We start from the raw sequence: 135,308 nt of genomic DNA, 5'->3' as shown, positions 1-135,308 counted from the left end.
CACAGGAGTGGTTCTCGGGTGACGCATCCGGGACCAAAGAAGAGGGAGCCTGATTCCAGGGTGTGTCACCCAAGAACCGCCCTCTCACAATCTGGGACCCCTCCGGGGATGTTGGAGACCGGTTTCAGCGGGATCCCCGCAGGCCAGGCCGAGGGATCCCACCGGTGCATGAATCTGTGCACCGGGCCTCTAGTTTTTATATAAAAACAGAAGAGATACAAATCACCTTTAACATAATAAATGCCACGTTTTTGGTTCTTTAGAAGTAGAATTAGGAGAATCTTAAAGGGACTATAGTTTTGTCATTTAAGACTAGACACACATAACTAAAAGAAAAAAGTAATGCTTGCTATAATGAAGTAAGTCCTCAGGTAATTCAAGAGGAAATACTTTAGCAATAGCAAAGAGTGTAAACTGAGATCAGAGAACAGACTCATTTTCCCTTAATAAGATCAGAGTACTTCTGGTAAAAAAGAGTTTGATGGACAATCACCAATTCTCTGGTGGACACTCCATTTATACCAATAATCTATATATATAAAAGCCTAAGTGACCGTTACAACTGGTTGACCAAACTACCAGTCGACCGGTCGCTATGATGCGCACTGACCACCAAGGGGCAGATGCTCAATGCAGGAGCTGCCCCCTGGTGGTCAGTGCACTCCCGCAGCGGGAGCACTGCCGGGCTCACAGCTGGTGAGCACAGCTGAGGCGGTGCGAGCCTCTCCTGTCTCCACAGCAGCGCTACTGAGCAGCAGCAGTGGCAGGCACAGGGGGCTGGATTGAGCAGGAGTGGCATGGCGCCCCACCTGGGCTCAGGCTTCTCCCCAGCTGCCTGCTGCTTTACGCACTGCTACATCCCTCAGGGGATGTCAGACTGCTGGTTTCAGCCCAATCCTTGCCTGGCCTGCGGGGATCAGGCCGAAACCGGCAGTCTGACAACCCCCAAGGGGTCCCAGATTTCGAGAGGGTGCAGGCCAGGCTGAGGGACCTCACTGGTGCACAAATCCATGCACCAGGCCTCTTGGGGTTTTTTTTTTTTTTTTATTGCTTAAAGTATTACAAAGGGTATTACATATGTGTCCTTATTTTCCCCCGCCCTTGACAATCCCCTGGCCTCCCTCTCGTTTATTATAATGACTTCATGTAGCAGTATCCAAAGTATACCAAAATATGCCCTGACCAAGTAGCTTAGTTGATTAGAGCATTGTCCCTGTACACCAAGTTTGATCCCCAGTTAGGGCACATACAAGAATCAACTAATGAATGCATAAATAAGTGGAAAAACAAACCTCTCTTTCCCTTTCTCTTTCCCTTCCCTTCCCCTTCCCCTTTCCCTTCCCCTTCCCCTTCCCCTTCCCCTTCCCCTTCCCCTTCCCTCTCTCAATAAAAATGTAAATACCAAAACAGTACAGAATAAGAAGACTAGGAATTGTGCTATTAATACAATGAACTCATTAGTTTGTTCCACAATAGAGGAAAAGTCCTTACATTTTCAAAAAGCACTTTCCGATAAAATTATGATGTGAGCCACATATGTAATTTTAAATTTCCGAATGGCCGCATTTTTAAAAAGTAAAAAACAAAATTAAAAAAGGAGAAATTAATTTTAATATATTTTGTTTAGCCCAACTTATCCAAAATAGTATTATTTCAAAGTGCAATTAATATAAAAATTATTGAGATATTTTATTTATTTATTCATTCATTCATTCATTTATTTTTGGTTACTAAGTCTTTGAAATCTGGTTGTACTTTCACTTATAGCACATCTCAATTCAAGCAAGCTGCATTACAAAGGCTCAATAACCATGCATTTCTAGTGGCCCTGGTATTGGGCAGTATAGGTTTAAACTTCGTAGAGTATCTTATGTGGACATTTAATTGTGCCTGATGTCTGTTGTTTCAGTGTTCTTGATCATTTTCCTCTGCTGAGCTCTGGCCCCCAGTAAGAGTGGGCTTGAATTTCAAAAGCCCTAATTAAGGCTCTGCATCATTTCTTTTGTAATAGACAGTTTTGTCCTAAGGCTCCTAAGCAAACAACAAATTTAGAGGTGAACATTCTCCAAAAGATTGTTTATTCCTCCCCTCACTTATATTAACCAAAGAATAAAAGAGGGAAGGGAGGATAGAGTATACATAGTGTTTTTTCTGATTCTTGACTAGAAAGAAAGAAACATCTCCATAATAAATATTTGTTGGATAAAAACAATGAAATGAAATGATATGGCATAGTCCCCACAGAAGCTCTCTAGGGATTAAATGCATATAAGCATGTAAATACCTACTTCTGATGGAATTCCAAAATGAAATCTGTGAGTCTGCTTTGCTGTTTCTTTGGGTGGTTGTCGTGAAATATTTATTCTTAGAATAGCTAAGGAGTCTTAGCTAGGAATCTCAGGAGTCTTGACTCTTAGTCTGAGCTGTTAAACTCTCATCCAAGTTATGGATTTTGTTTTTCAGTGTCCACTCATTCAACAAATATATATTGAGAGCCTAGTGTGTGCTATAAATTTCTCTAGACCCTAAATATCTGGTTCTCTAGACCCTAGATACCTGGTTTATGCTAAAGAAATCATCAAAACAGGAACATAACTATATATAATTCTTTAAATGTTTTATTTATTTTTAATATGTTTTTTATTTATTTTAGAGAGAGAAAGAGGAAGAGAGAGAGAGAGAAACATCAACAATGAGAGAGAATCCTGCACTCCCCCTACTGGGAATTAAGCCCACAACCCAGGCAAGTGTCTTGACTGAGAATTAAACTTGTGACATCTCATTGCAGAGGATGACACTCAACCAACTGAGCCACACCGGCCAACCATAAATATATTTTTTAGAAAATTTGGGATTTCTTTTAAATTATTAAGCTAAACATGGGCCTCTTCATATGGATGTTTAAGTGTCCTTATGAGATGGCTTCCTCCAAAGCAAATAATCCAAGAAAGAGCAAGTCAGAAGCCACGATGTCTTTTATGAAAAAGCCTTGGAAATCTAATACCATTGCTTCCACCACATTCTATTAATTAAAGTCAAGAACAATCCACATTCAGGGAGGGGTAAATTAGGCCTCACCCTTAGAAAGGAGGTATATCAAATAATTTGTGGACATATTTTAAAACCACTGCACTACCCTTGAGCCTAGGTGAGTACTATATCAGTGATTCCTCCAGGAGCCTCAGCAGAGAATTAACTAATTGCCTCCCTCTAGTACTTTTGGGGATAGAGACTTTGGTGGTGTGCTGGTTAATGTTTAGCAATTGGCTTTCTAGAAAACAAAATGTATAGATACATATGTATGTAAGCTTACTGATAATAAAGGATGTATAGCATACAATTTATGAATAATAACAAAATATACAATACTCTTTATTGTAAATTCATGCAACAAACTGGTTCTCACAAAATGTTTTAATTGATTTTTTTGCCAAATGCTTGTATCTATAGCGTATGTTGTGTCACTTTGTTATGTCTAGACAATCAGCAAAACAATAAATCAAGCCCCAGCTCTGTAGCATTTGCCAGGTTCTATGGTATAAATGCTCTCACCATAGCCAATTTCAAGTTACCAACATGATATCACTGAATGCAGAGTTGGAAAGAGATTTGCAGTAACGCGCCATTATACATTATTTACACCATAGAGATACAATAGATGTAAATAACCTGAAGAGCATAGATAATAATAAAATAAAGTAGAATACTTAGGAAATGATGAGTTTTGAGTGTTTATTGCCTCTTTAATATAATTAATGTAATTTAAGTTGAGATAATTTAATTTTTAATAAAATCTTGTGTTTAACAACTAGTCTAAAAAATTCTTGAAAAATGAACAATCAGCTCTCATAGGCTGCTAATAGCTATCTCTTGCAAAACATTTACTAAAAACACCTCCTTTACCATCCACCACATGAATCAGAATTAAAACACAAACCAACTAAGGAAAACAACATCTTATATAAGAAGCACCAGTAATTTGAGAGAGAAATATCAGTCAGAACAAACAAGGCAAAAATAGAACTGACCAGAGAATTGAAACCTGAATTTTTTTTAAAAGAGGCATTCTTAAAGAGATTGAAGTACACAAAAAAATTTAGTAGATAAATAGAAGGATAAGATGGTCATCTCTGAGACAATAATCAATGATCTACAGGATAAAAATAGAAATCACAAAAAGAGAAAAGAGATAGCTGGTGAATTTTTGAAGGACATTGCAAATTAATACATTATAGGTTATACTGTCATGACAAAGAACAAAACAATGTAGATACTCAGATTTGCCATGTAAATCATTGCTTAGCTATGTGAATATTTTATATTCCTTCTAGCTTGAAAATATGCATATGGTATTTTTAATCAATTAAAACTTAATATATTGCCCTGACCGGTTTGGCTAAGTGGATAGAGCGTCAGCCTGCAGACTGAAAGGTCCCAGGTTCGATTCCGGTCAAGGGCATGTACCTTGGTTGCGGGCACATCCCCAGTTGGGGGTGTGTAGGAGGCGGCTGATCGATGTTTCTCTCATCAATGTTTCTGACTCTCTATCCCTCTCCCTTCCTCTCTGTAAAAAAATCAATAAAAAAATATATTAAAAAAAAAACAAACTTAATATATTAACACAATATGTAGTTTTATGGTTACTACAATTTGAAAGCCATAATAAATTTTTTTTTCACTTTCAGTTTGTTTGGGGGTTGTTTTTTTGGCAAAATAGATTTAAAAACGAAAATTCTGTACATATTGTGGTGCATGTAGAAATTTTTTCTTGTACAACCCACTTAAGTGGTACCTTACCTAGGGATGTATTAAATGGAACAGTTAATTTTACATTTATATTCAGATGCTCATTTTGCCAATATTCGTGGTATATTAGCAGAATTGAACATTTATAAGAGAATGAAAAACATAGTTTAAAACGCCTTAATTTATTTTTCAATAAAACCAAAATACACTGATATGCTGCAGGAACCCAGCAGAGGGAGCTCAAACTTTTTTTTGCTTTTTAACTTACTAAAGACAATTATTTTACTTTTTAAAAGCTGTTGAATTCTGAAGAATACTGTTGTTATTTAAGTAATAAAAATGTACTAGTAAAAATAACTGTACTGTTGCTTAAAATAATACATACATTCCCAAACAAAAAAGGTATCACTATCACTTATTTTATTTAGAAATGGTAAGCAGTTAACATTTACATTCTTTCCATTTACTTTTTCAATAGCCTTTACTTCCAAAAACTTTTTTGCCAAGATTTCTTGTTTCATTAAGGTGGACTAAATGAATATGGATACCTTCTAGCTACAAACATAAAACATGATAGTTAAAATATGACATATTTTAAATTTAATTATTACATCTATAATAATAATCTATAATAATAAAAGGGTAATACGCTAATTAGACTGGACATCCTTCGTGATGAAGCTGACGCCAGAGGGAAGCCAGCCCAGGTCCCAGGTACTGGAGGGAAGCCGGTGCCGGCAGCCAGGGGAAGGAAGGCCTACTCTTGCACAAATTTTCGTGCACCGGGCCTCTAATATGTAATAAAATAAACATATTCCCATCCACTCAATTCTCAGCCCTTCCACATACATAGATAAATACTATTCATTATTAGGTTTTTAAAATATATTCTTCCAAAATTTCTTCATGAATATACAGACATATGAATATAAAGTTTTATTCCAATCTGTTTTTCCTATGCAAAAAATAGCATATGATATATCCTATTCTGTATCTTGCTTTTATCACTAAACATCTTGGAAATATTTCTGTAAGTCTATAGTGTAGTAGTAGACCTTACTCATTTTTTAAAATTTTATTTTAGTGGAAAGCAAGTATATTTTAAGAATATATCATGGGGTCTGCCAGAGTAGCTCAGTTGGTTAAACTGATGTCCCAGTACATCAAGATTGCAGTTCCATCCCTGGTAAGGGCACATATAAGAATCAACCAATGAGTGTATGAATGGGTGAAACAACAAATTAATTTCTCTCTCTCTTTCTCTGTCTCTCTCTCCTTACCTCTCAAATCAATTTAAAAAATATATAAATCATAATTTATTTACCTGTTCTTAGTTGAACTTTTGAGTCGTTTTGAGCACGTGCAGGAGGCAACTGATCAATGCTCAGTGTTTCTCACATCAATGTTTCTTTATCTCTCAAAAACAAACAAACAAAAAAACAATTTAGAAGGGGAAAAAAGTTAATTTAGACACTTTTAGTTCAAGAAATTAGAAAAAATAGGGCAAAGTACTGGTGATCTATAAATCCCTGGCACGATTCCTGTTGTCTTCAATAATATTAATATAATGTCCACAGGGAAAAAGCACACACTGCAAGCTAACGCTGGTAATACTGTGAGCATTATGAAGATCTTACAGTTCTAAAACTACTAAAATACCAAGAAGTGGATTTTCATAGGTATGTTATTTATAGGGATATTTTTTGTGGTAAGTCCCTTAATACCTAAATCATGGAGATTCAAAGTGATGCACAATCATGAGTTAATCTTTTCAACACTCTGTTATAAAAAAGATTTTAAGAAGAATAGGGCACAAACCAATGACGTGTGTTATTCCAAAGTCACCAATTAAATCAGCGGCCAAACAAAGCTGCTGACTCTCCAGATGTATGACTCATTCTGCTTCATATTTCCAAACCTTATTTTAGTTTATCACAATGATGGGTCTTTTTTGACATTTTTTTATTGTTGTTGGTGGTGGTGATTGGCAGAAAATGAAAACGGCCATGTCTGAAGTTCAGAATCATCTGTTTTAGGGAAATAATAAACAAAAAATGACAGCACAAATACTCAAATGAAAGAAGTAAATGGGCACAGCAAAAAATCCATGGAGAAAATTTGCCGGTAGCTAAAAATACCTAGTAGTGAAGTGTAAATTGAGGTATCAAAACGTTCAATATTTGACACAATGATGAATACACTTAGGACTGTCTTTCACTTAGCTTTTTTTTTTTTTTTTAACATAATGTCATACTTACAGAAAAGTTTCAAAAATAATACAAAGATTTAACTCCAGAATAACTTCCACCCAAATTTCCCAATTGTTAACTTTTATTGTCCTCACAATCTTCTTCAGTCTCTCTACACATGTGCACATGCACACACACACACACACACACACACACACAATTTCTGAACCACTTAAGAATAAGTTTCAGATATGATACTTCTTTTCTGCTATACTCTACAATGTACATTTCCTAAAACCAAGGCTATTTTCTTATATAACCACAGTAAAATTTTCAAAATTAAGAAATGAATACTGATACAACACTGTTATTTACAGCCCTTATTCAAATTCCACCAATTGTCCCAATGATACCAATTTTAACAAAAGAAATTTAGGATCATGCTTTGCATTCAGTTCTTGTATCTCTTTACTTTCCTTCAATATATGGAAGTCCTGAGACTTTCTTTGCATTTCATGAGGCTGATATTTTTGAAGAGTATGGGACAATTGCTTTGTAGAATATCCCTCAAACGAAGGTTTGTCTGATATTATGATTAGATTCAAATTATGTACTTTTGGCAGGAATATAACAGAAATGATGCCATTTCCTTTTCAGTGCATATGCTGTTGATTTATCTCATTACTAGAGACCTGGTGCACAGAAATTCGTGCCTGGGGGTGGGGGCTGCTCAGCCCAGCCTGCATCCTCTCCAATCCAGGACCCCTCGGGGGATGTCCGACTGCCTCGCAATCTGCGACCATTGGCTCCTAACCGCTCACCTGCCTGCCTGCCTGATCATCCCTAACCACCTGTGCCTACCTGCCTGATCACCCCTAACTGCTCCCCTGATGGCCTGATTGCCCCTAACCGCCTCTGCCTTGCCCTGAACCCGGGACCCAGGATTCCCTCCTCTGGACGGTCACAGGCACCTGGGACACAGGCTTCCCTCCCTCTGGCCGGCCACAAGCACCCAGGAACCAGTCCAGCTTCACCCGGGCCGGCCATGGCCGACTGTGGGCAGGTGGCTTTGCCTGGGCTGCAGCCACAGGCAGCTTGTCCCTCTCCTGGGCCACATGTGCAGCCGCTGGCACCTGGGACTGTGGTGCAGGCGGATTGTCCTTCTCCCGGACTACAGCCTGGCTGGTCCCCATTCCTCTCTCCCCAGTGTTGTGTGTCTGAGTTGTTACGGCATATTAGCTCTTTATTATATAGGACTAGAGGCCCGGTGCACAAAAATTTGTGCACTTGCGGGGGAAGGGAGGATCCCTCAGCCCGGCCTGTGCCCTCTCACAGTCTGGGACCCCTCGGGAGATAACGACCTGCTGGCTTAGGCCTGCTCCTGGGTGGCAGAGGGCAGGCCCAATCCCTAGGTGCAGCCCCTGGTCGGGCTCAGAGCAGGGCTGATTGGGGAGTTGGGGTGCCGCCCCCTGTCATGCACAGAGCAGGGCGGATTGGGAGGTTGCGATGCCACCCTCAGTCACGCTCAGGGTAGGGCTGATTGGGGAGTTGGGGCACCGCCCCCTATCACACTCAAGGCAGGGTCGATGGGGAGCTTGCGGCGCCACCCCCTGTGACGCACAGAGCAGGGCCAATCAGGGAGTTGGGGCACTGCCCCCCCCCCCCCCCGTCACACACAGAGCAGGGCCCATCAGGGGGTTGGGGAGCTCCCCCGTCACACACAGAGTAGGGCCGATAGGGGAGTTAGGGCACCGCCCCCTGTCACACACAGAGCAGGGCGGATCAGGGGGTTGGGGCGCCACCACTGTCACACTCAGGGCAGGGCCGATGGGGAGGTTATGGCTCTACCCCGTCACAGACAGAGCAGGGCCCGTGGAGCGGGGGGGGGAGGCGCCACCCCCTGTCACACACAGAGCCGCAGGGCGATCAGGGGGTTTGGGCGCTGCACCCTGTCATGCTGATCTGGTGCCAGGAGACCTCTCGGCTCCGCTGATCCCGGTGCTGAGAGGCATATTACCCTTTTACTATATAGGATAGAGGCCTGGGGCCGGCTGGTTTGCCCTGAAGGGTGTCCTGGATCAGGGTGGGGGTCCCCACTGGGGTGCCTGGCCAGCCTGGATGAGGGGATGATGGCTGTTTGCAGCTGGTCACACACCCTTCAGGGTGGGGGTCCCCATTGGGGTGCCTGGCCAGTCTGGGTGAGGGGCTGAGGGCTGCTTTCAGGCTGGCGGTTTTGACTGAAGCTCCCAGCCACTCCTTTTTTTCTTTTTTTTTTTTTCTTCTGGGCCAGCTTTAGCTCTGGCTCTAGCTCTGAGGCTTCGTATCTGGTTTGTTTGCCGTTCTATAATCGAAACAATGTATAACTTCAGCTCTGAGATCCCAGCCGGCTATATTTTTTACAAAGTTTCAAACTGCCAGCTCAGAGGCCTGCAAGGCAGGCGGGGAACGTTCGAGTCTGCAGTCACTGCAGCAAGCAAGCCTCATGTTCGCTTCCAGCTGCCTGGCTGTCGGCCGCCATCTTGGCTGACAGTTAATTTGCATAAGGATATGCTGATTAGCCAATGGGAAGGGTAGCGGTCGTACGCCAATTACCATTTTTCTCTTTTATTAGTGTAGATGGGTGAAAATAACCTTGATCATTTGGCTAAGGTGGTGTCTGTCATGTTTCTCCACTGTAGCATTATTATGTTACCTCTTATAATTAATAAATGCCTTTAGGAAAGATACTTTGAAATTATGTAACTATTCTATTAGTCCTCAAGCATTTACCCACTAGTGTTAGCATCAATTGATGACTACTGCCTGAACCAATTAGAATTAGTATCTTTTAATTAAACTTGTTTCTAAAATGTATACTAGGATGTAGGTGGGTTAGAAGAGGTCAATGGGGGAGGAAGGGGGGCATATGTAATACTTTCAACAATAAAATTTTTTTCAATGTTATACTAGTCATGTTATGCTAAATGTTAGAATAGTCATAGGACTTTCCTTATAGATGAATTCTTACAACCTAAAAACACTATAATCAATGATAAGGAGGTAGAATACAATTTCAATTGGGCTAAGGACTGTCAATAGGCATGAGTGATGGGGGGATGAAAATGTTCTAAAACTGAGTTATGATGATGGTGAGTTACTAATTGAATCACTGAATCATATATCTGAAATGGGTGAATTTTATGTTATGTAAAATCTCATAAAATTAAAGGTATTAAAATAGGAAAAAATTAAGTAAGGATATAATAATAAAAATTATTTGAGCCAGAACACAGAAGCAAAAGCCAGCAACAATGTTAAGATTTATATAAATAACGAATAACATGTCTAAATCAAAGGTTCTTAACCTTCTTTATTTTATTTTATTATTTTTTATTGATTTTAGAGAGAGAGAGGAAGAGAGAGAAACATCAATAATGAGAGAGAATCATTGGCTGCCTCCTGCACGCCCCAACACTGGGGATGGAGCCCACAACCCAGGCATATACCCCGACCAAGAATCGAACCATGACCTCCTGGTTCATAGGTTGACACTCAACCACTGAGCAACATCAGCCGGGCTCTTACCCTTCTTTTATATCATGAGCCTCTTTGGCAGTCTGATAAAGCCTGGACTCCTCTTAAGAATAATGTTTTGAATACATAGAATACATAGGATTATGAAGAAAGTAAATTATATTGAAATAATTATAAAATGTTTTTGTAATATAATAATATACAAGCTTTTAAAACTATGCTAAATAGCAATAGATTTAAAATATAGGCAAGCAAAAGTTCAATTTTATTTTTATAACTCAGTGTGATGGCTGTTGTTGCTTAGCATGAATAAGAATGATAAACTTTTTTGATGGCTTTGTGCATATCATGTAAGATATCCAGTTGACTTACAGTTTTTGTTTTTTTGGTTACAAATGTTAGCAACCCATATTCTCCAAAATATATTATCATAAATTTAACTAAAGTTCCCTTAGTTTGCTTAACAAGAAATGGATGGATTCTCTCAAGGAATACCAAAATTCTCTAAAGCTGTTTGAGTCAAATTTCTATTATGAGGTTATATAGATCCACCATTTGAAGGCCCAGAGTTGCATTGAAGTTGGCTAGCTCTAGTGCAAGAGCATCTGTAGAAAGAGAGGCTAAGAACTGATACTGAAGTATTCTTGAGAGATTGATAAACATAAATGATATTTTACAATATCTGTCACAACCTCACTGTGATTTGAAAGTATCTGGGATTTCTACTGGTTACAAGGTCACAAGTACTAAGATTTTTGCTAACATTTATACTTAGAGAATTTTCTAAATTTCATTTAAATTTTACTAAAGAAAAATATGTATATTATTTTACCCATCAAATGCAAGCATGCCGTGAATTCTATCCATGGGCCCTTCAGCATCCAAAGACTCCAGGTCAATAACTTACAATATAAACAGATAAATAAATTAAACAGAATTTACAACTCTCACATTTTGCCTATTTGGTATAGTTATAGAATGCCTGAAGACAACATAAATACATCTATAAAGCTGGGATTTTTGTTTGTTTGTTTTTTAAAGCTGGGATGTTTTAAGAGAAAAGGACAATTCTGATGTTGTTTATATTGAGTCTAAAGACTCAAAAATAGAATTCTAATTCAGTTTCAAGATTCTTCCTCATAAAATGTGGTCAAAATACTTAGTGCTGTTAAAATGATTTCTGGTGATGAGATATCTGTTTCTGCTCTTTCATTTCTAGGCATTAATCCAGCCCAAGGTTTTTCTGCCTCGTCGTCACTTGCAATAGGCAGAAATTGATCTCTTCTTTTTTATTTTTATCTCCAGTTTTGGGCTGCCTTTTTACTTTTTTATTCTCATCTAAATTTAGATGTCAGATTCTTTTTCTTACATCACTGCAAGCAGGAAGAGTCCAGTTATGTGTTTGTGAGCAGTTATCTTTCCTATTACAAAACTCATTAAGTCCTAAAATGATATCAGGATCTTCAGTTCTCTGAAAGAAAAATATTAGAGAGAAGGTTTCAGTTACCTAGAAAAATTTCTGCAATTAGGAATTAGGATATGTTGGGTGCAAAAGTCCTTCTCTGCTAGGGCCTATACCCCCGTGGACACCAGGTATTAGACAAAGAAGATGAGCAGTCGTAGGCATATAGGAGAGTCTTTATTGTAGACCAAGTAGCCATTGCTAACAAAACAGTTCTTCAAAGTAGCTGCACAAAGCAGCTCTTGCTAATATAGTAGCAAACACAGGAGCCAGCCACCTGCTGGTCAGTAACACATCCTATATAATAATGAGGTAATATGCAAATTAACCCTCACACCCTCACAAGATGGCTGCCTATGACCAGGCCAGCAGGGGGGTTAGTGAGGGACAACCAAATGACTGAACAAGCAGGCTGCATGGGGTGACCAGGCCAGTGGGGGGGGGGGGGGCCGTGAGGGGTGACCAGGCTAGCAGGGGGGGCAGTTGGGGGCGACCAGGCCAGCAGGGGAGGGGCAGTTAGGAGCAACCAGGACAGCAGGGAGGGGGCAGTTGGGGGTGACCTGGCCAGCAGTGGGGGGCAGTTAGGGGTTATCAGGCTGGCAAGGAGGGCAGTGAGGGGCAACCAGGCAGGCAGGCAGGTGAATGATCAGGAGCCAGCGGTCCAGGATTGTGACAGGGATGTCCGACTGCCGGTTTATACCTGATCCTGGACTGCAAGAGGGCACAGGCCAGCCTGAGGGACACCCTCCCCTGCCAAGTGCACGAATTTCATGTACCAGGCCTCTAGTCTTTATACTAACTTACACAGAAGAGGCTTCTTGCCAAATAGTGACATCACTATTTGGGTTATAGAAAGATACACCTGCGCAGTGCATACAGTGATATTGCTGTGTTCTTGCTTTTGCACCTGCGTATGGCAAATTGGCCTTGAACATCTGGCGTACTCTGATTAGGGTTCCTACAGGATATAATAAAAGGTAACACTGCTAGAAGTCAGATTTGTGCTTTAATCCATATTATGCCAAACTGGGCACTTCTAACACTATTTCTGAGCCTCAGTTTTCCTTAGGTGGAAAATGAGTGGTAATTTGCTATCTAATCTCTAAGTTACTTCCTATCTCAAAAATTAAATAAATCATGACTATATCAAAAACAGTCATCTACTGTACTCTGTTGATGCCCATCCCCCATATGGCTGGTCTGTTCATCCCCTAGATGTAATGAGTATCTGTTGTTAGCAACTCACAGCTGTCCCATCTAGAATTGCTCTCTTCCCTCAGCAGAACAGGACACTGGATCAGCCACATCCTGAGGTTTACAGCCCCTATTCAATAATTGACATGGGGCACAAAAGTTGGCCCCTTTCCTCAAGATGGACCAGAATTTCCTGAGGGATTAGACTAAAGCTGGTGGCCTTGCTAAATTTCTTTCCTGTGTACTATCCTGCCTCCCTCATTCTTGTTCTCCTGCAATCACTCCCTCAACTAATCCTCTCAATAAGAATCACCGTCGAGAGCTCTGCTTCTAGGGAACTTAGACATAGACTCTTACAGTAGGCATTCAGCAAGTCTGAATGAATGAAGTTAATTGGTTAATATTAATCATAAAAATTATAGATAAAACCTAAGAACACTTCATATCGTTTTCAGCAATACCTATGTCTTGGAAATATTTCTTAGCAAGTACTATAAACATGGAAATTTGTTTCTGTCCCTTTATACTAAAATTAATTAACTCATTTCCAGAAAGAGTTCCCCCCAAATGCTTATTGAATGTCCAGCAGAGGATGGGATATCCCCAGCTACTATCCCAAGTAATCAAAGTAATGAACTCAATATTTAGGGAGGAAAAGAAAGCTGACAGCTCATATTCCCAGAGTTCAGCACCTTTGATTCATTATTTATTTCTATCATAAGGGAGTGCATTATAAACTTATTAGCAATAACAGTATTAAGAATGTATGAGAAGACAATGCAGTAAGTGCTTAAATGTGAGGCTAACTTTCAATTATTCAGTGATAGAGATGGGTTATGTAGATGTGTGGGTTGGAACAGATCATACAGTTTGTACCAAACCACAGAAAACAGACAAAACTCTCATTTATCAACATATCTTCTTTTAGCTAATAATACAGTGCAGTTGTTTTTTTTTAAGTGGAAAAAGCAGTTGTGTAAGTTTTGAAACTTCTTACTGGAGAGAAATACTCTATAATTACTCCTCAGAACGATCACAAACACAAGAGCCACACTCCTGTTTTGTAAGAACAGTAAAATCCGGGACAACACAGTTTGGATTCTAGCTCCATTGGTTGTGTGGACCCTGTTCTCTGCTCAGTTCCAGTTATCAGTCCTCTGGCCTCAAATTATTTTCTTTCAGTGGGTAGGGCTGTGGTTCCAGTTTTTAAGGAAAAAAAAATCTTGAAGATATCATACAGAATGCAGTATACACTTTAAATCAGAGACCATTGTATGGTGCTCCCTCCCCCATAACATAGTAATAGGAATGAAGGGGTATAAATATGTGTGACTTCTCTTACACTATACCTCATATCACATTTGCAGAATTTTTGCTTCATGTCCTAGCATTGAGCTGCACTGGTTTGGAGGTCTTAGTTCCAAGAGAGAATGTTTCCATCAGAAGACAAAATAATGGTCCTGTTGAATTAGAAAATAAGATTGTCACCTGGTTATTTGAAGGTGTTATGTCACTAAACCAACAGGAAGAAAAAAAATGTTACCCTATTGGTTGGTTACCAAGGGGAAATTGGCTTGCTACTATGCATGGTGGTAAGGAGTACTATGTCTAGAACCTAGGGATTTCTGGCTACATCTTAGTACTTTTATGCTCTAAAATTAATGGAATACTAAGCAACCAAAAATAACTAAATAAAAGACAAGATTATTAAGAATACAGACTCTTTAGGAATTAATTTTGAATCATTCTATAAGGTAAAGAGCCCTAACTGGCTGATGTTTTTCCTGAGAACAAGGAAAATATGGAAAGAGTAATAGAAGGAAAAAAGTCATAAATATCAACTACAGCCTCATGGCCAATTACAGAAACAAGGACTGTAGTAACTTTGTATATTTTCTACTTGCTTTCTTTGTGTATTCATTTCTTTGTATATATTAGTGATATTCTTCTTTCTTTCATTTATTATTTTACATACAAGTTTTTGAAGGTTAAATTTATAATTTAGCCTTTAGATAACATAGTATTCAGTGGGTGTATGGCTGAATTACTATAACCCTTAGAACTGTGTGGCTCCCATTTTGGGAAGAGGGTGACAACTTCTTCACATGTATGAAGAATAGCTTCATCTCATGTTGGGTGGAAAACTTGAGCTGTTTTGTGAGTGGAAGTCTAAATTCATGTAGAAAAGTGTATATGGAAGCTGAAAGCCAAAGAGTAGACTGTACTGTTTTCAGTTTATTGTCTTCTCGGCTTCAAACCCATAATTCTTTGTCCTGCTTTGTGATACCACATCTGTACTCTCAAAACACGTCTTATTTTTCCATTAGGGGAATGTTAGACTTCGCCAGTAGGAGGCACTGGTGTGACCCCTCAGGTAATAGCAGTAGAAAGACACTTCTCTTCCAGATTCCAGTTATTAGATATTATTCAGAGCAGGAGATTAGCAGATGAACTCCAGCCATGGCCCTGAGGCCACGATCTCCTTACCAGAAGCCACTTCTGACTAGCTCTGGCCTGCCTACACCTTCTTGCAATGGTGTGCCACTTCTAAAGACCAGCTCCAGCCCACTCACAACCTCCAGCTATGGTGGGCCCCTTCTACTAACAATTGCCAACCTGTACTCGGGGAAACTTCTTCACACGGCTGTGTGTTACTATGGTAGCTGCTTCCTCTTTGAAGAGGTCAGACTCTCAGCCTGAGGGGTGGAAAGGTTGGGGGAAGGGGGGGAAGAAAGAGGAGGGCAGCCTTCTCCTGGTATTTAGTTTCTTTATGTCTCTGTTTTCACAGCCTATAAATAGTAGCTGCTTTTTTTTAATACCTGACATTTCTGGACTTGTTTTGGTGAATGACCACCTTCTACTATTTAATAATTCTTTATATTAAACTTTTCCTTTTCAAATAACTGGTGTGGTTTCTGTCTACTAGACCCTGACTCACAAACCCTTTGAGAAGGAAATAATTTATTTTTTATCAATTAAATAACCTTTTGCTCATTGGATTTACCAGGAGGGGAATCAGTGTCCTAAATCAGATTGTATTTTGTTTTATAGTGTGCTTTCTGTCCCTAAAAAGAAGAGGATGTGCTATGGAACCTGATATTATCTATTCTGAAATACACCATAGGAACCTTTGTATTTGAGTGTATTAAGATTTTGTGAAGCATTATTATAAATAATTGTCTAAAGTCATGATATAATAGCTACAGTGAAATTTATGATGGTTCATAAATTTTATCACTTGGTACAAATGAATCAGCAGCAGGTTCACTAAGTTTTCTCTTTTCGGTCTTTTATTTTCAGAGCTATAAAAAGCTCATTGTAACTCTTGGTGGTTAGAGAAAAATTATATTCTTTTCTGCAGCAGATCTTTTTAACAAAAGGGTTTATGACTGACCCCTGAAATTGAAACACTGCAAAAACTGGGGGTGGCTTTTTAAATAACCTTTAGCATGTAACAATCAAGATAGAATTTAACCCTTGGAGTTAGACTGAGCTTCCTGTTCCCATTAAAGCAAGCTGCAAACTTTAGCTGACATACTCGGGAAGCAGTTATCAAACTTCAGCATTTGCCAGAATCAGCTGGTGGGCTTGTTAAAACAAAGATCACTGGATCCCACCTAAGCGTTTCTGATTCACTAGGTCTGGGGCAGTGCCCTGCAAGTCTGTATTTCTAACAAATTCTCATGGGATGTTCATCTGGGGTCCACAATTTAAGAATCAATGTTTATGGCAGCCATTCAGGGCCTACTTCCTCTATCATTTTCCATTTCTCTCCCATTCCTCCTATTTAATCCCAAACTGTTTGCACCTGCTATTATTATCTTGGGATCCATATTATTGGTACTGTATTCTGCCTTCAATTTCTATAACTTCTTTTCTAATATTTTTAAACTTGGCACATTTTTAATTTTTTCTTTCCTCAAACATCTAGCCTTAACATCTCCCTTTGCTATGCCTTTCCCTTGGCTACTTTAATCCCTATTGTAATGTTATACTAATTTTCACTTCAGCCCCTTAGTCAATGCCCCTCTTCTCCTTGCCTTACATCCCCCTCTTTTAAGCACACAGACACTCTTTGCTACTACCAGTAATGAATTAGGTTGTGGGATCTGGAGAGGTAAGTTTAGAATGTGTTGATCTTTTCGAGTTAACCCATGCTGGGAACTAAAAAGACATGAAGTGTTCTTTAATAATCCAATTTAGAATTCTCCTTGGGATCAACTGTTTTAGAATTTGTGGAATTATCTTACCTCTTCTAAATGTTGTATAATCTTTCTTTTACACCTGCCCAGAATCCATCTTTCACAGCTACTCAAGCATCACTGATACCCACGCAAGTTCTTATTCACACTATTTTGCCTTTCTTAACCAGTCTTGTCCACCTGCAATGTTCTGTTCATCTGAGATTCATCTCAAGCATTGCCCTTACCCCCTCCCCCATTTTATTTATTGATTTGAGAGAAAGATAGAAACATCGATTTGTTGTTCCACTTTTTCACACATTTGTTGGTTGATTCTCATATGTGCCCTAACCAAAGATCAAACCTGCAACCTTGGCATATCTGGATGATGCTCTCACCTACTGAGCTGCCTGGTCAGGGCTCAAGCATTACCTTTTTTAAGAGTCCTTCTCAGATGTATTCTCCCACAGCATAGCTAATATGTAACTACTAGAGACCCAGTGCACGAATTTGTGCACGGGTGAGGTCCGGGGGTGTGTGTGTGTGGGCAATTGGGGGTGGGGCCTGCTGGGGGAGGGGCCCTGGGAAGTTGGCGGGCTGGCCCCACCCCCTGGTTGAACTCCAGTCGAACTCCCGGTCTAGGGGACAATTTGCATATTACCCTTTTATTATATAGGATGCTTTATGTCCTACAACTGACATGGTACTCAAGAGACTTCATCTCATTTATAAGATTGGCAAGTTCTTTGAAAACTTTTCTTTAATTTTAGTTTTCTGTTGTTTACTAATATTCATTTCATGATTACTCATCAAAAGATTGTTCTTGGCAGCATGAATGGAACTGGAGAGCATTATGCTAAGTGAAATAAGCCAATCAAAGAAAGATAAATATCACATGATCTCACTCATTCATGGAAAATAATGAACAATATAAAATGATGAACAAAAACAGATCCAGAGACAGAGAAGCATTGATCAGACCATTAAACCTCAGAGGGAAGGTAGGGAAGGGTGGGGGTAAAGGGGAAAGGTCAACTAAAGGACTTGTATGCATGCATGTAAGCCTAACCAATGGACACAGACACCAGGGGGGTGAGGGCATGAGTGAGGGAGAGGAGGGGCAAAGGGGCAATAAGGATACATATGTAATACCTTATCAATAAAGAAAAAAAATTATTAAAAAATATATATATTAAAAAAAAGATTGTTCTCAGGAGAATCCAAGGTGGCGGCGTAGGCAAATGCCTGTACTCGCAACCTCCCACAACCATATCAAAATTACAACTAAAATACAGAACAACCATCATCCAGAACCACTGGAAGCTGGCTGAATGAAAGTACAACTAGAGAAGTAAAGAAGAAAGCACACTGAGACTGGTAGGAGGTGCGTAGATGCAGAATGGGCGGGATTGGCACCCACATGTGCTGCTTTTTTAATCAGGAGGGAGATCACCTCTGCAGAGGAGCAAGGGGATCCCAGCCCTAAACCAGATGCCCAGTCCCAGAGCTGGGCAAAGAAGTCCCTATGGGCAGTAAGAACTCCGGGCTGTAAAAACCAGTATGTATTGGGGCTCAGTGACACAGAGGCTGCTGGAGACCCAGCTGTTCCTCTTAAAACTGAATTTACAAGCTCCCACTTCCTCCGAGATCCAGCACCAGGGCGAGGCTCTGGGGAACCCAGACACATACGAGGAGAAATTAGACTGTCTGGCATCGGGGCAGGAAGTTGGGGGCAGCTTTCTTCCAGATGGAGGTGCTCACAGTGGTCATTGTTCCCATGCTGGGACCTTCCCAGGAGGTGCTTGCAGTGGTCATTATACCCATGCTGAGACCTCCCCAGTTGCAGGGCTGACTGGCAGCCATTTCTTTAGCTCCGCCCTGGTGATTCCCTGAGACCCTGCCCCTACCAATTTACAACCCTACCCAAGCTGTGTGCAGCGGCTTTTGCATATGAATGGCCTGCCCTTCCTCAAGCTAAAAACCTGTCAAACAAGCTGCAGCTGGGTCAGGGAGCCCCAAACCAATCAATAAAAGGCCCAAGACCTGGCACCAGCATCAGCCTGCCTTGCTTCACAGCTGGGCCTCGTCTAGGCACTTCCAAACCCCATACAAAGAGGAGGAATCTGAAAAGCTCTTTGTAGCTCCTGCTGGGTGGCCCCAGACAGTGGCTGATTTGCACCCCACTGGAGTCTCAAGAGCCAGTGTATTCAGTATCAGTGTCAGACCACACCAGGTTACAAGTCTTCACATCCATAAGTGACACATTCAAGGGGCAGACTCAGTGAGCACCAAAGCCCCAATGAAGTAAGTCCTGCACCATAAGGGTGTCTCCTGCACAGCAGCTCTTCCATTGTAGACACAGTTGGTCCTCACAGCCAATTCACCTGGAGGTCAATTCCTCCCAGTGACACCAACAGCATTAAAGGCTCAACTACAAGACTGTGCACACAGCCCACAAAGGGGTGCACCTAGAGTGTCCACCTCGGGTGATTGGGGAGGCTGAGACACTGGGCCCTATAGGACATCTACTACACAAGGCCATGCTATCAACTCAAGGAGACTTAGCAGCTATACCCAATACATAGAAACAAACACAGGGAAGCAACCAAAATGCGGAGACAAAGAAAAATGTCACAAATAAAAGAAATGGGAGAAAGCAAACTATTGGATATAAAGTTCAAAACCATGGTTATAAGGTTACTCAAGAATCTTCTAGAAACCTCCAAGGGATTTAGTGAGACTCTCAAGGATCTTAGTGAGAATGTCAAAAAAATGGAAAAGAACCAGTCAGAAGCATACACTGACTGAAATAAAGAATAATATACAGGGATTCAACAGTAGACTAGAGGATCCTAAGAATCAAATCAATGATTTGAAATATGAGGAAGCAAAAAACACCCAACCAGAAAAGCAAAAAAAAAAAGAATCCAAAAATATGAAGATAGTGTAAGGAGCCTTTGGGACAACTTCAAACATACCAACATCCGAATTATAGGGGTGCCAGAAGAAGAGAGAGAGCAAGATATTGAAAACCTATTTGAAGAAATAATGACAGAAAACTTCCCCTACTTGGTGAAAGAAATAAACTTAGAAGTCCAGGAAGCGCAGAGACACCCAAACAAGAGAAACCCAAAGAGGACCACACCAAGACTCATCATAATTAATATGCCAAGGGCAAATGACAAAGAGAGAATCTTAAAAGCAGCAAGAGAAAAGCTGTTAGTTACCTAAAAGGGAGTGCCCATATGACTGTCAGCTGATTTCTCAACAGAAACTATGCAGGCCATAAGGAAGTGGCAAGAAATATTCAAAGTGATGTGAATAGCAAGAACCTACTATCAAAATTACTCTACCTAGCAAAGCTATCATTTAGAATTGAAGGTCAGATAAAAAGCTTCACAGACAAGAAAAAGCTAAAGGAGTTCATCACCACCAAATCAGTATTATATGAAGTGCTTAAGGGTATTCTTTAAGAAGAGGAAGAACAAGAAGAAGGTAAAGATAAAAAAAAATGAACAATAAAGTGGCAATACATATCTATCAACAATTGATCTAAAAATCAAACGAATAAAAAATCTGATGAACAAAATAAACTGGTGAATGGAATAGAATCAGGGGCACAGAAATGGAACAGACTGACGATTCTCAGAGGGAAGGGGTTGTGGGGGGTGTGGGAAGAGATTAGAAAAAGATCTTATATACATGTATGCAGTACCTATAGACACAGACAATAGGGTGTCGAGGGCCTGGGGGGTGGGGTGGGAACTGGGTGGAGGGAAGCTATGGGCAAGTGTGGGGGAAAGAAGGACCTCTGTAATAATCTCAACAATAAAGATTAATTAAAAAATAATATTTTCTCCTTGAGGGAAAATATTAGAACAGCATAGGAAATGAGTACGTTTTCACTGTGTTGTTAGCACACCAGTTGTGTTTAGATTTCATATCTCCTTTCTGACTACCATGGATCCTGATGCTTTTCCTCACATTTTGTTTAGAACCTGAACTTTGCCTCTTGGACCTAATTATTGATATTACCTCTCTGATAATAACCAGAGGAGCATATCTGCCTATATGTGTCCACTCTGAGTAAGCTCTATTCCTGGAATCATAATCTAGAGTGATAACTTAGTCTCATAGAAATTAGTCTTGAAGAGACCAAAAGTGAGCACTCTGACATATTTATCTCATAAATTTTATTGTGTAACTTCCAGTGATACATTTTCAGCAAATAATAACAGAAGAGCCCTAGGTGGTTTGGCTCAGCGGTTAGAGTGTTGGGCTGCGAACTGAGGGGTTGCAGGTTCAATTCCAGTCAGGGCACTTAACTCTGTTGCAGGCTTGATCACTAGCCCTGGTTGGGGTGCATGCAGGAGGCAACCAATGGATGAATCTCTCTCACATTGATGTTCCTCTCTCTCTGTCTTTCCCTCTCCTTTCTACTCTCTCTAAAAATCAATGGAAAACATATTTTCAGGTGAGGATTAACAAAAACAAAAACAAAAAATAACAGAAGATATGAAGCCAGAGCAGCCTTTCTCAACAGAGAGAGAAGTAGGTTTTATTACACTAAGGTAACTATTGTATGCAGTGAATTAACTTCTTTCCTGTGTATCTAGATAGAGTGGTACTAATTATGTAATCATCTTTGGAGAATTGAGAAAAATGTCATTCAAATCATTTTTCCATGTTCTGTGACTCAGATGAGCAGAGAATGTGTGTTCTTGAGATCCTCAGAGAATGTGTTTGGGTGGTGACAATGGCTTTGTGATTGTCCTGCCATGTCAAAGAAAGGTACCCACTGGAGCAAAGACAAATTTAAGCTTAGGCTTTAGGGTCCCTCACTTGCACAGGCCTTTCCCAATGCCTTGGGAGAGATCATAGAAGTTTTGAATATATATATATATATTCATGCACTGAAAAGGAAACAGAAAAGGAAGTAATAAAAGAATGGGGAAGGGAGGGAAGCAAGGAGGAAGCAAAAGAAAAGGAAAACAACTTGCTATGAATAGTATTTAAAAAACAATCTCAGTTCATTTTTTAGGCATATTGCTGCCCTTTGACACTGTCCTTTGTTATTTGCTTTTTATTTCCACTATATGTATATACATACATGCATATAAGTGTGTGTATGGATAATATCACATTCAGAAACTAGCCTATCTAATAAAGAGGGAATATGCTAATTGACTCTCACTCCCTTGCAAAGATGGCAGCACCCACAGCCAATAAGGAGGGACTATGCTAATTGACTGCCCCGCCCTCAAAGATGGCAGTGCCCACAGCCACAAGATGGAGGTGCCCAGTCCCCTCAGCCCCACTGGGGCAGCAGGCCCATGGCAATGCCGGGTCCGCCCTCAGGCAGGCCCAGCTGCTCCTCGCACCTGCCTCCAGAGTCCCCCAGTCCCCTCAGCCCCCCAGCCGCCCAGTGCCGGCCCGAGGCACAGGCAAGTGTCGGATGGCAGCTGCCCAGCCGCCCAGGGCTGGCCTGAGGTGCAGGTAACCAGGGCCGGCTGAGGCTTGCTTTGCTGCCGGCAGTGGTAGCAGCAGAGGTGTGATGGGGCGTCCCCTCTCACCCCTGAGGGCTCCTGGACTGTGAGAGGGGGCAGGCCGGGGTGAGGGACCTCCCCTCCAGTGCATGAATTTTCATGCACTGGGCCTTTAGTATATATATATTTATGTGAATATATATATGTGTATATATACATATATATATATATATATATATATACACACACACATATATATATGCGTATATATATAATTTAAATGTGAGATTACCAGAAAATTCCCTGTGAATCACCTTATTTCTTTTGATATCTCCCATTCACTCATGCATATACTGAAACAATAACACTATAGTGTAGAGCAAGAATGTCAAACCCGTGGCCCGCAGACCGCATGCCTCATTTATTTGGCCCGTGTTAGCCTTTGAGTTTGACATGCTTGGTGTTGAGCATCTACATAGTGTAAGTATGATTACTAGTGTCCTTTGAAGTATGTAATGAGAAATATATTTTTGGAGTTTTAAGCCCTCTTGAATTATAGAGGAGCCTTATATCTTTTTCCTCTAAATTTTTAAAAATATTGTTTCTTGAATTTAGGAAAATTGATGTAATTTAGATTTTAGATTTGCTAAAATTAGATTACACCCAGTCTTTTTCTCCAATCCTATGACATACTCTAAAATAACAAAATTTAAGCTCTTTAACACTTCTCTCTTACATCATCTCCTGCCTTTACCACCTTCACACCTTATGTTCCAACAAAATTGGGCTGCTTAAAATTTTCTAATCCAGTTGACTCCAGAGCTAGTGATAGAAATTAAGTACATATACAAAAACATATCTTCCACATGGGTTTTTCCACTTTATAGGAGAGTAAATGGCTAATGATCATGTCAAAAATTTTAACAAAATATTGGTAAGGGGCCCTGACCGATTTGGCTCAGTGGATACAGCCTTAGCTTGCGGACTGAAGGGTCCCAGGTTGGATTCCGGTCAAGGGCATGTACCTTGGTTGTAGGCACATCCCCAGTGAGGGGTGTGTAGGAGGCAGGTGATTGATGTTTCTCTCTCATTGATGTTTCTAACTCTCTATCCCTTTCCCTTCCTCTCTGTAAAAAATCAATAAAGTATATTAAAAAAAAATATTGGTAAGGGGATTTTCAACTCTAAAAAAAAAAAAAATGGAGGAGGCATGGTTGATTAAAGCATCTTCTCCATATGCCAAGGTTGAGTGTTCGATCCCTGGTCATGGCACATACAAGAATCAACCAATGAATGCATAAGTGAGTGGAACAACAAATTGATGTTTCTCTCTCTCTTTCTCTTCCCCTTCCTCTCTCAAATAAAAAAATAAAAATTTAAAAACAAATAAACAAAAAAGTGAAGAATATTTAATTATAATATTTTTAAAGCATAACAAGAAAACAAATAAATATATAAACTATACATACTGTGTTAGGTTAGGTGGCTCAGGAGGCGGCGCTAGAAATAGAGTCCAGTGAATCAGAAAAGAAAGGAAAGGAAAATTTATTCTGCGTCCCCGGGAGACCCATGTACCCCCAAAGACAGGGCACGTGGATTCACGCCGACATGGAGGGGGGCGCTTTTTTTTATACTGCGGTTGGGTGAGGGGCGGGGACATGAGCTGAGGTATTCAGTTGAGGAAGCTTCAGCTGCAGGGGGGTCAGTAAGGTATTCAGGAATGAGTCAGTATCTGTGTGGGGGTATGTGGATTCAGGGAGAAGAAGCCAGTATCTGTGTCTGGCACGTTGATCTGTGAGAAATTCCAGGGGGAGTCCATTGTCTCATCACATGCCTGCATGTATCCGATCCTGGGCTCTCTCCGACCTAACATACTGGAATTAAGATTCTTTAAAAACATCACTTGACATTACAGACTAATGCAAAGATTAGTGGCTTCAACTCTGCTTGCACTGACAATACTTGTCATTCCAGGAGAGGTATTGTATGTAAAGCTAAGAGTAAACAGAACCTAAGTAGAACTCCTAAGATTGCAGTTCTATACCTTAATTTGGACAATTATCTACACTAATAAAAGAGAAACATGGTAATTAGCGTACGACCGCTACCCTTTTCATTGGCTAATCAGTGAGTATATGCAAATTAACTGTCAGCCAAGATGGCGGCTGGCAGCCAGGCACTGAAGCAAGCATGAGGCTTGCTTGCTGCAGACTCCAACGTTCCCCGCCTCACTTTCCGGCCTCTCAGTTGCAACTCTAAGAAACTATTACTATGTTGCAAATAACAAGCTAAACAAAAGCCCAGAAACTGGCTTTCAGTCAGCCAGGCTTTAGCAACATTGTATCGATGTTTTTAGCAGCAAGGCCTCAGAGCTAAAGCTGGCCCAGAATAAAAAAAAAAAAAAAAGAAAACAAGGAGCAGTTGGAAGCTTCACTCACTCGCTTCCGGAAAACAGCCCTCAGCCCCTCACCCAGACTGGCCAGGCACCCCAGTGGGGACCCCCACCCTGATCCAGGACACCCTTCAGGGCAAACCAGCCAGCCCCTACCCATGCACCAGGCCTCTATCCTATATAGTAAAAGGGTAATATGCCTCCTGGCACCGGGATCAGCATGACAGGGGGCAGCGCCCAAACCCCCTGATCGCCCTGCGGCTCTGTGTGTGACAGGGGGTGGGGCCACAACCTCCCTATCCACCCTGCTCTGTTCGTGACAGGGGAAGGCACCCCAACCCCCTGATCAGCCCTGCTCTGTGCCTGATAGGGGGGGAGCTCCCCAATCCCCTGATTGCCCTGAGGCTCTGTGTTTGACAGGGTGCGGCGCCCCAACCCCCTGATCCGCCCTGCTCTGTGTGTGACAGGGTGCGGTGCCCCAACCCCCCCCCCCCCCACGGGCCCTGTTCTGTGTGTAACAGGGTAGAGCCATAACCTCCCCATTGGCCCTGCCCTGAGTGTGACAGGGTGCAGCGCCCCAACCCCCTGATCCGCCCTGCTCTGTGTGTGACAGGGGGCGGTGCCCCAACTCCCCTATCGGCCCTACTCTGTGAGTGACAGCGGGGAGCTCCTCAATCCCCTGATGGGCCCTGGTCTGTGCGTGACAGGGTACGGAGCCCCAACACCCCTGATGGGCCCTGCTCTGTGAGCGACAGGGGGGAGCTCCTCAACCCCCTGATGGGCCCTGCTCTGTGCGTGACAGGGTACAGAGCCCCAACACCCCTGATGGGCCCTGCTCTGTGCGTGACAGGGTACAGAGCCCCAACACCCCTGATGGGCCCTGCTCTGTGCGTGACAGGGTACAGAGCCCCAACACCCCTGATGGGCCCTGCTCTGTGCGTGACAGGGGGCAGCACCCCAACCCCCTGATGGGCCCTGCTCTGTGCGTGACAGGGGGTGGCGCCGCAACCTCCCCATCGACCCTGCCTTGAGTGTGACAGGGGGTGGTGCCCCAGCCCCCCAATTGGCCCTACCCTGAGCGTGACTGAGGGTGGCATCGCAACCTCCCGATCTGCCCTGCTCTGTGGATGACGGGGGTGGCGCCCAACTCCCCAATTGGCCCTGCTCTGAGCCTGACCAGGGGCTGCACCTAGGGTATGGGTCTGCCCTCTGCCACCCGGGAGCAGGCCTAAGCCAGCAGGTCGTTATCTCCCGAGGGGTCCCAGACTGTGAGAGGGCACAGGCCGGGCTGGGGGACCCCCCCCGCCCCCCCCCCTCCCGCCCCGAGTGCACAAATTTTTGTGCACCGGGCCTCTAGTTGATTATATTTAACAGGAAATACAGTTGACTTCTCATAGGAAATAAGCTCCTCCTGCACTATTTTTCCTCCCACTGGAAAGAAAATATTTTGACTGAGAAAGTAGAATAGAAAGCCAGTTATATAAATGGTGTTCAAAACAAAGTTATTGATTTTAGACTTCATTATAGCTTGTGTTCAAATAAATCAAAAGAGACCTACGAGAGAAACTGAGAAAATAAAATAAAAACAGGGGTTATTCCTGTCTCTTTAAAAGGTCACTAAAGAAAAAAAGAGGATGAGTCACAAACTACCTCAGCAGAGCTGAAAATTGGGGCAATTCCCCAGAACTCTGTGTGGGGAAGTGGGGGTGTAGTGTGTTACTACTTAGCAAACAAGCACCTGGCAACAGCAGGGCAGTGACTCAGGACAGTGACTGCTCCAGAGAGGGAGGAAATGGCTCAGCCACTGCTAGAGGCAGACCTGAGAGCTGTGTCTGAATAATCAGTACATGCCAGGCTCCATTGTCTTAGAAAGAAAAGGTCAGACTGTTTATCCTTTATTCTTCTTAAACAACACTCCAGTCACCTCTGATTTTCACATTAAAGGCAATTCTACTGTATGCTGTGATGTTAGTCTCTATCCAAACTGTTCTAGAACTTCATAAAGGGAAGTTAATAGAGTTAGATTATCTTAAGAATGAGAGAGAGAGAGAGAGAGAGAGAGAGAGAGAGAGAAGAGAGAGAGAGAGAGAGAGAGAGAGAGAGAGAGAGAGAGAGAGAGACTAATCTGAGGCTAATTTGACAGATAATGTGCCAAGATTTTTGGGTTCTTGGTTGGTCTTTTAGGAAAGACCTAAAAACCAAAAAAAGTCAGAAACTACAAAATGTAAGTTCAGCCCAGTTTTAAGGAAGGGTCATAAACAAGAAAGAAATGAAGGTAAATCAATCCAAAAGATAAAATGTGTGGACCTCAATTATTATTGTGCATAACATCAAAACAAGCTGAGCACATACCTATCATCTCTGTGAAGCACTCTGAGTTGCTTCTGAACCTAAGGAATCCTGTAGCCAGAAAATCAGAAGTCAAAATGAAATCTGAATTTATCTTTTGGTATTGGTGAGAGCTCAATAATAAGAAAGTCTTATTTTGCTTGAAATCACTCTTTATCCATTAGATTGTATAATGCCTGTTGTGACCTATTTGAGTTGTATCTGAATTTTAAAAATCGTTGTTCCATAGATTTAAACAGGGCACTCCTGAAGCTCTTTGAAATGTAAGAAGTCTGATCCTACCTTATTCCTGGTGATCTTCTTTGAAAGCATGTAAGTGTATTTGTTCCAAATATTTCTCCAAAGGAGGTTGCCAACCATCTTTTCTTGACTTGATCCCCAAATACTAATGTCCTGGTGCAGACCTAACCTCCTGTAAAATATTGCGTCTCTATGTTAAATAAACTAAAAAAAAAAAAAAAGAGTCTGGAGGCTTTGTTGGAAATAAATAATAGAGATTTGTTCAAGGGTCTTGGAGTTTGCAGATGGGATACACAGCTAGGCAAAACCCCAGATGTTTTCCAAAGAAGAAAGAAAAGTTTAAAACTTCTTATAGTAAAAGGTACATTCTTGAGAAATGTCAGTCCTGCATTCTTAGACCTAGGATTGGTCCAGGATGTCAGGCAGTCAGGATGATTCATGCCATGTGGTCTGGAAGGAGGGTGCCAATAAGTCTGGTCAGTCCCAGACTGGTCTGGATAATGGATGTCTGATTGGATGTATATGTGAATATTTCAGAGGGTAATCACTGGGTACAAGAGCCCTTCAGGGGATAATTAGAAGGTTACCTAGAGGTCCAGATGTATATCCAGGCATTGATACAGGACTGGAAAGTTAAAAAAAGTTGAAGTTCCCAGGCTAGTTAAACAAGGGCGATGTCTTTCCAAATGCCTCAAACTTCATATGTTAATTATTTCAGCAGCTCCGTGAAAATGACTCCATTTTATATGCTCCATATTTTCACTCTTTCCTCACCTAAAAAATAAAAACAAAAACAGAATGAAATGAAAAATGACAAAGAAGAGCTCTTAAAAATCAACAATATGGCCCTAACCAGTTTGGCTCAGTGGATAGAGCGCCAGCCTGTGGACTCAAGGGTCCCAGGTTCAGTTCCGGTCAAGAGCATGTACCTTGGTTGCGGACACATCCCCAGTAGGGAGTGTGCAGGAGGCAACTGATCGATGATTCTCTCTCATCGATGTTTCTAACTCTCTATTCCTCTCCCTTCCTCTCTGTAAAAAATCAATAAAAAAAAAAAAATCAACAATATAGCTCTGCCAGCTTGGCTCAGTGCTTGAGCGTTGACCTCTGAACCAAGAGGTCACAATTTGATTCCTGGTCAGGGCACATGTCTTGGTTGCTGGCTCGATCCCCAGTGGGGGGCATGCAGGAGGCAGTCCACCGATCAATAATTCTCTCTCATCATTGATCTCTTTCTCTCCCTCCCCTTCGCTCTCTGAAGTTAATAAAAATATATTTTTTAAAAAGCAACATGTTAGATGATAAGAGATGAAAAGTTATCAGAAAATAAGATAAAAGTACAAAGAAAATGTAATATACATTCTAGGGATTAATGTAGGAGAACATTTGAGGAAAGAGGAGTTTCAGAAAAAGAGCACAATAAAATTTCCTGGAACTGAAGCCATGAGTCTTCAGATTGAAAGGACCCCATTAAGTGTCAGCAGAATAAATGAAAAGAGATCCACACCAAGGCATATAGTCATCATATTACAGAACATGAGGGATGAAAGAATTTTGAAACTGTATTTCAAATCAGTTCACAGGCAAGGGAATAGGAACTGCATGGCATCTGACTGCTCAGAAGCAATTTAGCAACCTAGGAGAAAATTAAGCCATTCTTAAAACATTTTTGAGACAATGATTTTCTTTTCTTCTTTCCCCGTTTATTGAATTTATTGGGGTGACACTAGTTAATGAAATTATACAGGTTTGGTGTACAAGTTTGTCAACACATCATCTGTACACTATACTGGGTGTTCACCACCCCAAGTCAAGTCTCCTTTCACCACCATTTATCCCCCGTCCCCAAATTTCCTCCTCCACCTCCCACCCCAGACAATGATTTCTCTTAGACAAATTAATGGTTAAGTATGAGGGTAAAGAAAAACATTTGAAGACAAATAATACTTCAAATGTATAGCTTTTGTAGGAAACTACTGAAGAATATACTGCAACAGATGAGAAATTACCTCTGATCACAAACTTCAGGGACCACAGAAAGGAAGCGATTTGACACAGGTAGGAGGCAAAGGAAAGTCCCAGAGTAATAGCGAAAGGACACCCTAAATGATAGCTGTGCAACAAACCCACAATCAATCAATCAAGATTTGAGCAGAAGTTGGGGGTAGCCTCTGGGAAAAAAAATAGAATTGATAAATTATCTGATATGTTTGAGCACTGGAAAATACTGGTATTTGACAGATATGATGGAACATGTATAAAATTTTTCATGAGAAATTATAAAATGAGGCTGTTATTGTTAAGAAATGACAAAATGTGGCAATGATTAATTCTAGGAAAAATAGTGTTTTACAGGAAAGAACATGACTCTGAAGTGTCAACATTTACACAGACATGCAAACGTAACTCTAAATACCAATTTAACCAAAAATCCTATATCATAAAAGCCTAATATGTAAGTTGTCCCCTGGACCAGGAGTTCAACCAGGGGACTAGGCCGGCTGGCCAACTGCCTGCAGCCCCTCCCCACAGTCGGCCCCGCCCTGCTGGCGGTGGTGGCAGGTGGCTAGGGGAAGGGAGGCCCTGACCAGCAGCTGGCAGCTGCCAGCACGTTAAGCGCCCAGCCTGTTTTGTCTTTTGGACGGAAAGTATAGTGTCAGTCACTGGTGACTGACATGGCGCTTAACATGCTAGGGACCCTACCCATGCACGAATTTTGTTCACTGGGCCTCTACTTGCATTATAACTATCTTGGGAGAGTGACAGATATAAGGAAAGTGGGATTGGTAGTAGAAGAAATATAAATCTTAATTTACCATTATGAGACATTAATAAATAAATTTGAAATTGATAAATAAGACACACCAGTATAAACAGATTACTTAGACATATGAAGCTAAATACCAGGGGGAAAAAAGGTAAATGTTAAAAAGAGTTTCATCTGGGATAGGAGATGGAGATGAGCAAGGGATTATAGTAATCATAGTAAGAATACTGTATCTTTAAAAGGTTATTACTTTACTTAATTTCTCTCTCCCTCTTCTTTTCTCTTACACGTACACACACACACACACACTTATATGAACTATGACTTTGAATGTCCAAAGAGAGAAAGCCAAGAACAAAGACTGATTTCCATTTTTATCACAATTTAGCTTATGGACTTCCTTGTCTTGACTGCTAAATGATAGCAAGACCTTGAATGGAGATGACAGAGTTAATCCCAGGACGTTGGAAGTTTTCTGGGACATAGTTTGCTGGGTTAAGGTTAGGATATGAGTGGGGCTAGGGCCCTTGGAGGGCTGTTGGGGTGCTTTGGGTAGTATATTACAAGTTAGGTTGCCCAGAGTAGAGGAGCAGAAGCACATACCAGCCTTGCCACTAGCCCAAATCATGTTTTTGTGCAAATTAGAAAAAGAAAAAACAACCACTTTCTCAAGCCATTTTATTGCCATCTGCCAGAAAATCATGGAAATAAGTTCATAAATCAGGAATGACTACTGATGTGAACCAAGACCTGTAGAATCCTGTAACAGCTCTCCCTATAACCAAAGGTGAGAAAAGTCTTGCTTACAAACTAATAAAATGTCTCAGACTCAATCCCTGAGAGGATTTGAGTGCTCTGAAGAAAAACATTTCCTGTTTCATAATTTCCTTAGGATTATTAATATTCTTCGGAATATTTAGATGATTCATTTCCCCTAAACTAGGATCTATAAAAATGGGATATGTGTCATATTCATTTCTACAAAGCTCATAATAAACACTGATAATTTCACAAATGAAAGACTAATGTATTAAAAATGATAAAATCTGCACTAACCGGTTTGGCTCAGTGGAGAGAGCATCAGCTTTCGAACTGAAAGGTCCCATGTTTGATTCCGGCCAAGGACATGTACCTTGGTTGCAGGCACATCCCCAGTAGGAGATGTGCAAGAGGCAGCTGATCGATGTTTCTAACTCTCTATCCCTCTCTATTCCTCTCTGTAAAAAATCAATAAAATATATTTAAAAAAATTATAAAATCTTTGCATTCTGTTACTAGGATTTTATTCCTTTCACTTTTGAAAAGTATAGAACCAGGGCTCTCATGACAACCTGTTTTGTTTTTTTTTGATTATTAAATGTATTAAGGTAACATTGGTTGATAACATTATATAAATGAAGAGCATTCTCATAGTAAACTTCAATCTTAACTTTAACTATTAGGTCATAAGCCACACATCTAAGTACCTCATGTAAGTGGAATCGTACAGTATTTGTCTTTTTTGTGTCACTGGCTTATTTCACTTAGCACAATGTCCTCAATGTTCATACATGTTGTAGCCAATGTCAGAATTTCTTTTTTTTTAAAGCATATAATATTCCATTGTATTTATACACCACATTTTGCTTATCTATTCCTCTTTCCATGGACACTTGAGTTACTTCCATGTTTGAGCTATTTGGAATAATGCTGCCTGACCATTGGTGTACTGGTCTCTTTGAGACCCTGCTTTCAATTCTTTTGAGTATGTACCTAGAAATGGAATTGCTGAATCATATGGTAGTTCTATTTTTAATTTTTTGAAGAACCATCATACTGCTTTCCACAGTGGCTGTAGCATTTTACATTTCCATCAAAGGTGCAGAAGGGTTATTTTCTGATTTTGGATAGAAGCCACCTTAATGGGTGTGAGGTAGTAACTTGTTTATATTATTAGGATTATTTGGCCTACTTTGAATAGTTTGATAGCCTAAGTACTTTTGTTTCTATTGATTATTTTTTAGTCTATTTATAAAGCTTTGTTTTGTTGTTAGCAATTAATAGATAAAACATACTGCTCTCATTTTCTGAATATTGATCTACAGCATTTCTGACACAAAATAATCAGTGACCTTGAATTGATGACAATATCACATGTGCTTTCCAACCTTGAAATTTGATGTAAAAGTCAGAAAAACAAACGGGTTTCTTTTGTTTGTTTAAGGATTATATATTTGACTAGAGGTCCGGTGCACAAAAATTTGTGCACTCGGCGGGGGGTCCCCCAGCCCGGCCTGTGCCCTCTCACAGTCTGGGACCCCTCGGGAGGTAACGACCTGCTGGCTTAGGCCTGCTCCCCGGTGGCAGAGGGCAGGCCCAATCCCTAAGTGCAGCCCCTGGTCATGCACAGAGCAGGGCGGATCAGGAGGTTGCGATGCCACCCTCAGTCACGCTCAGGGTAGACTGATTGGGGGGTTGGGGCACCGCCCCCTGTCACACTCAAGGCAGGGCCGATCAGGGGGTTGGGGCGCTGCCCCCTGTCACTCACAGAGCAGGGCCGATCAGGGGGTTGGGGCGCTGCCCCCTGTCACTCACAGAGCAGGGCCGATCAGGGGGTTGGGGCGCTGCCCCCTGTCACTAACAGAGCAGGGCCGATCAGGGGGTTGGGGCGCTGCCCCCTGTCACTCACAGAGCAGGGCCGATCAGGGGGTTGGGGCGCTGCCCCCTGTCACTCACAGAGCAGGGCCGATCAGGGGGTTGGGGCGCTGCCCCCTGTCACTCACAGAGCAGGGCCGATCAGGGGGTTGGGGCGCTGCCCCCTGTCACTCACAGAGCAGGGCCGATCAGGGGGTTGGGGCGCTGCCCCCTGTCACTAACAGAGCAGGGCCGATCAGGGGGTTGGGGCGCTGCCCCCTGTCACTCACAGAGCAGGGCCCATCAGGGGGTTGAGGAGCTCCCCCCTGTCACTCACAGAGTAGGGCTGATAGGGGAGTTGGGGCACTGCCCCCTGTCACACACAGAGCAGGGCGGATCAAGGGGTTGGGGCGCTGCACCCTGTCACACACAGAGCCGCAGGGCAATCAGGGGGTTGGGGAGCTCCCCCCGATCAGGCACAGAGCAGGGCTGATCAGGGGGTTTGGGCGCTGCGCCCTGTCACGCTGATCCCGGTGCCGGGAGGCATATTACCCTTTTACTATATAGGATAGAGGCCTGGTGCACGGGTAGGGGCTGGCTGGTTTGCCCTGAAGGGTGTCCTGGATCAGGGTGGGGGTCCCCACTGGGGTGCCTGGCCAGGCTGGCTGAGGGGCTGAGGGCTGTTTTCCCGCTGGCAGTTGACTAAAAGCTCCCAACCGCTCCTTGTTTTCTTTTTCTTTTTTTTTATTCTGGGCCAGCTTTAGCTCTGAGGCCTCCCTGCTGAAAACATGGATACAATGTTGCGGTCCGGGGTTGACTGACAGCCGTTTTTGTTTAGCTTCTTATTTGCAACATAGTAATAGTTGCTTAGAGTTGCAGTTGAGAGGCCGGCAAGTCAGGCAGGGAACGTTGGAGTCTGCAGTTCCTGGAGGAAGCAAATCTCCCTGCTCGCTTCAGTGCCTGGCTGCCGGCCGCCATCTTGGCTGACAGTTAATTTGCATAAGGATATGCTGATTAGCCAATGAGAAGGGTAGCGGTCGTATGCCAATTACCATGTTTCTCTTTTATTAGTGTAGATAATATTAAGAATTACTGATAGATAGATTATTTTTTTAGCTATGATAATGGATATTTTGTGATTATATTTTAAAAAGTGCTCTTATCTTTTATAGATCCCTACTAAAATGTTTAAAGACAAAATAATATTTATGTCTAAGATTTGCTTCAAATTAATTCAGTGGTGGGTAGGGGATAAGAGCAGGTAGGTTATAGATGAAAAAAAGATTGGCTATCAATTGATAATTGTTGAAACTGGGTGATGTATTCAGGGAGGTTTATTATATTAGTCTCTATTTCTGAGCAAATTGTGATTTTTTTCCTTATAAAAAGTTTTTAAAGTTGTGTTTAATCTGTTAAATTATTATTTAAAAAGATAACATTGCTCAATAGGTTGAGCATTATTCTGTGCACTGAAAGGTGTCCGGTTTTATTCCTGGTCAGGGCACATACCCAGGTTTCGGGTTTGATCCCTGGTCGGGGTGCATACAGGAGGCAACAAATCTATGTTTCTCTCTCATCTCTCTCCCTCTCCCCCTCCCCCTCCCTCTCCCTCTCCCCCTCCCCCTCCCTCTCCCTCTCCCCCTCCCTCTCCCTCTCCCCCTCCCTCTCCCTCTCCCTCTCTCCCTTCCTGTTTCTCCCTAATCAATAAAAATATTTTTTAAATAAATAATAACATTTGTTAAGTACGGTGAGAGGAGCCTTTTAGTTAATTCAGAAAAGAAAAATGTGAAATGAAATGTGTATATCACACTCACATATTGCTTTTCTTGCATTTGATCCTTACATAGATGATTGATCTTAAGTAATATTAAATTTATATTATATTTTTAAAAATTACTAAATATTGCATAATTAGTTGAATGAAACTGAAGCAAAAGAACATTACGCTTGAATTGATGCATAATCAAATCATGCCACTTTCTGCCTACAAACCATAATACAGCTCTATCCAACAGAACTTTCTGCAGTGATGGAAACATTCTATGTCTACTCTGTCAAATACGGTAGCCACTAGCCACATATGGCTATTGCCCTAGCTATATGGGCAAGTGCTTAGTGGGACTGGAGAATGGAAGTTTACATTTTATTGATTTTCATTTATATTTTTAAACACTGTCCACTAGAAGATCTGACAAGTTATGTTTTTCAGTGAAGATATATATCCCTCTGACAAGTGAAAAATAAAATTACAAAGTTAATCCATAAATTAAAAATTTGAATTAGAAGTCATACTACTTGACCTAATATACATTATAGATGTTAAATGTTAAACTGAGGTAGCATTATAAATAAATTGCCTATAAATAATGTTACAGATTTTAAGTGTAGTTAGTCAATTATTATGTGTCTTGTTTTAATATTTCAGTAGAGTACCTTATTAAGGATTTTAAAAATATATATGTTTTTATTGATTTCAGAGAGGAAGGGAGAGGGTGAGAGATAGAAACATCAATGATGAGAGAGAATCATTAATCAGCTGCCTCCTGCATGCCCCATACTGGGGATCGAGCCTGCAACACAGACATGTGCCCTGACAAGGAATCAAACCAGGACCTCCTGGTTCATAGGTCGACACTCAACCACTGAGCAACACCAGCTGGGCCCATATTAAGGATATTTAATAGCTACTACTATTACTACTCCTACTGGAATGCTTAGTATCTGAGGCACTATTAAAGCATGTTATATCTATTCAGTAATTTTATATGCATTTAATGTGTTAAGATTAACACGTTTAATCCTTATACCAACCCTATCAGATAGGTACACTATTAATATTCCCATTTTTCAATAAAGAAACCAAGACACAGCCTGGCCGGCATGGCTCAATGGTTAAGCATCAACCTATGAACCAGGAGGTCATGGTTTGATTCCTGGTCAGGACACATGCCCAGATTGTGGGCTCGATCCCCAGTGTGGGGTGAATAGGAGACAGCTGATCAATGATTTTCTCTCATCATGGATGTTTCTATCTCTCTCTCCCTGTCCCTTCCTCTCTGAAATCAATAAAATCAATTAAAAAATAAAAAGAAACTAAGACAGAGAAGTAGTAACTGACTCAATTTTATGCTAGTAACTGCTGGGACTAGGATTTGAATCCAGAAATATGGCTTACGTCCACATTCTTGATTACTTTGCTATTTTCCTCTCTTGCAATGTGTTAATAAAGAATTTTTCATCACTTTGAAAATAAACCAGTATAGGGTATTGTATTATAAGGTTAAGTGAAAAAAGGTTATAAAATCAAATATAGAGAATTATTCACTATGTTCACTTCTCCAGGCCCCAAGAAACTATACTTAGGAAAAAAGTTTAAATATGCATTTGTATCTCTTTCTGTATGTTCAAAATGTCTATAATCAGAAAAAATGTTTATTATTAAAATTATAAAGCATATTTAAACATTATTTCTGGTTTACATTAATATTTTATATTAGAGACAATCTAAATCTAGATTTCATAAAAGTTCATTAAAAATTCTCCTGAGAAGTTTGGTCATATATGTTCCCAGATGCTCACCCTGAGAATTACATTGGTCTTAGTTGAGTCTGAAGAAGCTTTTGCTTCCAATAAGTTATTAAGCCCATATTCCTTAAAGATATGATTTTTATTGTCAGATACATAAAGTTAAACTTCATTTTTTTTCTTGAAGAGAAAAATCGTTGGTACTCCATAAAACTGAACTCTTTGAAATGACATTGTAATCTCTCTGATGTTATTATTTAAGATTAGGTCATACTGAAGTAGGGTGGGGCCCTAATCTGATATGACTAGTGACCTTTTGTTACTAGAGGCCCGGTGCACGAATTTGTGCACAGGTGGGGTCCAGCTGGCCCGCCCCAATGGGGGCTGATCAGGCTGGCCGGCAAGGGGGGGAGGGCCCTGGAGGTTGGCCAGCCGACCACGCCCCTGACCTGGGGGCTGGGGGCAATCAGGGAGAGGGCCAGCTGGGGGGAGGGGCTGAGGGCCGTTGGGAGGAGCCGATCGGGGGCTCCCCAGTGCATGTCATAGTGTCCGATTGTTGGCCATTCCGGTCGTTCCAGTCTCTTGGCTTTTATATATATAGAATATTTTTTTAAATATATTTTTATTGACTTTAAAGAGGAAGAGAGAGGGAGAGAGAGAGAAACATCAATGATGAGAGAAAAATCATTGATCTGCTGCCTCCTTCATGCCCCATACTGGGATTGAGCCTGCAACCTAGGCATGTGTCCTGACCTGAATTGAACCAGGATCCTTTAGTCCACAGGCCAATGCTCTATCCACTGAGTCAAACCAGCTAGGGCATTAGTGACTTTTAGAAACAGAAAATTTGGAACAGATATGCACACAGGGAGAATGCCATGTAAAGATGAAGGCAGAGAACAGGTTAATCCTTCTAAAGCCATGGAATGCCAGAGATTTCCAGAAAACCACCAGAAGCTAGGGAAGAGGCATGGAACAGATTCTTCCTTACATCCCTCCAAAGGAACCAACCCTGGTCTCTGACTTCTAGCCTCCAGAACTGAGAGTCAATAAATTCCTGTTGCTCATGCCACTCAGTTTGTGGCTTTGTTACAGCAGTCCTGGGAAAGTAATACAAGTCAACTACAGACAACTCAAATGCCCATCAGGTTTTAAAGTATGGTATATTTATACAAAAGAGTATGTTGATGCAAGAAATGTCCAAACCTGTAGAGAATTTTTATAAGTTCATTTGAGCCATTCTGACTATATATGCCAGAGAGCAAAATCTTAAATGCTCCAGAGAACAGTTTGCAGCTTCTTTTATTCATTTGAAATTAAGGAGAGAAGATTACATGGAGGTGGGGGAAAACAAGTCAGGGAATGGATTAGAGGATCACAATTACTACATACCAACAAAAATGAACTAACTACAGCTACACTCAACAACACCAATCAATCTTACAAACATAAACAAAAGAATCATACTCAAAAGTATACATGTAATATAATTCCATGTATACCGAGTCAAAACTATAAATTAGTCAAAACTAATTTATGGCCCTGGCCAGGGTGGCTCAGTTGGTTGGAATGCCATCCCATACACCAAAAGGTTTCAGGTTTAATTCTCAGGCAGGGCACATACCCAGGTTGTGGGTTCTATCCCTGGTCAGGGCTCATATGGCAGGCAACCAATGGACGTTTCTCTTTCTGTCTTTGTCTCTTTCTCCCTTCCCTGGTCATCTGAGTAGTCATTTTTCAGGCATACAGATTCTTGAGTAGAAGACTGATCTTTACCTTAAGCAAGCTCTGTCCATTTTTTTTTTTTTTTTTGGTGCATTTAGTTTAACTCTTCTTTTAATATGCCCTTTTTCAGACCCCTCAGAAGCAAAACCACCTAGTTTAACACCTTTGAAAGAATTAAAACTACCCTTAAGAGAGCACATAATTTTGTTAACTATCTTGTAATCCAAGCTCCACCTTGCTTTTCCCCTATCTTCATGTATTCTTTCTTTCTTTTTGTTATTTAATTCAAAATGCATTAAAAAAGCTGCAAACTGCCATTCTGAGAAACATTTTCTCAGTCTGTTGAAGTCTTGCTCTGGGCCTATCCATTGTTTGGCTCAAATAAATTTTTACAAAAATTCTCTACAGGTTTGTCAGATGTTCTTACCTTAACACTGTTTATTGGACATTGATCTTATTACTACAGGATTCTTTGTGACTGAGCTGTAAAGAATTTCATCCTAGCCCTGGCTGGGTGACTCAGTTGGTTGGTGTGTTGAACTGTACACCAAAAAGATTTCAGGTTCAATACTGGTTGGGGCGAGTAAGAGAGGCAACTAATTGGTTTTTTCCCTCTTAAATAGATCTCTCTCTCTCTCTCTCTCTCTCTCTCTCTCTCTCTTCCTCTCTCTCTCTCCCTCTCTCTTCCCCTTCTCTCTCTAAAAAAAAGTCAATAAAAACATGCAGGCCTCCCCTGACCTTGTCAAGTTTAGTATGTAACCCCTTTTCCTATTCACAACCCTCAAGAGAGCACATAACCTTGTTAACTATCCTGTAATCCAATCCCCTGGCTTTTCCTTCCACTTTAATGTAATTTTCCTTAACTTCCTCCTTAATTTCAAACGAATAAAAGAAACTGCAAAACTGTCCTTCTCTGATGCATTTGAGATCTTGTTTCCAGTCAATTATCATTAGTTTGAGTCAAGTAAACTCCTAAATTCTTTACAGTTTTGGACATTTCTTACAGCAACAATATTGTTTAACAAATTAGGGCTGATTCCTGTTATGGGGAAAAAGATAGCAAATGATCATTAACATGTTTCAGAAAACCTTGACAGTCTAGGAGATATTTTTCTCTCCCAGTATTTTATACACACAGCCACACCCACATGCACATGTGTTTGTTTCCTTACCTGATGATCACACACTAGTTAGTCAAGAGAAACCTGTTATAATAGGCAATATACTCAGTGCCAGCCCTGCCCTTCTGTGACAGAAAAAAGGAGACATAACACCATATAATGTTCTGCTTTAGAATGGTCAAAGGGCCCGCTCTCCCTCCCGGAGCACTCCGGTGCCATTCCCTCTCTATTTCCCCAACAGGCGTGCATCTCATAAACTCAAAGGGACCCCACCTGGGGAGCAATGGGCAGGGGCAGCTCATCTCAGGCTAATCCCCTGAACCTAAGGCTCCCTTTTCTCTGATTCTATCCACCTAGTCTTTCTCCTGTTGCTTCTTCTATCCTAGGCCTTTCCTCGTTTCACTGTCCCCAGGTTTAATAAATGTACTTTCAAATTAAAAAAACAAACAAACAAATCAATGAAAATAGCCTTCTGTACTCAAGGTAAAGCAAAGCCATTTCAATAACTAATGATTTAGCCCAGTTTAAAATACGTAGTCCCTAAAGCAAAATAGCTATTGACTTGCTCACATTTATTACTCATGACCAAACAAAGGAACAATTAAAATGTAAATAAAAACGTTGTTAGGACTGAGATGTGGTTTTTTAGAATCTAAGTATACACTAATTGTTGCCTGGTGATGCCCCTCTATATAAATGTACCTATAAAATATAAAGCCTGGCCAGTGTGACTCAGTGGCTAGAGCATCAGCCTACACACCGAAGGGTCTTGGGTTTGATTCCTGGTCAAGGGTACATACATACCTGTGTTGTAGGTTCTATCCCTGGTTGGGGCGTGTGGTGGCGTGTGCAACCAATAGGTGTGTTCTCTCTCTCTCTCCCCGCCCCTTCCACTCTCTCTAAAAATCAATGGAAAAAATATCCTCAGGTGAGGATTAACTATATATATATATATATATATATATATATATATATATTTATATATATATATATACTTTGAATAATTATAAAGGCAGTGTTTATTAAATACATTTCATTTTCAAAATGTAATCAAATCTACAGTCATTGTATTTTCAGTTTGCAGCATTTAAATAAGCATGTGATAGTTTTCTCTGTCAGCTTGGTTAGCTATAGCCCCAATTATTCAATCCTGCACTAATAGAAGGGTTGCTATGATGATATATATTTTTTCCTTTATTTTCTTCCCCATCACCATTTACCCTCCTATACCCTCTTCCACCTCCCTCCACCTCCACAATCACCACACTGTTGTCTGTAAACATGAGCTCTTTCTCTTTTTTTCTCAATCTCCCTCCTCCCGCCCCACTTCCCACCCCAGGTGGTGAAGATATCTTGTAGGTATGATACATAATGTCACACAAGAAAATAGTAACAATGGAAGATAATGAGGGTTTTTCTGAAGATGTGAAAGAACAGTTGTAGTTATTTAACACAATTTTGATACTATTAACAGTGTTCTATCACTTTACATCTTGGTACTTGTCTAGACTGGATTCTCTAGGAAGCAGATGCTGATATAAAATTATGAATTTGAGATATTTATTGGGAAGTTAACATTTGGGAAAGTAAAAAGGTTTGGGCAGGAAAAATTGTCACAATATACTGCCGAGCTGACAAAGTCTCTGCCAGTTCAGCAGGGAGATCTGAAGAAAAGATTGGCCCCTACAGAGGTCCAGTGTCAGGCTAGGCCTATACCGCCACCTATTCAGTCAACGGCCAAGTGCCACCCTGAAAATAGCATGACCTCTATTGAAAGCTAAAGGAAACCCCTACAAAACAGCTGGCGTTCCTGGTTCATCACACTCCTTGCTGCTGGACAGAGTGCTTTCTTGACAGGGAATCCAGGCTGCTTACCTCCATATCTACCCCAGGACTGTAGGATGGCATTAGTAACATTTTGGTGGCTGTGTATTTGGGGATGAAAATTAATTAGGCTACAATAAGAGCTGTCAGCGAAGTGCACTAGAATTCTAAAATTCCACCTGGGTAATTTATAGTGGTACATGACCATCAATTCCTTAGGTAACTAGAGTGGTCACCACCACTAGATTAGGGGTTTAAAATATTGGATGTTGCTTAAGACCTCTAAAATGATAACAATATTGTTATTCCCATTTCATCCCAAATAAGTTGCTCCCAGTGGGACAACTCAGGGCTTGTGCTTGTGATGGCTCCTAACAGGTCAAACTGCCTTACTTGTGAAATGGGCAAGGTGAGCTCAGAATGGCTCTTGGGGGATGATGAGAATCATTTATTTCATAAAAATCAAGAAGAATTTAAGAAAGCCAGATGGGCTCTTTTTGATGCATCACTATTTTTATTTGTGTGTTCTGTGCAAGTTTCACAGTAGTGATGGACAGAAAAACAAGGGTTTTTGTGGGGGAGGCCAAGGGGGGGTGCATTATAGCACAGTGCTCAACATAGGAAAGGTTCTGGAGTGTCAGCAATTACTAGTGATTGGGCTTTGGACAGATTTCTGAACCCTCAGTGCCTCAGTTTCCTGATTTGTTAGACAAGGACTGCAATTGTGCCGACATCATGGAGTTGTTATGAGGATGAAATGATGTAACACATGCAATCCCAGGGCTCAATACCTGTTAGCTGTTATTCTACTTCTCTTTCTCCTTCCTCTTCCTTCTCCAATTGGGGGGGGAGGGGGGATGCTTTCCGGTTGAATTTTGTCACCTGCTCTCAAGATTAGCAAAACGTTCACAAAACTTGGGAGGAGGGTAAAATTGAGAGAGTCCATAAGTCTGACAGGATTCAGCATGTCTGCTTTGGGCCACGTCTTTGTTTTTCACCACTGTGTTCTCAGTACCGTTGTGTGTGAGGAGCTAGGTGTAAAAAAATGGCTGCTACCCTGAGCAGCAGTCTATTTGACAAACAAATGGACATATAAATGATAAATGGAAATCAAAGTACACATAAAAGTAAGTTCTAAATGTACTGTATAGACCTTAAGCAATGTAGGAATCTAGTTTCATTTTGCTGAAATTGGCTGGTGTGGATTTTTTTCCCCAAAATTATATATGATCTTTTTTATTTTTCTTAATATATTTTTTTTATCAGTGGCTATTGTTTTGATCATTGAAAGGTGATACCATTTGGGGTGAAATTGTGAGGATGAGCTCTTGTACAGTAATACAAGGAAATGTCATATGTTTATCTTAGAATTTAAAATACATTAAGTTAGCTCAAAAGAACGCAAGCTTAAATTTAAATGATATCATCATATCTTAATATTGTTAGCTTATTAATGCTTTCAACCACCAGATGTGTTAAGGTGGCAAACATAGGAAGAACTGATGAATGCTTTGAAAAAAGACTACCAGGAAGGCTTAGATTTTTTTTAGTTGTTGATTTCTCAATAAGTTTGTCTTTAATGTATTTTTACTATTTTACCTAGCCAATCAGGCTCATCCACTGGCCTTCTTCATTCCAGGAATCCCTTTTGGTCATTCAGTAGTTAAAGTAAAAAAGGTAGCTGGGCCAGATCATGTAGGATCACAGTTTTCAGACTATAGAAAGCAGGTCTTTGGGTTAAAAGGTACTTTACATTGCCCATCATACTCTTCTCCTCCATGGGGAAACATGCTCTGTGCCCTGTGGGAGATAACACACACACAGAGTAGGTCTGGGTGAAAAAAAAGGGCTTCTATGGAAAGTAACCTCATAGGGTGATCTGATCATAAATTCCTAACTGGGCAGGTTATGTGGGGTAGTCATGCCCTAGACATAATTTTAGTGAAAGGTTTTAAGCCAGCCCTGTCCATTGTTCTTATGCATGTAGGTTAACACACCTGTTAAATACTCTTCAGCCCTAGCGGGTTTGGCTCAGTGGATAGAGCGTCCGCCTGCAGACTGAAAGGTCCCAGGTTCGATTCCGGTCAAGGGCATGTACCTACCTCGGTTGCGGGCACATCCCCAGTAGGGGGTGTGCAGGAGGCAGCTGACCGGTTTCTCTCTCATGGATGTTTCTAACTCTATCCCTTTCCCTTCTTCCTTGTAAAAAATCAATAAAATATATATTTCAAAAAAAATATCCTAGCCCTAACCGGTTTGGCTCAGTGGATAGAGTGTCAGCCTGCGGAATGAAAGGTCCCAGGTTCGATTCCGGTCAAGGGCATGTACCTTGGTTGCGGGCACATTCCCAGTAGGAGGTGTGCAGGAGGCAGCTGATGGATGTTTCTCTCTCATTGATGTTTCTAACTCTCTATCCCTCTCCCTTCCTTTCTGAAAAAAAAAAAAAATCAATAAAATATGTGTTTTTTTTAAAAAAAATATCCTAGAGATGGACCTGCCTGCACGCTCCCCGGCTGGGTGAGTAATGAGAGGAAGTGCTGGTAAACGGGAGGCATGTCCTCAGGTGTCCTAGGAACGCGCTCCCTCCCTCCTCGCCTCTGCTTCTGCGTGGCGTGACAGTGCACCAGCCCGCGCCAAGAGACCAATCCAGGACGGCGACACCTTCCCCCGCTCGCCCCACCCGCCCCTTTCGCCATCGCCCACTCGGGACAGGCTGACAACCGAGACAGCGGCCGGGCTTGTCTGACTGTTCCATCTCCTCCCACCCGGCCAACGCCCCCGCCGCTCGCGCGCGGCCGGGCTGCCGCAGTCCCCAGCGAGCATGCGCGACCGGCCGAGCATGCTCAGTAGCGCGCGCGGCGCCCGGGAGCCTTGCCGAGCGGCTGCTGACGCGGAGGTCTCTGCGGCTGCGGTGGCAGCGACAGGAAGTGAGGCGATCCGACCGGGTGACCGCGACGGCGGAGACCGAGGCGGAAGGGCCCCTGCGGCGACGTCGTCTACCGGGTGGGCCGAGGGGGCTGAGCACCTAGGGGACTCGCCGGCTCCGAAGCCAGATCCCGAACCGGGCAGGATGGATCACCACCAGCTCGGGACTGGCCGCTACCAGGTGGTGAGTTCCTGGCCCCCGCCCCCGCCCCCGCCCGGCCTCCGGCGCCGCCGGTGGCCCGGGGACTATCTCCCGCCGCGGCCGCCGGAGTTCCCTCCCTCGGGTTATTCCCGGAGGGGACGTGCTGGCTTTTCCCCTTTTCTCTCCTGGCCGGACCTGCTTCTTTCACTGTCTCCCGTGGAGCCTGCCTCTGCCCTCCTTGGAGATCCTGCCCTGCCGACTCGGCTCCTTGCGTAGCCCCCCACCCCGCGTCCCCACCCTCCGCGCCGCTGTCAACATCCCCTCCATCTGAACATGTCTCTCAGATATATTTTCTCGCTTCCTCGATCGTTTCCTCATTTCCTGACCCAGCCATTTGTGAGCCATCCCCCTGGATTGTCTGCTGGAATGGCACTGAGCTCACGTACCTGCTGGGAAGGTGATCGGCGTCATAAGTGGAAGAGGGGGCGGAGCGGGGAGGGGGGGATGTCAGCATTACCGGGCGCGGCCAGATGGGGACCTGCCAAAACTTGGTGGGTTTAAACACGGTGCAGCTGGAGAGCAGTGGTGATGCGGCTCTGGTCTCCGAGCTCTAGTTAACCTTGTCATTTTGTCCTTTTTCATATTGCTGGTGTTAAAAGTGACTGTATTCTTTTTTTCTAACCCCGTATCATGCATGTATGTATGTGTGTATGTATGTATGTGTTTGCCGGTGGGGAAACAGGGAGTTTTACTAGAAAAATGCTAATCTTGTTAGAAAACACATTTTTCATTCAGTACACGGTTTTCCAGTTGAACCTTATAAACCTTTGTGTGTTGAAATGAGTGAAAAGTGTTCCATTTTCAGTGTCATGTTGTTGAATATAGTTTTCCCTTTAGTATTCTGGTAGTATCATTGGAGATTCTTTTTTTTTAAAAAAATATGTTTTATTGATTTTTTACAGGGAGGAAGGGAGAGGGATAGAGAGTTAGAAACATCGATGAGAGAGAAACATCGATCAGCTGCCTCCTGCACACCCCCTACTCGGGATGTGCCCGCAACCAAGGTACATGCCCTTGACCGGAATTGAACCTGGGACCCTTGAGTCTGCAGGCTGACGCTCTATCCACTGAGCCAAACTAGTTAGGGCTCTTTGGAGATTCTTATTGTGAACCCTATTTGAAAAATGGACCTAGCAATAGTGGACTATTTTGTTGCAGCTAAATAGCATCTTATTCTGTAAACTTTGAGATAGTAATTTATTTCGTTAAACCTATTTTACTGAGAATGGAGAAAAACATTAATATGCTTATGGTGCAATTAAATAGTACTCTGTGACATTTTACAAATGTATATATGTTAGTGGGGAGTTCACCTTTCAAATCTATTTGCACATGTGAAAGTTAGTTGTGAACTCGGAATTTCAATTAAGTGCATTTTGAGAAAAATGAAGGCTACTGAAAGATGAAATCCCAGGGTATGTAAGTTTGCATTTTTCTAAGATAAAAGCTCATGATACTTCCATTTCATCTGGTTTACATCTTGTAAAACCTCCAAATGATCCATATTCTGAATTCTTTGGAAATTTATCTTTTTTTTTTTTTCAGGACAGTTTGGAAAATATTGCTGCCAACATGTAAGGCATTTTTCAAGTTGTCAGTGTATATGGGTTTGGTGGTTTTATTTTTTTAAAAGGCATTCTTATTTTTGCAGACATTAACAAAAATAAAATGCAGTAGGTAAATAATGAGTACTATTGCCAGTGAGACTTGTGTTTTTTGTTTTTGTTTTTTTTGTAATCTTGTTTCTTTCCTGTTCCTATTTGTTTTCCTTAATGGCATTAGCTGATTTGAATTCTTTCTCTTTGGGGATTTTGCTTATCAGAATTAACCATGTTCTCATGCACAAGTCACTACTCAAAACATTTTTAACTGATGTAGCTGTGCCTTAAAAGAATTTATTATATTGTCACATTTGCTTTCAGTGGTTACAACTAGTTAAAACTTAACTATTAGTTTTTAAAAGTTTCTAAAATCAAAGTATTGAAATTTGCTTTTTCAGTTTTAAGGCTTTTGTTCCCTCTACACCATCTTTCAAAATAAGTGGACAATATCATATTTTATTGTGTGTGTTTTGTTTTCAAACTGGAGATATGTCCTACATAGACTTTGAATGGGTGGAGGCATTCCCTTAGAGTAGAGGGCAAAAATCAGTTCTAAAGATACTAGTCACTTTAAGTAGATAGGGCATCTGTTTGTTTTCCTTGAAGGTAAAGTGTTGAGAATCTTAGCATAGTTTAAATTTGGATTTTAATTCCTTTTACTACATAGTAATTTCATCTGGTTTTGTTAAAAACTGCCTGATCAATAACTTTAACTAGGTGTATGCCAGAGAAGCAGCTGACTTGGTTTCCAGTAGGCTATTATCTAGGGACCAATCTGTAGTTGTGGCTCGTATGATGAACACAACTTGTGTGGCTGCCTTTAGCTCAGTTGTTGTTGTTTTTTTAAACTCTGGAAAGATGAATAAATTTGAGTAATAAACAATTTAAGTTGTAAAGTTGGAGACAGGCAAGCATGCTTAGGAGTGAGGTATTTGGCATTCCATATTGGAGAGTTAGCATAGATGCCCGGGACCATCAAAATGACTTATGACCATTAACCAATGCACAAGTTTTATGTGGAAACTTTTTCCCATGGTCTCTTCCCTTCCAATGTTAAGTGGGTCTGAATTTTGTTAAGTAAAGCAGTGGATAACAGTGTAGAGCTACCAAAAGCCTTGATTGTTATCTGTCTAATTTCAGAAAAAGTCAGGTATGATAGGTAGTTTCATTGTGTTATGGGAAATTCAGTTTTGTATAGTAGGAAATAAGCAATGTTGCCAAACTATGAAGTAGTTGACATGGCTTGAAGCTGTTAGGCCACATTCTACTTTGATGTTCTGTATTTTAAAGGATTATGGGCCTGTAACAAGCTAACTGCTAAGATTTCAAAGGTATTCTGTGTCAAAGTTAAATTGGCACTGTATATTGTAGCAGTAGTTTCCCAAACAGTATTTCAGAATGATGAAATAGTCTTAGAAGATTTGTAACATATGTTAACATAATAAAACATACATTTGCATTTTAAAACCATGAGAAATTCTGAAGTATGATGGTTTGGATTTGTTTAACCTAGCCTAAACCTTGGCCACAGATTTTTGAAAGAAAATTTTAAGATTATATTAACATTTCCAAAATGTTAGTTTTCTATGAACATAATGAAGTGTTCATATTATAAAGATACTTTGCTCTTTTATCTGGAGAATTGGTTACCCTTGATAAATCAGCTGGGAAGGAGGTTGACTATTAATGGTTGAAAAAACGTGTTAAAGTCATCTGGGCTTATATTTAGGATGTGTTTTTTACAATTTGTGAACCCTTGGCTTCATTAGGATTATTATGAGTTATATAATGTAATATACTTACTATATATAGTATATACAGTGGGGCCTTGACTTACAAGTGTCCCGACTAACGAGTTTTTCAAGATACGAGCCGTCTCTCGGCTGATTTTTCGCTTTGAGTTGTGAGCTAAAATTCGGGTTACGAGCCAGCTTCAGATACCCCGCCACTAGTTGGCGCAGCAAACGTCACAGTGAACGCCACAACATCAGCCTAGCATCATGTGTCTCACTCGTTCACTTTATGATTTGACATACAAGTAATTTGAGTTACGAGCTCTGTCACGGAACGAATTAAACTCGTAAGTCAAGCCCCACTGTACTATATATACTATATGTCTACACTATATACATAGTATAGAGACTGGTACATGAAAAATAAATATTATAAATAATGTCAAGTAAATAAACTATAAAATATTAAAAATATTTCGGAGAAACCAAGATGGCGGCATAGGTAAACACTGGAAATTGCTGCTTCGCACAACCACTTCAACAGTACAACTAAAAGACAAAAACGGACATCACCCAGAACCACAGGAAGGCTGGCTGAGTGGAAATTCTACAACTAGAAGGAAAGAGAAAAGCACACTGAGACTCAGAGGAGGTGCGGAAGTAAAGTGCAGAGGTACGGGGGCACACGTGGATAGGGCTGGCAACTGAGGACGCGGTTGTCTTTTTCAATCGGGAGAGAGACACAAGCTCCCGACTGCTCTGAACTCCAGTTCCGGGCGAGTCTCTGGGGACATACGAGGAGAAACTGGACTGTCTGGCATCGGTCAGAACTCGAGGGCGGCTTTCTCTCAGAGGTGCTTGCAGCGGTTACCGCAGGACACTGGGACCTGGGGCCTCTTAGGGCAGGGCTGAGGATCAGCCATAGCTGTTTGCTCCGCCCTGTTGATTCCCTGAGACCCCACCCCACCCAAATTGTTCGCAGAGGCTTTTGCATATGAATGGCCTGGCCCTTTGGGATCTAAATTTACCTAACAAACTGCAGCTGGGTCAGAGAGACCCAGAACATCCAAAAGAAGGCCCAAGGCCCCACAGCAGCTTGCATCGCTTCACAGCTGGGCCTCATCTGGGCACCTCCAAACCCCAGACAAAGAAGAGGAATCTGCAGATCTCTCCATAGTTCCTGCTGGGTAGCCTCAGGCAGAGGCTAAATTAGCACCTCCTTAGATATCCAAGAGCCAGTGTACCCTGTGGTCAGAGTGGGACCATCCAGATTACAACTCCTCAGATCCATGAGGGACACACTAAGGGGGCAGACTCAGTGAGCACCAAAGTCCCACTGAAGCAAGTCTTACCCCTAAGGGTGTCTCCAGCACAGAAGTTCTCCCACTGTAGACACAGCTGATTCTCACAGCCAATTGGCCTGGAGGTCAATTCCTCCCAGTGATACCTACAACAATCAAGGCTTAACTACAACAAGACTGTGCACAAAGCCCACAAAGGGGTGCACCAAGAGTGTCCACCCGAGGTAATTGGGGAGGCTGAGCCACTGGGCCCTATAGGACACCTAGCACAGAAAACCACTCTATCAACACAGGTAAGCATAAAAAATGCGGAGACAAAGAAACAGGTCACAAATGACAGAAATGGAGGAAAGCAAACTACTGGATATAGAGTTCAAAACCACGGTTATAAGGTTTTTCAAGAATTTTCTAGAAACCGCTGTTAAATTTAGTGAGATCCTCAAGGTTATGAAAAAAGACCAACTAGAAATTAAGCATACACTGACTGAAATAAAGAATATTATACAGAGTTTCAACAGCAGACCAAAGGATCGCAAGAATCAAGTCAAAGATTTGAAATACGAAGAAGCAAAAAACACCCAACCGGAAAAGCAAAATGAAAAAAGAATCCAAAAATATGAAGATAGTGTAAGAGGCCTCTGGGACAGCTTCAAGCATACCAACATCCGAATTATAGGGGTGCCAGAAGAAGAGAGAGAGCAAGATATTGAAAACCTATTTGAAGAAATAATGACAGAAAACTTCCCCTACCTGGTGAAAGAAATAGACTTACAAGTCCAAGAAGCGCAGAGAACCCCAAACAAAAGGAATCCAAAGAGGACCACACCAAGACACATCATAATTAAAATGCCAAGAGCAAAAGACAAAGAGAGAATCTTAAAAGTAGCAAGAGAAAAACAGTCAGTTACCTACAAGGGAGTACCCATACGACTGTCAGCTGATTTCTCAACAGAAACTATGCAGGCCAGAAGGGAGTGGCAAGAAATATTCAAAGTGATGAATGCCAAGAACCTACAACCAAGATTACTTTACCCAGCAAAGCTATCATTCAGAATTGAAGGTCAGATAAAGAGCTTCACAGATAAGAAAAATCTAAAGGAGTTCATCACCACCAAACCAGTATTATATGAAATGCTGAAAGGTATCCTTTAAGAAGAGGAAGAAGAAGAAAAAGGTAAAGATACAAATTATGAACAACAAATACACATCTATCAACAAGTGAATCTAAAAATCAAGTGAATAAATAATCGAATGAACAGAATAAACTGCTGAATATAATAGAATCAGGGGCATAGAAAGGGAGTGGACTAACTATTCCTGGGGGGAAAGGGGTGTGGGGTGCGGGAAGAGACTGGACAAAAATAGTACACCTATGGATGGGACGGGGGGTGGGGGGGGGTAAAGGCAGAGGGTGGGGTGGGAACCGAGTGGAGGGGAGCTATGGGGGGCAAAAAGAGGAACAACTGTAATAATCTGAACAATAAAGATTTAATAAAAATTAAAAACAATATTTCAATTTTTGCTGATGACCATTTTTGTGTCTCTTATTTAGCAACCTGAATATCAACTTGTTCTTTGTTCATATCAAGACCGAAAAATCTTAAGATTTTATTTTACTGTATTTACAAGCTAATAAGTTAGTAGGTTAAAATTTCTTGGTTGTTGGCAGAAAACAGGAGACTATCCACGTCAGAAATAAATGACATTATTACTCATAGCACAGCAAGCTGCATGATCATCAGCATATTTGTGTAGGTTTTCCTTGTCACCAGGACCCATAAGGGTGATGGGTCTAAATGGATGCACGAATGGATCACATCTGAAGAACTCAGGAGCAAGGGTCTAGCAAGCAAAAAACATTGTAGCAAACAAGAAATTAGTTCACCTTTCCCTGGGAGGGCAGTTAAATGTTGTAACCTTTTTGCGGAGGTGACTTGTTACAATAATCCACTCAGTAGCAGGAAATGGATAAGCTTTGCAGACTGTCACACTCAACAAAAATGTGCAGGGACACTCAGGGCCATGGTGGACTGCCTTGCCCAATAGAACATGCTCTGGATGAAATAATAAATGTTGATTTTTAAGGGACAGTAATTTTCTTTTCCATTTTAAAAAACTGTTGCAGCCTTTTATTGCCTTTTGCTCTATAGTTACTGCCTTTTCTTGGCACAGCGCAGTTCCTTTGATTTTCACTTATTTGTCTCCTTTGAATTTATCAATATTCTTTATCTGGTTTATATTCTTACCACATATCGGTGCTTACTGTTTAATATAATAGATACTTTTCAGCTTTTGTTTTGCTTTATTATTGTTATACTGACACTTTGAACTTTTTCCTTGAAACTCTTTTCTTATTCCTGATATGAAGAAACTTTCTACTCTACTTTGACTTTTCCTTTTCTTGGTGAACTTATATTGTGCTTTTTAAATTTGACGCTTTCTATGGCATCTGACCATCCTCCAGTGTATCTTTCATTTGCACTGCATGATTCATATTACTGACCTCTTATTGAATTCCTCCTTCCCCTACATTTAATATTAAATCTTTCAAGTATATAGAAAAGTTGAAAGAATTATACACTTACCAAGAAGGGTCTACAGTTACTAACAGTTTGTATAGTTGTGTTACTGTGTATCTGTCAATTCCTCTTATTTTTTGATGTTTCAAAGTAAGTTGCAGGTATAAGTGTACCTCACTGTAAACTTAATGCTCATCACTAGGCTAGAGTTTAATATTTCTTTATGGTTCTTTTTCTTTAGGGTAAAATTGACGTAAAATGAAATGCATAAATCTTACATGGCCAGTTGGATAAGTTTGACACATGTATATACCTGGGTAACCCAAACGACTTCCAAAATATAGAGAAGGTATTAGCAGTTCCAACTTTTGTTTTTGTAAATAAAGCTTTATACAGCCATACCCACTCATTTACAATGGCAGGAATGAGTATTTGAGCCAGAGTCCACCAAGCCAAATCTGTATTGTTGTTCTGCCCCTTACAGAAAAAGTTTACTGATTCCCACATATAGAACATTACTGTCATCTGGAACGTTCCCTCATGACCCCTCCCTTTCAATTTCTACCCCTCACATGATCTTTATTCTGTTCCCCCCAACCCCCACACTTCAAATTAGTTTTGTATATACTAGAATCATACACCATATTGTCTGCAAAGTTTCTTTCACCCTGCATGAAGTTTTGGAGATTGATCCATGTTATTGTGTATATCAGTAGCTTATCTCTTTTTATTGCTGAATAGTACTGTATTTTATTGTATAAGTTGTATAACTATACTGCAATTTGTTTATCCATTGCTCTGTTGATAGACAGTTGGATTGTTTCACGTTTTTGGCTATTTTGGATAAAACTGTTAGGAATATTCTTATTCAAATTTTTTGTGGACATGTTTTTTATTTCTCTTGGGTAGAATTACTGGGCAATAGGGTAAGTGTATATTTAATTTTATGAGAAACCACTAGACTTTTCCCCAAAGTTAGTATCATTTTCACTTCCACCAATACTGAATGAAAGTTTTGGTTGCTTTACCACCTTTCCAAAATTTTGATAGCCATTCTGGTAGGTTTACTGGATTTTTGAGGTATAAATTTCTGTTCTAAACATACATATTCCTTGAATTGACCTTCCTATACTGTACAGTGCCATATCTTTTTTTTTAAAAATATGTTTTATTGATTTTTTTACAGAGAGGAAGGGAGAAGGATAGAGAGCTAGAAACATTGATGAGAGAGAGAGAGAAACATTGATCAGCTGGGATGTTGCCTGCAACCAAGGTACATGCCCTTGACTGGAATCGAACCTGGGACCTTTCAGTCCGCAGGCCGACGCTCTGTCCACTGAGCCAAACCGGTTAGGGCAATCTTTTTTTTTTTGGTACAATGCCATATCTTAGCAGTTCTGCCCCCCCACCCCCCGCCCCCTTAATTTTTATGCACTAACTGATGGAGTCCAGCAGGACATCCTTATTCTTAAACCATAATGTATTCTCTCTTACATTCCTGTGAGGGTTTTTCCTGTTTATTTCTCATTTAAAGTTCTGTACCACACCCTTCTAGGTTGTCTGCCTCAAAAAATCCTATTCTTTAATGTAAAAACTCCTACGAAACTGTAATTGGAAGAGGGAGGCATCTGTCATCAATGTCAAGGTAGAGGAAAAATTGAGAATCACCATATTAGAGAACTTGTTACACTGAATTATCTTTTTTGTGTGTCTTTCTACTTCTAAACTGGTGTTCTTTCTCACAGGTGTTACAGGGTTCTGTGAATGTCTGATTTTTATTTCATCTTTAAAATAGGTTTAAAAAACTGTAGTTGAGGAAATTCACACTCCAGACGTGTTTTATACTAAGCTTCCAAAGTTTGAAGACTAGTATGTTAACTTGTGTTGCCAGGGTAATTTGTTTTGGAATGGACCCCAGATTAAAGTTTCTCTGGCTATTTCTGTGTGTGTAGTGGTATTAATTGTAAGTATGTCATTGAGTTCAGCTCATTAAAAAAAATTATATGGATGAATATACTACATTAGTTCACGTGAATGATGCTGAATCAAATGCTAGCCATCACTTAGGCATATTTGAGCAGTACAAGATGTAGTAATGGTATAATATTTGTGTACTAACAAGTAAATACATTGGCATTATATCATGAAAATACAACATTATAGATAGTTTATATGCTTATTTTATGTTTTGAGTGCCTCTTGTCAGATTTATGCATAAGTAAGGTTTTAGATATCATTAACTATGGCGCAAAGGTCCTCTGACTAATTTGTTCACTTCATATATAATAATTTATGAAGTATCTCTGTATGCCAAGTTCTAGGTACTGGTGAACAAGACAGTTAAGTTCTTGTCTCATGTCACATACTTTGGTGAAGGAGAGGTAGATAAGTGATTTAAAGAAAATGAAGCAGGTTGATGGAATAAATAATATATTTTATCAATACTAGTGTAGAAGTAATAGAACAATAATGACTTTGCATTATGTCAGGAATATGCTGAGAACTCTACTAAATGCTTTAGATATATGAGCACATTTAATCTTAAGTTTAAATAACTATGGAATACACTCTGCTTACATGTATTAAATGTAAATTTACTGACAAGACATTGTAATTAAGACTAGACTATCTACCATGTGATTGTAAGTCATCCTATGTCTATGTTTTCATGCCATGTTGTAATGGTTTCTTCAAAAGTTTGATAACTTAGCTGAAATTAATGTGTGGGTAAAATTCTTGTTAAAGACATTCCAAGTGCAAGTTGGGAAATGTTGCAGTACTCTTAAGACTTACTATCAGATTATTTCAAGGTTTTGACTTGCTTGCTTTTAGGATTTGTTTGAACATGAATAATTAACATTTTGAAAGTTTAGAAATGTGCTCTGGTTTAGATTGTCTATGATGTTTCTCCAGAATTACCCATTACACCATGTAAAGAAATTGTGCTGTTTGGCAGAGGCTTTGAGACTAAGGAAATAAACTGAATGGCTTATTTTGAGGCTCTAAAGACTTGTAGCCTGTTGGATGTTGGACAGAAGAAATCCAATAGTGAGTGTTTTTATAGGACAGATGTTTTTATAGAATATTTGTTCTCACTTGGGTGGGACTTACATTTATATCAGCATGACTTTTTTTGTGGTTTCCTCAAAATGGGGAGGGATATGAAATAATACTTGAGACCCTTTTAAGTTTTTGTTTGTAACCTTTAGAAAACAAATGAGCCTCTGCTTACCTCATCACTGCTTGATTTGTTATTGCACTGCACATGAGCTATACATACTTTTTTTAGTTAATTTTTTTCGAGGAAGAGGAAGGGTGAGAGAGAAACATTGATGTGAGAGCAAAACATTGATTGACTGCCTCCTGCACCCATCCTGCCAGAGATTGAGCCCCCAAAACCCAGGCATGTGCCCTGACCAGAATAGAACCTGGAACCTTTTGTTGCACTGAATGATGCCCAACCACCTGAGCCACACCAGGCAGGGTGCTATAAATACTTTTCTTTATCTTTTGAACTATAATACTTTTTGTTCTCTTGCCTAATCCTTCTCCATCCACCACTTCAAACCATGATCTCTCTTGCCTTCTGGCTTTTGAACAGAGTATTCCCATTTTCTCGTTTCTCCAGTACTAATATCTATTCTTTATTTAGGTCTACTTAGATGTTCTTTTCCTCTCCTGCCTCTCCACCGCCATTTCCCACCCTTTAGTACCAAGTTCCGTGTCCTTTTAACGCTGTACACTTATCCCTATCATAGTCCTTATTCTTTGGTATTTTGTAAACTCAGTGGGAAATAGGGCTTAGATCTTATAATAGTGTTTAGTATAGTTGCCAGCCCATTAAAGGAGCCTAGTGAATAATACTATTGAAGAAATAAATGAATGCCTTTTCCAAATGATTTCAAGAATGTGCATGAGGTTACTGGTATATTATGTTTATAAAGTGAAGTTTCCTAGATTTCTATTATGTAAAAGTAACTATGTCTTGTCTGTCTTATACAGTGTTGATACTCTTTTTTTTTAAAGATGAAAAGACATTTTATTATTATTTTACTGTATAACATAGTAGTGAATATACCTGATTGCATTTTCCCAAATGGCAAATGAGTCACAGGATAGCATTTCTCTTTGATTACTGAAAACCTCAATATGATCAGTCTTTTGGAGGATTCAGTTTCTCAGACATCTATGATACTGCCACGAAGATACCAATGGTGCTTAGTAGTAAAGAACATTTTGCTAAGTTCTATTATGGGTCCTTGCTCAAACTGTTCATCTAATCTGGTTTTTATTACTTGATACTGTGTTTCTTCATAATCAGGCACATGATCTGACCAAGGATAGGTTTTATGTGTTCATGTGGAATGTCCACAGAAAGATTATAGTAAACTATTCCCCTACCATCAGATGTCAAAGCAAGCTCTATTTTGCAATTATAGCAATCTGGAAGAGAAGAATATGTGGGTTTATGACAGACACAATATAAAGTTTCATTTTGAATTGGAAATAAATGTTTCAAGATAGTTCTGTTTGATATTGCCCATTTCACTGCTGTTACTGTCATGGCGAATCAAGATGTTTATCAGGCGGTATGGAAAAAGATTTGAAGAGAAAATGCTATTAAATGCTTTTAAAATTTGCTTCTAGGCATATCTATTTTCATCCCTTTTCAGCAGCTCATGGCAAGCCCACCATCTTGCCTTGATCCGGGTCCTACAGAGTTGATATTCTTGATGTCCAGTATTAGGATATGTATTTTGCTTTTAGTGTAGTGCCAAGGAATCTGTTTTGGTGAGTTCTGGTACTTTTGCATAATCCCTTACTTGCTTGGTCACTTGCAATTGCAAAATATTTAACCATGGTTAGGTTATTTGGTCTACCTATGGAAAGAAGGAAAAACTGTTTCCAGATGTTGTAGAAGTAGTTAGTGGTCATTTTCTGCAGCCTTTTAATTTTATAGCAGATTGTCCAAGGGAGAATCTGCTTAAGGTTATGCAGTGAAGCTTGGAGGGCAAATTTTATTTTATTCTAAATTTATCAGTTGAGTTAAAATTTATCAAAGATCCCAGGAAAGAGAACTTTTATTATAGTTAACTTTCTTTTATTCATAGTGATGCCAGACAGCAAGAGTATGTATGGATGATATAGCATGAGTCTGGTAATCACGTAGCTAATAAGTGGACCTAGCTGGTTATCCAGAACCCACAACTCAGCAGTAATTGAGTGGGCTGAATTCAGCTTGTGGACAAGTTTTCTTTCACCAGCATATTTTAAAAAATTCAAATTAATGCAGATATACAGTTTAAAAAGTTAGAGTACCAAAAGATAAGTAATGAGAAATAGCAGTTCCCTTTTCCATCCCCATTGTCCTCCAAATCTTTCTCCTCAAAAGACAGCACCTTTAAACTGCTTTAACTCTATTTTTAACATATATGTATATTCAGCTACTTGTTGGTTTATTAATTTTACTTTTGTTTCTTACATGTCCTGCTTTCCCTTCCCAGATCATGATCTTCGTAGTCTCATCTCTTGGGTTCAAATCTTGGCTCCTCACTTGTAAGCCCTATAACCTTGAGCCAATTACTTAACCTCTCTATGTCATAGCTTCCTCATCTATAAAGTAAGGATAGTACAGGTCCTTACCTCATAGTATTATTGTGAGGATTAAATGTATGAAAAACATCTAATCTTTAGTTAAATTGGAAATTAGTATTTACATTTTATGACTGTGAAAGTACTGTTCACAACTGAGTCAGGGTAATGTGTATAACTTTTTAAATTTTTCATGGAGTTGCCTAATTTTAAGTCTTTATTTTTCTATATATCTATTGTTAATTCTGTGCATAGCCTCTTCAGCTATATTTTTTCATGGTCAAATGCATCAAATAATTATTAGTTCTTTTATTTTGTTCTTCGAAGACATTCTTCCTAGGCCCTCCATCCTCCTGTTTCTGTCTCTACTGTTTGTTCTGTAGGCCTGATGCACAGCTGTCATACTGAGACTTTCCTTCATCAAGAAAGTGGAGTCTCTATTTCTTGAACTCTAATCTTTCTCTGTTTTTAGTTTATTCCCCAACTGTAGTGGGAGATATTTTCAGTAGGTTTCTTAAAAAAAGAAGCCTAGAGGTAAAAAATTAAGTTATTGAATTTGTTGGCATCAAGTTCTTAATCTGTTATTATCATTTTAATGTGTGTAGGTCTGATGATAACCCCCTTTTCACTTTGAGATTTGCTTTCTCAATTTTTTCTTTGATAGTCTAGCTATAATATTTTTCAATTTTGTTGATCTTTTCAAAGAACCATCATTTGGCTTTGTTAAATGTCTCTGTATTCTATTTTACTAATTTCTGCTTTTACCTCATTTGTTTACTATTTCCTTTCTTTCTTTCTGGTTTACTATACCTTTTATTTTCTAGCTTCTATCGGTGGAATCTTTGGTCATTGACTTTAGACCTTTTTTTCTAATGTAACATTTTTCCCCTAGTGTAAGCATTCCTCTAACAGTGTTTTTGCTATGTCCTGCAAAGTTTGATATTTTATATTTTTGTTATTCAGTACAGATGCTTTCTAATTTCTCTTATGATTTCTTAATTGAACTATACATTATTTAGAAATGTGTTAAATTTTATTTAGTTGGGATTTTCTTAGATAATACTTTTAAAATTTCAAATTTAATTCTTTTGTGAATCTATAATCTTATTTCTTTTAAATTTATTGAGACTTGTTTTGTGGTCCAATATATTTATCTTGCTAATGTACTGTGTGCATTTAAAATTTGTATACTCTTCCATTGTTGGATATAGTATTCTAGGAAATGTCACATAAGTTGGTTCATAGTATTATTCTGATCTTCTGTGTCTTTACTGATACTTGTTTTTGTGTTGGTCTATTAGTTACTGAGTAAGGGATGTTAAAATCTGCTGTGATTATAGAGTTATCTCCCTCTCAATTTCTTGCTTCCTAAATTTTGAGGTTCTCTTATTATGAAATACTCCCTCTTTATCTCTGGTAGTGCTCTTTGTCCTCAGGTCTATTTTATTTAATATCAATATAGCCATTCCAGCCTTATTTTTTTGCATGGCATATCTCTTTCTATCTGTTTACTTACAACTTGTCTGAATCCTTTAAGTATTTCTTTCTTGGTATGATATGGTTGTTTTTTTTGCCGTGGTATTGTTTTCTGGTTGTTTTTTGTTGTTGTTGCTGTTGTAGTTTCTCTTTTCATCCTTTTCTGTGTTTTTATGGATGATTTGATTAAAAAATTTTTTTTCAGTGCCCTTTTTGAAATTTCCATTTTTTATTTATTTATTTATTTATTTATTTATTTTTAAAATATATTTTATTGATTTTTTACAGAGAGGAAGGGAGAGAGATAGAGAGTTAGAAACATCGATGAGAGAGAAACATCGATCAGCTGCCTCCTGCACATCTCCCACTGGGGATGTGCCCGCAACCCAGGTACATGCCCTTGACCAGAATCGAACCCGGGACCCTTCAGTCCGCAGGCCGACGCTCTATCCACTGAGCCAAACCGGTTTTGGCGAAATTTCCATTTTTTAGATTATTTCTCTTTATATTATTTTTTGCTTCCTCTAAGATGATAATAAATAGTGAAAAGTTAGGTATGTATATATAACATTAGTGTTATATATGTAGAACTTTGTAACCAACCTTGATGTTATATGTATTATATATACATTCATTGAAAACCCTGACAATGTTACAATTTTTGGTTTAGTGACACATATTTTTAAAAACTTCAGAGGAAAATTTATTTTTATTTATCACCCCCTATGCTCTCCTCATTCCTGAAAAGTTTCTCTTTATTAAATGTTTCAATCCCCGCCCCCCTGAAAAGAAAAAAAAACACACAAAACAAAATAAATGTTTTTGCCTAAGGAATTTCCTTTACCATTTCTTAAAGTGTAGATCAGCTGTTAATAAGTTCTCTTATCTTACTTTCATCTGAAATGTCTTTATTTTGCCTTTATTCCTGCAATATATAGGTATATATTTTGGATATAGAATTTTTGGCTGAGTTATTTTCTCTCAGCCTTTTATTTTTTTATTTTTATTTATTTTTAATTTTTTTATTTTTTTTAAATGTTTTTCTTTTATTTTGTTTGATAAAAGTATTACAAAGGGTATTACATAAGTGTCCTTTTTTCCCCCCGCCCTTGACAATCCCCTGCCCTCCCTTACCCCCCCAGTGTCTATGTCCATTAGTTATGCTTATATGGATGCATACAAGTCCTTTGGTTGATCTCTTACTCCCCTCCCTCCTGTCCCCCAACCCTCCCTGGCCTTCCCACTGCAGTTTGACAATCAGTTTGAGGCAGCTCTGCCTCTGTGTCTATTATTGTTCAAAAGTTTGTAATGGTCTTTATTATCCATGAATGAGTGAGATCATGTGGTATTTTTCCTTCATTGACTGGCTTGTTTCACTTAACATAATGCTCTCCAGTTCCATCCATGCTGTTGCAAATGGTAAGAGTTCCTTCTTTTTTACAGCAGCATAGTATTCCATCGTGTAGATGTACCACAGTTTTCTAATCCATTTATCTACTGATGGGCACTTAGGCTGTTTCCAGATCTTAGCTATGGTGAATTGTGCTGCCATGAACATATGGGTGCATATATCCTTTCTGATTGGTGTTTCTGGTTTCTTGGGATATATTCCTAGAAGTGGGATCACAGGGTCAAATGGGAGCTCCATTTCCAATTTTTTGAGGAAACTCCATACTGTCTTCCATAGTGGCTGCACCAGTCTGCATTCCCACCAGCAGTGCAGGAGGGTTCCCTTTTCTCCACATCCTCTCCAGCACTTGTCGTTTGTTGATTTGTTGATGATGGCCATTCTGACAGGTGTGACATGGTACCTCATTGTTGTTTTGATTTGCATCTCTCGGATGATTAGTGACTTTGAGCATGTTTTCATATGTCTCTTGGCTTTCTGAATGTCCTCTTTTGAAAGGTGTCTATTTAGATCCTTTGCCCATTTTTTGATTGGATTGTTTATCTTCTTTTTGTTAAGTTGTATGAGTTCCCTATAAATTTTGGAGATTAGGCCCTTATCAGATATGACGTTGGCAAATATGCTTTCCCACGCAGTGGGTTTTCTTGTTGTTTTGTTGATGGTTTCTTTTGCTGTGCAGAAGCTTTTTATTTTGATGTAGTCCCATTTGTTCAGTTTCTCTTTAGTTTCAAGTGCCCTAGGAGCTGTATCAGTGAAGAAATTGCTTTGGCATATGTCTGAGATTTTGTTGCCTTTGTATTCTTCTAGAATTTTTATGGTTTCCTGTCGTACATTTAAGTCCTTTATCCATTTTGAGTTTATTCTTGTGTATGGTGTAAGTTGGTGGTCTAGTTTCATTTTCTTGCATATATCTGTCCAATTTTCCCAACACCATTTATTGAAGAGACTATCTTGGCTCCATTGTATGTTCTTGCCTCCTTTGTCAAAAATTAATTGAGCATATTGGTTCGGGCTAATTTCTGGACTCTCTATTCTATTCCACTGATCTATATGTCTGTTCTTGTGCCAGTACCAGGCAGTTTTGAGAACAGTGGCTTTGTAATACAGCTTGATATCTGGCATTGAGATCCCACCTACTTTATTCTTTCTCAGGATTGCTGCAGCTATTCGGGGTCTTTTTGTATTCCAGATGAATTTTTGGAGAGTTCGTTCTAGATCTTTGAAGAAGGCCATTCTCTCAGCCTTTTAAGATGTTGTTCCATTTTATCCTGACAACTATGGTTTCTGCTGCAAAACCTGTAGTTATTTGAATCATTGTTTCTCTGTATGTAATATATTGGTTTTCTGAGGCTGCTTTCAATAACTATTTTTGATTTTTAGACATGTTATTATGCTGTGTGTAGGTGTGGTTTTCTTTGAATTTATTCTGTTTTAGCCTTACTGAGGTTGAATTTACAAATTTACTTCATCCCTTTGAAAAGTTATGGACATTATTTCTTCAAATTTGTTTTCCTGTTTTAGTCTCCTTTTTTTTTGTTCCCTTCAAACCTCAAATTACATGTATTTTTTAGATCTTTAAAAATTTTAAAAAGTCCATTTGTTTGCTTATTTAATTTTCAATCCTTTTCTGTTCTTTAGAATGGATAAATTCAAAAAAATCAATTTAATTCACTGGCTCTCTCACCCTGGCCCAGTAGCTTAGATGGTTAGAATGTCATCCCAGGATGCCAACGTTTGGGGTTCGGTCCCTGATCAGGGCACATATAAGGTCAGCCAATGAATGCATAAATAAATGGAACAACAAATCTCTCTCTCTTCCTCTCTCTCTCAAATAAGTCAATAAAAAAAATTAAAAAAAATTAATTTACTGGTTCTTTTTCCTGTCATCTTCATTGTGCTGTGGATCCCAATCATTTGGATTTTTTTTTTCATTCCAAAATTTCTATCTTTTTTGTTTGTTTGTTTATATTTCTCTACTGAGATTCCCTGCCATTTTATTAATCTCAAGGTAATTTTGCTTTACTGCCTACAACAGCAATAATAACTGCTTTAAAATTCTTATATGATAACTATAATCTGAGTCATCTTGAAATTGGCATCTCTTGGTTGCATTTTCCCTGGAGAATGATTTATATTTCATAGTATTTTGTATTTGTAGTAATTTTGGATTTTATCCTGGATCTTCTGAGTGTTGTGCTATGGTCCTCTGGAGAATATTTTGTTTTAGAAGCAGTCGACTCAGATTTAGATTGCAAATACTGTTTCATACACTGTTGAGTGGTTCAAATCTAAGCTTAATTTCTTAGTCCTTTATAATCTGTTTTGTGTAAGATCTACACATGCATTGTTCGAGGGTTAGAGATTTCCCCTCACTTTCTGGCTTTCCCAGGTGCCATTCTATGCTTTGTGTGGCTAGAAATAGCATGACTTATAGTGGGGTTTTAGCACCTAAGCCATGATGCCTTTCCACAACTATATTGGTTCTGCCTTCCAGCAAAACTGCAAAAAGAAAAAAACGGGGAAACTCTCATCTGTACAGGTTGCTTCTCCAAATTTTAACTTCCTCTACATCCCTATTTGTTTTTTAATTCAGAATGTTCAGGTACTTTTTATTTTTTTTGTATTTTGTTCTAAGTTTATAGTTGCTGTCAGTGGGAGGGTCAGACTGTAGGGGGCCTACACTGTCTGGAACTTGAGGCAACTGTAGATTTTTGTTATTGTTGTTAATTCTCAACCTAAGATCTTTTCCCATTGATTTTTAGAAAGAGTGGGAGGAAGGGGGAGAGACAGAGAGAGAAACAGCAGTGAGAGAGAAACATTGATTGGTTGCCTCCTGCACAAGTCCAGACCAGGAACCTGCAACTGCAGTATGTGCCCTTGATCAGAATTGAATGAACCTGGGACCCTTTAGTTTGAGGGCTGACACTCTATCCACTGAGCCAAACTGGCTAGGGCCAACTGTAGATTTTTGTTTTTGTTTTTCTACTCCTTGCATTAACTTTCCTCCTAAGTGGTGTGTGTGTGTGTGTGTGTGTGTGTGTGTGTGTTTCTTTAATGTTGGAAGTGGTTTTTTTTTTTGGTTTTTTTTTTGGTGGGGGGCGGTTTATTCCTGCTCTGCCTACTTATATTCTATGAGTTATGCTTGTGTGTTTTTGACTTACTCATCAGTGGGCCTCAGTGTTGTGTCATTTCTAGGTGAGCCAACCTTTTCATTGGGGGCCTCCCAAATGTCAGTGTTTGCAGCTTAGTTAGGAAGCTATGGCAGTAAGTTTAGGTAAGAGATAATGGGGCTTGGATTAGAGTAGTAGCATTGAAGAGTAGTAGATGAGTAGATTCATAGGTGTGTGTGTAGTGTACCCATAGTATTGGAAGTAGTCATATAGGTAATCTTGTGCCAGGGTAGATTACTGCCTATAAATTTTTATTGGAGGCATCTTGAAATAGAAAGAGCCTGAATTTAGTGACAGTAAAACCTGAATTTGAATCTTTCTTTGCCCCTAATTAGGTGTGTCAATTCAATTATTTAAAGTTTGTTCCATCTTACCTCAAAGGGTTGTTCTAGGAACTAAAGTAGATGATATGTATAAAGTGCTATTGTTTATTTATAATATATTTTTATTGATTTTAGAGAGTAAGGGAGAGGAAGAGAAAGATAGAAACATCAATGATGAGAGAAAATCATTGATCGGTTGCCTCCTGCGCACCCCACACTGGGGATCGAGCCCACAACCCGGGCATGTGCCCTTGACTGGATTCGAACCTGGGACCTTTCAGTCCGCAGGCTAATGCTCTGTCCACTGAGCCAAACCAGCTAGGGCTATAAAGTGCTTTTTAAAAAAACAACTACTAACATTTATTGGGCTTTTACTATGTCAGGCATTATGCTGAGTATGTACAGGTGTTCATTTTTGTACTCTACATAAACCATGTGAGAAAATAGACCCCACTTTGTTGATGATACTAGTAAAAATGAGTAAGTTCTGGAGCTTAGGTTGAATATAGAAAAGTTTATTCCAGCACCTCTATACTTAACCAGCATGCTTCTTATTCTTAGCTCCATTTTAGCGATTGAATAGTAGTCTCAGAAATAGTTGTGCCAGTATTTTTATTTTTCTGTACACAACATTTTCCTACACAGTGCCTTTTTTATAAATGCACGGTGCTTTTTTCATTGACGTTGTTAAAAGCAAAATTAATGTATAACACAATACTTTCAAGTCTTTATCAGTGTTTTAATTATGCTAACTAAAGGATTCTCTTTAAAGCAGAATTGTCTTTCAAAATGTAAAGTTAAAATTTAGATTACCAGGGTTTTTTCTCCTCCAGAAGTACTTGGTAAATTTGTTTTATTATGTGTGCTAACAATTGGAATTTGAGTACTAAAGAAAACTACTCATCTTCTCTCTGATTCCTTTAAAGGCACAAGTTATATTTTTTGTCTTGTGCGTCTGTACTTCTAGTGCAAATCAATGCAGTAATGGAATTCATGTGTTAATTTTTACTGGAAAATGACAGTCATGTTAAGTTTTGTGGAAAACCTTGGTGTAACAGTGTTTTTTGTATTGACTAGTACTTTTAGAAATGTGGCATTATAGTGATCATTGTAATATGAGAATAAGTATTATTTATATAGGAATAAAGAAATAATATAAATATTTATATAAGAATAAATATGTTTATTTAAAGTTAGCACATGTTTGCTAACTTTTTGAGAGAGAATGTGTGTGTGTGTGTGTGTGTGTGTGTGTATTTATTTGGCTTCTGCTATTATGAAATTATTCAGATTATGTGTATATTTTTATCAGCCAACTTTTGAGGGTTTGTTTTGGCATATAATACTTTGGTGGATGAGCCCTTTAACTGTTGCCTGCAATGGCCTCTTGGCATTTGCTATGCTTCCTGGATGAGTCATCAACAACAACATGTCTTAGTAATTGATATTACTCAGTATTTAGTTTTGCTTGAGGATTCTGTTCTTAGCTTCTCTCTGTTTGCTGGGGAAGAATGAAACTTTCTCTGAAGAATGTTGGTGTTTCAGGCCTGGGTCTTGCTGGTCTTGGTCCCCTGGTTTACCTATGATAGAATATGTAAACTTCTATTTTCCTTTATTCCCCACGTTGCAGCCCTTGCCTCAGAGGTCCTAGTTGCTAGAAGCTGGAAGTTCTAGAGATTGATGAGCTTGGATTTGTACCTATTTCCTGCACCCAATATAGGACCTAGAACGTAATAGTCATTTTGTAAAGTTTGTTGAGTGACTGATTGATAACTGACTGACTGAATGAATCACAGGAAGAAGGTGAAGCTGGAAGACCCAATCAATATTATGTAGCTAGGAGGTGGTAGATCTGTACCTTAAAATTTGATCTTCTGGCATCAAATATCTTCTTTTCTAGTTATTCATGTACCGTCTACCTAATCACCTAAAGAATGAAATCAAATAAGACATTATACCATACTAATTTTTTACATGACAAATGAATGCTTGTAATAGTAACTTTAACAATATTACATGGAGTTAGTTGTCTTATGCCCTTGCAAATGAAACCGATCACACAGCATTCACCTTCTATTCAGTCTATGTATTAGAGGTAATCTCCACAGTTCTGGATTCAGTTTTAGCTAAGACAAGATGGCAGAGGAAAATTAGGGTCCCTATAAACAGAAGCAGAATGAATAGTGAAAGGAAAGAGGAGAAGCAGAAAGGAATAGTTCTCTGGAAGCTAAAGAAAAACCAGTTATAAACACTCAACTGTGTTGAATGTATTAAAGATTTTTGGAGTAAGGACTGAAAAAAAAAAAAGGTTTTTGGATTTAACAAGTAGAGGATCAATATTCTTAGCAAGACCTGTTTGAGTGAAAGCCAGATGGTAATGGATTAGAGAGGAAATGAGCATTGGAAGTGCACAGAATGACGATAAATATCTTTTTTTCCCCCTCTTAGGGTATTTGTCACTGAAAGGAAGTGGGAGATATGGAAAAAGTTTGGAAAACACTAGAGAAAGTTTATCATTTTAGCTGGGGGTAGGTTTTTTTCTTTTTTAAGTAAGACATGAATAGAATGTATGTGTGGGTAGAAAGAAGTTAGTGGAGAAAAGGAAAGATGTTATTTAAAGGAAAAACAATCTTTTGGGAGGCAGGATCTTCTCTATACAGTTGTCTGGCATTTCAGAGCAAAGAATATAAGTTAGGATGGATGCCATAATGATAAATTTAGAGATGCAGAGGGAGATAAGTTGGAGGAATTTTTGCTTGAAAACCTGTTTTCCTCTGTGAAGTAAGGAAGCAAAGATTTTGACTGAGAGTTCCATGGTTGGAAGTGGGGAATAGGAGAGTGGTGTAGCTGAAACACCTGCCATAGTGTTGACTGGTTTTGACAGCCCTGCTGGGATCAGAAACTAAATTTGTACTGGCACCTTTCTACACAGTTATGTGATGTGTTTTTATCTTTGACCAGGAAAGAGTAGACAGAATGTCCCAGATTGGGTTTCAATGGGGTAGATGTGGCAGAAGATATGGGAACTAGGAAATTGAGGGTGAGTATCATGCAAGTTTTTCACTTTATAGTCTAGGCCAGTGGTCGCCAACCGGTGGTCCGTGGACTACTGGTGGTCCATGAGGTCCGAAAGGTTGGCGACTGCTGGTCTAGATTATATAAGATAACCTAGAAAGTAACCAGGTGGCAGCAAATGGAAGGCCCAAAGAATAGACATAAGTGGAAGCAAGGGAGTGAGGTAAAAGCCAGGAGGAAGTTGTGACCAGGAAGTAAAATGTATAAATCAGTTATTTTCTAGTAGAAGCAGTTCTAGATGAGGTCGTGGAAGAACTGATGTAGTTACTGGACCACTCAACTCTGGGTATTATTACTCTTCCTGTTTTATAGTTGAAGTGTTAAGTTGGTTTATCTTGTATTATAGTAGGATTTAAGGTAGAGGAGACAATATTGGGGGTATAGAGCTGGCTTGTCTTACTCCCTGGGGAATGTTTGGAACCTTGTAAATACAATCAGGATGGGAAAGCATCTGGCAGGTTGTATAGATGTGTGAACTTGAGAGGTTCTTGATCTAGAACTGGCAATATTCAAGAAAATTTTCCTTCTTGTTCCCAGATAAGGGGGATTTTCATCAAGGATTAACATTCTTCATTGAGAGGCCTTTGAGGAATGTAGTGCCATCATAGAAAACTAGATTTAGATTAAAAGTGGAAAAGTTATTTTGTAAAGTGACTGAAGGTATTAGAGGTTTTTAATGATATATAGGGCTTCTAAGCAATAGAGTGGAAATTGTTAGAAGCTGGATTATAGAGTCTTAAGTTAATCTTTCATTTTATACAATATATATTTTTTATTTCCTTATATCTTTTTGTTTTTTTCTTTGACTTTTTTTTAAGACTAGAAGCTCAGCACACACGAAATAGTGCTCGAGTAGCTCACTTCTGCTTGCCTTAGCGGCCGCCCCACCCATCGCTGCTCTTAGCTCACTACCCCGCCATCTGCTGCTGGTAGCTCTCCGCTGCGAGAGCCGCTGCTCCCGGGCAGGGGGGAGGGACTGAGAGGTGCTCAGTGCACTTCCTGGTGGTCGTTACGGCGTTACGGCCATGGGCCTTTTATAACATAGATAATTTTAGACTTATAGATGGAGGGGCCGCCTCTGCTCCCGGGTCCATGGCGGCGCCTCTCCCATGCCGCCGGCCTTCGGCCCTTGCAGATGCTGTGGCTTTGTCCGGATGGACATCCGGAAGATGTCTGGTCTCATTAGCATATTACCCTTTTATTAGTATAGAAGATTATAGGTGTTAGCATTTTGCTGTATTTGTTTAAGGTGTTGAACTTTTATTTTTAATCCTCAATGATGAGAGAGAGAATCATTGATCACCTGTCTCCTGCACATCCCACACTGGGGATTGAGCCCACAACCCGGACATGTGTCCTGACGGGGAATCGAACCATGACTTCCTGTTTCATAGGTTGATGTTCATCCCCTGAGCCACAACAGGCCGGGCGGGAACTGTGCATTTAATGTGAAGTTTACTCTATTCCCTAAACTCTGCTGCCTGTTTCTGGGGGATACCAGTATGAATAAAGCATACTTTCTAAATTTCAGAAGCTTATGATCTGATTGGGAAAATAGAAACATTCCCAAATCTAATCAGAGTTTGCCAGGGTCCCTAAGCCATCAGGACCTCATGAAGCACAATTTGCAACTTGTAGTTTCCTGGAAGAAAATGGTTGCAATGAGAATTTATTAACTCTTGTTTACCATTCCTGTGCCTGAATAGTTGTTTTTAAAATCTCTTGAATGTTCAAATTCTGATTGGTGTTAAGGGGGCTTATTTCAAGTCTGATGATACCTATTTTGATATTTTTACTCTGAGATCAGAGTTCTTTATTATGAAATACTAGAGTCCTGGTGCACAAAAATTTGTGCACTGGCGGGGGGCATCCCTCAGCCCGACCTGTGCCCTCTCACAGTCTGGGACCCCCTCAGGAGATAACCACCTGCTGGCTTAGGCCCGCTCCCTGGGTGGCAGATGGCAGGCCTGATCCTGCGGTGCCTGCCCTGCCGCCCCAGGTCGCACACACGGCAGGGCAGGCACCCCGATCCCGGGGTTGAGGCGGGCGGCAGATGGCACTGCCCCGCCCCGCTTGCAGTATGCAAATTTAACGGCCATCTTTGTTGGGGTAATTTGCATACTCTTCTGATTGGCTGATGGACATAGCGAAGGTACGGTCAATTAGCATCTTTGTCTTTTATTAGTGTAGATAATTCTTAGCCAATTTTGCTTTTTAAACTTTATCTGCCACCACCTTTGCTGACTAATTTTGGTGCATGCAGATCAGAAACTTTCTGAAGAATCTGTGAAAGTGTTCTTATTTAATTTGATTAAGGAAACAGAAAGGAATAAAACCTTTCATTACAGCCCTAACCGGTTTGGCTCAGTGGAGAGAGCATCAGCCTGTGGACTGAAAGGTCCCAGGTTTGATTCCAGTCAAGGGCATGTACCTTAGTTGCAGGCACATCCCCAGTAGGAGGTGTGCAGGAGGCAGTGATCGATGTTTCTCTCTCATTGATGTTTCTAAACTCTCTATCCCTCTCCCTTCCTCTCTGTAAAAAATCAATAAAATATACATATATAAAAAAACACCTTTCATTACAACTCGAATTTATCATTAATCAATGCCTATGTTAGATAGGATATGTTAGCTTGTAAAAACCAGAACATTGGACTATTTAAAAAACTCTGGATTTTTAGTAGTTTTATAAATTAAAACATCACTAAAATTCCTTCTGCTTTTGAAAAGTGCATAAGAGCATTTTCTCCAGTGGGATTTCTAAATTATGGTCCCCAAGCCATTTACGGAAATTTTAAACACTGGAATGACTCTGTATTATTATTTGTGATAAACCACAATATGATGAAAGGCACATTTGTCTTGGAATTATTCATCTGTATTAATTTAAACAAATACTAAAAAGTGCTGTGGTGTTTCCTTAGCTGTGTTGAGGAAGGAAGAGAGGGTCTCATCTCTCTCCCAACTTTACTGTGTTTTTTTTTGCCAGTCACCAATTCTCCCTCCATCATCCACTAGATATCCTCTAAGTAGATCATCTTAGCTTGTTTTATTGCCCACCTTTGACTCAGGCACCCTGCCCAGAGGGAGGGCCATGCTGGTTGGGAACCAGTTGCTGTGCCAAAGAAGTGCATTATCCTGACTGATGTAGATAGTCAAGGCCTAGTCCTGTAGTCAAGTGGCTTCAGTCTCACCCAGATTACTGTTGTGGGGAGGAAAATTTAACCTCAAGGTTCTTTTCCTGGTCTAATCAAATAAACATGAGATAGATTAACAGGAGAAAATAACCAAATTTAATTACATATATATATGTATGGTAGCCCCCGCATATATGAGGGAGTCAGAGAACCCACATACATGAGAGGTTTAGAGACAGAAAGGGAAATTGAAGGATATACGTCATTCTGAGCTAGGAATGAGGTATTGCACTTCAGAAGGTAATTGTAGGGAGAGCACATGTTCAGTAATTATTAGTTTGCCCTGTTATCTCCACAGGTAAAAAGTCATTTCTAGTGATAAGTCTTATCGTGGGCTAGGCTCCTAATTTAAATTCTTCTAGATAGTGAACACTCAGAAGTTTCTTTTGAGTCTGCAAGTTCTTGACTGCCTTTAGCTCAAAATAATTCTCATAGCACAGAGGCATATCTTGGGGTGGCTTCTTCTGAACACCTACACTGTGAATCTATAATGAAAGAGGGGTGGAAGGGAATTTTAGGAAAACAGTCACATATCTACCATAGATAACCTAATTGCTTAAGCCCACAGCATAGTCACTAATAAATATATCTGAACAAATTTTGCATTGTAGAGAGATGAAAACCCAAGTTAGTGGCCAGACTTTGAAAAATGCAGTCTTTTTTTAAAAAAATATATTTTATTGATTTTACAGAGAGGAAGGGAGAGAGATAGAGAGTCAGAAACATCGATGAGAGAGAAACATCGATCAGCTACCTCCTGCACACTCCCTACTAGGTATGTGCCCGCAACCAAGGTACATGCCCTCGACCTGAATCGAACCTGGGACCCTTCAGTCCGCAGGCCGACGCTCTATCCACTGAGCAAAACTGGTTACAGCAAAAATGCAGTCTTTTTAAAAAATATATATTTTTTATTGATTTCAGAGAGGAAGGAGAGAGAGAGAGAGAGAGAGAGAGAGAGAGAGAAACATCAGTGATGAAGGAGAATCATTGATCAGCTGCCTCCTGCACGCCCCACACTGGGGATTGAGGCCGCAACCCGGGCCTGTGACCTGACCAGAATCGAACCATGACCTCCTGATTCATAAGTTGGCGCTCAACTACAGAGCCACGACGGCCAGGTGAAAAATGCAATCTTTTAAAAGTAAATTTAAAATGTGTTACATGTAAAACATATTTTAGTATAAAACCACAAAAGGTGAGGCTGAACAATTTCCTGTGATGAAATATATAGACGTTTATGGCATATATATGGTCTCATGCTAAATTGATGTGAGCTAGATTGATAGGTTATGAGGAGACCTTGAGAAGATAAGGAGGCTGGCAGGGAGAGCAGTGCCCTAAAGACAACCTTAGATAAAAGTATGACAAGGTGCCCACAACTCACACTCAAATACTTCTTTCTCCTGTCTTTTTTTTCTTTTGAGGACTGTGAGATCAGCAATCTTGGTTAAAATCATATTGATCTATTGATAAAGAGGCATAATTGTAGGGCAGTTCTTCCTTTAGGATCTAGCATATTTACATTGATGTTTTAGCATTTAAAAGGTATTTAACCAGAAATTGAATTCTTTTGAAAATAGAAATTTAAGATATTTACTCCATCTGTTCTTGGCTTTTTGTTCTTGGAGGTCTTTGGGATGTGAGTATATTCTTTCTCCTTACTAAGTAATACTTGCTGTTAGAAATGTCAAATACTTGGGTTAACAAGGTTATTCTCTCTCAAGGCTTTCCATTTTATACTATTGTGACTGGTGACCTCTATTGTATTTTCTTTTAATTTTAACCAAGGCTGAATCCAAATACTTTGGAGCTTACTTTTATTTTCAGTGTTTAACAAGACATATATAACCTCCACTTTTGTAGAGCTCTCACTTTAGCTGGGAAAGGAGACTGTAAATGAATGAGTACATAAATAATTACTATTGTAATACATGCTCTGAGGAACATAGTCTTTAAGATTATATCAGAGAACCCTAATCTGCTTTTGGGAGATAAGAAAAGCTTTCCTGAGAACTTAATTTTAAGCTAATATCTGAACAATATGCAGAACTTAGCTAGGCAGTGTAGTTTGGGAAACAAAGAATTGAACATACACAGCCCAGAGCCTTTATGTAAGAAATGAATTAAATGAATGGATATACAGGTCTGAAGCTCAGAAAAACAGTTTAGACTGGCAATATAAACTTAATCTATTTTTTAATCACTTTCTTGCCCCATTATCCCTCTATTTTTCTTAAAAAGCATACATTTTCTGCCATAACTGGTTTGGCTCAGTGGATAGAGTGTCGGCATGCAGATCAAAGGGTCCCGGGTTCAATTCCGGTCAAGGGCACGTACTTGGTCTGGGGCTCATGCAGGAGGCAACCAATTGATGTGTTTCTCTCACATCAATGTTTCTGTCGTCCCCTCTCTCTTCCACTCTCCTTAAAAAAAGTCAATGGAAAAATATCCTCAGGTGAGGATTAACAACAACAACAAAAGCGTACATTTTTTGATTTGAGTTCTTTAAATATGTCTTTTTGTGTTTACAATGACAGATTGTATCATTTTTAACAGAAATTGCATAGGCATATATATTAACCTGTGAGAGCTATTGTAATGATATTAAGTAATATTTTATATTAGAGAAAGTTTTTTATCATAAAATATGGAGTCTACCATAACATTGTTGCATCTGAAACATGCCAAATCAGAAATTAGCGATTACATTTTATTGCATTTTGGTTTTATTAAAAATTAAAAACTTCAAATTATGTTTAGGGTGAAAAATTCAAATAGAAAATGATGGACTATCTTCCCCCACCAGCCCCTCTTTGCTGTTTGTTGTGTATCCTTCCAGAAATTTTGATTACCCACCTATATAATAAAAGCCTAATATGCTAAGTGTCCAGTCGGCTGGTTGGCTGTTCAACCAATCAAAGCATAATATGCTAATGATAATGCTAAGGCCTGTCAATTGCTCACTATGATGTGCACTGACCACCAGGGGGCAGATGCTCTGACTGGTAGGTTAGCTTGCTGCTGGAGTCCGGCCAATGGGGACTGAGCAAGATGGGCCAGACACACCCTGGAGCCCTCCTGCGGTCCCTCCCCTTTGGCCAACCTCCCACGTCCCTCCCTGGCCCTGATTGTGCACTGGTGGGGTCCCTCGGCCTGGCCTGTGCCCTCTTGCAATCTGGGACCCCTTGGGGGATGTCGGAGAGGCAGTTTCGGCCCTATTCCACAGGCCAGGCCGAGGGATCCCACTGGTGCATGAATTCATGCACTGGGTCTCTAGTATTTATTATATAAACAATATCTGATTATTTAAAAAATTCAATTATACTGTATATATTCTTACACCTTTCTTTCAGTTGACATCTTGAGCAGGTAAGAATGGCTAAAAAATGAAATAAAAACCCTTATTTGTTTAAAAGAAAACTTAGTTGTGTCTTGATAAAATATCGTGTAACATTTGGTTTTGAACATTTTTTTTTTATATTTATCCCCCTTCCCCCCCCCCCCCCCCCCCCCCCCGTGCCTCCCCTCCTCCCTCTGCCCCGCTCCCGCCGTACACACACCTGAAGGGCGGGGTAAACATTCTTTTTTTTTTGCAAATTTGTTCAGGTGATGGGGGCATCTAGAACTCATGATGCTGTCTGTGGAATACTATGAAATATGGTATTCTCTCATACTAACAAGAAAGGTTTTTACTAGCAGAAATATGCCTGTTTTATTTTATGAAAGTGGTTTACTCTTTTTTGACACCTTCACTGTTACTTGTTTTAGTTGATTTTGCTTAGTGTATATCTGTACTGTTATTTGCCTTTACTTGCTCATCTAACATTTTTTTTCTCTTAGAAGTATGATTATAGATGACTAAATTAGGATTCTCCTGGGTACCCTGTAATGGGAAACAGGGGAGATGTTTTGTGACACCGAGGAGAGTGCTCCTAGTCTGGAGAGTGGTCATTTAGTGCCTACTTAGTATTGTGGTTGTATCTTTAGAAGCTTTACTTTCCTTTGTAATACGCAGTGATTGATACATGGTAGACAGTGTTTACTGTGGGACTGAATTAATCTGAATCTGTAGTCAGACTGCTTTCTCTTCATAAATTCTTAACAGTTTGAACTTCATCTTTATTGTAAAGAAACTATAATTCTAAAGCTGTTAGAGACTGATTAGGTCTCTTAAATGTTTGTTCATCTTTTTAAATACTATTTTACTTTCTTTATAGCTAAAAAGTGACCCTATGACTGAAATGATCTTTAAAAATTAACATAAATTTAAAAAAGAATCACTTTAATATGTCTTCTTTTCTTTGTTTTCTTAGCTTTACAATGAAGAGGATAATTCAGAATCATCTGCTATAGAGCAGCCATCAACTTCAAACCCAGCACCACAGATTGTGCAGACTGCTCCTTCAGCATTAGTATTTGAAACTGACTCTTCTCCTCCACCTTATAGCAGTATTACTGTGGAAGTACCTACAACTTCAGGTATGGTTGTGTTTTTTGTTTGTTTGTTTTAAATATATTTTTATTGATTTCAGAGAGGAAGGGAGAGGGAAAGAGAGATAGAAACATCAATGATCAGAGACTCATTGATCAGTTGCCTCCTGCACACCTCCTACTGGGGAACAAGCCCACAACCCGTCCCTGACCTGGAATCAAACCGTGACCTCCTGGTTCATAGGTCAACACTCAACCACTGAGCCACACCAGATGAGCAGTGTTATTATTTTTATTATGAAACAACTAATGTTTTTAGTAGCTCATGTTTTTTATTCATTTGTTTTTTACCAGTATGGTTACTTTTTTGGTTTTATGATTTTAAAAAAAACTGTTTTCCCAAGGATAGTTTATAAAATATTTACTTCATACATTACTTACCTCATATTTTTCTTTTTAAAATTTAATTGAAAAATGTAGCTATTTAAACTTTTTTATGCTTAACTAGGATCTATTCCCAATGGACTAGCATGTGACTTTTAGAAGAAATGAACAAACATATATACACACATGCATATATATCCACGTGTGTGTATATATTTACATAGTCATAAAACAAGGTGTTATTAATGATGAGTGTGAGTGAGAATGTGGAATGTGTTAACAGAGGTTAGGGTGTACATAATGTTATTCCATACATATGGTAATAATTCTTAGACATAAGGCAGTGACTCCTGCTTGCTACTGTTCATCTATCCTTTCAGGTCATTCTAAAGAACTACCCTCATCTATTTCTCTGGCCACAGTTTGCTTTTTCCCAGCCACACTAATTTAATTATTATAGTGTTTTAAGTATGACTTTGTATACTGTTATAAATAACTGAAGTATTTTATATATTCTTTATGAAACATTTAAAAAATCAGTTGTTGAAAAACATTTTAATGTAAAAAATCTTTCATTGAGTATTTCATCTTTCTTCTCTCTCATGTTCTATAATTAGTGTCATCTAGCTTTCTCTGGTTATCATTTTTGCTTGTCCAAATTTTATTTAGACCGTATAGGATGTGTAAAAAGACTGGTATTTTTTACATCAAATTTATTTACTTTTTTTATGTAGTTAGTGAAAATCATCTCTATAAAGATGTTCTCACTGGTTAAATTAATAAAGGCTTACTTCTTCTATCTATAATAATAAAAGCATAATATGCTAATTAGACCAGACAGCTGAATGACCTTCCAGACGATCTTCCGGATGACCACGCTATGACATTCATTGGTGCCAGGCCGGCCATGGCGGATGTGATGCGATTGGTCGGTGGCCTGGCCATCATCCCATGATTGCCCTGCAGAGTATGGCCCAGGCCACTGGCTGGCCGGATGGTCAATCAATTGGGGGCTCCACGATCGTTCCAAAGAGGGAGGCCCAGGCCACCGACCGGTGGGCTGTGGTGGGTGGTCGGGGTCTCCCTCTGTGGGGCGAGATCGATCACATGATTGCCCTGCAGAGGGAGGCCCAGGTCACCGGCTGGCAGGGCGATTGATCAATCTGGGGGCTCCATGGTCGCCCCAAACACGGTGGCAGGTGGCGGGTGGGTGGGGCCTCCCTTTGCGGGGCATGATCAATTGCCCCAAAGAGGGAGGCCCAGGCTACCCCGCAGCAACGCTGCGGTGGGTGGGTGGGGCCTCCCTTTGCACCTGCGATCCATTGTGGAGCCCCGGCCGGGTGGGCGGAGCCTACCTCTTTGGGGCAATTGATTGCGGGCCTCCTGGACTGTGAGAGGGCACAGGCCAGGCTGAGGGACACCCCCCCCCCCCCCCCAGTGCATGAATTTCATGCACCGGGCCTCTAGTTTGTATATAATGTTATTTGATCAACATGCTTGTTCAGCGCTCAGTTTGATACACAGTTTTATGTTGATTTATTTGTCTTTGGCTATAAGATTTAATGACTGCTTTCTAAAATCTATTATGGGCTAACTTTTCTTCATTATTTTATAAGTTTCCAGAGTATATAGTACAGTGAATTTGCTACCCTAGATTTTTTAAAAAAAATATATTTGATGGTAATCTTGAAGGAAGAAAATCCTGAAGATGTCTATTTCTGAATGATGGAAGATACTAAAAGTGGAAATTGCAATCCTTTTGTTGTGACTACCATTGCTATGCTGTGTACCAAACTACCTCAAACTTATTAGAGTTATGTAGCAAATCATTTATTATTATTAATTCTCATAGTTTTGACTGTGAGATTATTTGGGCAAATAAATTAATTCTTTGAGCATAGCACTGTTGCTTACTTCTCTTATCTTGCACTCCTTTTCAAAATCTTTTTCTTAAGGTTCTTGTTTTGTGTATGAGCCTTTAGATAATATTTATTAGTCCTTTTTCTTTATAATAAATATAGGACTAAAATACATATGATTATAGTAGTAATTTCTGTGTTTTATAGCTTATAACATAGGACTACAATAGCAATAATAATCCTTAGTGGCCTGCCTGTTGTAAATTATTAAATTATGTATTTGGCTATAAAAATTATATAAAATAGTTCCTTTTAATGGTTATCCTTTTTAAATTCCTTTTCTTCAGATGCAGAAGTATACAATGAGTTTTATCCTGTGCCACCTCCATACAGTGTTGCTACCTCTCTTCCTACGTATGATGAAGCTGAGAAGGCAAAAGCTGCTGCAATGGCTGCTGCAGCAGCAGAAACATCCCAAAGAGTAAGAAAGTTTTATTTCCTTTTGAGAATATTATTTTTATTAATTGATATGTCTATTTAGTAATATCAAAAATAGTGGTCTGTATTTGAGTGTTTGTGCCTGTGTATATTTTTAATATTTTACTACTACTTATATGTGTCATTTTTAGTGAAATAGGTACTCTCCTAGTTAAATTTACCTTTTTCATTCCTTGACCTCCTCATTTCTATTTCTGTTTCTTTTGATCTTCCCCTTTATCCCATCTTACGTTGTGGTCATCCTAGACCTTATCTTTATCCATACAATTATCACTTCCGAATTCTTGATTTTAGGCATCTCATGCACTGGCCTTAACCTCCCATCCTTCTGACTCACCCTAGTTGTTGTTCTCTTTCACTTAGACCTCAAGTCCATCAACCTCTTCACTGTTGATGTCCTTATTTCCCTCCTTCTATAGTTTACAGTCCATGGTCCATCACTGTATTCAAATTATCTTTTTTTCCTACTCATATTTTGTATTTTAGCATAATCAGTCTAAATTCTTCAATATCTACTCCAACCCTTCAAACTAACATTTCCAATGTAGTCCCAAAAAACGAAAACTCTAGTGACTATGAATGAACTCAAGGTAGGTTAAAAAGCACAGAGAAATAACTAACAAGGCCTTTAAATTTTGTTTGTCAATTCACTTTTTTCCCAAATTCACTTTTATTTTGTCCTTTTAACACATCCCACCCTAGAATTTTGAATGATTCTACTTGCCTATTCTCTCTCATCTTCCTATCTTAGTAATAGAGATAATCAATGATGTACATAAATGTTATTTCTTGTTTTGGTAAAAGGAGTGGCTGTCTCAGTAAAGATATACATGTATGATCTTCTGCAGCTAGGTAAAGGCAGAAATTATTTACATTTTAGTTTGGCTGCAAGTAGGACTAGGGTTTGTTGCTCTTTTTTTGCTTCAGACTTTGGGATGTTATTTCAGATCCCTAAATTCATCCCATTTTGTTCAGGAAAAAGACAGAAAAAAGTAACTTTACCCAGTGAAGCTAGAACTAGGTACAGGGCTAAGAGAGAGAAAGAGGCGTTTCTATGTATAGCATTTTCCTCTTGCCGCTGTTAGGCCAGAGCCCAGCAAGTAGATTCTCTGGTCATGAGCATTTTATTGGATGAATTTCTTTCATTAGCTAGAACCCTTTCCATACCTGCTCCCACTCCCATCTTCCCAATACACACAGAGTTAAATGTCAATATAAGTAGCTTTGGGCACATAAGTAAAGATAGTAAACCCCAAATTTAATATTTATTCTTTTTCTCTCTTAGGGAGAAAGTAAGTCTCTATTAAGGTGGTGCATAAATATAGCTCAGTCAATAAAGATTTTTTATACTGGGAGGGGAGAATCATAAAGAAAGAGGATAGATCTATGAAGTGTGGAGTTTCTATCAAAATCTACTGTAGGTTGCTTAGTACATATATGTTTGTACGTGTATTTGTATACATGCACACACTCTCAGTGAAGTAGAGGGACAGTAACTCCTTTTCTCAGGTAAGTGTCTCCCTAAAGACCTTGGAAATACAAATGTGCTTAAAGGGTGTCATGAACTTTGTGTCTTTACTGCCCTAATTTCCATGCAGTAGGATTTCTCTAAACAGAAAGTAGGAAGCATTAAGTCTTGTTCTCTGTGCTTTGAGAAAAGCATAAGGTGATTTTACCTTTTGAAGAAAAAACTCCACAGAGTTTTACTATTCTAATCTTCCACTATCATCATTTCCAGCACCTGTTTTAGAAAGTATTTGATCCCAGCCTGAATTGGGAACATGTTTATAAAGAGAAGTTTTCTGTTTTCAACTGCTTTTAATATAACTCTACCTGTGAGGGTTGTGGAAAATTTCATGGAAAGCAAAATAAAATTGTTCAGGAGACTTACTTAGATGTTTATAAATAATCTTTTAAATTCATCAGTTTCTTCTTTTTTTTTTAATCCTCAACTGAGGATATTTTAGAGAGAATGGAAGGGAGAGGGAGAGACAGAGAGAAACAGTGATGTGAGAGAGACACATCAGTTGGTTGCCTCCCAAATGCCCCCCACCAGGGTCGGGAGCCTGCAACCAAGGTATGTGCCCTTGACCAGAATTGAACCCGAGACCCTTCAGTCCGCAGGCCGATGCTCTATCCACTGAGCAAAACCTGCTTGGGCTTAAATTCATCAGTTTCTAACCCAGTGCTCTATCACTTTTTTCCTACAAAATATGATTATATTTATTTTTATTATTATTTTTTTATGGATGGATTGATTTTAGAGAAAGAGGAAGGGTGATTTTAGAGAATGAGGAAGGGGGAAAGAGAGAAAAACAAACATCGATTTGTTATTCCACTTATTTATGCATTCATTGTGTGTGCCCTGACTGAGAGGAGATCGAACCCACAACCTTGACGTATTGGGACGACACTCTAACTAACTGAGCAACCTGGTCAGAGCTCTAGTATGTGTTCCTATACTTGATTCAGATTTTTTTTTTAAAGGTCTAATTAGTTTTGAGTATAGGCATACCTTGGAGATAATGTGAGTTCAGTTCCAGACCACATGATAAAGCAAATATTGCAATAAAGCAAGTTGTAATCTTTTTGTTGGTGAAACATTTTGCCTTCCGTTCAACATTTGTGAAATGCAGTAAAGCAAAGTACAATAAAATGAGGTATGTCTGTATATTCACTTGTCAGTGAACCTCAGCTGGGTAACCTGAAGCCTGTTTCTTGAATCTATTCTTCTTGGGAGAATGGCGAGGAGACTTGGAAACACTATTTTCTATTTCTTATGTATAGGGTTGCATGTATCATAAGAAAAATTAAAAGATTTATGAAAAAAACTTATTTTTAATATTTCTGTGAAAAATATTTGAATTCCAAATAATCCACTTTATAAAACTTTTAGAACATGGCTTGTTCTTGTTTATCAGTTAGTCTCATTTTATAACCCTGTCATGGGTAGGGTTCGGATTTTTTTTGTAACGTATTTTATTTTTTATCTTAAAAAAATATATTTTTATTGATTTCAGAGAAGAAGGGAGAGGGAGAGAGAGATAGAAACATCAATGATGAGAGAGAATGCCCTGACTGGGAATTGAACCATGACCTCCTAGTTCATAGGTTGATGCTCAATCACTGAGCCATGCTGGCCACGCACGTGTTTTAAATTGTGTGTCAGTAACTTGTCTTTTGACATAAAAACTAGCATTTAATAAATTGTGAGCAAATCCAGGACAAGGACCTTATATTTATGATTCCAGCACCTATCTATCATCTGGGACATATTTGGTACTTAATAAATGCCAGTTAGTTAATGAATGCTTTCTTTACATTTGCCAATGTGGGAAATTAAGAAGAAAATACCAGAGTTGTTCTTCATTTTAAAATATTTAGTGTCTTTTGCCAATTTTAGGATTTATAAATCAGCGTTAAACATAGTTATAGTTGAAATTATTGCACAGATACCATCTTTTATTTTTTAAACATTCTATTTAAATGTTTCTATTATTTTAATGGTTGAATAAAATTCCATCGAATCAATCCTATATAATAAAAGCCTAATATGCTAAGTGTCTGGTCATCCGATAGGCCGTGCAACCAATTAAAGCGTAGTATGCTAATGTATGCTAAGGCCTCTCAACCGCTTGCTGTGACATGCACTGACCACCAGGGGTCAGACACTTCAACCGGTAGGTTAGCTTGCTGCTGGGGTCCGGCCTATCAGGACTGAGCGAGATGGGCTGGACATGCCCTGGAGCCCTCCCGCAGTCCTTCCTTGGCTGGCCAACCTCCCGTGTCCCTCTCTGACCCCAATCGTGCACCAGTGGGGTCCCTCAACCTGGCCTGCACCCTCTGACAATCCAGGACCCCTTGGGGGATGTTGGAGAGCCAATTTCGGCCCAACGGTGAAACGACTGGTTGCTATGATGTGCACTGACCACCAGGGGGCAGACACTCAACACAGGAGCTGCCCCCTGGTGGTCAGTGCGCTCCCACAGGGGGAGCACTGCTCAGCCAGAAGCCAGGCTCATGGCTGGTGAGCGCAGCGGCGGTGGCCTCTCCTGCCTCCATAGCTGTGCTAAGGATGTCCAACTGCCAGCTTAGGCCCATGCCCCATGGAGAGTGGGCCTAAGCCGGCAATTGGACATCCCCTGAGGGCTTCCAGACTGAGAGAGGGGGCAGGCTGGGCTGCGGGACTCTCCCCTCTCCCCGAGTGCACAAATTTTGTGCACTGGGCCTCTAGTATACTATAATTTAGTGGCCATTTCTCTCTAAGAATCTTAATAGCCATTTCAATCTAAGTGAAAATTAGATTGTTTAAAAATGTGTGTCTTGTGTGTGTGAGTGTGTGCATGTGCATGCATGTGTATGCATGTGTTTTCTGGTGTTAACCTTGTAAGGAACATCTTTGTGCATGTATATGTCTTCTATCTTTTTAAAAATGATTTTCTGCCCAGCCTGTGTTGCTCAGCTTCGACCTATAAACCAGGAGGTCATGGTTTGATTCCCAGTCAGGGCACATTCCTGGGTTGCAGGCTTGATCCCCAGTAGGGGGTGTGCAGGAGGCAGCCAATGAATGATTCTCTCTCATCGATGTTCTATCTCTTTCTCCCTCTTTCTTCCTCTCTGAAATCAACAAACATATATTTTAAATAAATAAATAAATTAATTAATTAATTAATTTAAAAATGATGTAAAAATCTCTGGACTGGTGTTTCAAAAGAGTTTGAAATATTTATATTCTTCCCATGATATTGACAGGTTTTCCCCCCAGGGCTTGCTCATACTGTACTTGAATATTTATTTCTAAGTTAACTTGGAATTATATAAAATTTCATTAGTATGTATTTAATTGTTGCCATTCATTACATTTACCATAAAGGATAGCCTAGGATATAAATGCAGAGTTTAAGGAATTTTTTTGCCCAAATAATAAGAAATATGGTTTTAAATGTCTTTTTGTTTCATGAAAGCAACCTATGTAGTGAGACTATCATGATTGAATGGAAAGAAGATCAGTGTCCTGGATTCAACTCCTGTCTTGATGTAACTAATTATGTTATCCCGGGCAGGTCACTTAGCTTCTCTGATCCTCTCTGTGTACTAACACAGAATTGATACATCAACACCCAGCTGAGGTTATCTATCTGTAACATGGAGATAATGTATATGTATATCAGGTCATGCCACTCATTTGATCAAAACTCAGTAAGACCACTCAATTCACTCAGTAAAATATAAAGTCCTTCAGTGGACTTACTGACCTAATGTCTTCCTATTTCTCTCTTAATGGCAAGGAACTACTTCCTTGCTATTTTCTAGCATGCCAGGTATGATCCCATAAGGTCCTTGTGAGGCACTGCTTATCTCTTTGTCTGAAACACTTTTCTGTGAGAGATTTACATAGTTAGTTAACTCTTATCTCTCCTTTAAGTCTTTGCTCAAGTGCCATCTCAACGAGGCTTCTTGACCACCATATTTAATACTGTAACCTATAACCTCAAGCATTTCCTAAACCATCCTTTCCCCTTTTGTGTAGAGCATTTACACCTTTTAATAATATATAAATAACTTACTTATTATGTCTTTGTTTATTGTCTAACTCCCCTTACTGGAGTATAGCCTCCAGAAAGGCAAGCATCTTTGTTTTATGTACACTCATGTATCCCCAATACCAGGAAGCTAAGTCTTGTGTAGAAGGGGTATTTCGTCAATATTTGTTGAATATTAGACAATCAGTGGTAACAGTCTTGTACATACTTTCAGAGAAGTTCTCTACATTTACAAGCAAATACATTAATATCTTAGTATATTTTTTGTACACAAAAGGCATTGTACTATACACATTTTTATTTAATATATTTTAGAGATCGTTAAGAGAATACTAAGAATTTTGTTCTTTTTTATTTATTTAAAAATTTTACATTACTTTTTAAATTTCACCAGATATTCAGTAACTTATTTAATTGGTCTGTCAAGAATTGTGAATCGATCCGGCCGGGCGGTCCTTTGCTGCGGCGCATCCCCGTGGAGCCAAGCCTGGCGCGGGCCGGACGGTGCAGCTTGCAGCCGGATCCAGCAAGATATGCACGTTGGGGCTCCCTGTCCTAGAGCAGTGGGCAAAAAGAGGAACTGCTACCCTGTACCCCACTTGCTCACAGGACATTAGTGGTTCAAGGAACCTGGGGTGGGGGTGGGGGTTGAGAAGTTAAGCGACTTGCCCAAGATAAACATGCCACTGGCTTGGGTGGGACTTGACCTCACATGCTTGATGCTAAGTGCGCTTGATTTTGAGAACCTGACCTTGTGATCAGTAGGATTGGATTCAACCTTCCCTGGCTTTCCTTTGACTTCATCACCAACACAGGACTTGCAGATGTGGGCTGAACCTGAATGTGACTTCTGTCCATCGCAGTGGTTCTCAACCTTCCTAATGCTGCGACCCTTTGATACAGTTCTCATGTGTGGTGACCCCCAACCATGAAATTGTTTTCGTTGCTACTTCATAACTGTAATTTTGCTACTGTTATGAATCGTAATGTAAATATCTGATGTGCAGGATGTATTTTCATTGTTACAAATTGAACATAATTAAAGCATAGTTATTAATCACAAAAAAAAAAAAATTGTGAATCATCTGAGACTTTACCAATACTTGGCAAACTACCTGATTAGCTTGTCAATTTTGGGAATGTTGGCAGAAGACACGAGACTGCTCAGGTCAGAGACAAAAACTTGATTACCATCAATGGTTTTAGCCATAGTACTCGCATTTTCTTACACCAGTTTCTTTTTTTTTTTTTTTTTTTTTTTTTTTTTTTTTTTTTAAATTAAATCTTTATTGTTCAGATTATTACATTTGTTCCTCTTTTTTCCCCCCATAACTCCCCTCCTTCCAGCTCCCACCCCACCCTCCACCCTCACTCCCCACCCACTGTGTTCATCCATAGGTGCATGATTTTTGTCCAGTCACTTCCCGCATCTCCCACACCCCTTTTTCCCCCAAGAATAGTCAGTCTATTCCCTTTCTATGTCCCTGATTCTATTATAATCACCAGTTCATTCTGTACATCAGGTTATTTATTCACTTGATTCTTAGATTCATTTGTTGATAGATGCATGTTTGTTGTTCATAATTTGTATCTTTACCTTTTTCTTCTTCTTCCTCTTCTTAAAGGATATCTTTCAGCATTTCATAAAATACTGGTTTGGCGGTGATGAACTCCTTTAGCTTTTCCTTATCTGTGAAGCTCTTTATCTGACCTTCAATTCTGAATGATAGCTTTGCTGGATAAAGTAATCTTGGTTGTAGGTTCTTGGTATTCAGCACTTTGAATATTTCTTGCCATTCCCTTCTGGCCTGCAAAGTTTCTGTTGAGAAATCAGCTGACAGTCGTATGGGTATTCCCTTGTAGGTAATTGAGCCTCTTTCTCTTGCTGCTTTTAAGATTTTCTCTTTGTCTTTTGCTCTTGGCATTTTAATGATGATGTGTCTTGGTGTGGTCCTCTTTGGATTCCTTTTGTTTGCTTACACCAGTTTCTTGAGCTCTAGTTCCTACAGGGCAACTCAAAGATGGCCACATGATACCTCCACACACAGTGTGGAACCCTGAATGTAGGGAACCCAGTATTTTCTAATGGTAACTAAGCATGCCCACACCTTTGCTCTGGAGAGAGAGACTATCTTTCTCTTTCGGAGCAGCCCACTATATATAAAGATCCTTGAAAAGATAGTACAGAAGAAAGGCAAGCAGTGCCTCTACCTGGAAGACATGCAGAAACATGAGAAACTCATGGAGAATTATCTCTGACAATAGTTCATTATTGATGGGCATTTATATTGTGTCTAATCTTTTGCTTTTATTAACGTTGCTGAAGTGAATTATCTTTAATACATTTCTTAAAAGCGAGAGTATATGTGTGTATATGTACAATGTATTTGAAGAGCTGGAATTGCTTGGTCAAAGGATATGTACAATTTTATTTTTGATAAATATTGCCACCATTGATGTTTAAGGGTCCTGTTTTCCACTTGACACTAATGCAACAATGTCACATCTATCTTTCTTAATATAATTTTCATTAATTCAGTGTTATTTAACTTTTATGTTTTTTGTGTTTACCTTTGAAATTACTCTTTTCAAGGGTGCCCACGAAAAATGAACACTTGCTAGAGTTTGTACTCATCTGTTTTGTCTATACAATAAATTGAGAATATTAGATTTTATTTAAATTCTTATCTTTATATCCAAGGTAATAAAGTTGTAAATCGCTTCTCGGCCTTTTGGCTAAGATCAAGTGTAGTATCTGTTCTTATCAGTAATAAAGTTGTAATTATTTTAGTGTGTTCTAATGTCTCATGTTTTACAGATTCAGGAGGAAGAGTGCTCACCAAGAGATGACTTTAGTGATGCAGACCAGCTCAGAGTGGGTAATGATGGGATTTTTATGCTGGCGTTTTTCAGTAAGTGATCTTTCCTTTCCAAACTTTTTTTTTGCATATATTGGCTATGTATTTTTAAGAAGAAAGGCAAATATTGTTAGCATGTGTCTACCTTTTTATAAAATGTAAATTGTTCCTGATACTAGCTAAGTGTGATCAAATGTTACAGTATAAACCCTAGAATTTATTAAATACTTACCAGATAACTGTATTGTAGTCATCATGCTAGATGCTGACAATATAGAGATATATAAGCATCTTTAAGTTAAATATAGTTTTATATGAGAAATGCTGCATGTCCATTCAATATTGTAGGAGCATGTAGAATGAAACTATAAATTCTGCTTTTGAGGCAGAGGACTTCCATTTGAGTGTCTTTAAACCAGAAGAGAAGTTAGAAAAAGAAATATTCTGGGCAGCTAGCACCATGTGGTTTGAGACACAAAAGTATGAAAGCGTTAAGTCTTATTTGAAGGGAATGGTGAGTAGCTAGAAGCCCAGAAACCTAAGTTACATTTTGTAACATCTTGCAAAATTAATATTTAACTTATAAAGAAAATTTAAGATACTTGTGGGAAAACTGTGTTATAGTCTTTATTATTTCAGTTTCTAATTGGCACAGTGTAAACAGTAAATAAGATTATGAAATGCAATAAACTATTTAAATTGCTAAAATAGCCAAACCGGTTTGGCTCAGTGGATGGAGCGTCGGCCTGTGGACTGAAAGGTCCCGGGTTCGATTCCGGTCAAGGGCATGTACTTTGGTTGCGGGCACATCCCCAGTGGGAGATGTGCAGGAGGCAGCTGGTCGATGTTTCTCTCTCATCGATGTTTCTAGCTCTCTATCCCTCTCCCTTCCTCTCTGTAAAAAATCAATAAAATATATATTTAAAAAAATAAATAAATAAATTGCTAAAATAAGTTTTGGAAACCTGATATTCATGTAGTCTATATATGGTTAATTTCTGTCCTCAGCTTAGTTAGATGATCAAGTTCTTATACCTTCTTTGATAGAATGCTAATATAATTCATGATTTATTTTGATAATAAAACCCACAAATAGTTTACTTACTTAAAGTACCACATTTAACTTTAAAAATAGAAAATACATACTTTATGAATTAAATTACTTTTGAATCTGAAAAATTACTGACCTCCTCCTCTATTTTTTTTAAAGATTTTTTTTTAAAAATTGACTTTTAGAGAGAGAGGTAGAGAGAGAGAGACAAACATTGATGTGACAGTGAAACACTGATTGGCTGCCTCCTGCACCCACGCTACCAGGGATCAAGCCCGCAACCCAGGCATGTGCCCTGAGTGGGAATTGAGCCGGCAAACTTTTGGTGCACAGGACGACGCCCAACCAACTGAGCCACATCAGCCAGGGTTCTTGCTTCCTTTCTTCCCATCTTCTGAAGAATAGAAGTAGATCATCACTCAGAAATGGGTGGGTGAATGGGTGGGCAGTTATATTTTTCTCTTCAAATTTATTAAATTATATTCAGATAGGCCAGCTAATATAATACAATATTTAAATCTCATGGTTTTAGTTAACAATTTCTATTTAAATACGATGTTAGATACAATGCAAGGAAATGAACACTTTAGATACAAATAACTACTGTTTTTTAATGTTAGTTTAGTGAACCTTGTTTGTTTTCTTAGTTTTAGTTCAGCTAATAGTCCTTTAAATTGATAGTACACTTCCCACATATTTTTATTATGAGTCATGTAAACTTTGATTCCTTAATTAGAAAAGAAAGAATTTAAATTTATCGTACTGTGTGTAGTATAAAAACCTGTTTTTTAGGAATAAAAATGTTATTTGACACTATCTAATTATTTGACTCAGAGCTTAATTATTCTCCATTTCTGTAGTTCACTAAATCATAATCTTCTTTTTATTTTTTTAGATTTGAAAACATTTTACTAATGTAACAGTGATGTAAATGCATGATAACCTAGACACTTGATTGACTTTATTTTTGGCCACTGGTGATATATTAATGAATGTAAATGCAAGTATTTATATTAATGTATATAATGGAAATTATCTGACTTGTTTTAAATTTTTACTGAATTATGTTTCTACAGTTTATATTTTTATACTACTTCATAGTCTACAAATATTGCACTAATATTATAAAGTTAAATTATAAATTATTATTTATCTTTATTTCCGTATATATTTTTTTTTCTGGTGGCTGTAGGCCAGAGCTTGAGCTTATTTGCCTTAATGAGCATAGATTTATTTGTGTTCACTACCACCTAGTGGCTGTTCTACAAATTGCAACTTGCTATATTTTCCATGCTTAAACTATCTAGCAGTTGTTGTCTAAATTGTTCTGTTGTTCTATTTCTAAGGTTCAGAAATAGATTTTATTTCGTGTGGCTTAAGCATTTTAGGTTCTATAAGTTGTACAAGTAAAACTACAGTAAATATCAATTGTAACATTTCAGTTAAAACTTTTTGTTGGTTTAATTCTTGCTATCTGTTTTCAATGTCTACATTTCTTTCTCTTACCACATGAAACCCTATAAAAAGTTTTACCCTTAAATATGATAAGATAATTGCATGTTCATGTTCTGAAAATGTAAAGAAAGAAATATATGTATCCCTGATAATGTTCTAGCTTCTATAATCCCTTGAACTGTCACTGCAAAATGCCTTTTACACGCCTAACTGCCTCTGATCTTATATTTAACAGGTTTTCTCTTTGAGAGAAAGGAAGTGATAATTGACAGTCTGTGGAAATGAACCTGAACTCTATTACTTAAGAATGTATTGGGTTCTATCTAGAAATTGTTTCTTCTAAGGTTGAGCCTTTTGTGTCATGTGTGAATCTTCACTTCAGTGTGCTATATTAATAATTATTTCCATTTTAGATGTGAGGATCACAGAACTAAAGAAATATTAAGTTAATTGTACCTTTAAAAAGAATTAGAAGAGTGTTTTGCAATGTAAATTCTGACTTGTAAGAAATTACCAAACTGTCTTCCAAAGAGGCTGTGCTATTTTGCATTCCCACCAGCAGGGAATGAGAATTCCTGTTGCTCTGATACTCATTGACATTTAGTGTTAATGTTAAAAAAAAAAAAAAAAAAAAAAAGACATTCCACTAGATGTGTGGTGGTATGTCATTGTGGTTTTTATTTGCATTTCCTTAACAATTAATGATGTTGAACATCATTACTTAGTAAATTCCTTTGAGCCTCTCCATGGACAAGTCATAAAAGTTACAGTTATTAAAGGGGTTGTCTGAGCACCACACATATGAAAAACAGTATATTAATGATTTGTTTTGTGCATGCAAAGCTGTGGGTTTTTTAACAGGTTTTAGATGACATTTCACGTTGTAAGTGAATCCAGAGAGAGAACATTTAAGCATTGCAATCATATCTTTAAAAACTCACAGTATTTGTGAAGTATTAAATTGTATTGAATTTGTTATATTTACAAGAAAAAGTTTTTAATTTAATTTTCTATAATTTAGTGGAAATATCTTAAAAACAATGTCTGTTTAAAAAATAATTTTTATTACTTTTTGGAGAGAGCATGGGAGAGGGAGAGAGAAGTATCGATGTGAGAGCGAGACATTGATTGGCTGCCTCCTGCACCCCGCCTACCAGGGATGGAGTCTGCAACCCAGGCATGTGTTCTGACTGTGAATCAAACCAAAAACCTTTTGGTGCATGGACGACACCCAACTAACTAACTGAGCCACACTGTTCAGGGCTAAAACAATATCTTAATACATTGCTAGATCATGTCTTTCTAAATGGCTGATAGTTTAAACAAAGAGCCTAGATAAGACAGAAATTTATCCCTGTATAGTTCAAAATTAAGTATAGTGAAATTGATTATTCTTTGAGAACCTATTGTCTTAGAAATCTGGTGTATTTATATGTGATGAAATTTTTCCATGATCAAAATATTAATAAGTTCTCAATGTTTGCATATTTATCAAATATGCATATTTATCGTCTATGATTTTCATTTGTTTATTTTCAAAACAAGTATCAAGTTTTTTTAATTTTAAAATTTTTATTTTGAAATACTTTAAAACCTAGGAAAAAGGTTGTAAAAATAGTGCAGTTCCAAACTTTTATCCAGCTTTTCCAAGTCTTAACATTTTACATGACTTCAGTTCAATAATCAGTATTTGGTAATTAATATTAATGAAATACTAACTGGTTTACAGATCTTACTCCAATTTTGCCAACTTTCTCATTAATGACCTTTGCCTGATCAAGAATCTAATCCAGGATTACACATTTTTTTTAGTTGCCATGTTCCTAAGTCTGCTTTAATTTGGAGGAGTTTCTTAATCTTTTCTCTTGTTTCTTATGACTGATTCTTTTGAAGAATACCAGTTAGGTGTTGTGTGTGCGCGCGTGCGTGTGTGTGTGTGTGTGTGTGTGTCTGTCCTTTGTCTCTTTCTCTCTTTGCAAAAATACCACAGAAATGATGTGCCCTTCTCAGTGCATCATAACAGAAAGGAATGATCTAGATATGTCTTACTACTGGTGATACTCTCATCAGGTTAAGGTGATGTCTGCCAGCTGTCTTCACAATAAAGTTACTGTTTTCCCCTTTTTAATTAATAAGTATCTTATGGCTACTGAAAATTAAAAGTATAGTCTTCCTAAACTTTTAATGGATAAACTGTAGCATACAAAATTACTTTCTAGGTTATCCTGATAACCTTTTTGGGTAGGTGGGAGGTATAGATGGTAAAAAGAAACAGAATATAGGTAAAAGACTTGGATGTTTCAATCCTGGCTATACCACTTACTTGCTTTATGACTTTATGTGCAGCTTAATTGTTCTGAGTCTCAATTTGTCTTTCTGTACAGTGGAATTAACTTGACCTTGCCCTTCTTAAAAAGCTAATGTGAAGAACAAAGGAGTGCAAATATATGAAATGTCATAAATTATAGCATTCTATTAAGTGAAGGTGGTGATAATGTTCTCCTTCCCCATCCTTACCTGAGAACTCACCTTTTAGCTATAATAAGTAATATGATTTAAAATGATTTTCAAATGTCATTAACTTGTCCGAACCTGCCTAATTTGCTTTCTTACAAAGAAGGGCACGCTGAAGGTGAATGTGGAGAAGTGTAATCGGAGCAACAGTAAGCATTCTTTACCAACTTTCCTGAGTTTATTGCCTTGCTTCCCTGCTGCTTGCTTCCCCAAATCTTACCTAAGGAATATAGGCTACCTAAGGTTGTTGCTTCTTTGGGTTTTACCGTGGGCCTTGTTATAAGGGGAATAGGTGCCCTATGCCCTTTAAGCTTCCTTATTTTACCCTAGGTTTCCAGGGGAACATGCATGAATGACGTAGAGTTGAAGGAAAAGTATTGTCTTCTTTCCTAGGCATGTATAATATGTTCTCCTGCCTCTACTATATGTTGTTTCTTTTGCAGATTTTACAGGTCTATGGTTTAGTGTACAGTTATTAAATTCTCTTTTTTGCCAACTCTGATATGTCATAGAGGATCCAGAATTGAATCCAGAAATGGTTCTGACCTTAAAGACCTATCCTGCTTTACTTCCTATCTTACAGGCCCAGGGGCATAAAAGTGAATCAGTCTATGCTCAAGTGGTCACTGTTTTCCTAGTGCTTAAACCAGTTAAAGATGATTAAGTTATGTATTTGTCTGTTGGGTCTGCCATAACGAAATATTGCACACTGGGTGTCTTACAAATGGAAATTAATTTTCTCCGAGATTTGAAGGCTAGAAGTTCAAGATCAGGGTGCCAGAAATTTTGGTTTCCGGTGCAGAATCTCATTTTGGCTTACAGATGGCTATCTTCTTGATGTGTCCTCACATGGCCTGTCCTCTACGTGTATGTGGTGAAAGAGCTCTCTGGACACCAACCCTATCAGATTAGGGCTCTACCCCTATAACCTTGTTTAATCTTAATCACTGCCCTGAAGCCCCTGTCTCTAAATACAGTCACATTGGGGGTTAGGGCTTCAATCTACAAATTCTTTGAAGTGGCACAGTTCAGTCCATAACAAGGTATTGTATCTGAGCATAGTTTGTAGGAATCGATACCACTGGCTGATAGCAAAAAAAAAAACATGATGGTTTAGTAAATACTATTTTGTTCTTTTGGATTTTATTCCTAGTGAGGGTGCAATATGTATAATAGATATTGGTAAGTCTGATTTGAAGAAGCTAATTGGACAGTATTTGAATATACTGTATATGCAAATGTAAAAATATACTTTTGAAATATTTTGCTATTTTGGATTTTCTCCATCAATGCGTCCTATGTTTTAACAACATGGCATGCTTATAAAATGATAGCATATTTACAGCATACAGGGATAAAGGAAGAAGGTGGTCAAGACTCGTAGCAGTCTGTCCTCTGCCCTAGCCCTCACCCGTCTGCCCTGAGACCTGAGGAGAGAAATATATCAGCCTGTCACTAACACATATGTGGCATATGTAGGCAATAGAGTTGGGAATCTCTGCTGCTACTCATTGGTATAAATTCTTTATTTTAAATAGATATAAAATTATTTTTGATTGGTTAAGTATTTTTTTTGTTTTTCCCTACAGCTACCACAGATATTAGCCAATTAGGTATAGAGCAGTTATGTCTAATAGAATATTCTATGATAGTGGAAATGAAATATTCTATATATCAGCTGACAATATGGTAGCTGTAAGCCACATGTGACTCTTGAGCACTTGCAATGTGGCAATTGCAATGGAAGAACTAAATTTTTAATTCTATTTAGTTTTAATTTAAATTTAAATAACCTCTTTTATAGAGGAGGATATGTTCCTGGGGCACAAGTAAGAAGCAGTATGGCTGGTGGCATGGATAGCACAGATATGGAGGATAGCAAAATACTGATCGATATCTAGGTTTAAAAAAAGTAGAAAGTTAAATAATCTTTATTTCCAATAGTGTCTCCTGAAATTTTTTTCTACAGAAAAGAGGACCCACTCTGTAAGGTGAAGATATTTTATATGGCTAGTAATGATAGCTAACACTTCAGCAGCTATCATGTGCAAGGGTCTGTACTGTGCTAAGCTCCTTACATTCATTATGTTACTTAATCCTTTTATCAGCCTTGTGAAGTAGGTACTTACAGATCAAAGAACTGTGGCTCACAGAGGTCAGCAGTGAGTCTAAGGTCACATATCTAGTGAGTACACTGAGACTCAAATATGGGTCCTTTATTTCAAAATGGATTCACCTATGTCAGAATGGTTTTGGCTACAAGTAATAGAAAACCGCTACTCAGTTGTTTTAAATGGTTAGGAAATTATCCCACAAGACAAGAAGAGCATGGATGAGCAGTCTGAAGGCACAGACGTATCAGTGTTGTGGCTCTGCTTTCCTTTGCTTTTCTTCACTCTCCCCCACTTGGAGTGAGAGTGTAATCCTCAGGCTGATAAGAGATCCCAGCAGCTGTTCAAGATATTATGTCCAAACATCCAGAGGGAAAGGAGGGACCATTTCTTCTTCTTTTTTTTTACATAAAAGTAGGCAGTAGTATAATAAATCTCCATGTATCCATCATCCAGCTCTAAAAGGGATCAATTTAGAGCCACTGTTACTTAATCTGTATTCCATCCTCCTTTCCCTTGCTATGTTCTTAAGAACCAAGGAATGTTTTTCAAAAGTCCTATTTAAAAAAGAAAAATTGGAAAGGAGTTCTGGCCTCCTGTGATTTTTCCCCAGACTACTTGGGACCCACCTTTTGGGGTTAAGTGTGGGATCCAGCCTTCCGCAAGGAGTCTGTAAAGGTGGGTGGGTTCCTGTGGAGGAGTACAACAGGTTTTGCTAGAGAGGAGGAAGAGGCAGTGAACAATATCTGTCTGGGAACCATCTTTTATAATTTATTTGGCTCAGCTTTAATATTGGCTAATTGGTTGACTGACTGCTGAGGCTGGGCTTCTTGTGTGGGATCTCATGGAAGCTACATTGTGACGTGGTTTTTATCTGGTATAAAAATGTTTCACCCATTGTGATAGGCTTTAAGGAATTGATTCTTATTGATTAAACTAACAAGAAACCAAGCTTACTCATTTGTTAATGTCTGATAAATAACTTACATTTGCAAAAGGTAAACTGTAGTCTACAAAGAAGGCTTAATTGGTACAGAGTTAAAAAAGAAAAGGGAATTGCTATTCCCATTGAGCAATAAAGTATTGCTAATATCAATCTCTGTTAATTTGTTTCCAAAGTATAGTTTTTAAAAGAACTGTTTCTCTTGCTTTTAGTGGCGTTTATTTTCAACTGGCTTGGATTTTGTTTATCCTTCTGTATCACCAATACCATCGCTGGAAGGTATGGTGCCATCTGTGGATTTGGCCTTTCATTGATCAAATGGATCCTTATTGTCAGGGTGAGTGTCTTGATAATGTCTATCATTTTTATCTTTAAAATTAAAATATATGAAATGTCCTGTGTAGTTCATAAATTTTATGCATATAAATTCAATTATTTCAAGACTTATTCTTCTAGACTTTATTATTATAGTAATCTCTGTGGTGTGAAAATTTATAACTGTATTTATATGAGAGCTTGCACTGGTACAATAGTCCCTTCATCTGCAGTTTTGCTTTCTTCGGTTTGTGTTGTTTGTGGTCAGCCATGGTCTGAAAATATTAAGTGGAAAATTTCAGATATTTTGAGAGAAAGAGAGCGAGCAAGCAAGCACATTCATATAACTTTTATTATAATATATTGTTATAATTGTTCTATTTTATGTTGTTAATATTTTACTGTGCCTAATTTATAAATTAAACTTTATCATAGGTATGTATGTATCGGAAAAAAACATAGTATATGTAGGGTTCAGTGCTATCCAGTTTCAGGCAACCACTGGGGGTCTTAAGACAGACATATCCCCTGATGATAAAAGGGGACTACTGTATACGGAAAGAACTTTTTTTTAAAAAAATTTTTTTTTAATATATTTTATTGATTTTTTACAGAGAGGAAGGGAGAGAGATAGAGAGTTAGAAACATCCATCAGCTGCCTCCTGCACATCTCCTACTGGAGATGTGCCCGCAACCCAGGCACATGCCCTTGACCGGAATCGAACCTGGGACCCTTCAGTCCGCAGGCCGACGCTCTATCCACTGAGCCAAACCGGTTTCGACCGGAAAGAACTTTGAAAGCAGAAAAACTTGTTTGGACCTCATCTTTTTTATATCAGGGTGCTAACTTTAAGTTTTTAAATCCTTCTGAGCTTTATTTTCTTCATAATAGGTTGATAATAGCTGCCTTTCAGGATTTTTGTGAGGTATGGAAATAATATAATTAAGCTCCCATGCCTAGTTGCAGCACAAATACATGTTCTGAGTCACATCACGGCTACCACTATTTTGATATAGTGCAGGCATTTCTAAGTCAGTTAAAACATAATTTCTATTAGTTAGTAAAATTATCATGGATTTAAATATCTTCTTGCTCTTTATGTTTTTTTAATAACCTAAGAGCTCAAAAGTAAAATTATAGGCTTTTGAAGTGTTTTCTATCAGAACTCACCTTTTCTCCTTTATGTTCCTGCTAAGTCTTCTCATTTTCCTGTTGTTCCTAGAAATCAACCTCTGTCTGCCTCTTATGTACAAGACTAGAGGCCCAGTGCACAAAAATTTGTGCACTCGGGTGCGGGGGGAAGGTCCCTCAGCCCGGCCTGCGCCCATTTGCAGTCCAGGACCCCTTGGGGGATGTCCACCTGTCGACTTAGGCTCACTTCCCGGGGGGTCAGGCCTAAGCTTGCAGTCATACATCCTTCTGGCAACCAGAAGCCCTCGGGAGATGTCCGACTAAAGGCTTAGGCCCCCACGGGATCGGGTCTAAACCGTTAGTTGGACATTCTTAGTGCTGCCACAGAGGTGGGAGAGGCTCCCTCCACCACCTCTGCGCTGGCCAGCCATGAGCCAGCTTCTGGCTGAGTGGCACTCCTCATATGGAAGTGCACTGACCACAAAGGGGCAGCTCCTGCATTGAGCGTCTGCCTCCTGGTGGCCAGTGTACATCATAGCAACTGGTCATTCTGCTGTTCAGTCAATTTGCATATTAGCCTTTTATTATTATTATATAGGATGTCCCTATTTCCTCCCTTTTGCCCCCTCTACCCAGCTCTTGCCCCCCACTTCTCTCTGGCCATCAGCATACTGTTGTCAGTGTCCATGGGTTGTGCATATATTTTCTTTGGCTAATCCCTTCTTTAAATTCACTTCTTTAAATTTTTATTTTCAGATAAGTGCTTATAACTGCACTATTATATATTTTCTATTATATCATTTAGAATTAAGATATCTTTTAATTGAACCCTTATAAATTTTAGCACAATTTAATAAATTATGCTAGAAGCAATTAGGAGATTTTTCATGTAATGCAGATATATTTCAATTAATATTAATTTTTTAATATTTTAATTTGAAATAATCTCATACATGTAAAAAAAACTATAAAATACTACAGCATGTTAGATGTACCCTTCACCCAATTTCTTTGGTGTTAATAATTTAAACATAACCATTATACAACTAACAAAATTTGGAATATATTTTTCTTATAATCTCTTTAATGTTACTTAATCCATTTACTTTGTTTTTGTTAATCTTCACCCAAGGATATTTTTCCATTGAATTTTAGAGAGAGTGAAGGGAAAGGGAGAGACACATTGATTGGTTGCCTCCTGCACATGCTCTGATAGGGACTGGGGATAAAGCCAGCAACTGAGGTACATGCCCTTGACTAGAATTGAACCTGGGACCCTTCAGTCCACGGGCTAATGCTCTATCCACTGAGCAAAACAGGCTGCAGCTTAATTCATTTACTTTTAATCTATATGTGTCTTTATATTTAAAGTGGGTTTTGTTTTTGATTCACCCTCATAATCTGTCTTTTAATTGGTGCATTTATGCCACTGACTTTCAGAGTGCTTACTGATAGAGTTACTGCCATATCTGGCAGCTTCTGGGGCTTCCGAGGCATGCCAGCGGCCCGGGATTGATCCGGTCCCCGGCGGCAGGCAGGCGGCTCCTGGGGCTTCTGGGGCCTGCCTGCAACCCGGGATCGGATCCATCACAGGCGGCAGGCAGGTGGCTTCTGGGGCTTCTGGGGCCTGCCTGCGGCCTGGGATCAGATCCATCACAGGCGGCAGGCAGGCGGCTTCTGGGGCCCACCTGCGGCCTGGGATCGGATTTGATCACGGGCAGCAGGCAGGCAGCTTCTGGGGTCACACACGGGGGGCCTGGATGGCGGCTTGCACCCACGCTGTCCCGCCCTGCCTACAGTATGCAAATTAGCCACCATCAGCATATCACGCTGATTAGCCAATGGGAGGTGTAGCGAAGGTACAGTCAATTACCATGTTTGTCTATTATTAGATAGGTCTAGAGGCCCGTTGCATGAAGATTCGTGCAATAGGGCTTCTTTACCCTGGCTGCCAGCACCAGTTTTCCTCCGGCACCTGGGACCCAGACCTTCACTCTGGCCACCGCCTTCCATTTTCGCTCTGGACACAGTCTTCGCTGCGGCTGGAGCCTTCAGTCTTTGCTCCTCGCTCTGGCCGGAGTCTTCAGTCTCCGGCCAGAGCTGCTCCTACAGCTCCTTCTGCCCCCCACCCGCCCCCTCATAGCTTGATCGCTCCTTCGCCTGCAGACCTCGCCAACGGGTTCCTGGGTCCCGGGGGGCCGCCTAGCCTGCGGCCTGGCTTTCCAATCACAATCACGATCATGATCATGGGCCACAGGCAAGGTGGCTCCTGGGTCCCGGGGGGCCGCCTTGCCTGCGGCCCGGCTTTCCAGCGGCTCCTAGGGTCACACATGGGGGTCTGGATGGTGGCTCCCGGTGCCCTGCCCTGCCTGCAGTATGCAAATTAGCCGCCATCTTTGTTGGCAGTTAATTTGCATACTGCGCTGATCAGCCAATGGCGATGGTAGTGAAGGTACGGTTAATTACCATGTTTGTCTGTTATTAGATAGGATAGTGTGTAGGGAGAGAGCAAGGACACCTACCTCCTTTTCTTTCTCCTATCTCAGGAACTTTTCTAGTACTATTGTTATCATAATCTCCCACCAACTCTTTACTTTTGTCTCTTGAAGGCCCTTTTTGGCTCCTTTTTACAAAGCTTTTTTCCTGGTTTCCTTAGGATAAGGCCCAGGAAAATTATCAAAAGTACCTTCATTTATTGTTTTAGTAAGTCTTTTTAAAAGTTACCACACATTTAAATGCAATTAATAAAACATATACTTTCTAGTAATCAAATTTATTTAAACATTGATTTCTAATTGAATGAATCCAATCCTCAAATTTTCAATAGAATCACAAACCTAATATGTCAGCTGCTCTTAAGTGTTTCAGACACTTCAGTTATGCACCTACATTATCAAATTGATTAAAACATTACTAACTACGCCCTAACGGTTTGGCTCAGTGGATAGAGCGTCAGCCTGTGGACTCAAGGGTCCCAGGTTCGATTCCGGTCAAGGGCATGTACCTTGGTTGCAGGCACATCCCCAGTGGGGAGTGTACAGGAGGCGGCTGATCGATGTTTCTCTCTCATCGATGTTTCTAACTCTCTATCCTTCTCCCTTCCTCTCTAAAAAATCAATAAAATATATTAAAAAAAATTACTCACTACAAAAATATTTAAACTATGAATTTAATGTGTTTCTTCATTATTTTAAAACCTATTTTATCACTTTTCAGGGTTTCAGTAATCTTACCAGACTCTTTTCCTGTTAAGACCAAATTACAGGTTTTGGTTATTAATAAGTTGACTCTTAGTTGGGACCTGTGGATTGGCTTCTTCTAAGATGTTAAAATTTGAACCATTGTAGAAATAGCCTTCTGACAGATTTTTCTTCTAGTTTCATTTTAAAAAAATGTAAAGTGGGTTCCAACCTAGAGCATAGATCTGTTAGGTGTTATGAAACATAAAAAGATAGACAATTCCTATCCTTGCAGAAGTTATTATGAAAAAAACAAGAGTTGGAGCTAGGTAAGTCCAAACTTGGTTATATTAGTAATAAAATTAGTTAACTATTATTCAAATGGTATTTCTCATCTAAGTTACAAAACTCAGAAAATAATTTGAGGACATTTTTCTCATTTCAGCTAAAGCTGGCAAATTTTTAATATCATTATAGATTCATAAAAAAGAAATTAGCCCAGCCCTGGCTGGTTTGGCTCAATTGATAGAGCATCAGCCTGTGGACTGAAGGGTCCTGGGTTCAATTCTGGTCAAGGGCATGTACCTCGGTTGTAGACTCCTCCCTGGCCCCTGGGGCTCATGCAGGAGGCTACCAATCGATGTGTATCTCTCACATTGATACTTCTCTCTGTCTTTCCCTCTCACTTTCACTCTCTCTAAACATCGATGGAAAAATATCCTCGAGTGAGGATTAAAAACCAAAAGAACCCAAAAAGAAATTAGCCCCTTATATGCAACCTATGCCTTTAGGGCATTAGGTCCTAATTCTCTCATAGAACTCTATGTGATTAGGTGGGGAACTTAAATTCAAAGACTGGAGTTTCTCAGAGTTCTGTAAGGTATGTATTAGCAGCCCTAGCTGGTTTTGCTCAATGGATAGAGCGTTGGCCTGCGGACTGAAGGGTACCGGGTTCGATTCTGGTCAAGGGCACATGCCAGAGTTGCGGGCTTGATCCCCATTGGGGGGCATGCAGGAGGCAGCCAATCATTGATTCCCTCTCATTGATGTTTCTATCTCTCCCTCTCCCTTCCTCTCTGAAATCAATAAAAATATATTTTAAAAAATGAGGTATATATTAGCATCAAGTTTGATTACCAGGACAATTTAATTTTCCTTTAAAAATACCTTTACTGAGCTAAGGGTAATATTATACCTTTTATATATATATATATATATATATATATAGAGAGAGAGAGAGAGAGAGAGAGAGAGATGGAAATGATATAAGAAGGATATTTTTTAAATCTTTTGTATCACTTTCTCAAGTATACTAGAGGTCCGGTGCACAGATTTGTGCACCGGTGGGGTCCCTCGGCTTGGCCTGTGGGGATCGGGCTGAAACCAGCTCTCTGACATCCCCTGAGGGGTCCTGGATTGTGAGAGGGCGCAGGCCACGCCTAGGGACCCCACCAGTGCATGATCGGGACCGAGGAGGGGCCACGGGAGGGCTCCAGCATGTGTTTAGGCCGGGGAGGGACCGCAGGAGGGATCCAGGGGGGTGTCCGGCCCATCTCGCCCAGTCCCAATCAGCCGGACCCCAGCAGCAAGCTAACCTACCAGTTGGAGTGTCTGCCCCCTGGTGGTCAGTGTGCATCATAGCGACTGGTCGAACGGTTGAATGGTCAGACACTTAGCATATTAGGCACATATATATATGTTATCTAACCACTATGCTGTACATCTGAAACTAATCTATATATATAAAAGCCTAAGTGGCCATTACAACCAAATGACCAACCAGTCGTTTTGATGCACACTGACCACCAGGGGGGAGATGCTTAACATAGGAGCTGCCCCCTGGTAGTCAGTGCACTGCCACAGCCAACCTTCTGCGGTCCCTCCCCCTGGTTGGCCAACCTTCAGCAGTCGCTCCACCCCTGGCCTGCCAGCCGCAATAGACCCTCCCGCCCCCTGCCGGCTGGACCTGATTGGCCCCAATCGGGCTGGCCGGCCAACCTCCCACGGTTCCTCCCCCCTGGCCAGCCAGCCCCAATAGGGACTGGGTGAGATGGCCCCAATCGGCTTGGATCGCTGGCCAGGCCGAGGGACCCCACCCATGCATGAATTCATGCACTGAGCCTCTAGTACAAAATAATATTGAATGTAAACTGTAATCGAAAAATTAAATTTTAAAAATATTTTATATGAAATAATAATAGCTGCCATTCATTGAGTACTTTTAATATGTCCCAAGCATAATTTGTTACAAACACTAAATTCTTTAATCCTATCAATGATGCTGGTGATAATCTAACTATTTTATTAATGATGAAACAAAGAATGAAAAGATTCTAATAGCTTGCTTAATGTCCTACACTTTGTAGGTGGATTAGAATCTAGCTTGTTCTCTTTTTAAAAAGATATAAAAAAACATTTTTATTTCAGTTGAAGTTAACATACAACATTATATTAGTTTCAGGTATATACTCCAGTGATTAGACATTATATAACTTAGTGATCATTCCAATAGATCTCTTAGCCATCTGACACTATACATAGTTATTAGAATACTAGACATCCAGTGCACGAAATTCGTGCACTGTGGGGGTAGGAGGGAGGGTGTCCCTCAGCCCAGCCTGCACCCTCTCCAATCTGGGACCCCTCAGGGGATGTCCAACAGGGATCAGGCTTAAACCGGCAGTCGGACATCCCTCTCACAATCCAGGACTGCTGGCTCCCAACCGCTCACCTGCCTGCCTGCCTGCCTGATTGCCCCTAACCACTTCTGCCTGCCAGCCTGATCGCCCCCTAACCACTCCCCTGCCAGCCTGATGCCTAACTGCTCCTCTGCCGGCCTGATCGCCCCCAACTGCCCTCCCTGCCGGCCTGATTTCACCCTCAACTGCCCTCCCCTGCCGGCCTGGTCACCCCCAACTGGCCTCCCCTGCTGGCCTGGTCGACCCTAACTTCCCTCCCCTGCAGGCCCAGTTGCCCCCAGCTGCCCTCCCCTGCCGGCCTGGTTGCCCTGCCAGCTTGGTCACCTCTAACTGCTCTCCCTTGCCAGCCTGGTCCCCCCCCATCTGCCTTCCTCTGCTGGCCTGGTCGCTCCCAACTACCCTCCCTGCTGGCCTGATGGCCCACAACTGCCCTCCCTTGCCAGCCATTTTGTGACCACATGGGGGTGGCTATCTTGTGGGAGGGCATGACGGTCAATTTGCATATTAACTCTTTATTATATAAGATTATTGACTATATGTATTTTCTATGCTGTACTGTATATCCCCATAACTATTTGGTAACTACCAATTTTTACTTATTCATCTTTTCATTTTTTTCACCCATTCCCTGAACCCCCCTCCCATCTGGCAACCAACAAAATGTTCTCAGTATCTATGAGTCTGTTTCTGTTCTGTTTATTTATTTTGTTTTTTAGGCTTAATTGTTGATAGATATGTATTGCCATTTTATTGTTCATATTCTTCTTTTTCAAGAAGACTAACATTTCATGTAATGCTGATTTGGTGATAATGAACTCCTTTAGCTTTTTCTTGCCTGAGAAACTATCTGTTTTTCTATTCTAAATGATAGCTTTGCTGGGTAGAATAATTTTGGTTGCAAGTCCTTGCTTTTCATCACTTGAAACATTTCTTGGCAATTCCTTCATACCTGCAAAGTTTCTGTTGAGAAATTAGCTGACAGTCTTATGGGAGCTCCCTTGTAGGTAATTAACTGCTTGTCTCTTGATGGTTTTAAGATTCTCTTTTTGTCTTTAATCTTTGGCATTTTAATTATGATGTGTGGTCCTCTTTGAGTTCATCTTGTTTTGGACTCTCTGCATTTCGTGAACTTGTATGTCTATTTCCTTCATCAGGTTAGGGAAGTTTTAAATCATTCTTTTCTAAAATAGATTTACAATTTCTTGCTTTCTCTCTTTTTCTCACACCCCTATAATACGAACATTGGCATGCTTGAAGTTGTTCCAGAGGCTCCTTACACTATCTTCATATTTTTGGATTCTTTTTTTTATTTTGCTATTCTGATTGGGTGTTTTTGCTTCCTTATATTCCAAATCACTGTTTTGATTTTTGGCTGCATCTAGTCTACTATTGATTCCCTGTAAATTAATCTTCATTTCAGTTGGTGTATCTTTCATTTCTGACTGGTTCTTTTATGGTTTCCATGTTCTGCCCCCACCTCCAAATTACAAGATAAAGTTTATTTAGAAAGTTACAGAGGTAGCAAAGTGAGCCAGCTGGGCTGTGTAGGCTCAGGAAATAAGTTACAGAGGCAGAAGAAGGGCCCATGGAGCCTAGGCGAGAGAAAGGCAAAGGTAATGCACCTGGGGGAAGAAGAGGGTGAAGGGAAATGTGCAGGCATACTTCCGAGAGGAAGAGCGTGCTCCATGTCCTTTTTTATGCTGTTAAAGTTCTCTCTGAGTTCATCTACTCTTCCCCTAAGTTCATTGAGCATCCTTATAACTAGTGTTTTGAACTCTGCATCTAGTAGATTGCTTGTCTCTATTTTGTTTAGTTCTTTTTTTTGGAGATTGGTTCTGTTCTTTCACTTTGGACATGTTTCGTTGTGTCATTTTGGCAGCCTCCCTGTAGAGCTGTTGTGTCTCCCAGGCTTCATAGAGTGGCTTAATGTAGTAGGGGACCTATAGGGTCCAGTGGAACAGCCTTCTCATTCACCCAAGCTGGGCACCATGGGGACACCCCTCCCTGCCCCCCAATATGGGCTGTGTATTCCCTCCTGTTGTAGTTGAGCCTTGATTGCTGTTGGCACCTCATTGGAAGGGATTTACCCCCAGTCTGATTGACTGCAAGGACTGGCTGTGGCTACTGACCTCTGACCACTGTGGAGGATCAGCTGTGCCGGGGCCCAACCCATGGAGCAGGACTTACTTTAGCAGGGCTCTGGTGCCTGCTGAGTCTGATCCTTGAGTGTGTCACTTGTGGAGGTGGTGGTTTTGTAGGTGGCAGGAATGGCACCAGGTACTAGACTAGACCGGTGGGGTCAGACCAGATCTGGGTTCAGCAACCTTGGTACTTGAGTTCTGGCTAGGAAGAATTAAGAGCCAAGACTCAAACTATAAGAGAACATTATAATATCACAGAAGTGGAAGAAATAATTCATAGAAGAAATGGGTTTAGGAAATAAGTTATAGAGGCAAAGGAAGGGCCCTAGGAGCTTGGGAGTGAGGAAGCTAATGGTAAAAAGCCTGGGGGTGAAGAAGGAAAAGGGAAAGGCTTGCTCCCTGGAGGCGAAGCTCACTGGGTGCTCCATCCTAAGGGTTTTAAGAGTAGAGATTTTAGGGGAGGTCCCAGGAGAAGATTTTAATAGAATATTCAGCAGCTTTCCAGGTGTGTCCTTTCAGGGTCTAGGTCAATGATGGCGAATTTTTTGAGCTCAGCGTGTCAGCATTTTGAAAAACCCTAACTTAACTCTGGTGCTGTGTCACATATAGAAATTTTTTGATATTTGCAACCATAGTAAAACAAAGACTTTTTTTTTTTTCCGCTTAAAGTATTACAAAGGGTATTACATAAGTGTCCTTTTTTTTTTTTATTTTTTTTTATTTTTCGCTTAAAGTATTACAAAGGGTATTACATAAGTGTCCTTTTTTCCCCCCCGCCCTTGACAAGCTCCTGCCCTCCCTTACCCCCCAGTGTCTTATGTCCATTAGTTATGGTTATATGGGTGCATACAAGTCCTTCGGTTGATCTCTTACCCCCCTCCCTCCTGTCCCCCAACCCTCCCTGGCCTTCCCACTGCAGTCCGACAATCAGTTTGAGGCAGCTCTGCCACTGTATTTATTATTGTTCAAAAGTTTGTAATGGGCTTAATTATCCATGAAAGAGTGAGATCATGTGGTATTTTTCCTTCATTGACTGGCTTGTTTCACTTAGCATAATGCTCTCCAGTTCCATCCATGCTGTTGCAAATGGTAGGAGTTCCTTCTTTTTAACAGCAGCATAGTATTCCATCGTGTAGATGTACCAGTAAAACAAAGACTTATATTTTTGATATTTATTTTATATATTTAAATGCCATTTACAAAGAAACAAAGAAAAATCAACCAAAAAAATGAGTTCGCGTGTCACCTCTGACACACGTGTCATAGGTTCGCCATCACTGGTCTAGGTCTTCACTTATCGATTGGTCTGCTCCAGGGCAGGGGTCATTATTCAGTGCAGCTGGTCCTTAGGTCAGCATCGGGGTTGCTGGTCTGGTTTTGTTGCTTTTCTGGGCCTGGAGCTGAAATACAACTGAGGTCTAAATGTTATCTCTAGAGAGGAAAGGTCAGGGAGTCCAAACTGCATGACCAGTGATATGCTAGGGGAGGAAAGGTCACCCTGGGGGTAAGGTCCCACCCTCCAAATTGTCTTTTGCTAGACACCCAGGGCTTTCCACCCTGGTGACCTTCTGTGCCTGGCCAATCATTCTTGCTGTGCTCATGTCTGTCTAACTGCCTACCACAGTTGGGTGGTACTTCGATGTGGTCTGAAGTTGTCCACCAGGTGTGCTGGTTCTGGGGTCTCCTGGAAGGTGCAGGCCAAGGTCAGCCACTATGGTCTGCCCGGGGGTCTCCCAGCATGAGCTACAAAGTGATCTGCAGATGACTGCTACTTGTATTGGGCTTGGAGGTGCCCAGGTGAGTCCTAAACTGCAAACCAAGGTGGCTGCCACTAGTGCTGAGCATGAGGCCACTTAGCGAGAGGTATGAGGCTCACCAAGACAGGCTATTCATATGGAAAAGTCAGTGGAAACAGCTGAGTGGGCCTGCTAGTTGGGCGTGGTGGGCTCTCAGGGAATCACCAGGGGGCAGGGTGACCAGGGTGAGCCAGGTTGCTGGAGACTCAGATATGGCCCCTGCTTGCCAACTCTTTGGCAGAAGGGCTCAGAAAAGGAATAATGGCCTCTGTTCACACTTTTATCTGGGAGAAAGCTGTCCCTTCAGCTCTCACCTTGATTTCAGATAGTTCAGTTCCACCCCATATGTTCCTGGTGCCTTTCAAGCTGCTACCCTAGTGGTGGAGCTTAGAGTGAGTGAGTCTGAGTGAGTCTGAGTAAGTGCATGCACCTGTACACAGGCTCTTTAAGAGAAACTGGCTGGGACTCCAGCAGCCCTCCATCTTATTCAGCCTCAATCCACACTGGTTTTTACAGTGAGAAATTATGGGGACTTCTCTTCCTAGCACTGGAACCCTGGACTGGGAGGTCTGGTGTGGGGTTGGGACCCCTCTTTCTTTATGGGAGACCTCCACAGCTGAGATATCCCTCCTGATTTTTATCCGCCACCAGCCCGTTCATGTCTCTACTCCTCCTATCATTCTCCATGTGGCTCTTCTTTATATTCTTAGTTGTAGGACTTCCATTCTGCTAGATTTCAAGCAGCTCTGAATGATGGTTGTTCTGTAGTTTAGTTGTACTTTTGATGTGGTTGTGGGAGGAATCGAGTACTGCATTTTCCAGCTTGTTCTCAATTCAGTGTCTCTTCTAATTCTGTATTGCCTCCGTACTTTACTTTTATTATAGTGCTCCAAGCAATAAATTCCCCTTAGAGGTCAGTGCTGAGAGAAAGGTTTTCTCCCAAAAGCTTGGGGGTTTCCTTTTACTAGACAATAAGTAATTTCTAAGTCATACTGCTGCCTTCTTTTTTATTTCTGAGTTGCATGAACTTCAGATTTATTGTATCTTTTGTCCAAGATTCTGATATTATTTCTACCTAAGGCTTTTGATGTTTTTATTATTTCATTCATTCATTCATTATTCATTTTGTTAATTCTCATCCGAGGATATTTTTTCCATTGATTTTTAGAGGGGGGGGGGGGGGTGGGGACAGAGAGGCAGAAAATAACATTGGAGAGAGAATCATTAATTGGTTGCCTCTCGTATTCACCCTGACCAGGAAGTGAACCGGTGACCTTCTAGTGCATGGGATGACGCTCAACCAACTGAGCCACGCCAGCCAGGGCTACTTTTTTTTTTAACAACAACTTGACTCAACCCTATAATTTGTAGTGTTTTAACACATTTTGATAACTCAGTAATGAGCCCAAAAGCTTATTTATCTTTTTTACATAGTGAATTTCTTTGACTTCAAGGTGAAGGTAATTATATTCTTTTCTTGGGAGTAAATAAAAAATAGCTTTAGGTAAATATTTTGGGGGAAGAATGACATTGTTCTAATTTTCTGGTTGCTTCTTGCTATATAACATTATGTATTAAATACGTTTTAAAATTAGAAAGTTAAAAATATATTGCTTTGGTTCTTTTTCTTAGCCTATAAAATCTGTATAAAAACCTTTTCTTTCTAATTATTACTTTATTAAAAGTAGTTTAGTGCTATACGTTACAAGCTATATTTTCCCAATTTTCTAGTTCTCCCTTCATAGTACATATTTTAAAGGTATTAGAGTATGTGGAATTTGTATCTTTAATGATACTAGTAAATTTTTAACCTTTGAAATTTCTGAAACTCTAAGCTGAGAATTTATATCATGGTTCATTTATAAATTATAAATACTTCCTGTAAAAGTACTTAAAAGGCTTTAAAAAACAGATTAAAAAAACAGTTATTTTAAGTGTTCAGACGCTAAAGGATAATAGGGAAGAATTATCTGAAGTAGCTCTGAAGAAAATTAGATTTAAATTTTAAAAAGCTTTTAAATAATAAATCTTGATGATTAGAGTCTAATCAAGGAAAAGTACCCATGTCGAGTATCATCAAACCTTGCCTTCCAACTGCCTGTTCATATTCTCATTTCAGAGAGACTATAAAACTGCCTACCATGGCCACTAATAGGAACTGTTGAAATGCCACTTCAGGGCTCATTTAGCTGTTCACAGCTCACTGTTGGGAACTGAAAGCTGGCGCATCAAGTTTGAAAATAAAAAGACTAATGAGTTGGGGTCTTTCTGTGCTTGGTATTCTTGGCAGTAATTAGCAGTAGGGGGTGTACAGAGGGTCAAAAGCTCTTCCTTTTAGAGGTCATCAGAACATACCTGTCTGATAAGATTAAACTAATGTGGCTTTGGTGCTAATATCTAAAGTAGGGGATCGCTGTAGTGTATTTGGGATGGTAGTCATGGCTTTGAAAGATTATGAAAAAGGATCTAACATGAACTCTTTAATGAGAAAATGTTGTATTCAGTTATATAGCACTTACCCTTTTTTTCTTATAAGCAGATGGAAATTGATTTTCTCCCAAAACGTTTAAACGTTTTATATATGTTTATTACATATAAAAGGGTTTTTTCAGATAATTTTATATGTATGTCATTTAATATTTTTTTCTTCTCTAATTTTCTTTTTATGCTGCTTTTAAGTGCTAAAGATTATTTGAGATAAATCATTCTGAAACTGAGACTAATCTATGATTTTCACATTTAAGTACACAGACATGATTAATATATTTATATTTACTCCATAGTTTTCTGATTATTTTACTGGATATTTCAATGGACAGTATTGGCTTTGGTGGATATTCCTTGTACTTGGTAAGTTTATTCTTAATGCATTTTACTTTGATTAATTTGTATTTAGTTTAACTTTGATATTTCCTAAAATTTTAAGGTGTAAATACATTGTGTTACAAATTATGGAAATAAATCTACTGTAAATTTCTCATGTCCAAATACTTACTTAATCATGTCAGCTATTCATATAATTCTACATAGTACTCCAGGTTTCTTAGATTGAAAATTCAGAGCCATTCACCTTAAAGACTCACTGGTTTAATGACAATTGAATGTTACAAAACCTGAAAATCCTAATATGGTTAAAAATAATTGCCTTCAGTATTTATCTTGGAAAATATACATACATAATTTCTTTTAATGAACTTAGGAAATGTTGAGAGTAGGATAGTTGGATGTTCTATCCTGTTATTTTTGGATCACTGAAACATGCTTTATACTTCTGAAATGTACTCTGCATTAGTCATTAATCAGCTAGACATAAGGAAAGGTTTCATGCCTAATGATCACTGTACTTCTTTTGAGTTGTCTCCTTACAAGGCATGTCTTTTATTCGTATTGATGAATTTTGGACATCCAACTTTTGTTCTCCTGTGTTTTTCATGATGTATAATTAAATTAATCTTAAAATCACATTATACCTTTAACCCACATTTCAAATTCATTTACTGACATGAAGTGTACATTTTGTTTCTACTTAGGTTTAAAAGCCCACATTTCTATAGTAGAATAATTGTACCAGAAAATAATAGCATTTCAGTAGGTGGCAGTCTTCTCCTTGAGATTTTATTTAGTCCTGCTATTGGATCTTTAGGATCTTTGGGGACATAACTTCTTAGTGGTCAGTTAAGGTCACTAAAGATCCTGGATTCTTTCTCTAATAATTATAGTGAAGTTATTATTCTAGTGTTGTGATTTTGTTGAGGAGTAAGACTCATACAGGTTTCAGCCAGTTTTTTATGTTGTTAGTTATATTTTGACTGCCTGAATTCTGTGGGTTTTTTTTTATTGAGTTTCTTACTTAAAAGTAAGAAAAAAATGTATAAAGTTTATTATGTAGTTAAGCATATTAATTGAGTATATTTGTTTATATGTATTACTAGAGGCCCGATGCATGAAATTTGTGCAAGACTAGGCCTTCCTTCCCCCCGGCTGCCGGCACCGGCTTCCCTCTGGCACCCGGGAGCTTGGCTTCCCTCCGGCCACCAGCAGGCACCTGGGACCTGGGCTTCCCTTACAGCCCCGGCTTCGTCTGGAAGGATGTCCAGAAGGACATCCGGTCTAATTAGCATATTATGCTTTATTATTATGGATTAAGAGATTGAGGAATCTTAGAAAAACAACTGTATGGGGCAGAGTGGAGTGCAGAGGACAACCCCAGTTCCACATCAGAGTCATGATTTAGCCTTTAGGGCAGTGATGACGAACCTTTTGAGCTCGGCATGTCAGCATTTTGAAAAACCCTAACTTAACTCTGGTGCCGTGTCACATATAGAAATTTTTTGATATTTGCAACCATAGTAAAACAAAGACTTATATTTTTGATATTTATTTTATATATTTAAATGCCATTTAACAAAGAAAAATCAACCAAAAAAATGAGTTGGCGTGTCACCTCTGTAACACGTGTCATAGGTTCGCCATCACTGCTTTAGGGGAATGTGAAAATTTACTCCATGATAAAAATGTTGCTCTCACATACACTCAAGAATGTTGAGCACTTTGTAGAACTCAGAAACAATAGCTGCTGAGTGGTTTCTAGGTATGGATTGGCTTATTTTAGAAAATGCTTCACCAGAACAAAATATGTCTTAGAAATAGCAGCTTCATAGCCAAAAAAGAGATTTCACAAATAATTTCAGTTTACATTTTTAATAATACTTTTACATTTGGATCACAATGTCCATTATCTTTGAACAGCATCTGGAAGGACATGCAGTGGATTCAGAGTGCGAGTCACAAATGGAAGGAGTTAGGATATAGGAAGCAGATGGGATCAGATTTAGCTGAAATTTATACCACTTATTTAAGTCATTGTTTGTATATCTCTTCTATCTTACCGTTTGTTTGTTTTTTTTAGTGCTTTGATTACCTGGAGTTGGAGCACAAATTTAGTTTGGGACTTTGCATTTTAAACTAACAAAATCTTCCTCCTTTCGAGGAAGGTTGCATGCATACATGTCTTCTGTTTTTGTTTTTGACCCCATGATTACCTGGTTAAAAATTTACTGGAGTTAATAACTGTTTTTCTTAGAATTGTATGCTTAAGTATATTAAAACTTAAGTCTACTAATAATGTTACTGCTTTTTATACTTAACTAACATTTTTCATCTGAAACTTTGAAGCATTTCACAGGTGTTTTTTAAAATTAATTATTAAGATACCTATGATGTAAGTGGTTATTATTTAAAAATACTGTTTTACTGAAGAGAACACCGAGATAGATATGAGATTACTAGAGTGCTGCTTCCAGGTCTTCTTTCCTGATTCTTTTCTTAATTTTTATTATAAATTCATCTTTTATTACTTAAAAAATAAGAACTAGTATTTAAAATTATTTACATAATGCACATATCTTTAAATATAGATTTCACCGATGACACTGTACACTTGATATTGCTAGACAGGCTTATTAGAGTTATCCCACAATTGTTATCATTAACATGCATACATTCCTCTTGTACACTATTTTATGTCAGTAAATATGTCTTAGTTTGTTTAGTAGCTACATTAATTGAAAATTTGGTAAAATAGGATTTTTATAAGTTGAATCAGTTTAAGTACCTTAGGTAACTTTGCTATTTAAAGAAGTCAATTAATAAATTTATATTTTTGTGTAATTCTGGATTTTCATGGCTGGATTTGCTTTAATTTAATTTTTACTTTAATTATATTTAGGATTAATAAGTTGAAATAATTTTTAGGTGGCAGTAAATTTTTATCATATTTCCTGATGTTGGAGTTATCATTATAATGTTAAATATACTATGGAATGAATGAAATTCTACAGATAAGTTTCTTAAGCCAAAAGGATCTTGTTTATAATTGTCTATTTTAAATATATCATGCCACCTTTCTGTATAAGAACATAATATATTTGTATTATTTCAACCTCAGGCCTGCTCCTTTTCTTCAGGGGATTTGTTAATTATCTGAAAGTCAGAAACATGTCTGAAAGTATGGCAGCTGCTCATAGAACAAGATATTTCTTCTTATTATAGAGGTAAGACCTATTAATATATTAACTCTTTTTATTCCCTTTATTTATTTATATTTCCCAGATACATACTCAATGTTTAATATGTACTCATGTTATTTACTCAAATATAGCATATTAAATATTTTATTCTGTTAACAATCAGCTTATTTAAATGTAGTATGTTGTGAACTGTTAAAGATAATTTATATTTGTAAACTTGAATTTCATAAATTTAATTTTTTAAATATATAATGAGTAAACTGAAACTTTGACCACAGGATATGAATGAAATAACCTTTAGCACAAAATTTGAAGGCTTAAAACAAACCATGACAAAGCACTTACACAGAAGGGATGGACATTTTGCATAAAACAATGTGAAATCCACATAGACATCTGGTTAAAAGAACAAAAAGCAAATCTGTGATTGAAAAGCAATTTCCCATGCACTGATCTTAACAAACTGGATCAAGGAATTAAAGGTGTATGAAAAAACTAGGAGCTCTGTTATTGTTTTCTTAATGCGTGACAGTTTGTATCAATAATGAAGGCTACAACTTGAATAAAAGGAAATACAAAGAAATGAGCAGAGGTGTTTTAAGGTATTTGAACTGCCTAAGCAAAATATCTGCTAAAACACCTTCTGGATTTATCTACAAGTACAAAATGTTTCAAAGTTGCTATATATACTTAATAAATTGTGTGGTTTGTGATTTGGTTGCTTAAATTTTATTTTTAACTTAAATGAGTTTTATGTAAGCTACCATACTTTACTTATTTCTGCTGGAGAGTACAATGGATACAACTGTATTTCTGGATCATATTAATGTATCATTTTAAATGTTCCATTAAGACCTCCCTCCCAAAGGTGTCATATTTTCTCCTTAATCAGTAAAATGTCTTTGCACACAGTGACATTAAGAATTTGTCAGTTTTGACTGTAAGATAAAGGCAAAGTAATTTTACAAATTTAAATAATATTCTGTGAGTATTCAGTATGATTATTTTGTTTGCATTTTCAAGAGTCTAAAACATAATATAAAAGTTTTCTAGATGGTCTCCTAATCTTTAGAATATATTTTGATAAATGCTACTCTGTGTCATTTTTATCGAAAGAACATTGTATACTTGATATAGTACTGCTATAAATGGGTTTTTACTGTATTATCATTTAGATAAATGCAACGTAATACATTTTAAGACATTCTTTCTTTGTCTCTAGACTGCATCAACCAGACATTCCTTTCTTACATCAATGTGAAATTTCCAGATCATCTTGTAAACCTACAACTTTAATAGGATAGAAGACTACTAATAACAGAAGACAAATTAGTTAAAAGATAGAGCTTCAAAATTGGATGACAGGGTGGTTTATGCTTAAAAGCCACTTCTGTTCATTCTCTTAAATATTTATATTTCATTTGTTTTGTGCAGTTGCATCTGTGCCCCTTCAAAAGATTTGCATATACTTGAAAGACACCATAAAGTTGTAGCAGTAAAGTACAGTCACATTTTGTTAATCAGTGTTTGATGTATTTCAAAGAGTTGAGTGATAAACAGTCTTCTAGCATGTAAATGCCATTGACTTCTGACCTGACTTTTAGTATAATAAAAATGAAATTATTAACCATGTCAAATGCTTTAGTTTCTGGCTCTCAGATTTATCTAGTAACTACACATGAAACATCCTTTGGTAAATATAAAGTCTTTTTGAAACCTGCAGTGCTGATTAGAAAGGCTGTGTCAGATTTTTGAACATGATTTTTACATCATTATTTAGCAAAGCTCTTTCTGTAAATAACCATGCATAAACTACTTTCTGCATTGTTTTCTTAGAAAATTGTGTCTAGATATCTTTTCATTAATTTTAAAATAAGTGAACTTAATATATATAGAAAATTTGGATGTTAAAGATAGAGTTTGTTTTAGGACAAATTTTAAGAAAATATGGGTATTCCACATATCCTTTATAAGAAAAAAAATTTAAGGGACTTGCCAATTTTAGGGAATCTCAAATGAGAAGCTTGGTTTTTTAGCATTGACCATCTTAAAGATTCTTATAGGAAACGATTGTATTAGATATTTATTTTATTTCATTTAAGGCATTTTTGAAAATTAATTTTTTGAATATGATTCTCATTTGCATTTGTCTTTTAAAAAGCCAATAAAAGTATATTTCAGTATCATTGTAATAATTTTTAGATGTTTAATTTGTTAAATTTAGCAAGTAAAAACTTGTACTTTAATAGCTTCTTGCTTTGTGATTGTAGGGTTAACTTGTAAAAATCATAAACTGATATGCAAAATATGTTTTCAAGTATGGAAATGTGTCTGTGGAATATGGGGGTGTGGGGTGTGTTTGTGTGTTGCGAGAGTGTGTGTGTCACCATTATTACAACTGGAATCTACTTTACATTCATAAGCTACTACATTTTGCAAATCATTTTGTGCCTCATTTATTTTTATTTTTAGTTATAACTTTGCTTTTGAATGTCAACATTAAAAACAATGGGAATTATATACTCTTTTAAACTTAAAAATCATTTAATACAGGTAAATAGAACATATGCATACAATTGATTGTTTATTATTAGACATGACTACTACAAAAAGATACACCTAAAACTATTCAGGGACATTTTCCATTTCTGAAAAAAAATGATTATGCTTTATACTTTCTTTTGTATTTATCTGTATTTTCTGATTTATTTTATTGTCTTTGATAATAAAATATACATTTTTGTTTTTGCTAAATGAGCCTATTTTTTGTTTGCCCTCATTCAGTACCCTCCCCTGCATAGAATTGTATTATTGATTTAAGTGCCTGTGTTACACCCCTTGAAGTAGAACAATAGCATGGGATAAAGAAAATAATACTTAATTTAGTTGCCTGATTTTGAAATTAATTAAAATTAGAATGTACTAATAAGAAATGTAAACTCATGCTAGATCCCTTATATTAATTTCCTATAGATCTATACTTTGTTCTTTTAATAATTTTTAAATGAAATTAGGCTATGCTGCATGCTAATTTTAAATTATTAGATCAGATAGTTGGTTTCTGAGTATGTATGTGTCACTTTTGATCCAACATCAAAACTTCACTCTTTGTTTTGATTTTTGTTTCACCAAATCATAAGATTCAAGTGTGTAGGTTATCTAATTTTCTATAATTGGTACAATTCAGTGGTAGGCTTAAATCCCATCACCCACTCGGAGGAACCAGGATATTATTTTTTAAAACCTTTCCCACCCCCTTTCAAATTTATCAGATCCTGCACATTTCACTTCATTTCCTGTGAGCTTGGATAGAACAGCTGCTGGTGTGTTTTGGGGACACATCCACCTTTGTACTATGCCTTAAAGATTAAAAGTCAAAACCTTGTTAGGGTGTCTAAATATTTGAATGAATGTGAACTTGGGCTTGGAAGTTAATGAAAAATTTTATTAAATTTCTGTTATATTTGAATAAGCTAGTTATGGCCAGATAATCCATTTTTATGTGTTTATGAAATAAACTAATATTAAGATAAAATATGTTTCTTTGTTAAGGATAGATTTTAGAAATTTAAAAGGAAAGACAAATCCTATTATATTCAGTAAAATGAAAATTGTTTACTAGGAAAAAATACTAATCTCTAGCCCCCTTTTTTTGAGTCTATAAGATATATCCAATGCCTTTGATTGTTTATGATTTTCAACCTGTTTAAACAATATTTCCAGTAAAACCTCTCCTAACAGGAAGAGTGGAATCTAAAGTCTATTTGCAGAAAAATTCAAGGTTCCTTAATTTTTTTTTTTCCAACTGGTCTACACTGTCCCCTAAAGCACAAAAGTAATGATAGTGCATTTGATACTGTATTTAACTAGAGTGACATTTCCTGAGCGTTCTCAGAACAGTCCTGGTTATTTCCATTTTCTCATCTTAAATAGGACATCTTCTCACTCTCAAATTGTCCTAATTTGGAGGATAAATTATATGATCACCTTATATATAACTATACTGGACTGAGAAGTGACCGTCTGAATCCCTTGCCTTTTGAGAGAAGAAACTGGAGTATTAGGGCAGAAGACAATTATTGTTATGGCCTTTCCTAGCCAAATCATTTGTCCAGTTTGTAGAACATGTGTAGTATCTTTTTGTAAAAAAATAAAAATTGTTGTATTTGAGTGATTCCAGCTTATGATAAATAGGAAATAATGAGCTTTATATTTTTAAACTGCTGTTAAATGTTATTTTAATTGTTTATTATTGAATTCTTCAAATAGTCATGTGGAATATTAGTGTATTATTTTTTAAAACCTCATTCTTGATAAAATTCAACTGTTAGTTGATATTGTGCCATCTACTATAGGAATGTCCTTGCCCATATATAAAATATGCTGATGTGTTTTACTTATTAATAAAGTTCTAATGATGTGGAAATATGAACCTGTTGATGTGTCCTTTTGAAATCAATTTGATTCACAATATATTATCACCACGTTGGCCTCACTAAAATATTTATATGGCAGACCACACAAGATTTGCGATGAGAACAACTTGCATGAAATTAGGTTGGAGTATGCAACATTAACTTGTCTCTGTAATTTATATGTTAGGAGATAGATTGCAGTTTAATTTTAATAAATACAAGAAAATCCATTTTGTGAAAATTATGTTCATTTCTACTTTGCAGTAGATCAGTGGTCACCACAGGTAAGAACTGCTTTGGGACTTGTTTTCTTATTTGGGACATGAGACTTAAAGTATAAAAAATTCCCCCAGGTTTTAAAACAAATAAAAAAACTCATTTCATCATAAAAATTTAAAAGGTAATGTTTGTATTAAACTCAACATGTTGGCTTGTTTTAAGCTTGCTTTCTTGATGTCTTCAGGCTAGCTTTCATTTTTGTTTTGTTTTGTGAGATTGAGCTCCTTGCTTCTAAAAATCCCACTTGGTTTTCATGAAAACCAGTTAAAAAAAATCCATTAGCTAAATAGAAAAGAGATGGGGTATTACCCTTTTAACAGCTTAGGTTATAATAAACTGAAATCACACACTTCTGGTTCACAGAATCTTAGAAGTTGCTTCCCTATCTCTCATGCTTGTAAAAAGAAACATCTTATTACTTCCCCACACCTTTTCTTTTTGCTTTAATGAAATCAACACTTTTACCTTCAGTGACGCAAGAGGGGGTATAGGCTGTCCTTCCTTAGGACATAGTTTTTTTCTTTTAGCCTTACCAGAATCATAGCAAGGTCAGCAAGTAAAACAAAAGTTTGCCAAAGCTCAGAAGAAATTTGGAGGGCAGCCTCTGTCGTTAGAATACAAAAAGTTGTAAATAATCTTGTTGGAAAGCATGAACTCTTCAGAGGTGCAAGAACAAACAGTACATGTGCATAAATACCTTATATAGGTGGAAATAAATTTATTACTCCTTTAGCATCAATCTTAGTTTTTCAGACATCTGAATTCCTGCATAATGATTTGGTTGGCTTTTCACTCCATGGGACTTGGGCTCTAAAATTTTAATTCACAGCTTATTCCTTCAGAGATAAGACCTGAAGACTCTTAATTGCTAGCAAGCATTTGTGAGCACTCATCCTGATATAATAGGTGGTGATGAAACAAGTATGAAGAATCACTGATTTTTAAAATGATGAGCAGACTATGGAAACATGTAGTGTCAGTACATTGAGAGTTATGAACTTTTAAAAGACACAAGTTTTACATCTTCTTAGTCCTAGGAGACCTCCTGTGATGAATGATTGATGGAATGATTCTTAGGACCCCTCTAGAGCTATGATTGTTATTCAAGATGGTGCATTATAATCAACTGGGAGTTAGGGGGAAAGTGAGAGTTCCACTTCCATTTCCTGAAGTTCCAATGCAATACATAGGGCCCAGGACAGCACATTTGCTTCTCCTAATTTGAAGTTCTGGGATTTGGGTCTTAGTACAGCTGATTCCTTTCTCATCACTGTGCCCTCTCTATCTCTAGCTTCTGGTATACACATGATAGAAAGTTACAAATGTTAGGATCAGTCAGCCTTCTTGCAGGGAAAGGAAAAGACACATAAAGCTGATCTTAAAGAGTTAGTGAGCATTTCATGAGCTCTTGCTCTGTGACCTCTGAATGAGAGCCCTTCTGGTTTTCATGCCTTTATACACATAACATGCCTCTGCAGGGAGTGTAACCAGGGCCGTGTGGGCATGGTGACCATGAAACTGTCAGTGCAGAGAAGGCAGTTATTTTCTCCATAATGTTGCAGAACAAGCAGATTGGATTATCATATAGCTGATTTTTCATTGGCTGAAAAAATATAACTTCCCAGTAGCATCTTCCCTTGTCTAGTCTTAAGGAGCCTATGGATTATTAAGAGAGGCAGCTTTGTGTAACAGGAAGACTTGGGTTTTGGAGCCAAATTAACCCTGGACTCAAATTTTTCAACTCGCATGCAAGCTCAGGCAATTTGCTTAACCAAAGCCTCAGTTTCCTCACCTGTTTGTTTGGAAGCACCATATGTACCTGAGGATTAGGTGAGATTAATGAAAAGAAAAAGTTAGCATTATTATTACATCTTTGCTGAGTGTGTTTCCTGACCAGGCTGCCTGTTAGTGTTAAGCAGATGCCTCAGGGACTTGGAATATGCCCATGCCTGATGTGAGCATTGTATCTGCCAGCCCCTTTGAAAAGAATGATTATAATAGGATCATGTTGACCTAGCCTTGGCTCCCTACATCTTCTCTGCGGCAAGTGGAAATAAAGCAAAAGTTGCTTAGGACAGTTGATATTAAGGGAGGGAGTAATCTGTTTACCAAGCAATAAAGCATTCCAACTGGTAGGAAGAGCAAAAGCTTACACAGATCTCTCCTGGTTGAAACTTGGAGAGCCTGGAGGCCAGTCCCTTAGAATTTAACTACAAATTGATGAGATGATTGGTGACTCATTGCTTTTGCTCAGGGCAGTGAAATTCTGGTTGGGAAGTGATCAGAAAATAAGTTACTGGGGGGAAAAAAGTTACTGGACCAGTTGTTTCTGATTCTAGGCCAAATTATTTCTCCAGCGTTCTCCTATAATCATGAGGTCTTAATCTTTGATTTGTTTTTTAAAATGTCTTTTACTGTGAAAGGGAAATACTTAGATGGGAGTTAAGTCCCCTAGACTCCACCTTGATCATAATTTGGGTCAATGAAATATTTTTGAGTGCCTATTTGTAGTTCTGAAGGGTGATGATCTTGTCGCCATATGGTATTCCTCTCCTACTCTCTTCCTCTGTCCACCTTCTAAAAGAGCTTAAATGCCAGGTCTTTTGAGGAGCCTTCCTCATCCTCTTACTCTGATTCTGGTCCTCTGGTCCCATAGCCCTGTGTATGATTTTTGTCAAGGCACTGACTGTCATTATTGATTTTTGTGTTGCTATCCTCAGTGGCAGATACTATTTTTTCTTGCAAATGTAGTTTATTTCTCCTGAGAAACCAACATTTATTTCCTTGGTTCTTTAGTCTCTAGATAAGGGTAACTTGTGTCTTCAAGGCCTTTGGGAGCTGGGCTATTCCAGGATCTGATATTTGCAGCATTTAAATGTCCTGCTTTATGATCTGATAGCTCCATTTTGGTGAGAAGTTCTCTGGAATCAGGTTATTAGGAAGAGAGGGGTTGGAATTGACAACATCCAGGCTGAGTAGGTTTAGAGAAGACCAAAATTATTCTGGGTTTAAAATTAATTTCCTGCCCTAGCCATTTTTCCTCAGTGGTTAGAGTGTTAGCCCACAGACTGAAGGGTCTTGGGTTCGATTCCAGTCAAGAGCACATACTGTGGTTGTAGGCTCAATCACCAGTCCGGCCCCGGTCGGAGAGTGAGGGAGGCAACCAATCGATATGTCTCACTCACATTGCTATTTCTCTCATATATATATATATATATATATATATTCAATGAAAACAATTTTTTTCCTTGCTAAACTAATACATTTAGAACCCCTCCTTTCCTCTTCCCAAATTCTTCCTGCCTTGAGTTTGTGTGACACATGTGCCATTGAGGCAATAGTTGATAGATTAAGAATAAAGAGTGATGAGGGAAAAGGAGCCTTGATCTTCCCTGACATTACAGAGTACTGCACCAGGCCTGGACCTGCCTACCTTAAATTTTTTGTTCAATAAGAAAAATTAATTCCTATTTGCTTAGTTATTATTAGTCAGATGTTAAATTATTGATATTTAGGAACTATGCTTCAAGAAGAAAGTCTAGAGAGCCAAGATGGCAGGGTAGGTAAACCCCTGTACTCACCACCTCCCACAACCACATCAAAATTACAAATAAATAAAGAACAACCATCATCCAGAACCACCCGAAAACTGGCTGAATGGAAGTCCTACAACTAGAAAAGTAAAGAAGAAAGTACATTGAGACTGGTAGGAGGGGTGGAGGCATGGATTGGTCTGACACCTACATGTTAGTGTTTTTAATCGGGAGGGATATCTTGTCTGCAGGGGCCACTCATGAGGACCAAAGGGTCCCAGCCCCACATCAGACCCCAAGCCCACACTCCAGAGCTGGAAAGAGACGTCCCCATAACTTCGAGCTATAAAAACTAGTGGGGATTGTGGCTGAGTGACAGGGAGGCTGCTGGAGACCCAAGCAATTCCTTTTAAAAGGCCGGTGCACAAACTTACGTGGTCCTGCTCCCTCTGAGCTCCAGCACTGGGGCAGCAGCTTGGAGGGATCCAGGGACATATAGGAGACATCGATAGGGATGCCTCCTGCATAGCAGCTCTTCCACTGTAGTTGAAGCTTGTTCTCACAGCCAGTTGGCTTGAGGGTCAATTCCTCGCCAACTACAACAAGGCTCAACTACAAGACTGTGCACACAACCCACACAGGGATACACTTAGAGTGCCCAGCTCAGGTGACTGGAGAGGCTGAACCACTGAGCCATACAGGACACCTAATACACAAGGCCACTTTACCAATTCCGAGAGATATAGCAGCTCCACCTAATACATAGAAACAAACACAGGGAAGCAGCCAAAATGCAGAGACAAAGAAACAAGTCACAAATGAAAGAACAGAATAAATCTCTAGGAAAAAACTAAATGAAATAGAAGGAAACAAACTATTTGATACAGAGTTCAAAACAATGGTTATAAGAATGCTCAAGGATCTTAATGAGAGCTTCAAGGGACTTAGTAAGATTTCCAAAGATCTTAGAATTTCAAAGACATGAAAAAACACCAGTCAGAAATTTTAACATACACTAACTGAAATAAAGGATAATTTACAGGGATTCAATAGTAGAGTATAAGATTCTGAGAATCAAATAAGTGATTTGGAATATGAGGAAGCAAAAAACACCCAATTAGAAGAGAAAAAAAAAATCCAAAAATATGAAGATAGTGTAAGGCAAACATGTCAAACTTGTGGCCCATGGGCCACATATGGCCCACAACGAACATTTTTGTGGCCCAGCCAATATAACAGTATGTAAGAAACATTTTAATAAAAATTTCGTAACTTAATTTTTACAATATCCTGTTATACATAGTTATTAATAATGAATTACAACATTCACTAATGACTGATTACTATAATTGTGTTGCATTCATTTCCCTTATGCACCTTATGTGCCTTATGCGCAGGCGCACCATTTCTCTCCACTAATACTAGCAGCACATATTTTTGCAGCCAATTTCCACATCATTAGTCTTGTACTGACTTGTTTGGTATGTGCAACAGGAAATATTTCACTTTTGGAGAACAAGAAAAATATGTTTATTTGCATTATGCTTATTAATTTGTGCAGTTATTCAGTGTCTGGTAAGTTAATGTTCAAGAAAAATATTAATTTTTATTAAAATATTCTATTAGTTCATGTTAACAATTACTCATTTATTTCAGCCCTTTGTATTCAGCATGTCTCTATAGAAATAAACCTATGTTTCTATGAAAATTGACGCTTTTGTTTTTTTGCAGCCCACATAAACTTAAACCTTGTTTATTTGGTGTTAGCTTTTGAGTTTGACATGCTTGGTGTAAGGAGCCTCTGGGACAACTTCAAGCATACCAGCATTCGCATTATGGTGGTGCCAGAAGGAGAAGAGAAAGATGAAAATACTGAAAACCTGTTTGAAGAAATGATGACAGAAAACTTCCCCTAACTAGTGAAAGAAATAGATTTACAAGTCCAGGAAGCTCACAGAGTCCCAAACAAGAGGAACCCAAAGAGGCCCACACAAAGATACATCATGATTAAAATGCCAAGGGTTAAAGACAAAGAGAGAATCTTAAAACCTACAAGGAAATGCCCATACAACTGTCAGCTGATTTCTCAACAGAAACTTTGCAGGCCAGAAGGGAGTGGCAAGAAATATTCCAAGTGATGAAAAGCAAGGGTTTACAACCAAGATTATTCTATCCAACAAAGCTATCATTTCAAATTGAAGACCAGATAAAGAGCCTCACAGACAAAAAAAAAAAAAAAAAGTTAAAAGAGTTCATCACCACCAAACTAATATTACTTGAAATGTTGAAGGGTATTCTTTAAGAAGAGGAAGAATAAGAATAAGAATAAAAGAATAAGAATAAGAATAAGAATAATAAGAATAATAATAATAATAAGAAGAAGAAGAAGAAGAAGAATTAGAAGAAGAAGAATTAGAAGAAGAAGAATTAGAAGAAGAAGAATTAGAAGAAGAAGAAAGAAGAAGAAGAAAGAAGAAGAAGAAAGAAGAAGAAGAAAGAAGAAGAAGGAGAAATATAAACAATAATGTCAATAAATACAATCTATCAACAATTGAATATAAAAATAAACATACAAGAAATCAAATGAACAAAATAAATGGATGAATAAAATAAAATCAGAGGCATGGAAATATGGAACAGACTGAGGAATCTTAAAGGGGGTGGGGGGGGGGAGATTAAACAAAAAACGTATATACAAATATGCATTACCTATGGACACAGACAATAGGGTGGTGGAAGCCTGGGGCAGGGCAGGAACTGGGTGCAGAGGGGTGTTGGGGAGAAAAAGGGGACATCTGTAATAACAATAAAGAAAAAACACACAAATAAATTACTGATATTTAGGAGCAATCTAAACTAATACACTGGCATAACTATCTATGTCCCCAGAATTGACAGCAAAGCTGCTCAGGCCATCAGAAGCAACAACAGGAAAAAGAAGAGTTGTAAGTCTTACCTGCTCACAGGGGTTACTGACCATCCTAGCTCCAGTGTGCAAGCAGTGGGTTTATTTCTGCATTATTCACAGCCTTTCATTCTCTTCATATTCCAGTTGGGAGTCCCACAGAGAACTAACTACCAACAATTGCTTTTAGAGATGGGCTTAGTGAAGATGTCAGCAGCCACAATTCAACTGCTATCTCAAAGATTATTCAGTGTTACCTACACTATCTATCAATTATCATTGCCAGAGGAAGCAGCTGCCATTTTCAAATACCTTATTGGTCAACACACACACAACAATTGAGAATGGGCCAGTTGAAATAGGCACTCTCTTTTACAGTGGCAGCTCCCAAATACATGAACTTATTTTTGTTTTTTTGAAATGAAACAAAATCTTCTTTTGCACCAAAGGAGTCTAGGTAAAGACCCCACTGCTCGTATAGGCCCAAAGAACACCCATGGTCTCCAGTCCCACTTGCTCTGAGTTCTGCTCTCTGGCTAGTGCAGGATAAATGACCCTGAGATTCATTGGTTGTCCACACCATGAAAGTCTTGCACAGACACTCCCCTATAATGTATTTGCTTCCGTATAATGTATTTGCAGTGATTACTTGGACTGTTACTTCATGCTCCCCTTAATATTAGCTAGGAATATATATTTTCCAACCCCAAACTATCTTCCCCAGAAAAAAATAATTTTTCTCAGAGAAGAGTTAAAGAAAGAACATGTAAAGAAGTCCTACAGAGATAAATACCTCTTGCCTGTTCAGGTTCCAGATTCTGAAATTGACAACCTTTTAACTCTGGGGAGCAGGAGGCAGGGAAGATGGATGGAAAAAGTCGGACGGTTTACACCTGCTTGTTAGCAGTGACTACCTCCTTCCTTCCCCTCCCCCTTCTCTTCTTTTTTCCTCCTCACTTCCTTCCTTCCCTTTCTTCCTTTCCCCCCTTCTGCCTTTCTCACCCTTTCCTTGCTAACATAACCCTGGTTTATCATTGTCTGATGTCAGGAGGCAAACCAAATATAAAAAGTTCTGGAAGATCAATTACTTGTAATATGAACTCCGTTCTGTGTATTAACTTTAGCCACTCATCTGCATTGGCAAATCCCTGGCCCTCAAATTCCAGGACAATTTCTCCAATAATGCTATTATCTTACATGTTTGTGAACTAGAATTTTCTTTGTTTTTAGGAAATTTAATGTACTGTTGGAAGGTGAGGAGGAAGTTTCTCTCCTACTTTGGATATTGGCGGGAATGTAATTAGTGTAACTCCTGACTGCCTTCCCTCTCTTTATTAGCTCTTCCCCAGGGAAGTAATATAGTTGATGGGTGAGAGAAAGCAATACATGTTAAAAGCTTAAGCAGTTCATTGTTGCTGAGCAAAAAAGTTAGAGGGAAGGTGTAATGGGAGAAGAGCCTGGAGACTTAAGCAGGGATAGACGATAAAGTCTTAGTACCAGAGAGCCAGAGAGCTGGGAGAGGTCAAGATATGGAAGGATAGAGGAGAGAAGTCTCCTGATGGATCAAGTTTCCTAGCAGGACAATGGGTGGTAGAGTTGATTCCAGGTGGTGGAATCACCTGGGCATGGATGTAGGACAGCTTATAGGGGTCGGTTAAGCAGGTATTTGCTTGATACCTTTAATCTTCTCAGTTACAAAACACAGTTTTTCAAATTATAGTGTACTTACTGATGGTAATAATATAAGTGGTTTAATATGGTTATAGAAAAGTATGTTATATAGCACAATACGGACCTTCTGGATATTTTTGCTCATAAATAAATTAAAAACAAAATTGATTAAAGAAAAATATTATGTATGTAAGTGAGAGTCCTGGATAAATGATTAGGGCGGAAATGATGAAGGCACTAATTATGAGGTTGGGGAAGCTTGATAAAAGAAGTGAGGTCTTGATAAAAAGGACCGCAGGAAGGTTGTGGAGCTTGAGAGGTGTGGTGAAGGTTTGGAATAGCCACTGAAGGGGTGGGCCGTGGAGTTCTAGGACAATGGTAGTGTTGTGGGCTCAGCTAAGGCTGGAGACATGTGACTTTTGTACTTTAGCCAATCTGTGTGGTTGTAAGATTTGTCCCAGCAGCTCAGTCACCTGCAGCAAGGACCAAGAAGACAGAATGGGATTTTGCTGAGAGGATACAAGCAAAGGTTGGAGATACAGGGGAATTGAGGGAACCTCTGAGAAAGTGATCCAAGTCATCAACCATAGAGTGCACTCCCACTTCTCCGTACACAGCCAAAAGAATGGAAAGCAGGGACACAGAGCTATTTTCACACCCATGTTCATAGGAGCATTACTCCCCAGAGTCAAAAGGTGGAAGAAGGTAAATGCCCATCCATGGATAACCAAAATATTGTACATACATACAATGAAATATTATTCCGCCTTAAAAAGGAATGAAATTCTGATCTATGCTACAACATGACGTTGAAAACATTACGTTAAGTGAAATAAGGCAGCCACAAAAGGAAACGTGTATGATTCCACTTCCATGAGGTACCTAGTGTTGGAGGAGGTCATGGAGGGGACATAATTGCCAGTTGACCCAAGAACTGCTAATCAGAGGCTCCTCAGCCCTCCCCTGTCCTTGGAATGCACACATCGCCCACCATTCCCACAGCGGGAGCCATTATCAAGGATGCAGGCTTGAAAGAGCAATGTGTTATCCAGGCACCATCTGGACTGTGTAGGTGACTGAATCCCATTAAGGCCTCTATATAAACATTGATGATTCTGACAGCAGGTGCGGAGATCTGGTTTTGTGACTCCCCAGACAAGCCTTGTAAGTTTCCTACTTATTAAACCTACCACGTTCATAGGTCTCTCCTTGCCCTGTGTTTGGGGCCAGTTTCAGATTTCACCCGAGTTTACAAATCAATACTTCAAGTAGTCCCATTTATAGACACAGTAGAATGGTAGTTGCTGGGGTTTGAGGGGAGGAGGAATAGGGAGTTAGTGTTTAACGGGTATGGAGTTTCGGTTTGGGATAATGAAAAGTTCTGGGGATAATTGATGGTGATGGTTGTACAACATGGTGAATGCACTTAATGGTATTGAGCTGTACATTAAAAATGATTAAAATGGTAAATTTTTTTGTATATTTTACCACAAGGACAATAATAACAAACAAGCTTTGGATGTATTAACTCAGTGAAAAATAACGAATACAGTAACATAATACTTGAATGCTTTACCACTTGGGCCACTAAAACAGTCCTGATAGTGCTGAGGGTCTCACAAGAGCTTTCAAAAGGTTTCCCCACTTCTTAAGCTACTCCTCTCTCAGAAAGACTCGGAGACTGGGGTGTGTTACAGATGCCCACCCTCATTCTGTACCCCTCCCCCACCCCTCAGGAGCCTCAGCCCACTGAAAACGTAATGCCTGCTTCCTTTAGCCCAATTTCTTGTCCCCGTTATCATAAGAAAAGCCAGAAAACCACAGGTTGATCAGTTCAAGGAAACACATGACCATAGTCATTGTCAGCTCGCCAATTTAAGATCCAGGTTTGAGCCAGACAGGACCCACTAGTATAATAAATAAAATGGATCATACTATTCTGAAAATAATGTTTATTTTGTGTTTACTCCCTTTACAGGGAGCTAGTCAATTGTGTACATTCTTAGTGCCTTACTCTGGGCCAGACACATAGGAGCAGACAGGCATTCAGCAAATTTGTCCAGCTGAGCTAGAGATATTCAAGCAATTAAACTAAACATTTAGTAAGTACCTCTATTTTTTTATCTATTGCTGTGAAATGAATGACCTCGAACTTAGTGGTTTAAAACAACAATAATCATATATTGTCTTTTACAATTTGGTGGGTGATACATTCAGGTGAAACACAGGAGAGATGGCTTCATGATGACTGGGGCCCCCAGTGGAAGACTTGAAGCCTGGGGGCAGGAATCATCTGAAGGCTCATTCATTCACATATTTAGTACTTAATATTAGTGTCACCACATGTGACTCCTCCATGTGGCTTGGGGTTCTTCCCAACATGGCGGCTGGGTTCCAAAGTAAGCATCCTACAACAGAAACATAGAAAGAGGCAGTAACCAAATATTGCCTGTATGGCTTATCTTCAGAAGTCACACAGCATCATTTTTGCAATATTTGGGACAGTTACAAAGTGTGGCTAGGTTCAAGGAAAGGAGACACAGACCCTAATGGAGGCATGTCAATGGCACTTTGTAAGAAGAGCATGTAAGATGGGTTATATATTAAATGTGGCCCTCTTTGGAAAATACCTTTGCTACGGGGCTTTTAATGTGTCAAGCACTGTGTTAATACCTTTTCCTAGGTTTTTAAAAAAAGAATATTTATTTAAAAGTTCTTTTGGATAATTCAATAGAAATCAATGATAGTAACATTCTTTTGTTCTTGTTCTACTTCATGCTCTCATAAGTCTAAAAAAGCAGAATATAATTGGTTATCTTTTTTATGATTCAAGGGTGATTTACTTAGTAACTTGTTTGTTCAACAAGTATTTATTGAGCACCAACTGTCACGCACTCCATTTAGGTGCCGAAGGAAGAGGTGAACAAAACAGAAATAGTTTCTGTCCAGGTGAAGGTTATAGTTTGGTTAGTGATGGAAGAATGAATTGTGACCATTGTTTTATTTATGTTCAAAGTCAATACAGAGACAAACAATAGAATGATAGATTGATAAGAGTATAAAGGACTCTTTTCGTGAAGGCCACCTTTCTTTCCTGGTAGGCCAAGTCGACCAGAGAGTTGACCATTCTAATTTTCAAACTACTGTATCTAGGATACAAAAGAGGAAGTTTCTGACGGCAATAAAGCCTCATGGCAATTTAAGCTCATTTTTCTCTTCTCTGCTTTTCTGTGAAGCCATGTTTTTGTAATGTTCCTTCATTACAAAAACTTGTTATATATTAAGTAATTGTTATTAAGTCATTTATTAGCTTTTCCCTTTTCTGGCTAAACTTTCTCAACTTTTAAACTTTTTCTCATAGGGGTATTGTCTATTCTGTAATCATTTTAATATATAGTCTTCTCTCTAGGGAATCTCAGACTGTACACAGTATTTTGAATAAAGCCAAGGAGCCAAGAGAGTGAAAAGATAACTTGTGGTCCTACACATGTGAGTACACACTGATAACACTGACTTTTAATGTGAGACCACATTGTATGTGTTTTCAAGTTCACTGACTTTTCTGTTCCTCTTCTTTGTAACATGGGTTCCAACTCATGTTTGTAACCTAGCTCTAATTTATGCTTTGTTCTTATTAGTAAATGTCCATGTTCAACCCCACTACTAGAATTAACACTTTAACAAATGAAATAGGCTCTGAGATCCTATTTCCTTACCTTGATAATTTAAATATTTTAGCATTCTTTCTTACCTAGAACTGAATGTTTGAATTAAACAAGTTTTGTTTTATTATTATTTTATTGATTTCAGAGAGAGGGAGAAATTGAAATATCAGAGAATCATTGATTGGCTGCCTACGAGGGATCGAGCCCGAAACCCCGGCATGTGCCCTTGACCAGAATCAAACCTGGGACCATTCAGTCCGCAGGCTGCTGCTCTATCCACTGAACAAAACTGACTAGGGCTAAACAAACCAGTTTTATACACCCTTAGACTTGGTTTCGGTGATTCAGCAAATATTTATTGTGCACTGTATGTGCCAGGCAGTGGCAAAGTGCTATGGGGCCTAATGCCCAGCAGAATCAAGCATGGTCTCTGCCTTCTTAGAATCTAGTATCTGGTAGGGGAGCTAGACATTAAATGGATTGCAGGTCAAAAAAAAAAAAAAATGCTTACTTAATTAGAGGTAGAACAGTACTGATATGGGTTGGACCAGTGAACCTGATATTTTAGTTAAATGAACTTTTAATTTTTGAATAGTTTTGTGGTAGGCAGTTAGACAGACATGAGCAGAGCAAGAGCGATGGGCCAGGCACAGAAGGTCACCAGGCCTGAAAGGCCTGGGGGTCTAGCAAAGGACAATTATAGGGTGGGACCTCGCCACCGGGGTTACCTTTCTTCCCCTAGCATATCACTGGTCATGCGGTTTGGACCCTTGACCTTTTCTCCCTAAAGATAACATCTAGGCCGCAGTTGTATTTCAGCTCCAGGCCCAGAAAAGTAACAAAACCAGCCATGGCTGAGCTTAGGACCAGCTGTACTGAACAATGACCTTCTGCTCTGGTGCCAGCCAATCAATCAGTGGAGACTTAGACCCAGAAAGGACACACCTGGATGGAAAGCTGCTGAATATTCTGTTGAGACTTCCCCTGGGATTGCCCCGAAAATCTCCAACATTAAAACCCTTAGTATGGAGGACCCAGTGAGCTCTTCTTCCTGGGAGCATGCCTGAGCCTTTCCTTCTCCCTTCCCTTCCCCCTGACCCTCCTCCCTCAGGGTTGTTACCATCAGCTTCCTCACTCCCAAGCTCCCAGGGCTCTTCCTTTACCTGTATAACTTGTTTCCTAAGCCCATTTCTTTTACCAATTACTTTTTCTACCTCTGTGATTTACCAAATAAATATTCTCTTATAGTTTGGGTCTTGGCTCTGAATTCTTTCCTAGCCAGCACTCAAGTACCAAAGTTGCTGAACCCAGATCTGGTGTGACCCCACTGATCTAACACATGGTGCTATTCCCACTGCCTACAATAGTTTTAGATTTACAGAAGAATTGAGAAGGTACTACAGAGCATTCTCATATACCCAGTGCCCAATTTCTCCTATTAAAATTTTACACTAGTAGGAAAACAATTCCAGCATGTTCAGCAGGGCTGAATCTGGGAATGGCTGATGGCATTTCCCCAAACCTGAATAGGATATATTAAATTGATTGCTTGGCTGCCAGACAGCTCAGGGCATCTTAATCTACATGTTATTGCCTCCTACTGGCCAAACACCTGAACAGCCGTAGGCTAATCTTTCCATTCTGACAATGCTTGCATCTACCCTTTGAAGTGTATATTTCTGCCTTGCCTCAGGACAAGTTGTGTTAATAAAAAGCATGGGGTCCTGAGATGAGGAGAACTTAGAACTTAGATCTTAGCTCCTTCAGCTAGGCTCCTCTGACCCCCAATGCCTTTCAAAATTATCTTTCGTCTCTAGACTCCTATTTAATCTACGCACAGTCTTCTCCAGATTCCTGAACCCTTCCTAATGCCGGAACAAGAGCACCAATATACCACTTAACACATTATCATTGATATGTGGAGTTGGGGTGCAGACTTGCCTTGTGGGTTCTTGTCCTACAAAATCTGAAGAATAAAATTTGAGAACTAAAATGTGGAAGTTTATTGGAAGCATACGCAAACTCTCCCTGGGGTGGGGTCCCCAAATGGGAAAAGCCTGCTCTCTCTCTCTCTCTCTCAAATGTGAAAAAACCTAATCCTGTTCTAAGTCTCTTTGTCTCCAGTTTATATAGGTCTTTGTCTGAGCATGACCCTTTCTAATTGGACCCCCTCCTCATTTTATGACCCCATGCTTTCCTAATCGGTCACTCTTTTGCAGGGTATCAATTCCAAAGGTCAAAGCCCACCTGGTGTTCCCCTCTTCCTCTTTCCCTTATTTTGTAACATTTCTCAATCCCCTGTGAATGTAAGATAAGCATTCTGGTGGCTCCAAGCCTTCACCTATGCCACGGGTCCATGCCATGCTCTTCAGAAGGAAGTGACAATGCACAGCCCACATGTAAGGAGTGGGGAGTTATGTTCCGCCTCCTTGAGGCCAGAGCATTTTCATAAATTATTTGATGGTGAACCTTTTGAGCTCGGCATGTCAGCATTTTGAAAAACCCTAACTTAACTCTAGTGCCATGTCACATATAGAAATTTTTTGATATTTGCAACCATAGTAAAACAAAGATTTATATTTTTGATATTTATTTTATATATTTAAATGCCATTTAACAAAGAAAAATCAACCAAAAAAATGAATTCGCGTGTAAGAGGTGACACCATCTGAGGTGTCCTAGGTTCGCCATCATTGACTTATGCATTCCTCTCCCATGGACCCCCCTTATTTCCTAATTGCCTAGTCTGTTTCTAAAATCTCTTTCATCATTACCTAAAGTCCATAATTTATTCAAATTTTCGTATTTTACTAAATGTCCTTTACAGGTTCTAGGATTCCATCTAGAATATCAGTTATTTCTAGTCATCATGTCTCTTAGGCTCTTCTAGAAGGTGTGACAGTTTCTCAAACTTTCCTCCTCCTGATGAATGACCTGGACAGTTTGAGGAGAACTGGAACAGGTATTAGTAGAATGTCTCTCCATTGGCATTTTGCTGATGCTTTTCTCATATTAGACTGGGGTTATGGGTTTTGGGGAGAAAGGTCACAGAGGTAAAGTGCCATTGTTACCACAGCAAATCCAGGGTACACACTGTCAACATGACTTACCACTGTTGATGCTGGCCTTGCTTGCTGTCTGAGCTTGTGTTTGTTCCATTCCTCCACTGTGAAGTTACCCCCACGGGTCCATGCCATGCTCTTCAGAAGAAAGTCACAACGCACAGCCTACATGTAAGGAGTGGGGAGTTATGTTCTGCCTCCTTGAGGCCAGAGCATCTCCATAAATTATTTGAAAATTTTCTGCATGACAGATTTGTCCAGAAAGTTTGTTTTAATAACCAGCTTTGTCATTTACTAGCCCTGTAACCTCTGGCAAGTGGCTTCACCTTGCTGAGTTTGTTTTCTTATCTTTAAAACTAGAGGCCCAGTGCAGGAATTCACGTATGGGTGGGGTCTGGCCGACCCACCCCAATGGGGGCTGATTGGGGATGGGGCTGGCTGAGGCAGGGGCCGGGCAGTTCAGGGCCTGGATCAGGCCAGTTGGCTGCCGCAGTGCGCGTCATAGCCACCGGTCGTTCTAGTCATTCTGGTTGTTCTGCTGTTCAGGTCACTGGGTTTTTATATATATAGATGTGTCTTCACATACATTTAAAAAAAATTTTTTTTATTGATTTCATTTTTTAAAATATATGTTTATTGATTTCAGAGTAGAAGGGAGACGGAGAGAGAGATAGAAACATCAATAATGACAGAATCATTGATCTGCTGCCTCCTACACACCCCCTACTGGGGTTGGAGACTGCAATCTGGCCAGGAATTGAACTTTGACCTCCTGGTTCATAGGTGGAAGCTCAACCACTGAGCCACACCAGCCAGGCTTCACATACTTTTTTTTTTTTTAATCTTCACCTGAAGATATTTTTTCCCCATTGATTTCTAGAGAGTGGAAGGGAGAGAGGGGGGTGAGTGGATGGAAGAGAGAAATATTGAGGTGGGAGATGATGGGGAATCCAACCCAAGAGCCTTAGGTCCTCAGGCTGACACTCTAACCACTGAGCAACCAGCCAGGGTTCACATACATTTTTGAGACATGGTAGACCAACATGCTTTGTGCTTTATGAACTGGGACTAGATGAAGGTCTTAGTAAATCAGATTTCTTACTGAGTAGGCTGTCCCACTCCCAGCCCTGCCATTCCTGGAGGTGATCTAGGCCGTGCTTTCCCCAGGCAGTCAGAGACAATGGATTGGCCACTGGGGCGTGGGGAGAGGAACTATGGCTTCAGGGGGTGGTTGCTGGCTTAGGACAGACCCTCACGCCCCAGTAGGGATTTCTGCTTTACTTTAAATTCCTCCCCTTCCTGCCAGGAAAGCTCCTCATCTTGGGTGATTGCTGCCGAGAAGATTACCCAATATAGCCGTTTTAAGGCCTATTAACCTCACCAGAGGTATGAGGAAAAGAAGGGATTCTTCTAATCAGTAACACGAAGAGAGTCTGAGGTCAGGAGCGTTTTGGCCCATGGATTTCAGCAGCGGCCTCCGTCCCTTACTCTTTGGGGCGTCCTCTCTCTCTCCTTGGCTTCTCCCTCAGACTCTTCAGAGTATTTTTGGTTTCAGTTTTTGTGCAAGTTCCTCAGGCAGTTGCAGGTTGTGATTAGGATGATTGTCTTTGTGAAAGACACTTGAAAGTCAGGTTGGAACAGGGCGTGCGCACGTTCTTTGCAGAGGATGTTGAGCGTGTTGACTGAGAGCCTGCCTGCCAGAACAAGATCCTTCCCCGCGCACCAGAAACAATCTGCTATTGTCTCCAGGGATAAAACGGTGCCAATAAAACATGAGCACTCCGCGCCAAGAGGAGGAATACCGAATTAACTGCTTCACCACTAAACGCAATGACGGGAAGGGAGAGAGAGGGCGAAAACCCGCTCCTCTGTTTTCAGCTTGCAGCCCCAGAGCACAGATGGGACCAGAGCGGTCTCATGGGTCCTGGTACAGCGGAGGGAATGTTCACAGGGGCAGCGCTCTCGATGCTGCCAGTGGAGAAAGAGGGGCGCCCCCTTAGCTTCCTTTCACACTTGTCTGGGTCCCAGAAACTGTGACCTCAGGGACAGTCCTGTGCCAGGACTTAGGGAAAGGGAGGGGCAACGTGTAGCTTTTAGGGCACGTTAAGAGGATAAAATGCAGTATGCATGGAGGGAGCCCAGGAAGCAGAAATGAGAGAGAGAGAAGACCAAAGAGAGTACATTGAATTAGGTAATGGGAAGGCCTTTATGCTTTAATTGGCCACTTCATGAGCAAGGGGCCATGAAAAGATAGGAGGGGGAACTAACATTTTCAGAGCCTGTCTTATGGTCTCCCTTAACCTCTGCTTAATAAAAATAAAGGGATATTAAGTAAGTCTTTGTGGGGACTCCATTTTCTTTCTTCCCACAGTCTGCATCAGAATCTGATCTCCCCCTGCAATTCATAGGAAACACTCAGGTGATATTTTGGGCCTCCTGTTCTTCGCCTGACCACTCACCCAGCCCACCCTGTATTCTGTCCTCACACAATTCAGCTTTCCTGTTTAGAAATTCAGGTACTGTGCACCAGCTCAACACTGCAGGAGTTTGGGTCCTGGCTTTATGTGAGCAACCACGAAAGGGTAAAGATATGGGCAACGGTTTGAGTCCCCTCCTTTTACCAAAGGGCTCTCACACAGAACCACAGCTCATTTCTGAGTCAGCACGATTCCTAGCCAGTTCTAATGTCATGCATTCCAAGTTTGCCTGTGATCCTTTATGAACTATCTGTGGTGGTGTTGGTGGGGAGGGGGGTGGATCAGCTCTTCTTTAAAAGTTTGAGTCTCACAATCTCAATAACTGATTCACAACTGGTTCTGGTTCTATTACGTATATTTCTCTTCGTCCTCTCCCTAGGTGTGTCCGATAATCTTGCAGGGAAGGCTGGACCTCGTGTAAGAAAAATTGTAGAGATCTAGATGGCGTTCTCCTTTTTTCCAGAGAGAATATTATTTAGCTTCTGGAAGGCAGTTAGTAGAGGAGCAGGTCACCTTAATGCAATTAGGGAGCAAACTGATTTGAGTCTGAGTCAGAGTCTAAGGCTTTGACTATTTTGGGTTTGCCCTTATTTCCAAGATGTAGAAAGTCTCAAATGGAACCCTGGAGTGTTTACCTGGGCATCTCTACTTCGGTGGCCCCTGAACCCGCCCCCCCGGCCCCCCCCCCAGTTTTTAAAAATTTCCCCAGCACAGTATTTCAGCCTCTTAGCAGGTTCTTCTTGGCTCAGCTCCTCTATGTGTTGGTGTATACCACAGACAAGTGGATGACTTTTGTTTGGTTTCGTTAATCTTCACTTGAGGATATTTTTCCATTGATATTTAGGGAGAGTGGAAGAGACAGAGAGAAACAGCGATGTGAGAGAAACACATAGATTGGTTGCCCCCTGCACGTGCCCCGACCAGGGCCGAGGCAGGGGAAGAACCTGCAACCAAGGTATGTGCCCTTGACTGGAATTGAACTTGGGACCCTTTGGTCCGCAGGCTGATGCTCTATCCACTGAGCCAAACCAGCTAGGGCTCAAATGGATGATTCTTCAGAGGGAAAGTGGCTTGGACTATCAGGCTTTTCCCCTGTATTTCCGTTTTTTCTAGGACAATGGTTCTCAACCTTCCTAATGCCGCAACCCTTTAATACAGTTCTTCATGTTGTGGTAACCCCCAACCATAAAATTATTTTTGTTGCTACTTCATAACTGTAATTTTGCTACTGTTATGAATTGTAATGTAAATATCTGATATGCAGGATGTATTTTCATTGTTACAAATTGAACATAATTAAAGCATAGTGATTAATCACAAAAACAATATGTAATTATATATGTGTTTTCTGATGGTCTTAGGTGACCCCTGTGAAAGGGTCGTTCGACCCCCAAAGGGGTCGAGACCCACAGGTTGAGAACCGTTGCTCTAGGATCTTGGCTTCTCTCATCTTGGGTCTCTTAATAGTCTTGAACTCCCAATTTTGACTCTCCTGCTCCATGAGACTGCTCAGAGTTTTGCCCAGTTTCTCTGACTGTCAGCAGCCACTTTCTGCTTCGCCTCTAAATTAATTTTCCTTCTTTCAAGGATCTTGACCTCTCAAGTTTTTGACTACTTTTGTAGTTTCTCAACACCATCAGTAGGTGTATGTGTGCCTATGTATGTGTGTGTGTGTTGCCTTGTTTTTCTGTTTTATATTTTTGTTTTTAGCAAAAACCTACCCTTGTTTTAAATGCCACTAATGGAACTATTGTGCAGTTTCTGTTTTTTTCTGCCTTGTTTTGAGTCTTTAATTTTAACCCAAGGAACTTTTAAAAAAATGTTCTTGTTTGACTTTTTACCTATTGTTTAAATGTGACATCTCACATTTGGGAGTGTGTGTTTCTAAAGGACAGCAGTTCATATTTCTTGCTTCTCCCATTATGACTTACAGAGTAAGTACCCTAGAATAATTACTGAATAAGTAGATTTTCGAGTTGCCATCTTTCTGGGAAGAAACCCCCCACCCGCCCCCAGAATCCAGCTGCATGATTCAGGGTGACAGCCAGACAGAGGCTTCCTGCCTGAGATGGGACAGACCATCTGCATCTCACTGAGGCAAAGGAGAAAGGAAGCCAAGAGACAGAGCACATCAGTTTCTTCGGCTGTGAAATGAATAGGATGACTGTAGACAATATCTAAGTCCTTTCCGACTCTAACAGTTTGTGCACCTGTTAGCCAACCCACCCTTTATTGAGGGTTTTGTTAAAGACAGCGAGCGCCACATCCACACTTTTGTTTCCTCAGGCCACTCACATGCTGGGTGCTGCTCTGTGATGAGGGAGCCTGCAGGCTGGGTGGTGATTTTTGTATGAACTCTGTGCACCACTTTGTGAATTTCCTAAATTAATCATAAACTAGGTAGCTTAAGACAGCAGCAATGTATTCTCTCCCAGTTGTGGAGGCCTGAGGTCTGAAGTCAAAGTGTCAGCAGGGTGGGCTCCTTCTGAGGCTCTGAGGGAGAACCATCGA

At 39.4% G+C, this 135,308-nt stretch overlaps 1 protein-coding gene, 1 long non-coding RNA gene and 1 pseudogene across 2 annotated transcripts; 2 read left to right on the top strand and 1 right to left on the bottom strand.

Annotated features, from left to right (window-relative positions):
- Positions 1 to 14,003: 14,003 nt before the first annotated feature.
- On the bottom strand, positions 14,004 to 44,880 carry LOC139006559 (uncharacterized). The gene is made up of 3 exons (XR_011470753.1): positions 44,841 to 44,880; positions 28,340 to 28,526; positions 14,004 to 14,564 (listed from the first exon to the last, which is right to left on the bottom strand). It is a non-coding gene; the product is annotated as an uncharacterized lncRNA (long non-coding RNA).
- NDFIP2 (Nedd4 family interacting protein 2) lies at positions 44,149 to 115,222 on the top strand. The gene is made up of 8 exons (XM_070408871.1): positions 44,149 to 44,436; positions 74,166 to 74,331; positions 76,874 to 77,007; positions 85,386 to 85,479; positions 93,712 to 93,836; positions 107,545 to 107,611; positions 110,709 to 110,814; positions 112,013 to 115,222. Exons 1-7 carry the CDS (start codon positions 44,149 to 44,151, stop codon positions 110,810 to 110,812), a joined length of 978 nt encoding a protein of 325 aa, XP_070264972.1. The 3' UTR covers positions 110,813 to 110,814; positions 112,013 to 115,222.
- LOC139007963 (U2 spliceosomal RNA) lies at positions 85,284 to 85,381 on the top strand (annotated as a pseudogene).
- Positions 115,223 to 135,308: the final 20,086 nt, after the last annotated feature.

The sequence above is a fragment of the Myotis yumanensis genome, unplaced genomic scaffold (genome assembly GCF_028538775.1).
Source record: "Myotis yumanensis isolate MYYU_CA2020_CCGP unplaced genomic scaffold, mMyoYum1.0.hap1 SCAF_3, whole genome shotgun sequence".
NCBI lineage: Eukaryota > Metazoa > Chordata > Mammalia > Chiroptera > Vespertilionidae > Myotis > Myotis yumanensis.
This window is presented reverse-complemented; position numbering and strand designations above follow the sequence as displayed.

Excerpts from the sequence above, each read along its gene's own strand:
- NDFIP2 (XM_070408871.1), top strand. The coding sequence starts at position 44,149 with ATGCGCGACCGGCCGAGCATGCTCAGTAGCGCGCGCGGCGCCCGGGAG. Across the intron at positions 44,437-74,165 it reads GGACTGGCCGCTACCAGGTG|CTTTACAATGAAGAGGATAA; the intron begins GTGAGTTCCTGG and ends TTGTTTTCTTAG. Across the intron at positions 93,837-107,544 it reads AATGGATCCTTATTGTCAGG|TTTTCTGATTATTTTACTGG; the intron begins GTGAGTGTCTTG and ends TTTACTCCATAG.